The sequence below is a fragment of the Microtus oregoni genome, unplaced genomic scaffold (assembly GCF_018167655.1).
Source record: "Microtus oregoni isolate MIOR12 unplaced genomic scaffold, Mior012 000015F_ref0000493, whole genome shotgun sequence".
In the NCBI taxonomy this organism is placed as follows: Eukaryota; Metazoa; Chordata; class Mammalia; order Rodentia; family Cricetidae; genus Microtus; species Microtus oregoni.
In genome coordinates, this window is record NW_024543074.1 from 38,117,818 (window position 1) to 38,260,088 (window position 142,271).

The following is a 142,271-nucleotide window of genomic DNA, read 5'->3' on the forward strand; positions in this document are numbered from 1 at the left end:
ACTGGAAAAGGAGAAAGGCCATATACTTTCAGGCCTTAAAGCTTGGCAAATTGCTATTTTAATAGTCCTCTTTGAAAATATCCGTCTAAGAGGAACACTGTCTCTATGTAGGCAACCTTCACAGCAAGAGTTAATTGTGCTAGAATTCTTGATCCTCAGCTGGCAAAAGTGTTACAACCATACTCTGGAATGAGGGTCCTTCTTTCCGTAAATGTCCGTGTCTTTTTAGCCTATTTCAGAGGAAACTAGCTGGGGTGCAGCCAATAGGCCCAAAGTAGCAGCGTAGGAGCCTCAATCTGAGGGACATCGCCCAGAGTCCCTCTGTAACCAGCAGTTTCTCTCCAATAGTGCCCTGGGACTTGTAGTCCGCTGCTACTTGCCACTTGGAAGTGCGCCCCACGAGGCAGTGTTGGAAAACTACATTTCCCAGAAGGCCAGGAGACGTTGGGGACACGAGAAAAGACTCCCGGCCGGCCGCGCTTCCTTAAATGCCAAGGGACTGGGTCCCCAGCCAAGTGGCGCGGGGCGAGGTCCCCACGTGTCACCTCCTGAGGAGGTTCACGGGGTGGAAGGAAATACGAGCCCGAAGCTGCATTTATGAGCAGCTCGGCGGCGGGACACGATTGCTGTGGAGGCTTTGGCAATATCGACTTCAGGAAGGTATAACTGGCACAACAGTTCCGCTCAACCAAGAGGGATGGTCAAGGCCGGAGCCGGTAGGCTACGCCTACAACGCTTGGTGGGCGGGGCTACCCCGTTCCTAAGCAACGATGGGCAGGGCCGGGAGGAGAGGGGCGAGTGCGATTGGTGGTAGTAGTAGTAGTGGGGATTGCGGGAACGTGCACGAGTTGTGTCACCTCTGTTGTAGCATACGGGAGCCTCTGTGTCTGTGATTATATAGCCCAGGGAGATTGTGCATGGAAGGCTCTGGGAAGGTGTGAGCCTGGGGATTTGCATGTGAGTTCCTGGAGTTATGTAGTCGGAGTTGCACGTCCAGCGTGTGAGCGTGTTCAGGGAGAAGGCGGCTAACTGCATTTGGGTGGCTGCTGTGTGGTAGTGTGGCAGGCGTCATTGCCCCTGGCTTCACACATCTGATCCCCTCTTTGGTCTCCTGGTCAGAGGAGTGGAGAACGCAGTGCCTGGTCGGGACGGGATGGAAGTGGTGGACTCCTGGCCACTTGAGACTTGGTTCGACATCCCGCACACTCCTGGGCATCTCACCAGGCTTCTGATTCTATCCGAGTCTCCTCTTCTGCTTGTTGCCTCCTCCTCCTGCTGCCTCTGATCCACTTCATTTGTTCCCTTTTTACATGTCTCCATGTGCACGTGTTCATTTATTCGCAGGCATGGTCAATATTCAGAACGGAACTGCTGAGGTCCAGTTTCTGGGGGCAGGCAAAGGCTGGCCATCACTGAGCTTTCCTTCGTGTAAAGAGACTACAGGCATAGAAGTAGTTGTTGAAAGGAGAGGGAACTGATCTGATTTTAGAAGAGCAGTTGAAGGTTTGCCTTGTGTGCCAGGGAAGGGTAGAAACATAAGCAGTGAGTGATAAGCCATTGGGGTAGGAGTTCCTTTTGGAGAGACAGCAGGCACACAGGAGGGAACATGCTCTTACCCACTGGTGTTAAGAGCATGAAGGATGGTTGAGGGATATGGGTGGGCATTGGATGTTGGAGAAGAGCTTGCTTTAGAATATTTGTTACTGAAGAATATCCTCCATCCAGCTAGGTGAGTGGAAAGTCCTAAGTGCATCTCCAGCCTTTGCTCTCCCCCGCCTCTCCCCTATCCTTTCTTCATCCCTTCTTCCCCCCACTTTTTTTCTCTTGGGCATGTGAGACAAGTGTCACCCCAGCCAAGGCTCCAGTGAGTCACGCTTTCTAACGCAGTGCATCAGCCACAGCGAGAATAATGGCTGGAGTGGTGGGTAACCTTGAACTTGGGAGTGGGGAAGATGTGAGGGGACAGGCAGGGGGTAGGAAACAAGACCTGTGTAGGCCTGGAGCCAGAGACGGGAATCTGTCCTGCCTGGGATAGTGCCCTGGGTGTGAAGCTTTCCTGTCCTCCCACTAACCCTCTCAGTTCTAGTGGGTTTTCCTATCCTGCGTGCTCCCAGCCTCATACAGCTGGAGACCCAGGGGCGGTTCACGAGATAGGTCAGGATGGCCCTTGTTGATTAACATTGTGGGCTTTTTCTATCACAGCCTGGTCAGCACCGTTAAGCTTCCTATTTTCAAGGGCTTTTTTTTTCTTAATAAAATAAAAGTAATAATATCACTGTCTTAGTTACTTTATTATTGCTGTGATAAGACACCATGACCCAAGTAATTTATAGGACAGTTTCTTGGGGGCTTGCAGTTCCAGAGGGTCAGAATACACGACCAGCATGGTGGGGAGTGTGGCAGCAGGCAGACAGGCATGGCACTGGAGCGGTAGCTGAGAACTCACATCTTGATCCATAAGTAGGAGGCAGAGGGAATTAACTGGGAATAGCATGGACTTTTGAAGCCTCAAAGCTCATCCCCAGTGACACACCTCCTCCAGTAAGGGCAGGTGTGGAAACACATCCTTCACAAACAGTTCCACAGACTGTGGAACAAGTATTCGAACATATGAGCCTATGGGGGCTGTTCTCATTCAAACCACGACATTATACAACATTACCATTGTGCTCTTATGCAGGAAATTTTCCTCTTTCAAAATCTCGGGGTAAAATAGTTAGTCCCTTGCCCAAGAAAACTTCAAGGTTCTTCTTCACCTTTGGACACTTGTGCTGAGGTGCTCCTCAGTGCAATGGAAGTGTTGTGTGTCCCATATATAGTTTAGACTTTTGTGCTGGGCACATGCCTAATGTGTTCAAGACCCTGAATTTGATCCCCATCATCTCAACAAACAAAAGCAGTATTTTTTTTAAAGTAACCACATTATTTAAGGAGAAATATAAGAGGGGCTCAGTAGATGGCTTTTTCGGCAGAGTGCTTGCTTGCTATGCACACATGAGGACCTGAGTTCAGATTCTCAGCATCCACATGAAAGTTTGGGTGCAGCTTTAGCACCCGTAAGCCCAGCTCTAGAGAAGTGGAGACAAGAGGACCCCTGGGTCTCTCTGGGCATCCAAGTCGGTGAGCTCCAGGTTCAGTGAAAGAGCCTGTCTCAATGGGGCTGGAGAGATGGCTCAGAGGTTAAGAGCATTGACTACTCTTCCAAAGGTCCTGAGTTCAATTCCCAGCAACCACATGGTGGCTCACAACCATCCATGATGAGACCTGGTACCCTCTTCTGGCCTGTAGGTATACATGCAGAACATTGCATACATAATAAATAAATAAATCTTCAAAAAAATAAAGTAGACATTTAATATCAATCTGTGGCTTCCACAAATACCACCATAAACACACAAAACAAAAAGCAAAGCAAAATTTTCCCAAACTACAATTTTCCTCCATATCACAGTTTTCTTATCTGTATGTTACTCATCCAGATTGAAAAAAATATAATTCCCTAAACATATAGCAGTATGTGTTGGGATGTGATTTAGAGCATATGATTAGACACCATGCCATTTAACATGAAAGACTTTGGCTTCCTAGGGTGCTGGGGTTTGCAGTGGGTGTGGGCACTGAGGGATGTCTGTGTTTGGTTATTAACTGTGTATAAGGCTATTTTACCATGTGGTGCTACATACAGCACTCACAGCTTCCTGTTGCTGGTGGCCGCTGTGCAGTACTGGACAGTCCAGCTGTTGAGGAACAGGCCCTTAGCCAGGTACATGTTAGCCCACTTGGCTGTTACTATAGTCTTGTTTTTGTGTTTAGTTTAAAAAGTATTGATTAGGGCCCAACCCAAGGTCCTTCTGTTCCCCGGTGTGGCAGTTGTATGAAGCAGGCTGAGAAGGGCCTGCCTACCTGTGTGAGTACTTCTGAAATTCAAGGTGCTGTCTGCTTAGGGCATCCAGGTTTGTAGATCACCTTGGGATACTCAGATCCAAGGAACGAGCCATGCCTAGCCATCTTCCCCCTTTTTATGAGAACTTTTCTGCTCAAGGGAGAAGGTGGGTGATAATGTCACAAACTCAGCCTAGGTGTCACAAAATGTGCTTCAGTGTTGTAGAGGGCTGCTTGTTCAACCCGGCCGCCTGGCTTGCTTAGCCTTGAAATAACCACACAGAAACTGTATTAATTAAATTACTGCTTAGCCCATTAGCTCTAGCCTCCTATTGGCTAACTCTCACATCTTGATTTAACCCATTTCTATTAATCTGTATATCGCTACGTGGCAGTGGCTTACTGGGAAAGATTCAGCATGTCTGACTCTGGCGGCTCCGTGGCGGCTCTCTGACTCTGCTTTCTTCCTCCCAGCATTCCATTTAATTTTCCCCACCTACCTAAGTTCTGCCCTATCAAGGGCCCAAAGCAGTTTTTTTATTAACCAATGAAAGCAACACAAAGACAGAAGGACCTCCTACATCACTTCAGGTTTTGGTTTTTCATCTATCAGATGAATATAGAAACAGCCATGGACAACGCTCTTCAGAGGTCAAAGCCCTGGACTCAGGAAGCTGAGGCAACTGCTCAACCCCATTTGTGATAGCTGTGCCCGAGTGCACTGCTGGAGACCAAGCTTGGTGGCAGACATGGTGTGACTTGACGATCATGGTACTCAGCTTTTCTAATGCTGTGACCAAATACCCTAGGGAAAAGATAAAAGGTTTAGTTTGGGTCACAGTCTCAGATGCTTCAGCCCATGGTCACTTTCTCTGTTGCCTTTGGGCTGTGGTGGCATGGTACATCATCGTGAGGGCATGTGACAGCGTGATGTCTTCATGGTGACCAAAGCAAAAAGAGAGGTCTCCATATCTCCTTTGAGATACCCCACCGGTGACCTACCTTCCTCCCACTAAGCCCTATCTCCTGAAGCTTTCGTTCTCTCAGTCGTCCCATCAACACATTGGCCTCAGGGGGTCCCCTCAGATCCAAATTAGAGCAACCCCTTCAGGGAAAGATGGTTGCTGCTAAAATTGTTTCTAATTGTCTCTTTCCTTTTTTAAAAAAGAGTAATTTATTAATTTTTATTTCTGTGCATTGGTGTTTTGCCTGCATGTATGTCTGTGAGAAATTCAGATCCCCTGGAACTGGAGTTATAGACAGTTGTGAGCTGCCATGTGGGTGCTGGGAATTGAACCCCAGAGTCCTCTGGAAGAACAGTCAGTGCTCTTAACTGCTGAGCCATTTCTCCAGCCCCCTTTCTTCCTTCCTTCCTTCCTTTCTTTCCTTCTTCTTCTTCTTCTTCTTCTTCTTCTTCTTCTTCTTCTTCTTCTTCTTCTTCCTCCTCCTCCTCCTCCTCCTCCTCCTCCTCTTCTTCTTTTTTTCTTCCTCTTCCTCTTCCTCTTCTTTTCTTCTTCCTCTTCTCCTTCTTCCTTCTCCCTTCTCCCTTCTCCCTTCTCCCTTCTCCCTTCTCCCTTCTCCTTCTCCTTGACAGAGCCTTACTGCATAGCTCTGGCTGGACTGAAACTTGTTATCTATGTAGATCAGGCTGACCTCAAACTCACAGAGGTCCTCCTGGGATTAAAGGAGTGCACCACCATACCAGGGTAAAATTAGCCCTTTAAACAGAGTATTGTGGTGCACACCTCTAATTCAAATACTTTGGAAGATAAGGTAGGAGAATTTTGAGTTTTAGGACTGCCTAGGCTACATGGTGAGTGAGACCCTTTCCAAAAACGGAACCAAACCAAGGCAAATCAAGACACCTTTCTGTTTAATTACTTCTAAAAGACCATGAGGCCATAATATTAGATGGTTTATTTGCGAACTTTTTAAGGACATACATTTTGACTTTAGGATTTTTTTTCCACTTAAAGTAGACTAGGATGAGAGCTTTCTTTGGTGTTCTTTGTAACCTTGGGTAAGTCTCAGGTGCTACTTCTGCTTCTCTTGAGCCATGTGTGACTTCTAGCTTGGCAAATAACATTGATGCTGAGCGCTGAAGACTTGCTCCAGGGCTGTCTGCCTCTTGTTATCCTTCAAGTAAATTGCTGGGTTGATTTGGTATTATTCTTTATAAGATTGCACAGCTGTGCTGATGAGAAATGTAGCTTTTATTTTCCTTGCAGTATCTTTACCTAGGGTTTTTATTAAGATATTGCTGGTCAGGCCTGGGGTGGTGTGCATGCTTTTAATCCCAGCACTTAGGAGGTAGAGGCAGGTGTATCTCTGTGAGTTTGAGACCAGCCTGGTCTACAGAATGAGTTCCAGCCAGAGCTAATAGTAAGACCTTGTCTCAAACATTATCTATCTATCTATCTATCTATCTATCTATCTATCTATCTATCTTATATATACACACACAACATACATACATACACACACATATAATTTATTGGTGGTTTCATAAACAAGTGAGAAACAGTCCCACCTCTTGAATGTTCTGGAAGTGACCCTGTAGAATTGGTATTATTTCCTTAAGTTTTTGGTAGAATTCATCCAGTGAAACTGTCTGGACCTGGAGATTTTTCTTCCTTCTTTGGATAGTTTAAACTGTGAGTTCACCTTCTTTCATAGGCAAAGTACTATTATTTCTTCTTCAATGAATTTTGGTACCTTGTATCTTTCAAGAAAGGTGTGTTTCATCTTTATTGTTGAATCCATGGGCATCAGATTGTTCATAATGTTTCCTTACTGTCGTTTTAGTGAGTCAGATCTGTAGGGGAATCCTTTTTGTTGCTGATGTTGGTAATTGCACCCACAGTCATCTCTATCCCTTCTGAGAAGACACAGTTATTTTGGCCCATGCTCCCAAATGATGCCAGCTCATTGTGGTGGGAAGCTGATAGGGTCCTTCCTCAGGTGAAGTCAGGCAGGAGCTGTTACTTACTTGTGCCTTGTCTCCTTTGCTTCTCAGTCAGTTTAATTAGAAGTTGGTCTGTTGCTTTCTTCCCCCAGAGAACAGGCTATAGGTTTGGTGTTTTGTTTTCTCCCCACCCACTAGAATAGGATTGATTTTTTTGCTTCTCTCTTATGTTTTCCTCCTGCCTATCATAGGATGGTTCCCACTGTCCAGTGTTAGCTTTGAATCAGCATCTTCTGGTTCTTGCTTTAGGATATGCCTTCTAAGAGGTCCCCTCCAGAAGGTGAGAGGTGACACATTTGTTTTTTGTAGTCAGGATCTAGCAGGGCAAAGAGTCCAAGTGCTTGGCACCAGAGCAGCCCTGCATACCTGAAACTTCACGCTTGTATTTCACATCTGCTCAGCACTCTGCATGGGTAGTCTTGGGCGGCCATTCCTGTCATTTCACTTCAGTGAGGGAATCTGGCCTCAGATTGGTCCTGGTGGCTGCTGTGAACTCTGTGGGAATCAGGAGGAAGGTGGAGCTCCTCCCTTCACCGGATCCCACCTCAGATCCAGGCAGGCCTCAGTGTATCAAATATGGTGGAAGGGATTCCTTAATATTAAATGTGTCACCTACTCCTCTTGGGGCATAGACCTAGATGGAAATGTCCCAATATATGGTTCCCCTCTACAGGGCATAGGGAATGTTCCTGGATCTGCTGACAATACCAAGACACTGGGACAGCTGGGAAGAGGGTATACAACCACAGAGATCCTCTCCATGGCATAAAAGATCCTGTCCCTTTTCTGAGATAGCCCATTCAGTCCCTTTATCCTTTGATGTGTATGGTACATGCCACAGAGTGGCCTGTTACTGTCAGGTGATCAGTGCAACGTTGACTGTCCTGTGCTCTTGCTGTTTGTTTGGATGTCACAATGTGGCTTGCACCCTGGGTGCTGTTGACCCCCTGCAAATCATTCCCTAACAACAGGACATTGCTCTGAAGTGTGGCCAGGTCCCCAGTGCAGTGGAATTGCTGCTATGCGCCTCCTTCCTAACAGCCTGTGGGCGTTCTGCAGCTGAGTTCATCACAGGTGACCTGAGCTGTCCTTGGAGCCCAGCTCTCATTGCCTTCTGGTTCTGGTAGGTTGAGTCTCTTTAGCCTCCAGTAGGCCTGTGCCCATGAGGGAAGGTCTTTTCTTAAGAGTCAGGCTTCCCTGTTTGGAGCAGGTTGAAACTGGGAGGGGCCCCTCTCCTTTCCTAAAGTGGCCCAGATGGCACCTCTGGCACTGGCTGGAGGCAGAGCCTAGGCAGGAGAGCCAGGGTTCCTCTGTTCACGTCTGAGGGATTTGGGGTGAATTTTGGCTGATCCAGTTTTAAGGGGGCTTTGGGAGGTGGGCCTTGTGTCTCTGGTGTGGAGAGCTGGGAGCATGTTCTCCTGCTCTGGTCTCTGTTCAGCATCTGTCATTGCTCCCTAGGCTGCAGCTGCTTCTCCAGGCAACACTAACCCTCAAGGTGACCTGGCTTCCAGGTGAACTCCCTACCTGCTGAGGCAGGCTGACCAGGACACTGGGACCTGGCTGTGTGGCCATATTCTGGTTTGGATAGCTTTAACTGAATGACAGCTAGATGTCAGTCTTTGTTGGGTTCAGCCATGTTTACTAGTCTTTGAGTGCCTCAGTTTCCCTCCTTTGTCTAAGCTCCCACAAAGGTGGAAGCAGCTTGTTCTTTCCTACTCACTTCACCTATCTTATGGTGGAGTTCCAGGATCCAGAAACTGTCTGTTTTCCTTGTCTCCTGAGGTGGGTGCCTTTCTCATGGTGGCTGAAGTCCATATCTTGGGGGTTTTCCTGCCTAGGATCCAGAAGGATTGGAGTGGTAAAGGCTGGTGCTGGCCCTTACAGCCTGGGCTCTGCAGGTTTCTCTAGGCTTTCGTTATCTCAACTTCGGTGGGTCTAAAGATATGTCTTTTTTCAGGACTTGGTTCCCGGACCTTGGTGATGGGCTCTAGGAATGCTCTCAGGCCTGTCATTTTTTTGGTCGTTGACACCTTGAACTAGGACAGGCTCCCTTCATGGTGCTCAGCACCAGGAGAATGACACTGAGTTGAATTCTTAACAATTTCTAAAGATTATAAGAACATTTTTTGCCCCAAAGCCCATGGGGAAAGCGGGGGTTTCCCACTGCAAGGACAAAATGCTGCCTCTTCCAGGTGCCTCTCGTCCACCTTGCTCCCATAATATGGTTAAGCTCACAGTTAAAAATTACATCGTTATTTGTTTTGCATATGTGTGGGCATGCATCCACATGCCACAGCACCATGTAGCGTCTTATAGGACCTGTAGGCCTAGGAGGTTCTTCTGTGAGAGCTGTACAGAGGTCAAAACAGTGGAGCAGACTAGTACGGGAGTAAAAGTCTGCAAGGGAAGGTGGGGGCTGGGACTCAGGCGGGGTCCAGAGCCTCAGGCTTGCTAGCCCTCCCACCTTTGTCCTCCATGCCCTCCTGTACCTCAAACTTGCATACCTAGAACAAACAAGCCCCACCTGGGGACTTCAAGCTGCCTTGGGAAGTCTCTCCTCTCCCTCCAGCTTGGCATTTCGCCTCTGCCAACTCTCGAAAAGCATTGATTCATCCTTCAGCCCTGCAGAAATGCATATTTATGAAGCATAGTATATGGGTAGCTGGTGATTTCAAGTCTTGCAATCTTACAAGAAGCCATGCCTCTGTGTCCGGAGGGGCCTGTTAATCATGTTGTCTGTCCAGCTGTATGGCTGCTTGCAAAACTCCCTCCAGGGGCTGCTTTGGCAATTTCTTGTCTCTTTCCAAAGCCAGACTAGAGGAGGCCAGAGGGTGGCTCAGCCATGGAGCCCCTTGGAGATGACCATTAGCCTTCAAATTTTATTGATGATGAAACAAGGGCTTCTGTTCACTTAGCAAATATTTACTTTCTGCCAGCCTTGGCAATCAGAAATGAAGACACAAAGATCAATAAAAACGTGGTCCTTAGCTTGAGGAGAGTTGCAAGACAGGGATAATAATTAGATAATCTCAAAGACTGCACCCCAGAAAGACAATAGAGTGTCTTGGTAAGGAATAGGGGACTGCTCCATCTGGGGCTTGAGGGGTGTGCAGGAGTTGTTCAGTGTGTGGATGGATGATGGTATTCCTGACATGCACAGAACCTTTGTGAAAGGATGGGTCGTAGGCGAGGGACTGGCCGGCTGTGACGGTCCACTTTGTGGGGTGGTATAGGGCCCACCTGCTGGTGTGTCATGATGAGCGAGCCAAGTGTAGGTGAGGAGGTGTGAGTGAGGGTGGCCAGCAGATGTGAGGTGCCATGTAGGAGGGCTCAGAAGGCCCTTTGCTATGCCCTGCGAGAGCCATGAGCACAGGGGTGATGAGGGTAAGGGATGGATTGAGTTATTAGGTAAGGGAAGACTGAACAGATAAGACAGTGAAACAGGGGTGTGGTGGGATGTGGGGCTATGGGTGCCTAAGCAATACAAGTGTTTGACTGGGGCTTGAAATGCAGAATAGGAAGGAGGGGTTGTGAGATATAAGGACTTCCTGCTGGGTAAGGATATGTGGTCCAGCTGAGGGACTTAACGACAACATTCTCTGGAAGTGGTCAGGCAAAGTCAGGACCCTGTGCCTAGGCCAGCTGCCCTTCTTCTCTATTTTCTGCAGTGCCCCCCCACCCCTACGAGTGGTTTGGCCCTTGTGGTCATGGATGCCTAATACATGTCTCTCTTAGTGGGCTCAGATTCTAGAAACTTTAGGGCTACACAGCTCCAATCCCCTCCTTTTCCAGTAAGGCAGCATGGTCTATTTTGAGGTCTGATCCAGTGGCTTTGTCTCACATGAGTGACGTGTACCCTGGGAGCACCTGACCTTACTCTCCACAGCCCAAGGTTGTGCTGAGAGGCCCTGATCTCGTCTAGGGCTTCCTGGGACTTTGTCCAAGGGCTCTGCAAGCAAGCTTGCCTGCTATGTTGCCTGTGTGCTCTTGATCCATCAGCAGCCTGGGATGAGGTTGTGCCTTCAGGCTCATTCCCTGTGGGTTCCTGAGCAGGTTCTGAGTCATTCATTTATCGACACCCGAATGTACTCACTGAGGTGTTTCACACACACGCTCCTACACCAGTGCACTTGTGCCTGTAGCCTGTGTCTGTGGTCTCCACAGCAGGATGGTGAGTAGAGCCAGGGAGAGTTCACAGCACTTATTTAGTCTGTTTTAGTCTCACCGCTCCGCTCCGCTCCCTCACTTGCTTTGTTTTTGTTTATTGAGTCGGGCTCTCAACTTGTAAACTCGGTTGACCCGGAACTCACTATTTAGGCTAGACTGGCTCATGGAGATGAGCCTGCCTCTGCCTCCTGAGTCCTGGGATTACAGCTGTGCGCCACCAAGGCCAGCTCTGGTTCTAGTTATGAGTAGTTATTGTAAACCTCTTGATGGCCTGGTTTACAAAGTAATTTCTGTTGGCGGTACATGTGTATTAGAGCAGCTGCAATACGTGTCTGTAGTTTGTGGTGCCAGCTGCAGGTTCGGCATCTGTAGAGGCCTTGGTGTATCCCTCGTGGATATGGGTGGCTGCACATTGGGCTTGAGCATTTAGCATCTGTTTTGCCCACCTTTGGATCCGTATCCTGGTGAGAACTGTGGCCTGATTGGGCAGAGAGCTCTCAGTGGAAGACTTTACTGCCCAGTGACTTCCCAGTAGCCCTTGAGTCACACTGGGCAATGTGGTCTGCATGGCAGACTGAGTCTTCCCGATAGGCCGTTCCTGGGTGGAGCAAGAGCCTGGGTAGAGGTTGCTTTCTCTCCAGGGATGGGCAACTCTGGCCGGGGATGGCAGACTAGTGAATGTAACACATTCTTTCCTCTCCTTCCCCCAGTGTGGAGGATGGAAACACTCTTTGAAAGAAGTCATTCTATCCTGACATGAAACAGCTAAGCATGCGTGAGAGGGGAGTCTGAAGAAAGCCATAGGCCTGGGGGATGAAGCCTTGCTTGTAGTTTAGTGTCTTTTATTTCAGCTGCCTGTGGGGAAGACAACACAACATGCTGGTATCATCAACATTTTGGGCCTTTGAGCTTCTTCCTAAAACAGAAATTAAGGACATTTAGAAAAAGAACCCAAGGACCCAGCAATACCACCCAGTGCCAGAGCTTCCTGACTGAAGAAAGTGGCTGGCTGCTCCTCTCCTCTCCTGTAGGCAGAGGCTCCCACTCAGAGGATTTGTTTCCATGGGACATATGGAGACGTCCTCTGGTTGCCTCAGTGGGAAGGAGCTGCCATCCTCCAGTGTGTGGGAGTCAGCATCGGAGGCTGCCAGGCATCCTCGAATGCATAACATAGCTCAGAACTGACACCGGCCCCAGGTGTCAAGCCCTCAGAGCTTTCGTGAACAGATACAGCTGTTTACTGTTGTGGTTGGCGCTTCACACATGGCCCGTACCTTATTTCTCTAAGTTGGGCACGTAGGTGGTTTTGTTCTGGTGGTGCTATTGCAGATGGAGTCCAAGGTTGTGTACTAGGCCAGTGCTCTGCCACTGAGTTTATACCCATACCCCCGGGCTATCTCCTGTGACCCCTGGATGTTGTCACTGTGAACTGGAGGGGATGCTGCTGTGTACTCTCTTCATGCTGTGTGTGGAGTCACCTCCATCCCCAGCTGCAGCCATACTGTTCCTCCTGAGGCTCTGGGAGAGGTGGCCATGGCCTGTGGCCATTAACTTTTACTGCTGCCTTCTGAGACTGAGTTCCTCTTCCCATGTGTTTTGGTCACCTGGGTTCTCCTTGGGTCTCCAGAGAATCCTCATCTGAGATTTCCATCACGTCTTTCTGAGGAGCCTGGCTTGGGAGCCATGGCCATCTGTGTACGGTGCTCACGAACACCTCCGCAGTTGTTAGTCTAGCACCTTCTGACAGTTGACACGGCTGACTGGTTTCAGCCTTTTATCTTCCCTCTTATGAGATTCAAGTGTAGTGGCTCTGTCTGGACTTGGATGTCCCAAAGCTTCCTCTATTTTCCCAGAGGTCTTTGCATCCTGGGTGTTGCTAGACAGTCTCCTGCTGATGGCAATTCTGTCCTTGCAGGCAGATCTCTACGTTATGACCTGGCTGCTGGGGTACGTGGACCCCACAGAGCCCAGCTTTGTGGCAGCTGTGCTCACCATTGTGTTCAACCCGCTCTTCTGGAATGTGGTGAGTACCATGGCACTGGCGCTGGCTACCCGGTGAGCCTGGTGTGGTGGGGTTGCTGCTTTCAGCAATCAGGCACATGGACAGAGGGGTAGACGGTGCCTCTGTTCTCTGCCTTCCCATGCCTGTCACTGTCCTCTTCCCTTCTCCCTCCCGAGGTGGCACTCAGTGAATGTACGCTGAGGGGAGTCTCTGGCCTTTGTGGAAGCCCTGGGTCAATGTCAGGGTGATCTGGGGTGTCCCATCTGCATGGTGGAGGGCTTCCACCTGCACCCAGCCTTCTCTCTGGATGGCCTGGGCTGTCCAGGTTCTTTCCCGTTCTCTTTCCTGAGTTGCTCTATGGTAGCACTGTTTTTCTTACAGGAAATTTTGAAAGTGACCCCCACACTGGGAGGGTTTGCCTGATGAAAGAGAGGGACTAAAACCTGAAGACAGTGATATCCAGTTCATTATGGCCGAAGGAGATAATGGAGACCCAAGTGCTCGCTGAGGCAGAGCCTGGGATGCCCTGTGATTGCCCTGGAGCTAGTCTGTAGAGGGCTGTGCTTGCTGCCGGCAGCGCACTGTTCCCAGACCATTGTCAGTTCAGCTGTGCTGAGGTGGAACACCGTATTCTTTTCATCTGGTTTATGGCTTGGATCTTTTTTTCCACCTGGGGTGAGGATAGCAGAGTGGTTGGGGGCAGGGATGCTTGGCTCAGAGCCACCACCTTCTGAATGTTTTGTCCCTGCACTCCTGAACACACTGGACCTGCCTTAGGAGAGGGCTGCTGGGAAGGGTCCATGTTAGCCAAGACCACTGTGCAGGTGTGACCTCCCCTTGCTCCTGAGAAACCATGGCCTTGGAGTGTACCGCTAGAGTGTGCCAATGCTGGCCCTGGTTCCCGATAGCCTTCTGGCAAGACCACACACATGGTGCCTTGTGCCCTAAGCTTGCCATGTTCACTCCTCACTCACCCTGGGCACTCTCTATGCTGTGGAGCCAGCACACCAGGCTGCAGGACCCTGTAGGGGACAAATACTGATTTGAGCCATGAGAGAATGTTTCCGTTGTTTTAAAGGAGTCAGAGGACACCAGTACAGGGCATTAAACGGGCTCCTGACCTGGCCAGGAGATTCCGCTGTCCTCACCCACTCTCCATTAGATGTGGTGCGCACAGGACTCTCCTGCAGGAGGCTGCTGGGCTCCATAGCCTGACGGAGCCTGTGTTCTCGCTGCTGGTAGGCCTAGGCTGACTAGCAATTGCCTGAGTGTGGACTGGGCGCCCAGCACAGGGAGAACAGCTGGCCAAATGCATAATGGGTGTTGGGGAATCCTCTTAGTGATGTCCAAGTTCCCTTTGTTCATTTTCCAGGGACCCTTGAAGCAGTGTGTCTTTGCACACTTAATTTTGAAGCTGAGTTTGGATCATAGGAACAGCCCAAACAGCCCAGATTTGGAGACAAGTGACTGCCCTGTATCTGTACCTTTGTTATAAATGGTTCCTTTTTTTTTTTTTGGTCATAAGTTTTTTGTTTGCCTCATTTTGAAAAGAATTATTCCTTGGAAGTATGTATAGTCATTAGTGGAAGAATGAGTGAGCTCTTTAGAGTCAGTTCAGAATGAGAAAAATGACAGTGTTGCGGTTGGCTCAGCTGAAGCACCTGGAGGCCGGAGGACAGGAGGCTGGAAGCCTAGCTCTGAACTTGGTGGGGACAGGAAGCTTCTGTGAGCGCGCGGATGCTGGAAGAGTAGTGCAGTATCTTACTGCATGCAGCACTGGGTGTGGCTCGCTGTGCCCAGGCTATGTGCCTGGTATTTCTGCAAGGTGGCGCTGCCAGGTACTGCCATTCTTACCCTGGGAAATGTGTTGGAGGAAGGTTTTAGTCCCTTTCTGTTGCTCTAATGCGGTGGTTCTCAACCTGTGGGTTGTGACCCCATTAGGGGTTGAACAGAGGTTGCATATCAGATGTCTTGCATGTCAGATATGTACATTAGGATTCATAACAGTGGCAAACTTACAGTTACAGTGTAGCAGTGACAATAATGGTACGGCTGGGGGTCACCACGACATGAACTGTATTAAAGGGTCGCAGCATTAGGAAGGCGGAGAGCCACTGCTTAAGCAGAATAACTGGTGCTGAGAACTGTAGAGAAGGAAGAAAGATGTTGAATTCATCATCTGTGGAAGAGCCTAGCAGTGTGGTGCCAGCATCCTGGCAAGGGCCCCTAGATACATCAGAGTATAACAAGGAAGCAGAAAGGAAAAAAAAAATGGCCACATGCACAGGAGGCCAAGTGTGTGTGAGTAGCTTCCCTTTATAAGAGAAAGAGCAGTCCTCCGAGACCAGCACCACTCCCGTGCCGGGGGGGTCTGCCATGGTTAACCACCTCACGCCTGCCCTTAAGGATTCCAACACCATCATGCTGGAAACCAAGCCTTTGGCACGTCGAATTTAGTGGACACATCGGAGTCATGTTCAAACCATATCAAAGAGATTTATTCTTCAGATACTTATTGAGGGTACCAGTAAGAGTGTATGGGTCTGGCCCTGGTGCAGTGGCCTCCTAGGAAGGGCAGTAAGGGAGTGAAGATATAAATTGACCCCTCAGGGATAAAGCAGGTAAGAGGGAGAGACAGAAAGGGCAGTCAGAGAAGGTCTGTCTGAAGGGCTGGCTGCAACAACACTTACATAAGAGGGCCCTAGGTTTCTGGGGGAAAAGTTGCAGGACCTGAGTCGGTTTTATAGTGAGGGCAGTGGGGAGGCAGCCAGGCTGCGTAGAGGCCCAGATGGTGGCTTGCAGCAGAATTGGGGCCATGGAAGTGGGAGAAGGGGCAAGAAAAAGCCTGGCAGAATTGCAGAAACAGCAATGTGCCAGTTCTGTGGACCTTGTGTGGCCAGCTGGCTGAGCTGGGCAGCTGAGGAAGGTAAGGTGTGAAGGATGAACGTGGCTTGTCTCAGGGACAGTGATGTCCATGGAGCTTCAGGAGAGGCCATTTTGGTCTCTTGCCTGTTGCTCTGATAAGATATCACAAGCGAAAGCGACTTTTAGAAGACAGAGTGTATTTGACATTTGGTTCTAGAGAGCTGAGCCCATCGTGATGGGAGGCTTGGCAACAAGGGGCAAGCATAGTAGCTGGAGCGGGAAGCTGAGAGCTCGCATCATGAAACAGAGGGAACCAAATGAAAGTGCCAGGAGACTAAATTCTCAAAGTCCAGCCCGAATGACACTTTCTCTAGCATGGCTGGTTTGCCTAGGCTTCCCAAGCAGCACTACCATGCGGGGACCAAGTGTTGAAGCCACCAGAGCTGAGTGTGGGTCTGTGCCTACGGTTGTAGAGTGGCTATCCTGGGTTGAGCCTGGGGACGCAGGTTGGCTCTTGGGTTTGTCATCTAACCCCTAGGCTTTAGCTGGAGGAAGTACGTTGGCAGCCTTAGGCTGGGTGGAACCATTTCGGGTTGCAGCATTTGGACAGGTGAAGCCATTCTTCCTGATCCACACTCATCTCAACCCTCTGTCCCCCCTCTCTCACTTGGGCCTCTGCTTACTTTTTCCTCGCTTCTTCACAGCTGATTTGTTTCCTCTCACCTTGGGGACCTTTGTTCTTGAGGCCTCTAGGAGTTCTCTTGTGTTCAGCCCAGATGAGGCCTTCTCAGTCCCTTCCTGCTGGGTCTCTGGGGACTTTCTCACCAGAGTCTTCCTTTCCTGGGGGCCAGCTTTTCTGATTCCTCGCTGCCTTTCTGGTGTTCTGCCCCTGCATGTGTTTCTTCAACCCCTCATATTTTTGAAGCTGGCAGATATGCACGGAGGTCCCTCTGTACAGAGAGGAGGCTGTCTGGGGACAGCAGGAAGTGTCAAGCTCATGAAAACTGTGGTGGGGCAGGAAGGAAGGGGCCAGGATGCTCTCAAAGGACCATGTGTCACCCTCACTGTGAGGTATGGCTCTCTGTGACCCAGAATCTGCTCAGAGGTCTAAAAGCCCACCTGCAGCCCATCTGGGTGCCTTCAGGACCCAAGGGGGCTGGTCCAAGGTTTTCTCAATATACTCTTCTCTCCCTGTCCCTGTAGGGGAGGTGTCAGAGGGAGGCCTGACCACCATCTCCTGCCTGGACACCAGGGTCTGTCTTCACCGACTACAGCTGTTGGTAGGAGTCATTGGGTAATGTCAGACCTGGGTCTGTTGCAGGCACTTGTGCTGCTCTAGCTTCTAAGCTGGTGGGTGTCACAGGCTCAGGATTACTGACAGGGAGGGCAGAAGTACAGTTCTCAGCCTGGCCAGGGACTTTTGTATCAAGAGTCTCTTTTTTTTTTTTTCACCCACATCCTTGGTTACCCTGGGCCCTTACTGGATGTATAGTCCCTGCTTTTCCATGGTTTCTAGAAGACTTTTGTCCCTGTGGCCTGTGGTGACCTTTGTCAGCTCACCTCCCTGATCCTTCCCCCTCTCGACCTGCCTTTTCTGACTCTAGATTGCAGGCATTTGGGGTCAGCTACAGAGTCCACTGTAGCGTGATCAGCAGCCCTAGCCCCTGCCCAGCTGAGGTCAGGAACACAGTGGACAGTGGCCACAGTAGTCTGAACGCCCACTCTGTATCTCGTGCGTCTCTTAGTGTGACTGCTAGCACACTGCTCCTGACTGTATCCCAGAGTGCTCCAAAGTGCTTGCTTTTCCACGTTGTCTGCAACCTGCCCCATGGTGTTCTGGGTAGCAGCTGCTGTGGTCTGCATCTGAGGGGTCCAGCCCCTGTCTCCTTCAGTGCTCTGGTGAGCCTTGTATAGTCAGTGCCTGAGGAGTGCTGATGTTTTCATGAACACTTGCCTTCTGTGATGATGGCATCCAGTGAACACATTCTGTATCCATCCTATGTGCACACTCATTCCCTCTGGCAAACCTGGGAGTAAAGCACTCACTTTGACAGGTCTATGACAGGTCCCGGGGGGATGGGGTAGATGGCTCCATGCAAGCTCCAGTGGCCATGCTTTCTTGGTCAGAGCCCTGGAAAGCCAGAGCCTAGACCTCAGAAATGGCCTTGAGCTTGAGGAAATGTCATACAAGCTTTGGTGTCCTTGGCCAGATGGAACGGATTGTCAACAACAGCCAGCAGCCAGCGGAGACAGCCTGTTTGGACACTAGGGCCGACTGTGATCATAGAGTCTGGTCCTGAAATAGTTCATCTCAGGGCCCTGGATCTGGAGTGAGGGGGGATGGGCTGCTGTTAAGACCCTTTTCAGGGGGCTAGAGAGAGAGCTCAATAGTTAAGAGCACTGGCTGTTCTTCCAGAGGATGTGGGTTCAATTCCCAGCACCCACATGGCAGCTTACAACTCAGTTCCAGGGGATCCAACACCGTCACACAAACAAATGTACACATTAAAAAAATGAAATAAGCCGGGCGGTGGTGGCGCACGCCTTTAATCCCAGCACTCGGGAGGCAGAGGCAGGCGGATCTCTGTGAGTTCGAGACCAGCCAGGTCTACAAGAGCTAGTTCCAGGACAGGCTCCAAAACCACAGAGAAACCCTGTCTCGAAAAACCAAAAAAAAAAAAAAAAAAGAAATAAAAGATAAAACAAAATCTCATAACTGGATATAGTGGCACATGCCTTAATTCCCAGCACTTGGGAGGCATAGGCAGGTTGATCTCTGTGAGTTCAAGAAGAACAGCCTAGTCTATACAGTGAGTTGTAGAACAATCTAAGGTACATAATGAGACCCTGTCTCTAATAATGGTAATAGTAATAATAGTAATAGTAATAATAATAATATAAAGACCATGGTCAGGACAAGTGGTGTGGCGGGACAAAGCTCTCACAGGTCCCTTCCATGTAGTCTTGTTGCTGTAGATCCAGCCACTTCCTGAGGTCAGGGAGCAGTTGTCCTTCCCCAAAGGGGGAGGGGCATACCCTGACCCTTCTGACCCTTGCTTAGACCAGCTACCCACAGGCCACCACGCTTCACAACCACTGCAGAGTAAGTCCAGCTGCAGGCAGATACCATCTGAAGGTGGCTATCTGCAGTCCAGAGGCCTCCCGGCGGCCCGAGACAATGGTCGCTGTGTCTGGGGAGCTAGTTTGAGAAAGGTCTTTCCCGTTTTCAGGACTTGGGAAGAACTCTCTGTGCTGTACACAGCGGGATATTTGCATCCTGGGCCTGGGCCTGATGGCACAGGTGCCTTGGAAGAAGTTTAGGGCTGCTGGACAGTAGGTGGCACTGTGGGCTAGAGGCTTGCTTCCCTGATCCCCAAGGAAGAAGAGGAGAGAATGGCAGAAGGGAAGGCGGGAGACAGGTGACAGTAAGGAAAGTGGAAGTCAAAATGGGGGAAGAAGTGACAGTGAGGGAGACAGTGACAGTGGGGAAGGGGGTAATGGTGAGGGAGGGGGTAAGGGTGAGGGAGGGGGTGAGGGTGGGGGAGGGGGTGAGGGTGGGGGAGGGGGGTGACAGTCAAAGGGGAGGAGGTGAGGGGGAGGAAGGAGAAGAGGGTGAGGGAGAGGAGAGGGGGAGGAGGTGACAGTCAAGGGAGAAGAGGTGAGGGGGAGGGGGAAGAGGTGATAGTCGGGCTGGAGGGAGGTGACTGTGAGGAAGTTCCTTAGAACTGGAGTGGGTCACAGGGTGGTAAGGGTGTGCTTTGTTCTGGCGGTGGCCAGCAAGGGCCCTGGCCCCTCTGTTCTCAGTGCCTTTCTTCTGTTTTCAGATTCCAGCCTGCTCTCTCCCTCAGATTCCAGCCTGCTCTCTCCCTCAGATTCCAGCCTGCTCTCTCCCTCAGATTCCAGCCTGCTCTCTCCCTCTTTTCTTTATAATTAATAAAAGGGTTATTTATTTAAAGGGAAAAACTTACAAATCACCGTCCTAGACAACAGACCTCTGCACGACCAGGAAAGGAGTCTAGTAGCCAGAAGCAAGAGAGCTAGCACAGGGCTACCTCTGCTTTTTAAAGCAAAAGAGACTACACCCAAGTGGGCTGGTATCTTAAAGGCCATTGGCTGAAGGAGCAGAAGGAGCTCCCGCAGCACCTCCCCCTTTTGTTTAAGTAACAGAGTTCTAAACCCAATACAAAAAAATTTACACTAGGAACTAGGAACAGATATTAAGTATAAGATTAGAATTACAATAGCATAAACAATATTAAGCAAGGAACATATGCTAAATGTTTTAATAAATATTCTATCCTATGGAGTCTAAGTCTTGTATAGGAAATGGCTTGGCTAGATCATAAGAAGACGGTAACTAGCAGGGCGGTGGTGGCTCACACCTTTAATCCCAGCACTCGGGAGGCAGAGGCAGGCAGATCTCTGGAAGTTCGAGGCCAGCCTGGTCTACAAGAGCTAGTTCTGGGACATGCACCAAAGCTACAGAGAAACCCTGTCTCAAAAAACCAAAAAAAAAAAAAATGGACAGTAACTATGACTATCTAATCTTCAATCCTATCGAGGGCCTGAGAAGGGAGATAATATTACTTGAGCAGGCAGGAAGTACAATCAAGTAGCTTCCAAAGTGAGCGATACATGACAGAGATAATTAGCTACCCGAGCAATCACCCAAAGTCTCATTTTGCAACGTTGAAGCAACCAACTATTATGAGTTCCCTCTCCCTCTTTTCTTTCCGTGTGAGGAGCCTCTCAGGTGCCAGAGAAGCTTACCCTATGCATCCTATAGGGGGCAGCCTAGCTTTGTAGTCTGGTGCTGCCCTTGCTGACTCCATTGGTCTGGTGAGGTATATGCACTGAGGTCTCATCTAGCTGTGGAAACCTGCGTTTTACCCACGCCTGACCTATGATGGATTGTCTTGGCATCTTACCCTGCTCTCCTGGAGTGAGCACTTGACTGGGTAGGTAAGCTTGGCTACCAGAAGAGAAGCAGGATAGCCAGATGTACTCATCACACAGCTCCCAGAACCTCAGGAGAAAGCTCAGCAAGCGCCAGGCACTCCTCAGTCTCCCCTGGTTCTGTCTCGGCTGTACTCATGATGCCTTCCTTCAGAACCAACATAGGCCCAGCCTCAGGCTGGGCTGAGGATGACCGCTTCCATTAGCAGTGACGCAGCTGCACCATTTGCCCCTCAGTGTTGGCTGTAGTGCGGGATGTCTCAGGGCATTTGAGTGTGTAAGCTCTTCTGAGCTAGGCAGGAGATGTGTGTGTAGTTGGAAGCAGCCTATTCTCCTAACTGACCCCACCCACCCATGGCAGCTGTGCTGGTGGCTCCAGCACCAGGGCTGCTTTAGAACCCAGCGCCCCAGCAACCTGGGATGAAGTGTCCAGCACAGCGTCTCACAGAGGGTGAACTCACAGTCTCTGCCAGGATGGCATAGAGACAACAGCAACGAATAAAAGGAAGGAAGGCTGGGCAAACTTGCCGAGTGAAGGTTGTCCCGGTAGCAGTTCGTGCCATGGCTAGGCCCTGGCTTCACTTAGAGTATGCTAACTGGGTGGGACAGAGACATCTTCCTCCACAATTACTTTGATACTGGCTATTTTGGTGTATTTGAATAGTTTGTTGTTTCAAGGCTATCCTACAGCAAAGCATGGATAATATCAATATACCTGAAAGATGGAGGATAGGATGCTTGGCCGTGTGGTTTGATATAGATGAACTCAGGGACACAGGACTGTTTATCTGTATCCCTGGCAGACCAGGCTGTTTTCCTGCAATGGCTCCTTCCCTTCTCTCTTTCCTCTCCTCTTCCCCTCTCCCACTCCTTCCTCCTGTTCCCTCTCTGAAGAGTGAACCCAGGGGCTTTGTGTGTGTGCAGGTGTGTGCAGGTGTGTGCATGTGCAGGTGGAGGTTGAAAGTTGACATTGGATGTCATCCCAAATTGCCGGTGGTCATGTCAGAGGAGCAGCAGATGGCAGTTGACTTCAGGGTATCAGTCCACCAGGAGATGAATCCCTGATGGATGAATCTCAGAAAGGAAAGGCTCTGAGACCACAGACTCCACAATGTCTTTTGTTTCTGCTGTGCCTTTACATGTTTGCCACTGCCATCTTTCTCTGGTATCTGGCATGGTGTGAACGGGTGTGGGGAGATTCCCCACTGCCTGTAATGTGGAAACATCCCATTCTACTGGACATTTACCTGTTGACTATTATGATGATGATTTCTTTTAAGTTGCATTGTTTAATTGATAACAATAATGTTACCTTAAATAGAGTTTTGATGATAAAATATGAACAAGGAAGCGTCACACAGATAGAACACATGGGTTTCTGTTGAGGAACTGTCTAGATTGTGACTCAGGTTAATGATTAAGAAAAACAGTTGAGTCCCAGTAGCCCAACTAGCTTACATTCTTTTAACCTTCATATTAGGAGATGTGTTCAAAGGTTTTGGAGTGCATCATAACTGAAACAAAGCTTTGAAAATAACTTAGACTACAATGTTTTTGTCAAATAACTTTGAGGTGAAAAGCGAAGAAGGCAATCTAAAGTTTTAGAAAGGCACATATTTGAATGAGAAACTCGTTAAGGTCAGGGAACAAGAACAAAGCAGCCCAGTTATCATTAACTGATGAACCTTTCTTGCTAGGATTGGTTGATGAGTAAAGGTGATGATTAATTCCTTATACATTCTGCCCTCAATCTCCTGATACAAAAAAAAAAAAAAGAGAAAACACTATTGATGATTGGGTATGTACTCTAATGGTTTAAATTAGAGCTGAGTGATTCTTTTTCATATATAAAAGTTTAAATTTGTAATTCCTTGTAAGATTCCCTTTCAAGATAAGTAATAAAGCGATTGATCCTTTCTTTGTAACTGCAAAATGCAGCCTGCCAGTAAAAGAGTATCTTGTTTGCTTACACAGTGTTAATCTATAACAAGTTGCTTGGGTATGAATGTATGCGGGTTCTTGGGATGATTTGTTTTTCACCTGTAATATGTAAAATGTTTAATCATGTGAGGGATATGGAAAACATGCTGGTTTTTACTTGTATTCATTGTAATCATTTGCTTGAAAAATAGAATGTAACCACATTGTAATTTTTATACTGCCTGAAAGATTTTGCTGGGGTGTATAAGCTGTAAGGGAAAGAATAAAGAGAATTAGAAGGAGTTAGAAGGCATATATCTCATCAAAAATGAGAGAAGGAAATCACCAGGAAAATAAAGAATAGAGAATGTGGCTGGACGGTGGTAGCGCACGTCTTTAATCCCAGCACTCAGGAGGCAGAGGCAGGCGGATCTCTGTGAGTTCGAGGCCAGCCTGGTTTACAAGAGCTAGTTCCAGAACAGGCTCCAAAGCTACAGAGAAACCCTGTCTCGGAAAAAAAAAAAAAAGAATAGAGAATGCAAAGGAAGAATAAAGAAAAGGTCTGAAGGAAACCATCAAGAGAGTGTATGAGTGTCTTTTCCCTTCCTCCTCCCCCACAGTCTGTGCGGCTCTGTGGATTCCCTTTGAGCCCTGCGCTGCTGTCCCCCAGACAGCAGTACTCAGTGATGGTGAGAGAAGTGGAGGGATTAGCGAGGGGGTGTTCTCTGCAGACCCATCTACTGCTTGCTTGTTTGTTTTCAAGACAGGTTTCTCTGTGTGTAGCCCTGGCTGTCCTGGAACTCACTCTGTAAACTGGGCTGGACTCAAACCCAGAGATTCTCCTGCCTCTGTCTTCAGAGTGCTGGGATTAAAGGCGTGTGCCAACATACTGTTTTATGAAGGAAGACATTTAATTGGGGCTGGCTTATGGTTCAGAGGTTTAGTCCATTATTCTCATGGCGGTAAACAAGGCAGCATGCAGACAGACATGGTGCTGGAGAAGGAGCTGAGAGTTCTACATTTTGGTCTGCAGGAAGCAGAAGGAAGACTGAGACACACTGGCCAGACTTGAGCTTCTGAGAACTCAAAGCCCATTCCCTACTCCCCCATCTCCCCACCCCCATCCCCCTAACTCCTCCATCCCTCCACCCTGCCCACCTGACTTACTCCGACAAAGCCACACCTATTTCAACAGGAGCACACCTCCTACTGGCCTCATCTCCTAATAATGCCACACCCTATGGGCCAGGCATTCAAATACCTGAGCCTTTGAGGGCCATGACTATTCAAACCACCAGAAGCCCTAATTAGGGTAGGGCCAAGGGGTCTCAGCCTGGAAGGGAGTGGGGTAAAGCAGCTACATAGATGGGTATCCTACTTAGGTTTCTAGTGCTGTGATAAACACTGACCAAAAGCAACTTGGGGAGGAAAGGGATTATTTTGCTTACAGGTGCCGCGGAAGTAGCTCCTACAGCATACAGGTCACGGTCAGTCATTGAGGGAAACCATAGCAGGAGCTCTAGGCAGGACTGAAGCAGAGACCATGGAGGAATGCTACTCACTGGCTTGCTCCCTAAGCTTTGTTTAGCTGCCTTTCTTGTACAATCCAGGACCACCAGCCTAAGTGTAGCACCACCCACAGTGGGCTGGGCCCTCCTATATCAATCATTAATCAAGAAAATGCCCCACAGACATTCCCACAGGCCAGCCTGATGGAGGCATTTCCTCAGTTGAGGTTCCTTTTTTTTTTTTTTTTGATTTTTTGAGACAGGGTTTCTCTGTAGCTTTTTGGTTCCTGTCCTGGAACTAGCTCTTGTAGACCATGCTGGCCTTGAACTCACAGAAATCGAGTGCTGGGATTAAAGGCATGCGCCACCACCGCCGACTGAGGTTCCCTTTTTTTTAGTGGCTTATTTGTGTTGACAAAACCTAACCAGTACAATGGGGAAGGATGGGATCAGTGGCTCCCCACCCCCACAACCACAATGCTGTCATGATACTTACACCATAATGACCCCTTTTGTGTCCCTGGCATATTCTCAAGGGACAAAGCTGATATATATTTAAGGGGATTTATTAGACTGGCTTACAGGATGTGATCCAGGTAGTCAAACAACAGCTGTCTCACACTGGAGAGGCCAGGAGTCTGGTTGTTCAGTCCACGAGACTGGATGTCTCAGCTGTCCCAGTATGGTGCTGGAGGCCTGGGGGATTCTTGGGAGCTGCTGGTCTCAAGTCTATGTTGGAGTCCCCAGTAAAGTTGGTTCCAGTATTAGTGAGGTAATGCCATAGCGGCAGAATAGATAAACTTGCCAGTGATAGTGGGGACAAGCTTGCAATAAACCCATCCTTCTTTTATATCCTATTACATTGGCTGCCTCCAGAAGGTGCAGCTCACATATAGGGTCAGAGAAGTTCCTTGACAGGCCTGTGTCATCCATGCTAGTGTGGAACTGGGCCTGCCTTCTCCTGTTCTCTCCTCCACCTGCCCTTATTTATATCCACAGCCGCAGTGCAGCGCACACTCCTGTACAATCTGAGAGGTGGTGTGCCGTGCTGAAGAAGGGTAGAGACATAGCCTGGGGTGGCAACGTGGCCTGGCCTGGCCCAGATATGCCGAGTATTAGGCCCTGCTGTCACCAATTTCTGCTAGAGCCTGGGTGGGACCACATGTGCCCTGCAGCCCTGTAGGGATTTCTATGCGGTTTTATTTCTGGGCTGGTGTGTGCTAGCATGTGTCAATGTTTTGAGTACATGTAGGTCTTCCTGTGGGCAGGACTGCACATGTTACAGCCTCCTAAGGTGGTCACGTGGAAGTGATAACTTCTGTGTCTTCCAGTCTGCCATCTTTCCTGGCCACCCTTAGCTGCTTGGTGTAGTCCTGTCTTTCCGCTTCACTGGGCCTCTGAGCATACTCAGGCCCATTGTTTCCCTCCTGCTTCTTAGTACTTGGGCCTGGGCAGGACTCCTGGCTTCTCAGAGCCTTGAGTTTTCTCCTCTGTAAGTAGGGGTAGGGGGAGCGGTCTGGCATGTTGCTGCAAGACAAAGAAGGTCTTGGTGAGAAGGGTACCCAGACCTGCATTGCAGTTGCTGTGCCGAACTCTCTCTTCTTGCCTCTGGTCTCTCTCTCACGGTTGGCAGCTCTCTGGTTTCCCCAGGACTGGCCCATCCTCTTGCCTGTAGGATCCACATAGACTTCTGTAGAGTGCGCTCACTGGGCACCCACCCTGTGACCTACTCATGGGTCTTGGGTGTTGTTTTCTGAGTAGCTGCCAGCAAGGCTGGAGCTGGAGCCTGGTAACTGTGCCTTGGTTTCCTTCCCCGTGAACCAGCATCAGCGGAAGCTCTCCCCATCCCCGTATTGTGTGACATTATTCCTGGGGAGGCATGAACAGATAGCTGCTCACACTGGAGAGGGAACTGATGACAGATAAAAGTACTGTGCCAATGTTCTACAACACTGGTACCCAACTTGGTGAACCAGTACGTTTTCTTGGGGTTGCTTACAAGAATATGGGTGAAGGAGCAGAAATAACTCAAAGACAGCTGCATCATCAAGCCCACCGCAGCCTGAGTGACAGCTCCTGAAAGCCGGGAACCTGGAACATACTGCCCAGCCTGCAGGCAGCGCAGCAGGTGAAGAGCATCCTTCCTAGGCAGCTCAGGTGGTCTGAGTGTTTTTCAGGCAGTCTGGCTAGTCACTGTTCCTTTTAGGTTTTTCATCTTGTCCTGACTCTTCCCGGAAGCTCTGCTGGTCCGAGCCTCTTCTAAAGCCCCCAGCTTGTCTGAGGGTATCTCTTAGCAATCCTTACATATATCCACGTAGGGAGGGAGTGGCCTAGCCTGAACTTGAGGATCTTCCCTACAGGGTGGAATGGTTCACCTCCTCTCAGAACATCTTGCTGACTCACCTCCCTGGAAACATCTGTCTTAAAATATCCCACTGTTTCACCTCCCGGCACATCCTGTGTCTCAGGAGTGAAGGGGTGTCCCTCCAAGATGGAAGGTTTTAATCTTGGAGGAAACAGCTACCCAACACCCTGTCTAGCCTGTGGTGAAAGGTAATGAAATAACACCCTGAGGTGAGTACTCAGGACAGTGCTGGGCAGGCTCCGGCTTGGCAGGGGCAGCTGTGAACATCATTTGTCCTGTTCCACTGGTGCCTAGTGTGTGGTTTGAAAGAAAATGGCCCCAAAAGAGCGTGGCACTATTAGGAGGTGTGGCCTTGTTGTCACCGTGGGGGCAGGCTTTGAGGTCTCTTTATCAAGTTTCCCGCAGCGTGACAGTCAGTTGACTTCTTTCTGCCTTTTGGTAAAGATGTAGTCGGCTCCACGTCTGCCTGCACGCTGCCATGCTCCCATCATGACGGTGATGGACTGGACCTCTGAAACTGTGAGCCACCACTTCAACGAAATGTTTTCTTTGTGAGAGTTGCCATGTCATGGTGTCTTTTCACAGCAATAAAACCCTAAGACACCTAGGAAAGGTGACTGGGGTACATGGGTCCTAATGATCCCATGGGATCCTCTGGGCCCTGAAAACAAATAAGAGAAATAAGGGTTCAGAGGGAGGGCAGGGAAGTGAGGGAGAACGTGGACAAAAAAGCACCCAAGGGGTCTGAGCACTTCCTTGTCGCATCTGACACACGCCAGGCTGGATTGGAAGGCAGTTATGGGCAGCGTGCAGGGAAGGGCAAGGTGGAGCTTCGTCGACGTAGTGGGTGGAGGAGCCTTGCGCCTGTCATTGACGTGGGAACAGTGTCGACCAGCTGGCTGGTTATATGGGGAGTCATAGGCACCGTGAGACCATTCACCAGTCACTGGGTCTGTGGCACTTTCCCTCACTGGTCCACTTGGTCACCAGCACTGACATTTGTGTTGATTTCCCTCTTCCACTGTGGGTTCTGTGGCCTCTTCTTTCTGGTATTCCTCCCAGCCTTCTGGGCCCCATGTAGTAGCAGGTAGGGCTGTGGGCTCTGGTAGACTGGGCAGACATTTGCGACTGCATCTGTTGCTGATTTTCTGTATATATTTGGGGAAGTTCTCTGCCTTTTCAGGGCCTCATTTCTTCCTCAGATGACTCTACCTGGGTGTTTGTTTGGTGTTGAGAATCAGATTATTTGTGCCAAGGGCGAGACACATAGGTTACTATTTTTGAGGGGTGGTTTATCCTGTTGTGTGAAGGATGCAAGGACCAGGAGGGTAAGAAGTCACTTTTGCTCTTTGTCCAGCTGGGTACCAATTTGTTCTCATGCTCATCCTCCAGTCTAGCCAGCGCCTCCTATTGCTCTACTTGTCTCCCAGCAAGAAGCCGACTACAGTGTCAATCATTTGGGCCTCTGGTTCCTGGCCCTGTCCACTAGGTACTGTTCCATCTCTGTTGATTGGCCAACCTGGCTGATCCCTTGGCTGGGTTTTTGGCTCTCTCTTGCCATCTGAGGTACCATTTTCCCTGCAAACCCTCTGGAGGAGCAGGGCTGGCTCTTAGCTCACCTTGCCATTCCACAGTCCGGTAGCCAGAACTTTCTCTAAGATGTTACCTGTTGCTGCGTGCCGTCCTGCCCTGTCTCCTTTAGCTCTCTGTGAAGACTTGTGTTCGTCCATTGTTCTCCTACTGACATCCTCTAGCTGTTTCTTACTGTGCTTACTTGTCTAGGCAGTCTTGCTCTGGCCCACAGGCTGGGAATGTGCGTGCAGTCTGAGTCTGGCTCATGGTTTTGCTCATCCAGTGCCCATTTCCTGGACATTTCCCCATGGAAAACACCGTTCTGGTAGGAGTTGTGGCTATCAGACATGAACAGGAAGTCAGCCTATCTGGGGAGTCTGCTGATTGGCCTCCCTGGCCACTGAGTTCAAAGCAAAATGAGCCTGTGAAGCTGCCAGCTATCTGGCCAGCCTCTTGCCTTGCTCTGTGGGTACCAGCGTTTCATCTTCCACGTCTCATTTCCGTTTCCCTCCTCTTTAATGCGTGTGCTTTTGTAGGCTCCTCGCTTCTTATAATAAACCATGGGACCAAGAAACAAAAGTTTCAGAGCCTAGTGTAAGATAACTGGTTGGGCTTGTGCTTGACCCACTTAGGGAAGCTGAGAAAGCAGCATGGCTCTAGCTGACTGTGTCTTAGCTGGGCAGGTAGCCTGGGCCTGCAGCAGGCTGCTTAGAGGTCAGGGAGGGGCTTCTGTGACTGCAAGGGTAGAAGTATGGAAGGAAAGGGGTTAGGGGAGGTAGGGGAGGGCTTGGGCATCAGAGGTAAATTATGCCTCCCTTGACCCCCTGGGGTCTTCAGGATCTGTGATCTTGTTCTCTCCCCATCCTGCTCTTTGGCTGAAGATGAGAGCCCGTGGTATTGCCACAGTGCCACTGGACTGTCCCTGCGGATCTGGTTCCTCATTAGCACCAGAGGGCCTGCCGTAGGAGTCTTTCTGGTCAGCCAAAGTGTGCCCCTCACCTTCTCAACTTCCTCTGCTTTATGGGATTCATCTGGCGTCTGCTAGGAGAGACAAGATGCTTCAGAGCCCCTGCAAGTGTTTAGAGGCGCACTGGGAGCCAGCAGGAGGCGGGATTTGCCCTTAGCAGCGCCAGCATGGCCAGGGAGTCTGATGCCTTGGGTACCTTCTCCAAGCCTTTCTTTTGGGCAGTGGGCTGTACTGAGTTTCAGTGGCCAGCTTGAAGTTTTAGGGAAGTGAAGCTGACCAGGGCCCGGCCATGCTCTGGGGAGCCCGTGGTCTGCCCAGGTCCATTTGCCTCTGAACTCTTAGGTCTTTTCCCTTAGCCTGGTGCCTAGAGTTGATCCTAGCCTGCCATCTGTGGCTCCCGTGTGGGCATCATCTGCTCTCAGAGAGGGTGAGGCCTGAGGGTGGGTGCATGCACTTGTGAACACATGGAAACTTTGTGCCCTTCCTCCCTGGCCTTTCACTCGGTGTTGTATGTATTTTAAAAAGTCTGGCGAAACCTCACTGGCTGTTATTGGTGAGACTCTACAGTTCAAGGGCTCTTTGGTAGAGGGCCCCCGAGACTTAGCACATGTCTGTTGGCTTTGAACGTGGCCAGAACCAGGGGAAGCAAGCTGCTCCACCCTGCCAGTGGAGTTGGAGTGTGCTTAAAATGTAGTATTGATGCCTCTGAAGCTGACAGTTTTTCCTGAAGCAGGCAGGATGTGGTTGGGAAATTTATAAACAGTGGTGTATTGACATCTGTTGCTCCTTTGTGGACTGTCAACAACTTCACCCTGTTTGCTGACGGGTAAAGGGTCGGACTTCACAGCCCGCGGCTCCAGAGGCTGGATGCCTCCTTTCCTCTGAAACCTAGCCTCCTCAGGGTGAGGTACTTTGGAGAGAAACAGTGTAGATAGAAGGGAGAACAGAGGCGGGGCTGAGGACACCTGTCTCTGATAGCCTCAAGGTCCACTCCACAAGGTCCTGCTCTGGTTTCTGCCTGACTCCTCCAGGCCACAGATCCAAAGCCCACACTCAAATCTGCTTTAGACACTCGCTCTGGTGCTCCTCACCTGCTGCCTAGGTGTGTGCCGGATGGGAGGGAGGGACGAGTGCTTACGAGATGCAGTGTGTTCACCTATCATGGCCAGGAGATGGCTTTTTCAAGATGGCAGCAGGTGGCAGGGGAAATCAAGGAGAGTTATCTATGCTTGACTCTCTGGTATCATTTGAACAATTGTGTGAGTGATCTAACATCTCTGTAAGTGGCTCTTCAGGGAGGTGGCCATGCATGAGGATCTAGGAGGTGTCTGGGTCAGTCTGGTACTGGAAGTCGGGTAGACATGAGGCTCCTCGGTGTGCTGAAAGGACATTGGTGTTCTAGAGTGAGGGACTGGCCTGTAATTTCATCTGAGGTGTTTCTCTGAACCAAAGGGACCAGCAGCCTACCAGGGGACCCACATGGTTGTTGATGATGGGTGCCCATGAATGTTCCCCTTTTTTCTTCAGTTTCTTGAGTCCTCAGAGCCTTCCCAAGGCGGCAGGGAGCATCATTGGCAGGTGAGAAGCCCAGGAGTCCTGATGTGCGCGGTCTTATATGTCCACAGCCTAGCCTAGGGTAGCCACCTTAAGAGTATGTTCTGTTCCTACCTGCTGGCCTGGTGACAGGTAAGTAATGAGTAGAAGGGGCAGCTGAGCCTCCTTTCCTGGGCTGGGGGGTGCAAGCTTCTGAGCTGTGAGGGGTCCTGTTCTGTACCTATTTTTTGTCTTTGTTTCTGACTTTGTTCCTGGATCGAGAGGCAGTAACTTTAGCTCCGTTCTGGCCTTTGGTACTAGGTCTGCAGAGAATACAGTACGTAAAAACCTTCTGAACCTCCAGCTGGACAGGTGCTCTTCACACTCAAGTGTTTCCCTGGCAGGGAGGGTTATAGCAGGGGATTCTGGGAGCTAAGGAAGGAGCTGGGCTGCTCCAGCTAGAGACTATGACAGTGTTGCCCAGACCAACCGAGCTGAGCGAAGAGGCCTCAGGGGGAGCAGCATGTTCTCTGTTCAGAAGACAATGTTCTCAGGTGGATTTACACCTCTTCCACTGGGAGCTTGGAAAACGAGGTGTGAGGTGCTAATTTTAGACCTTTGGTCTCCATGCCAAAATGGCAGCAGGATATTTAGAAAGAAATAATGACGGCATGGCCTGGTCTCTTGTTAATTGTGGGTCACACACATTTCCATAAAAGAAACAGGCCCATCAGGATTGCATGTTGTTATGGGGGGCCTCTCAGCATCTGGGCCTCTCAGTTGCCTGGCCTGGGGTGACTCTGGGCACTTAGGTTAGCCTAAGGTCCCTGCAGACAGCAAATGTATTTTCGTGACAGAAGCTTTTTTTCCTACAGTGACAGAGCGTGGAGACAAGGTATCCCGAGTGCCTACTGCAGCCCTTTGGTGTAAATTTTTAATAGTTCGGAGACGAAAAGGACAAGAAGTCTGAGCAGGCAAATGAGGTCACTTGTTAGCCAGAGCTTCCACACACGGGCCGGCTTCACATCTGAGAACACCCAGCTTTTAGTGACCTCTCAGGCTATTTTGTCCTCTCTGTTCCAGCTGGCAATCTTTCTGAGTTACCTAGGCTCCCCATCCTCCTAAGTTCACCAGGTGCCGTTGGCCCCAGCTCTATGTTGGTGAGCCTCTTGCCATGGTCTTCAGAAGCCTGTTTGTGCGCAGCACTCCTGACTCTCATGTTACTGCCCAAGGGCCTGGTGTCCTGCTCCCCTCCTGCCCAGTGCTTTGTACCACATTTCCCGCCTCCAGATGACTGGTTGTTAGAAGGCAGTTAGAAGCAAACGCAGCAGGAGCCGAGACAGGACCGTCTGTCCCCTCAGCAGTGCTCACCCTCGTAGGTACCCTTGGCAGGACTGAGAGCACAGACAATGGCAGCCCTCAGAAACCACGGTCAGAGCTGCTGCTGGCTCCTTGGGTGGCTGTCTGCCAGTTCCCGTCAGGAATAGTATGTTGTGTTTAGTTTTTCTACAGTAACTGCATTCAAAACTTTAAAGTAGATAGTACCTGTGTGTGACAAACCCTCACTAGTACCACAAGCTATAGGTGAATGTGTCTCCTCTGAATCTCCCCTGCACTCTGTTGCCATTTTTTAGGGATCCTTCTTAGGATTCATCTGCGTGAGGTGTCTCAGGACACAAAAGAACTGCCAGTTGTCTGCCTGCCTATCTATCTATCTATCTATCTATCTATCTATCTATCTATTTTTGAGATAGGGGTCTCTGTGTAGTTCTGGTTGTCCTGGAACTTACTCTGTAGACCAGGCTGGCCTTAAACTCAGTGATCCACCTACCTCTGCTTCTCAGTGCTGGGATTGAAGGCATGAACCACCACACCCAGCTAAGACCATCTGCTTGATGTGGCAGAGTCTTGTGTGCCCTTCTGGGTCTTTCCCTCCACACATGCTTGGGTATGCTGAAGTGCCAGCTGTGATGCCCCCGCCCCCAGGCATCCCATGCCCCTCAGTGGGTTTGGAGGTTGTTCACTTGCTATCTGTACAGCCTCTTGGGCACGGCTGCCCAATCAGTATTCTGTCACAAAGGTGCCCTTTAATTCTTGCCTTATTCCCTCCCTGGTGGCTCTGTGACTTGTTCCAGCATTTCTTACTATATAAACAGTGCTGATGTGGACTGCCTCATGCCTCTCATGGGCCCCGTGGACAGGCCTATGACTGGTCTCCAGTAGACATGGAACTGATGGATGACAGTGACATTTGCAGGGAGGGGACTGTGTTTGTGAAGGATGGAGACCCTGTATCCTAAAGTAGGCTGCTTCAGTGTGGCGCATGCAATCTGAGTGTCACGGGGGCCTCCAAACTCTGTCCTTTCTGTACATTTGCAAAGCACTGTGGGGCTGCTTAAACCTGACTTGATAAGCAGGATAGCAGACCGATGTCAGATGGTCCCCCAGAGAGCCCGAGTTGCAGCTGTGACGAGGCACAGAGCCTGCTGTTCTGTCACATTGTGTGTCCCCCGAGCATCTTTGTCCTCTGAACCATTTCGGTGTGTGTGTGCAGTGGTAATGGGGGTACTAATTATCACAGAACATGATATTTAGGATTTAGACTGTACCCAGTGAGGAGAGAGAGTCCCTGTGCCCAGTCACTGCTAGCCTCTAGCTGTCAGACACTGCTTCCAAGGACAGTCACACCACTCTGTGAAGTGGTGTGGAGATTGGGTTTCTGCGAACAGGCTGGCCTTTTCTGTTCCTCATGGCTGTGGGCCAGGGTACATACTCCCCATGCTCATGCCACCCCCCCTCCCCAGCCAGAGGAGTGCATAGTATTTAGGGGAAAGATCACAGGCATGGGATGGCCACATAGGGACCAAGTGGTCGTGCAAGCGTGGTGTGGATGTGCAGGCACCAGTTGGGCATGTGGACACGGTAGCTCTGAAACTCCTCCAGTCTGCTGTACTTCAAAGCTAAGGAACCCTCATCTCTCGCAAAAAGGAACCCTCGCCTCTTTTGCCCAAGCCTGAAGAGCATGGCACTGCTGTAATTGTGACCTCTGATCTATGTCTGTGTGAACTGGTAGTTGCAGGAAGCTGGTGGAGGTGTGAGAGTAGACCTCACTGTCTCTGGTGTGTTTTAGAGACCTCAAAGTCTCTAAAGAGGTTGTTTTTAAAATGTGCTTATCACTGCAGAAGGTTGGGACCATGGCTTGGACAGAGTCCATCGCAGGAGGAAGCCATCCTACTTCTGGGCATTTGCACAGGGCTTGGGCATCTTATGGTCCAAGAGCTCCCAGCCTGCTGCCAAGTTGGCCCTGCCACCACTCTGCTAGTCCGTGTCACCATATACCCAGCAACACCAGTGCACCATATTCAGCCGGTGTTTAGTCTTGACTGCCAGCCTGATGGGATGTAGAAAACAAACCTTCAGACATGTCTATGAGGGTATCCGTGACGGTGTCTACAGATCCTTGAAGTGGTTGAAGATTACATATCTAGGCTGAATACAATCTCTATGTATCTAAAGATCCTAATTAGATCAGCCACTTTGTACTGGTTTTACAGGCATGAAGGATGCAAGATTGACGGGGGGTCATTGGATGTTGAGCTACACACAGTTCCAGAGAGCTGCTGCAGCTAGGCGATGTGCGACAGGGTCAGAGTCCCTTCTTAGCTTTGGTCTATACCGGAGGTAAAAACAGACTAAATTATCTGAATAAATACAAAAAGACTCAACAGCATCAACTAAGTGATGTTTAAGTTTTAAAGTCTGAGAAGCTGTTTATGGTTGCAGACTGCCGTACAGCTTTCTGGGTCTCCAGTAGGCAAATGTCCAAAGCACACATGTTACTTCTGAAACAACCACCCACATCTACCCACTGTACATCTCAAGAGCAGAGCAACTGATCAGTCTCCCTTCCTAGTGTCCTCGGGACTCTCCTCTGCTTGTGAAAGAGTGGGTGACTCAGAAAGAAGAGCCAACTTCTAAATGTGTTCTCAGCGTGTATCACTTATATTTTGAATTTTTCAAAGGTTGAATTGCATTTAGTTTTAGACTCGCATGTATTTTTAAGGTTTATATAAAGACCAAAATTTAAAGAGAATTGGGTGACATTCTTAAGTGATGATATTCATATAATTTTGGCAAAATGGAAACTTAAGATATTAGTTAATTATTTATCTTGAAATCTGAACTTAAATCTGAAAAATTATAAACACTTTGAAATGAGAAGTCAAGGCCAAATCACAATTATATTTCTAAATCATTTGATAGGTCAAAACTCCAAATGTTGTGGAGGAAAAGGACATTTGCAATCTTGATGACCTGAGTCTGATCCCTGGAACTCACTGTGGAGGGAGAAAATGACTCTCAAAAGCTGTCTGTGCACACACACATACATACACATGTACACATGCACACACACACACGATGATGATGATGATTATACTGGCTATTTAAAGTCTTTCAAGTTAAAGTCAGGTTTTATGTTCCTTGTTATCAGAGATATTTCTTTTAATTGGTGCAGAGGGAGAAGGAGTCTGTTGCCCTCTTTTAAAAGACTAACTGCTGCCAGGCAGTGGTGGCGCTCACCTTTAATCCCAGCACTCGGGAGGCAGAGGCAGGCGGATCTCTGTGAGCTCGAGGCCAGCCTGGTCTACAGAGCGAGTGCCAGGACAGGCTCCAAAGCTACAGAGAAACCCTGTCTAGTAAAACCAAAAAAATAAAATAAATAAAATAAAACAAAAACAAAAAACACTAACTGACAAATAACTAAACTGCAGAGTTTTTTTTTTTTTTAAAAAATCGAAAGAAAAGACACAGGATAATGAAGATAAACAGTCTTTTCTGAAAATAGCATTTTGTCCTTTAAAAATGCTAGTCCCTTCTAGTGAGAGTCCACACACAGCCTATCCAGTATCCAGCAAATACACAAGACGCAGCAGGAGAGAGCCCAGCTGCAAACATAGAAAACTGTCAGTATAGACTGGAGTAAAGCCAAGTGTTCAAGCAGTCAGGTTCCAGAATACCATGGAGATTAAACCATTTGAACAAAATGGAAGTGGAAGAGCTGTTCAGGTGAGGGTGGAGAAAGGAGCGCTAACTCCTGGTATTATTACATTAGGAGGAGATGGGCTTGCCACTGGCAAAAGCTGAAAGGGAAGAGTCAGCTCCCAGATAGATTTTGGGTGTTGAAACCTGTAATGTGCTGTTGGTACTAGTAAATGCATACAGGAAACCTTTGCCAGTCATGAGTTCAGAAGCAGGCTTGTGGGAAGGAGCAGATGGGGGTTACCCTCAGGAGAGCTCATGAGTTCAGAAGCAGGTTTGTGGGAAGGAGCAGATGGGGGTTACCCTCAAGAGAGCTTTGTTAGGAGAGAGACATGAACATGGGCAGCAATGAGGGCCTTGACATAAGTAAGCGTTAGGAGCGAGGAGAAGCATCATGCCCGCAGTAGCATGAGGGGGCCTTGCAGGGAGAGAGCCTTTCCTTCAAAATCCTAAGAGGGGCTGCATCAGGAGTGATGTCATGTATAGACTACAGGGGTCCTGAGTGAGAGAGCCTTCAAATCCCCAGATGTCAGGACAGGTAGAACAGCATGGCCAGGCAGCCATTTTGGAGCCTTGAAAACCAGAGCACAAAGGGGCTTTCTGACCATTACAGGTTTCCAGAGTGGGTGGGCAACCTTATGCCGCGAGCCCAGCCTGCAAGACTCCTGGCGTGGAGGCAAGCACCAGGTGGGGCCGTAGTCAAAAGTTGCCTTTGTCCTAGGCAGCAGAGAGGATGCTGGGCCTGTTTTTCTTGAGTTACAGAAGTTCCTGTCCTCCTTTGTCCTAAGGGACAGACTGTGGGTGGCAGTGCCTGATTTCTGGGAGAGAGAGGCAGCTGGAGGGTCTGTTACATAACATATTGCATCTATCCTAAGAACATTCTTCTTACAAACATGAATAATATTATGCTCATTAGTCTAATAAGTGAGACTTTGGTCCTTTGAGAAGAATACTGGTTTTATCTTGATTATTTTACCAAGAACATTCAGGAGACAAGCGTTAATAGGCTTAGGTGCTTGAGGATGAACCCTTTCTATAACAGAACAGACTAAAAATTAGCAAGTAAATAAAAATAAACACATATAAAAGGTGCTTTGCCCACCACGATGGCAAAGCCTTTCCTTTGCATATGTTCTATACAGTGTGAACGCATCCTTTGCATACACCATATACAGCATGAATTCATCCTTTGCATACACTGTGTACAGTGTAAACTCATCCTTTGCATACGTTGTATACAATGTGAACTCATCCTTTGCATACAATGTATACAGTGTGAGCTCATCCTTTGCATACACCGTATACAGTGTGAACTCATCCTTTGCATACGTTGTATACAGTGAACACATCCTTTGCATATGTTGTATACAGTATGAACTCAATCTTTGCATACAATGTATACAGTGTGAACTCATCCTTTGCATACACCATATGCAATATGAACTCATTCTTTGCATACATTGTATATTGTGTCAACTCACCCTTTGCATACACCGTATACTGTGTGAACTAATCCTTTGTATACACTGTATACTGTGTGAACTCATCCTTTGCGTATACCATATGCAGTGTGATTTCATCCTTTGAGTACAATATGCAGTGTGATTTCATCTTTTGCATACACCATATGCAGTGTGAACTCATCCTTTGCGTACACCATATGCAGTGTGATTTCATCCTTTGCATACACTGTATGCAGCAGGAACTCATCCTTTGCGTATACCATATGCAGTGTGATTTCATCCTTTGCATACACTGTATGCAGCATGAACTCATCCTTTGCGTACACCATATGCAGTGTGAACTCATCCTTTGCATACACTGTATGCAGCATGAACTCATTCTTTGCGTACACTGTATGCAGCATGAACTCATCCTTTGCGTATACCATATGCAGTGTGATTTCATCCTTTGCATACACCGTATGCAGCATGAACTCATCCTTTGTGTACACCATATGCAGTGTGAACTCATCCTTTGCATACACTGTTATACAGTGTGAACTCATGCCTCTCATCAGTGCTCTGAGTTCCCGGGAGAGACAGACATCAATGCTATCTCCATTTCCCTTCCCACATTATGGTTCCACTCGCTGAAAGAGTCTCATCCCCTTTCTGTGGTTGCCTGCAGATCCTCGCTGCCAGCATCACCTGCTTCTCTAGCTTTGAGCTCTAGATAAAAGAACATTAATTTCACTCTTTCTCTTTCTGTCTCTTGGGTGCTGACAGGGAACATTCTTGCTCTCTCTGATGAGCCTACTCCCTCCACGTGCGTCACATAGGCATCTACCTTTGAACCTGATATTGCTCTTCCAAATTTCTACAAAACAGTCTTTGAACTTCCTTCTTGGTCCATTTCCAAATCTCCTATCAATGAGCTAAGAGTCTTCAAAAGGAAACTAATTCCTGGTAACACACTTAGATATTATCATACCCATTTTTAAATCCTGTAACATTATTTACAGCAAAATGTGTTATCTACTAGTAATTACCCCAGTAACAAAATTAGCTCATTTCAACATTGGCAAAATATATGTGTATTTCATGTGGATCAATGCCCAGAAATTCTAAATAAATTTTACATTTTAAGTTTGCTAGTAAAAAGCAGTTTAGATATTTTTCTGACCATTTAGTAAAATCATATAGTAACTCTTGTTAACTAAGTAAGGTCTTAGTTTATCGCTTTTTGGTAAGACTTAAAGGTGTAGCTTTTATTTGTTATGTACAGAGCAAACTAGCATGGATCCTCAATGTTATTGTTTATAGGGATTTTTTTTCTTCTGTATTTTTTTTGTAAAAAGGAAATGAGCAATGTTTTTTGACAAACATATATCCACCATTTTTATATTATAGCTTTAATGAAATCTCATATTTATCACTTGTATATTAAGAATATTCCTAAAGAGAAAACCATAGCAATAATCTAATAAAATATTTTTTTCTCCTTGCCTCATTTTCCAGAATATTTGTGAAAACACCAAGCACCAACATTCCTGTAAATGGAAGTTTCTGTTCTGCCCAGTCCCACAGTCATTCAGTGAAGAAACACATGGAGGCTTATGTTAATTATAAACTGTTTGAACAGTTAATTCAGGCTCATTATTAACTAGCTCTTACAATTTAAATTAACCTATAATTCTTGTCTATGTTTAGCCAGATGGCTTGGTAACTTTTCTCAGTGAGCCATTCTCATCTTGCTTCCTCTGCATCTGGCTGGCGACTGACTCTGCCTTTCCCCTTCCCACAATTCTCCTAGTCTGGTTGCCCTGCCTGTATTTCCTGCCTGGCTACTGGCCAATCAGTGTTATTAGACCAATACGAGTGACAAATCTTTACAGTATACGAGAGCACTATCCCACGGCACATTTCTTTAGCAATGACACTCACAACTGGTACTCCAAGTAGTTAGCATTTTACACATGAAGTAAAGTTCAGCATTCTTTTTAGTCTCAAATTCAAAATTTCCTAATTTTTGCATCATTATTACCTCTTTAAAGGAAGAAGCAAACAGGCAGAAATAGAAAAGTAAAGGCTCCTCTAAACACTCATATTAGTTTATGCACATACTCAAACAGGGCAGATCTGTGTATCAGGCTGGATTCTCTAGAGAACAGAACTGTTAGGATGAGTTAATTAAATAATTTTAGCTTACATTTAATGACAACAGCTAGTAGCAAAATGTGTCTCACATTCTAGAGGCTGAGAATCTAGTAGTTGCTGGGTTCTTGAGGCTAGGGACCCTGGCCGTTGGAGGAGTCCCACAGTGGTGGTCTCACATCGGAGAGGCTGACAGCCTGGTAGCTGCGTAGTTCATGAGGCGGAGCACCTCGCCACATCCATTCTAGCGCAGGAAACCTGGAAGGTTCCTGGTGAGCCACTGCTGGTCTGTAGTCAGTGACAGAAGCCTGGAAACACTGGCTGTGATATCAGTGAAGGAATCATTGTCAGTGGCAACAGAGTAAATCACCTCGGTGGAGAGAGGGAAGTCAGGTGAGCAAAATGCAAGTTATCCTCCATCTGATGGTCCTTTTTATTCTCACTGCTAATGGAAGGTGCCTTTTCTACCTGAAGAGGAGAGCTTTACATGTGAATGGACTTGGAGCTGATTGAAGCATTGTGTGGCTTCCAGAAGCCAGTGTCCAGTCTTGACAGGGGACCCACAGGCTTCATCTCTCATCCAGGTCGCAGTGTTGAGGATGGAGAAGCCATGCCAGTATACTGTGGACCATGAGAAAAAGAATGTCTAATCATTGAATTTAAGGTAAACGTCACTGAAAATGGTTCTGTCTTCCGATAAATTCTCTTGGCTGGAAAACTCCTTTTTGAGAGGAAGGATATAGAAGAGACTGGTAAAATCCTTTAGGTAGAGCTTCCAACTCTGAGCCAAATCAAAGCCAGTGCCATTATAATGAAGAAGACTGTAAGGATGGTGAGCATCACCCCAGTGGTGGCATTCTGTGTCAAACCTCTCACTGGGGCCAGTGAATAACAATCCCTGCCGGCATTTTATATGCAGTAGTGAAATGAATAGATTTATAATCGTAATATGCTTGCTATTTGGCTATTGTTTTGGTTTTAATACTCAACTATAGTAAGCGCTCTGACTTTACCATGTCTATACGCTGATTGCCATGTGTCAGAAGACCAATACCTGTAAAATGGCTTTAAAAGCTCCCCAGTAAACTCACCAAGACCAGCTGGCCTGGGTCTGGAAAAGCCTGGGATAAAACCGGACTCTCTGAACATAGCGGACAATGAGGACTACTGAGAACTCAAGAACAATGGCAATGGGTTTCTGATCCTACTGCACGTACTGGCTTTGTGGGAGCCTAGGCAGTTTGGATGCTCAACTTACTAGACCTGGATGGAGGTGGGGGGTTCCTTGGACTTCCCACAGGACAGGGAACCCTGATTGCTTTTCGGGCTGAGCGGGGGGGGGGGGACTTAATTGGGGGAGGGGGAGGGAAATGGGAGGCGGTGGCTGGGAAGAGACGGAAATCTTTAATAAATAAATAAATTTAAAAAAAAAATAAAAGCTCCCCAGTGTCTGTTAGTTACACTGTGTCCTGACTCAGGTGTGCGTGAAGAGAATCTTAGGCTGATGCTCGAGATGCATGTGTTGACTTCATTTTATGACTCTTTGTTGTTAAGCTGTGAAATGAAAAGTCTTATTTAGCTGGTAATCAGAAAAAAATTAAGTAGAAGTATGTCAGTCTGGTTATATGACGAGGATTCATGGTGACGCCTCAGCTGTTGCTTGAAGGTGGCGTAATACAATTTACATAGAAATGAGACCTTCCTCAAGAAGTTTGTCAGCATAGGCTGTTGCTTAAGTGCTTGTATTTCTAGAATGCATTCCCTCTGTGGTACCATCTTCTCTCTCTCTGTCTCTCTCTTTCTGTCTCTCTCTCACACACGCACGCGCGAGCACACACACACAAACACAGACACACACGTTGGCCAGTTCTGCTACCTTCTTTTCCCCCTCTCTTTGAACTACAATAAGCCTTTGAATAGCAAATTCCAAAGCCAAGTAACTTAAAAATCAGAGGGAAGGGACCTGTATGTGGAGAGGTGATTTGTGTTCTAACCCAGATACGTCACTACTCACTTTAAACCCTTTGCGGAGTAAGTGCAATTTAATGCTGGTAGCACAGCAAATCGTAGGCAGCTTTAATTGTATGTATAAGGTTACATGTGTTCGTGTGCTTAGATCTGGATACCAGAATTTAAGCAGTCATTGAAATGTATGTCCAATCATCTCCTAATAAACTGATTCAAAAGCCCCCAAAACTGAGGCAGAAATTGTAGTCACAATTTCTAGTGAACTCATGTTCAAAGAAATGCAAGTGGCCAGAGGGATTTTTTTAACTTAGTTATTTTCAGGAGTTCTGTGGCAAAGATTGGTTTTGCCCCATTGATGTTGTAAGAAACAGCCTTACGTTTGTGAGGGACTAATTAGCTCTAACTCTCCCGAGGGGTCATGGTCACAGGAGCAGGAAAGACTTAATATTTTTCATCATTACACACAAACACCCTTTTTTTCTGTCTCGAATGAACTGTCTAGAGAACTCGGTGGCTCAGACATAGGCTCACACCTCTCCTTGCCACACAGCAGATGTCTAAACAGTTGAGCAGAATTACAACTTTGCCTTCCTAATTGGCAAGGAATGTCTTACAAATAGCCAAATCGTTCCACACAAGAACCCCAGCAGTTCAACTGAGCCCCAAACAGACAGGAAGGCAGAGCCTGAGTCACACTGCTGGGGAGGAATCACCACCAGCCAGACTTTCTGAAGAATTCAAAACAAATTCCAGATCCTCGTTTATCTGCTCACCAGATAGAGATGTAAAAAGCAGCCGACGCCGGCTAAAGTGGGGAGATAAACTGCCCCCAAGTAAGGTGATTCGGCAGCTGCTTGAAATGTTTTGCTTTCATATCCACCCAGGGTCTGCTTGTTGCAGGTGGCAGACACCCCAAAATGCATCTTATCTTCCATCAGGGTTGCCAAGATTGTTAGAGTTATTAAGGGTCAAAGGTGGGGTCCTGAGAGCCCCAATAAACTAAGTCCAACTGCCTGTCCTTAGTAAGCCAATTCAACAAATTAGTATAGTAAAAAATACAAAAAAAATTAAAAGGAATTATTTAATATGACCACACTAGGAAGAGGGACAAAGAGGGCCCTTTCCTGACGAGTCCATTTTCAAGGTCCTCATGTGAGGTTAAGGTTTAAGGGCCAGAGGACCACACAGCTAAGCCATCCTGGCCATGGTGCAAGATCCATCATTGTCTCCATTCCAGTCTCTTCTGTAAGATGACCTGAGAATTACCAGCATGTGACATCTCTTTTCCAGAGACAAGCTCTCCCTGTGGCTGGCACAAGGCTTCAGTCTTTTCTTCTCCCAGAAGAGATTCTTGGAGGGAGATCCCAGCCCACTAAGGTCTTCTGTTCACAATCTGATAGCCAAAAGGAGGGACCCAAGTGTCTTCATGCCTGCCAGGCTACAGGCTGCAAAGCAGCCTTGCTCCAAACAGGTTACAGAGGTTTGGACAGATGTTATCCAAAGGCCCATGTATTGAAGGTTTGGTCCCCACCCAGCCTGTGTCACTGTTGGGTGTAGTGGGACATTTGAAGATTTGGACCAGCAGGGGAAAATCGGGTCTTTAAGTGGGACTCTAGCCCCCTCCTCTCCTTGCCTTGTTTCCCAGCTTTGTTCTGCCACTCATACCTGCCACGATGTGCGGTAGACCTGAAGCCACAGGCCTGGCAGATTGTGGACGGAAACTGAGGTGAGACTGATTGTGGACAGAAACCTTGGAAGCTATGAAGTGAAACAACCCTCTGCCACTGCCATCAGTCACCTCTGGTGTTTGAGATCGTGTTGGGGAACTGCCTAGCAGAGCAGGAATGCAGCCCAGGGCACACACACCCCACATGAAGACACCGTGGCTTTGTGGACTAGGAAATGCCCTCTCTCAGGACACATGGACCTGGGGTCTGTCTGGCCATGCTCAGGAGGAAGGCGGCCCTGGAACTAATCCTCCCCAAACCCAGTTCTGTACCACTTGGTGGAGGAAGCTCTGCAGATTGGGTGTTGGCCTGGGGTGGTGGTGGCTCAGATGCCTGTTTCGGCACCGATTGTGTGTGTGAAGGATGGCCTGAGGTATCACAGCCTGTAGGAAGGTGGCCCTGGGTCTCCAGAAGAGGGTAAAGAAGTACAAGAATAGCTCTGTTTGGCCTGAGCTGGCTCCGATGTGAAATATCAGTTATTGACTGCACTCAACCCTCCTCCCAGGTGGCTGCCCTGCGATCTCTTCATCCAGTCCCGCAGAGCTGGTTGCAATAGCAGGAGGCCATAGGACTTAAGTGTGGCATGAGGCTGCTCTTTCCCACTCCGCAGCTGGCTGGGTTTCAGCAAGTTCCTGAGCCCCCAGTGCCTTCGTTTCCCCCTTCTATACATTTTCATATTTGGCAGAGGAGTCTACTAGATACCTGTCTGCATCCATGAGGGACACATCCATGACAGACTCGTTCGAGCTGTGCCTGTCCTCTGTTGTGTCCCCACATGAACGGAAACAAGGCTGTGTTGTGAGGTGCCTCCAGATAGGAGCTCCATCTTGAAATTCTCCTCCCTCCAGTGACAAAGCTTCACACTGTCACAAGGAACTGCAAGTCATCAACTACATTCTCGGCCAACTTCAGCCATTCTGTTTTGGGTCAGAAGAGTCATGAGCTGGGTTTGCCATTTGCTGAACACAGTCTGGTCATGCAGGTGTCTCTTGTCCCCCTGCACAGACTTAGTTCCTATGTTCCTAAGTAGTGTTTTTCCTTCAGCAACCCCGAGAAGGTGCTATATTCAGTTCTACCCCTTTGGGGTCTACCCATAGTAGGGTATCTGGCTGTGGTGAAGAGACAGGCTCTTTTGTACTGATGTTGTAACAGTGTGACAGCGTGCTCACATGGCATCTGTAGACTGAGAGCTAGAAGAAGGAAGCATGGCCGTGATGGGGGCATCTGAGGCAAGAACTTCCCAGCCATGGAAATGGCTGTAGGAGTGAATAGTTCATGAAGTGTATATGTGAGGGCCTTAGAGCATGGTGGGAATGACTCAGCTCTTCCCATAAACCCCTGGGGGTGGATCAAAATGGAAGTTCTGAGGCCACGTTCCAGTGGAGCCCGGGAGTCTGCATTCTGACAGGCTCTGTGGTGATGCTGACCTGGGAATCATGCTGGGTGCAATGGGTTTTGAGAAGGGGAGAAGGCCAGCCTAAAGGGAAGCAGCTACAAAGAGCAGAGCTGTGTCCCAAGGCTCTCTCAGTGTCAAGATGTTCCAGCCTGGGTAGTCTGTGGGAATGGTGTCCCAGGGAGTGGCCTCCAGCTTATTTTCTTCCCCCACCGCTGCTGCAGGCACTGCAGCTTCTTTGCATCTCAGGAAGACAGTGCGTATGCTCTGACTTCTATCTATCTATCTATTTATTATTTATTTATTTATTTATTTATTTATTTATTTATTTAAAATTTCTGTCTCTTCCCCGCCACCGCCTCCCATTTCCCTCCCCCTCCCCCAATCAAGTCCCCCTTCCCTCGTCAGCCCAAAGAGCAATCAGGGTTCCCTGCCCTGTGGGAAGTCCAAGGACCACCCACCTCCATCCAGGTCTAAAAAGAGGAACATGGGATGTACTCACTCATATTTGGTTTCTAGCCATAAATAAAGGACATTGAGCCTATAATTAGTGATCCTAGAGAAGCTAAATAAGAAGGAGAACCCAAAGAAAAACATATAGGCATCCTCCTGAATATTAACCTTCATCAGGCGATGAAAAGAGACAGAGACAGAGACCCACATTGGAGCACTGGACAGAAATCTCAAGGTCCAAATCAGGTGCTCTGACTTCTTCCACTCGCCAGAGTCCACTGAGGACCAGAGACAGACTTGTGTATGTGATGAAGCCCCAGGGCCCTGAGAGGTACTAGGAAGGCCAGAATTGTGGCTGCTGCCTTTTATTTTCTGTGAAAGACGATCCTGTCCAACCACAGGAGCCCGCTCGGTAGCTGTCCTAGCCCTTGCTGTGGCTCAGCGTTCTTGGCTGGTTCTGCTCAGGAGGTCGAGGCCTTTCCTCCTGGTGCTCAGAGCAGGCAGTGTGGGGCAGACGGGTGCAGAGAGGTGGCAGCAGGTGAAATCCGGGTAATTCCGGGAAACTGTGGTGGGCCAAGGATGCCAGGCAAATGCCTCAGCTTACCTGAGCTGGCCCTCTTTATCCTAGGCCAGCATCGCTCTGGCTGTGAACATCGAAGCCCACAGCTATTGCCCCGCCTCGCCCGTTTCTAGATTAACTGCAGGAGTTCCTCTCGTTCACACTGCTTTCACCTTAATAGCAGGATTAGCTGTGCCCTTCTGCCCAAGTGTTGGCTTTCAGGTTGTTTCGCTGGCCCTGGAAGGACCTTCTCGGGGGCAGCACCTAGCAGGCCGTGCTTAGGGCAAGCCCAGGACTCTATGCTCAGGGTGTCTGACCACAGAACCAGACCCAGCAGCTTCGTCTTCTGGGGAAACCTTTATGTCTGTCAGACTCTGGCTTCTCTGGACAAAGCTGACCAAACAGCTTCAGGCACCTGAGTAACAGCCTCTTTGTGTCTAGAGCTGTGTATTCCTTCTCTTGACTGCTGTGCTTTACTCTCTGAAGGTCAGAATTTATTCCTGGAAAACAGACATCATGGTAGTTACCCCTTGAGGCCCCTTGTTGCTATTCAACATCCCTAGTTTCAGAAGACTCTTGAGACCCAGTGAATGGCCTCCATGACTTGTGAGATCCGGTAGAGGACCAGGGCCCCTGTGGAGGAAGGCCCACAGTGCTGGAGTCTTCTTATGCTGCAGCTGCTACTGTTGGTCCCAGCATCTCTTGTGAGCCTTTCCTCCTGGGAGCCAGACCTGCTAGTGGAGACCAGTAACCCTCAGTTGCTACCGACCCTGTCCCTACAGAAGTTTCCCTGCTCCCTCAAATGACGAATGAGAAGCCTGGGGATGTCTTCCATACAAACAAGGGTTCTGCAGGTTCTGGGCAGGCACACTGTAGGGATGGTGGGAACAGACACCATAAAACTAAATGTTTGGTTTCCTGGAAGTGGTCCTAGCCCCTGCTTTACCTGAGCATCTCATATTAAAGGGTCATGCTGATCAGAGAGTTCTGATTCCAGCCACTGGTTCTGGGGGTCTGGTCAGTTGAGGCCCAGCCAGTGTTTCCTGACACCTTCGTGATTAATGGTTTATCTGGGGACTCAGCTTCTCTGGTCCTCTGACAGGTCCATTGTTGCTGTACCACCTTCCCCTCTCCTTCACACCACAAGCTCAGCTGAGCCTCAAAGCAGGCACTGGAGAACTGTCTACTTAGGATACATTGGCAAGGATTGTCCCCGTGCAACCTGTGGCCTGGAAGAAGCATCTACTGCTTTCCTTTGAGGCTCTTAGGTGACGTGTATGGAATGTCCTGACTGCCAGCCAGGGCTCAGTCTTACCGTGTAGCTATCTGCTACTTTCTTGCCTGTCCTGCTGTGCAGGGATGGATGGTAGTGGGTAAGTGGGGCGTAGGAGCCCTGGCGGAGAAGGAGAGCACAGTCTTGCTTGAGGTTTCCTTGACTTTAAGGAAGGACCTCGCCTCCCCTGCCCAGCAATCGTGCTAACAGCTCTATAGTTGCCCTCAGATGAAACTCCATAGCCTCACAACTCTGCATTGCGCATGTCTGCTGCAGCTGTGCTTAGCAGCAGCCTCTGGATCAGCCTGTGCCGGTTATCTATACTGTGGAATCCCTTGCAGATACCCAAGGAGCAAGTCACGAATCTGCTCACACATCACAGGGACATCATGTGATGCAAGGAGCCACAGACCCTATGACTGTATTTCTGGGACACACAAAACAAAAAAAGGGTAGCAGCCCCAGGCTAGGGACTAGAGCAGGGACAGACCTGGTTATTCCAGGGATTTTTCAAGGGGTGGACAAGTCCATTCCCTGTCTTGGCAGTGTGTATAAGACTGCATTTATTTGTCAGAATCCTTAGACCCTGTGTATCAAAGATACATTTGCTGGGCGTGGTGGTGAATTCCCGTAGTTACAGCACTCAGAGAAGGATCAAGAGTTAGAGACCAGCCTGGGCTGTATTGCAAGGCTCTGTGTTAAAAAACTGAATTTTGTCTCGATAAATCTGACCTTAAGTTTGAAAATAACACAAAACATTGTCCTCAAAAATCTGCCTACCTTTCTTCAGAAAAGAAAAAACAAAAAACAAAGTAAGCCTGCAGTTAAAAAACAAAGTCAGCCTGTAAGCCGGTTGGCAGTAGGCTCCACCGGCTTGATGGTGGTGAATATGTGACTGCCCTTTGATTCCCGTGACAGGCCGCTTAGGGCCAGGGCCTGGCTGCTTATCAGGGCAACCACTCCATTGTTCACCAGATACTTGCAAGTTTCCTTTCCCAAGGCAGGCTGAAGTCCATGTCAATATTGACTGTAGAGGCCACCGGGTTTCACCATATTTGGTTAACAGTGGGAGAGTCATCACTAGGATAGTTTCCAGTGGCTTTGCACGGGTGGGCTGTGTTTTATTTAGAGTAAAGAGAAAAATCTAAACGAGCTCTTCTGAACTCAAGGTCACTGTGCTAGAAAAGCACAGGTGCAGATGAAGCTCTGTGCAAACCATTCGCTCTCTCCTTTCCTGTTCAGTGGGTTAAGCAGGAATCTTAAAAAAAAAAAATGTGCTTGAGAGCTGGAGAGAGAGCCCAGTTTGTAAAGTACTCGCCATGCAATCATAAGGACCGAGTCAGATCCCCAGCAGTGAGATGGTAGGAATGGTAGAGCACATTTGTAATCCTAGCTCTAGAGAGGCAGAGAAAGGCTCGTTGGCCACCGGGACTCACTGATCACACAGCTTATGCTTACCAGTGAGCTCTAGGCTAGTTCTCAATAGACAAAGGTGGACAGTGTCCGAGGATCTCCAAATGCATGCATGTATATGTGCATATATATTTGCCCCACATACACACACAGTATGTTGACGGGTGTCAGTAGGCCTGTGGCCTCCATGGTGCACAGTCCTTTGGAGGAGTTGAGAAACACTGATGGAGTGGTGTGGTCCCTCAGCCATTCATTTTCCAGCATCCCACATCTACCTTTGTAGGAGCTGAGGGACCTCAGGGCCAATGGTGCCCTCTTGCAGAAAGAAAATGGGCTAGGAGTTAGGATTAGCCAGATTATGGGTACCAGGAACCAATCTGTTCTCCTTCAGAGGGATTTTTAAAAGTTTTTAAATTAGTTTTAAATTTGTGTATATGGGGGTTATGTCTGCTTTCATATTTATGCACCACTTGCATGCCTTGGAGGCCAGAAGAAGATGTTGGATCCCATGGAACTGGAATTATGTCAGTTGTAAGATGCCATGTAGGTCCTGGGGATTGAACCCAGGTCTTCTAGAAGAGCAGCCAGTGTTCCTAACCACTGAGTCATCTTTCTAGTGCCCTGAGGGCTTCTTGAGACAGCCAGCTGCTCCCTGACTCCTCCTGCCTGGCTCTTTCCTGGAGGTGGCAGCTTGGACAGAAAGATGAAGTCCTCCCTCAGTACAGCTCTGTAACTTTCTTCCAGGTCTGCAGACGTCCCCCAAGCCACCTGAAGGTTACTTTTCTTGTACCCATGTTAACCCTGTGCGAGCTATTCACATCTCAGATTTCCTTCCTAGAGGAGGCTTAGGAAAGGTCTGGCAGCTGCCTGCAGTCCCCACCTGTAGGTCAGGTGCCTGGGCTGACAGATACCTCTGTAACTATCTGCTTGTCTGCCTTGCCAGCCCCCACAGCAGAGCTGTAGGTCCCAGGGTCTCAGGAGCCAAGACCTGCCTCTGACTTTCTTCTTTCATCTCTCCCTCATGTCATCTTTCCCCAGCACCCCATCCCTGCTCTGGTTTGCTTCTTGTTGCTGTGATAAAAACACAACTTGGGGAAGAGAAGGCTTATTTCAGCTTCCTGTCCGTCACTGAGGGAGGTCATGGCAAGAACTCAGGTAGAAACTGGAGAAATGAGGCTGAGCATCTTGCTCACTGGCCTGTGCTGAACTAGCTTTCTTCTTATTCTGCTCAGATCCCCCCCCCCCCACCCGTGATGGTGTTGCCCACAGTGGGCTGTGCCCTTCTGTGCCAATCATTAAACAAGACAACTCTTTGAAGACATGGATACAGGGCAATCTGATTAGGATGATTACTCAACTGAGGTCCCCCCTTTTCATGTGACTCTGGGTTTTGTCAACCTTACAAAAATACTAACCCATATATCTCCTGCCCCAAAAAGACAAACACCAAAGCCAACGACAGAGAGAGCCATGACTGATGGACAGCTGAGTAGTTTACGCAGTGTTCCTGCCCAAGGCTGGTGCTGGGACCAGGGTTAGCTGTGGAGAGGCAGATGAATCCATGGGTTGGCAGCTTCAGGGTGCAAACTCTTCAGCTTTGGAGGGTTCCCAGGAGGACAGTCTGCATGGTTGGAGTAATGCGAGGGGCCTCAGGATCTCAAAGCTCATGGGCGCTGGCTGGTGGGAGAGAACACAGGCTCATGAATTCTTTCTTCTAATAGGTCCTCTACAAGAGGGCCAATGGTGCCCGTGGAGCTCCTGGTGGGGTGTGATAGTATCCTCCGCCGCTCCAGAAGGAAGATCCAGCAGCACCTAGATGGCTTTTGAAACTTAAGGGTGGTCTTTTGCAAGGCCTGAGTTTGTTGGGTAACCAAGGACAGAGCCTGAGGTCAGTCGGGAAAAGGTGCTCATTGCCTATGCTCACTCACCCCCAGCTCTGGCTCGCTGGGTTCAAGAAGACTTCTAGGACCCTGGGTGATGCCCGAGTACAGCCTGTGCTGAAGGCTGGAGGACAGTGCTCCTGGGGACTGAGTCTGTGTGGACCCTCCCTATCACAGCAGGAGCCAGGCAGGTCAGGCCAACCTCAGAAGGGCTGTAACTGGGACCAGACCCTGGGGCTGATGCACTTGCTTACTGCCTTTGAACAAGTCCCTTTGTGAAACACGCTGCTATCCCTTGTGGGGATGGACTCAACAGAATATTCATGCGTGCTTTATACTAAGTATAGTGACAATGTGGGCCTCATGGCCACTGTTACCACCTCACCAGGTCTCCTGCCACAGATAAAGATGGTGCTGGGGGCTGTGGTCACACGGAACAGAGTGCAGAAGTGGGGGGATCATCACCATTTCTATCTGTGTATGTAGTTGTGTGTGTGTGTGCGCGCACTCTCCACTTTAGTTTTGAGAGCAGGTTTTGCACTGAACCTGGAGCTCACTGATTTGACAATACTAGCTGACCAGCAAATTCGGGGATCTTCATGTCTCCCCCTTTCACAGCTGGGATTACAGGTGCACACAGCCACACTCAGTCAAACTCAGGTCCTCCTGTTTGCATGGCAAGCGCTTTACAAACCGAGCAATGTCTTCTGCTAGGGCTGTGAGCACACCCAGCCCCTCAAGTCTCCATGAGTATTTTTGTGAGATCCTGCCACCCCTTTTAGCTGCCCTTCATCTGCTTTCTGTCACTAGACAACACTTTACACTTTCAGAAAGGTTTCTTTATAGATGCAATTATCCAGGATGTTTTCAACCCAGTTTCTTTTACTGTGTGGTGGTGTGTGATGGTCATTTTTGTATGTTTCACTTGTTCCTATTGCACAGTACTGTCGTGTGTGCACACACACTTCATGCTGTCCCTGGTTCCTACTGCACAGTACTGTCGTGTGTGCACACACGCTTCATGCTGTCCCTGGTTCCTACTGCACAGTACTGTCGTGTGTGCACACACACTTCATGCTGTCCCTGGTTCCTACTGCACAGTACTATTGTGTGTGCACACACACTTCATGCTGTCCCTGGTTCCTACTGCACAGCAGTATTGTGTGTGCACACACACTTCATGCTGTCCCTGGTTCCTACTGCACAGTACTATTGTGTGTGCACACATGCTTCATGCTGTCACTGGTTCTAAATTCCCGAGCCTCCAGGAGGAATTTGATGAAGACATCCCATTTAGGACTGAGTTCTCTAGAGTCTACCACACTCTCTACATTGCCCAGGTGTGGCTCTCTGTGTTAATTCCCATCTACAGGAAAAAGGAGCTTCTTTGATGTGGGTTGAGCAAGGCGCTGATCTATGGGCATGGCAGTATGCCATTAGGAGTTGTTTTATTGCTGTGTTCCTTTAGTAGAATAATAGTATTAGGTTTCCCCTAGGCCTGTGGCCTTAGTAGTCTCAGGTTCTTGGCTACTTCATCAATGTTAGGCATGGATTCCAACTTGTGGACTGGGCCTTAAATCCAATCAGAAAGTGGTTGGTTACTCCCACAGCATTGCGCCACTGTTGTGCTGGCGTATCTTGCAGGCAGGCCACTTTATAGATTTCAAGGTTTGTAGCTGGGAGACATTGATGATTATCTTTTCTTCTGGTAGCATGCAAGGTACCTTCCAGTACCGTGAATCGCTAGTCAGCAGGGGTGAGGTTTCTAGTTGGGCACCAGATCATCTTCTCTGCATTTGATGGCATATGTCAGTGTTGTCTTCATAGGTCCTTACCATCAGCTTGTGGAAAATGACCAATAGCCTTGGCAGTAGTCTGTGATGTTTGGAGGTTTCCTTGGGCCCCTTCGGCCATTAACTCAACAAGATGTAACCCGTTGCTGGCACTGAAGGTTTTACTTGATGGCGTAAGATGTCTTGTTGGAGCAGCATCACCCCTGTTATTTGGCGATGCCATTTAGATTCTTCCCACATGTAGACATTTTAGGATGCGTTTACAGCAGGTTTCCATATGGTTTCATGTTAGCTATCCCTGCTTATTGTCTCTCTTCCACCCCTCCCTATTTAAGCCTCCTAGCCTAGTCCCTCCTTTGTCTAAGAACACATTCTATCTCCCCTCCTTGGGAGATCCTCTCCTCTCTCCTTGTCCCGTACTAGGTGCCTAACCTCTGTGGTTATTTACATTGTAGCACACATACTGAAGGCTGAAAAGCTAACCTCCACATAGAAGAGAAATTAGATATTTGTCTTTTGGGATCTGGGCTACCTCAGTATGATTTTTTTCTAGCTTTGTTCATTTACCTGAAAATTTCGTGATTTCATTTTTTTAACAGCTGAGTGATAACTCCATTGTGTAAATGTATCATATTTTGTTTATCCATTCACCCATTGATGGACCTGTAGGCTGTTTCTAATTTTTGGCTATTATGAATAGAGCAGCAATGAATATGGCTGAACTTGTGTCTCTGTAGTAGGGTGTTGAGTCCTTTGGCTATGTGCCCAAGAGGGGTACAGCTGGATCTTGTGGGTGGATCTATTCCCAACTCCCTAAGGAACTGCCACACTGATTTCTATAGTGGCTGTACAAGTTTACACTCCCATCAGCAATGGATGAGTGTTCCCCTTTCCCCACATCCTTGCCAGCATGAGCTGTCATCTGTTTTATTAATCTTGGCCAATCTGACTGGTATTAGATGAAATCTCAAAGTAGTTTTAATTTGCAGTTTCCTGATGACTGGGGGTGTTGAACATTTTAAAAAAGAGTTTTTCAGCCCTTTGTGTTTCATCTTTTGAGAACTCTCTGCTTAGTTCTGCGTCATATTTTTAGAGTGGGTTTTTTGTTTTCTTAGTGTTCTGCTTCTTTAACTCTTTATAAATTTTAGATATGAACCCTCCCTTTATCGGATATGTAATTGGTAAAGATCTTTCTCCATTCTATAGGTTGTGCTTTGCCCCAGTGATGGTGTCCTTTGCCATACAGAAGCCTTTCAGTTTCATGAGGTCCCATTTGTTAATTGATGCTCTTAGTGCCTGTGCTGTCGGTGCCCTTTCAGAGAGGCTTTCCCTGGGCCGTGAGTTCGAACCACATTCTTCTCTGTCAGATTCAGGGCACCTGGCCTGAAGCTGAGGTCCTTGATCCCTTTGGAGTTTAGTTTGGTGAAGGATGATAAGTAAGGGCCTATTTGCATTCTTCTGCATGCAGCCAGCAGTTTCTTTATTGTTTTTCTTTAGTTGCTAGCACTTTTAGAATCATCGGGAGAAACAATCCCGTAACTCAAAATCATGATGCTTTATATCACTGTTGTCCCATTAAGAATGTTATAGTTTATGTCTCATCCTCAGATATGTCATTATTTTGAGTTAAATGTGTAGAAGGTGCAAGGCAGGGTTCTGCTTTGTTCTTTGTGTGTGGCTTGTTGGCGGTGGTGTGTGCTGTCAGCAGCCTGAGGAGCCCCTCCCCTCAGGGACCTCCACTCAGGTAAAGCTGAGTTCTTGATCACCACAGAAAGGAATTTTAGGATGAGCAAAGTTAGTGAGCTTATTAAGTAGAGATAAGAGAAAACACATTTTTCATGTGTAGAGAGAAGTGGGAGAGAGGGAGGGGGAGTTATTTATTTGGTAAAAAGACATTCTATATTCAGGACAGGGTGTCGGTTCTCAGAACTGGGTATCACTTGGTGTCTTCACAATGACTATGTAGAGGCTGGAACGGTAGCTTAGTGGTTAAGAGCACTGGCTGCTCTTCTGGAGGACCTGGTTTGAGTCCTAGCACCCACGTAGGAGGTCACAACAGCCTATAACTGTAGCCCCAGGTGATCCAGTACCCTCTTCTGGCTTCCCAGGCACACACATGGTGCATGGAGGTAAAAATACATACAAAAATAAAAATATAAAAAGTCTTTTAAAACATAAAAAATCTTTTAGAAAGTGAGCTAGTAACTTTTTTCTTAAAATAATTGTATATAAGATTCTATGCCTTTTAAAGTCACATTGCTTAAAAGGTGTAATTTACAACAAGGTTGAAAGAGTAAACAAAATTTAAGTCAAAATGCATGAGCAGGTTTACCTATTTTTTATTTTATGTTATAGAATCTCCTCTTGTAAATACAGCTGTGAGGTGGCTTTGGTGGCACACTGATTATTTTCAAGATGGGAGAGACAGACGTGCTGGCGTAGACTCAGTGCCGTGACACTCGGCCAAGATGAGCACAATTGCTATTTCTAGCAACCTGGTTTGAGGTGTCTTGGAAAACAGTGTCTCTGTTGGCCTCATTAACTATGTTGAGGATTCTTGACTCTCAGCCAGTAGGAAGCTCAAATAGATCCCAGGCTGAAGGGCTTCATTGTCTTCCCGTGGCCCCTTAGCTCTCCCCGACTTCCTTCCTGCCTCAGCACTTTGTTGAAGGGATTACTCTCTCCCTGTTTGTTTGGTTTGGTGCCTGGTGGGGAAGCAGTTGATGGGTATATGAGAGTTTTTCTGGATTCTGTATGTTTGTTTTTGTGCTAGCACCATGACATCCGTGTTGATGGCTGTCACTGGTAACAAGTTTGAAATCAGGACCTGTATATGTTCTCCAAGTCCTCTTTCTCAAGATTGTGTTGGCTATTCGGATGCCCTACCATATGAATGGTTTATATTATTAATTTCTACAAAGAAACCAGCTGAGATTCTTCTGTGCACCCTTTTAAAAGAACACTATATGCTGGAGTGTTCCGACAATGATTGTGTAGGCATCTCCCTCCCACTTGTCAGCGGAGTCATTCTCAAGGGTGGGGCCGCCCATCCCTTCCTGGTGTACTCGGGAGTGAGCTCTGTTTTCATGGGATGCTACAGACAGTTCTGTTGCCAAAATTAGAATCCAGATAATCTGCCGGACTTCTTTAGGGTTTTCCCTCCTGCTCGCTCTCTCTCTCTCTCTCTCTCTCTCTCTCTCTCTCTCTCTCTCTCTCACACACACACACACACACACACACACCTGTGTGTGGGGGCAGTGTCTCCCCGCATTACAGGACCATAGCAGGTCTGCCTCCCTTGCCTTTTCCTGCAACTCCTTGGGTAGAAAGTGAACTCAAGCTGTGGGCTGACTGGAAATGGCAGCCAGTACTAGATTAGCTAGGGCTTTGTGCCCTGGTTGCCAAGTGTGACTGAGACCCTGTCCAGGCCGCCCATTGCACAAGTGACTCTGCACAGTGGAGGAGCCTGGCTCCCCAATCAGTTTGGTGGAAGCAGAGGATAATTTCATCAGAGGTTCCAGCTGGGTTCCATGACAGTAGCTTGTAGAGGATTCAAAGTTCCAAGGCGGAAAATATCCCCTGGCAAGACAAAGATGGGCCTCAGAAAGGAACTAGTCTGTTAGTACCTGAATGACAGGCGGTACTGAGTGTTGGGAATCATGACTGAGAGCAGGGCCACATCAGGCTGAAAGCAGCAAGGGGGTGTGTCGGATAGGGAGGCCTGGGTGAGACCTTGCTTTCTGGCTCATGAGAGTGATGAAGGGCTCTGGTGGGTGCTGCTGAGCTCCTACGCCACACCACCCAGGCAGAGTGAGGAGTGATGGTCCAGACCCTGCCAGGGTATGTGCTGTTGTACAGCGGCTGGCTGAATGCACAGGTGTGTTCCAGCATCTGTCCTGGGCTAGGAAACATGGACATATGGGGTAAGCTTTCTCATGCTTCTGTTCCAGTCTCTCTACGACTATTGGGACAAGGGACACTCGGTGGCCTTGGCAGCCTCAGCTGTGCCTACAACTCCTCTGGGCCAGAGGTGTCCCAAATCCAACCCCTGCTCTAGAACCCTGAGCATCTGGTGAAAGAATGGGTAGTGGAACACTAGGTCCCCCATTGGGAGTCTGGGTTTCTCTGGAGCCTGCCTTGGGGTGAGGGAGGCAGGAGCCACGGGTCCTCTGGAATGTCTCCTCTTACCTGTTGTCATCTTCATGTCATCTTGCTCCATGTAGGGAAAAACTGCGCCCTTACTCTCAGAGACCAAAATGAAACAAATGACACCTCCCCCAGCGAGCGTCATGCTCCCAACAGAACTCCAAGAATTTCAGGTGCAGTGATTCCTTGTTCCTCACAGTGACTGAGGCAGATTGTTAGTAGTTCCATCTTACAGAAAGGGAAGCTACAGCAGAGAGACAATGAATCACCTGTCAAGGCAGTGTGAGAGGAGCTGGTTCTGGAGCCCGGAAGCTTGTGCTCCCCATACCCACGTTCTGCTGTGCACCGTCTAGATGCCTAGCAGCTAGTTCTCCAGTGAACACAGGGAACCCGTCTCTTTTCCAATGGAGCACTTAGAATATTCATCTTGGGGCCGGAGAGGTTAAGTTAAGACCACTTGCTGTTCTTCCGGAGGACCCAACTGCTGTTACCAGCACCCACATCAGGTGGCTTCAGCAACCTGGTACTCTAGTTCCAGGGGCGCCAACTCTCTCTTCTGGCCATTCACACACGTCACACCTCACCTACCCACATCCACAAAGGAAAATTAAGACTGAACCTTAAATTAAGAAAATTTACCCTCACTAGCCACTCCTTCCACAGTTTCTTGGAGCTGTGAAGAGTAAGCAAGAGGAGGTTCCAGAAAATAATCTCGTCCCCAGAAGAGGAGGTTTCCAGAAAACAATCTCGTCCCCAGAAGCAGCACTGCTGGCTTTGTAGCTCTCGCTGGGTTGGAAGAGCCAGCCCACTCTCATTAGTCAATTCTGCTGTGCCCAGTGGCTCCCTGCGGGAGAAGCCCGCGCTGGGGTTTTCAGTAATGAGACACATTTGGCTTTAATCACACTCACGGCATAAAAATAAGAGCGGCATTGCTGCTTTTGTTTCCTTTTCAAAGCACCTTACTGTCTGCCAGTTGCTGACCTATAACAGACCCCAGGTAAATGGTGGCTGTGTGGGCGGAATGATACACGAATATAAATGGTGGATGTATAGGTAGGTGGAGAGATGGATGCTTGGGGGTGCAAATGCATGGTTGGCTGGATGGATGCGTGGGTGGGTATGGATGGACCGCAGGTGGATGGGCAGGGTCTGTGGTAGATGAATAGAGTGGATGAGTGGTGTCGTGGGAGGATATTTCCTGTAGCCTTCTTGAGCTGGAGACTGACTCTGTGCTCTGGGTTGTGAGCACTGCAAGTCCACTCACCTGCAGGCCCTGGCCTTCTTTGGTCCTACCCCCGACAGAGCTGTCAGCATCCCTGGGAGAGGGCACTGGAAGACATGATTCTCTATGATGGCAGAATGAATAGAAGCATCTATTTCCCAGGCACTTGCCTGGTTCTGAGCTAAGCATGTTTATAGGTCTGGAATCCCTCAGGAACTATGATTGTGCAGTTATTTTAGCAGAGGAAATGGCCCAAGGTCACCTCGCTTGTAAGGACTGACTTTACACACCAGGCATGGGGCTCACACCTTAATCCCAGCAAGGAAGCAGAGGTAGGCGGATCTCTGAGTTTGAGGCCAGCTCGGTCTACAGAGTGAGTAGGACAGCCAAAGCTATGTAATGAGACCATGTCTGTCTGTCTGTCTGTCTGTCTGTCTCTCTCTCTCTCTCTCTCTCTCTATCTATCTATCTATCTATATATATATATATATATTGACTCCATGATCCGAGCATGCTGGAAATCAACAGCAGAAACAGCATTTCTTTGCTTGCACTGGTGCCTCCTGAGGCCGTTTCCTACATCCAACATCCTAGCGTCTGTGTGGCAGGGACAGGTCCCCATGGGCGTCTGAAAGTTCCTGGCTTTGACATCATACATTCGCACTGCATAGGATCATCACGAAGACAGTTTTCTTTCCTGTGGGCACTGACCAGGGCTGCATACTTCACGGGGTTTGGCAACAGATCGGGTTCACATATGAGGCCTGCTGGAGGCTGTGTGGGCTTCTGGCATGCATGAACAACAGCAGAGGCTGATGGGGCTTCATAAAGGCTGGCCACAGTGGTCCTATCAGAGAGATTTTTCATCACGGAGTGTTAATAGAAAATTCAGAATGCTTGATTGTTGGATAAAATATGCTTCATCTTTTTTTCTTCTTGGCAATGCCAAGAAATAGGACCCAGCACCTTGTACATGGTAGGCAAGCACTCTACCACTGAGCCACACCCCAGCTCCAGTCCTAAATGTATGTTTTTAGTGCTTTGAATTTGACCAAAACTCACCATGAGCTACTAGTTAAGACCCCTGTCTGAGGCCAGTGGTGTAGTGCCTGGTAACACCAAGAGCAGAGTCCTGGAAACTTCAGTGAGGGTCATCCCTTCTGGCTAAAATGGCAAGTGTGTGCCTCCGCTATGGCCAGGCTGGCATCATTACCATGGCCAGAACACCTTCCTGACCTGAGCAGGACCAGGAAGAAAGAGGATGGTGTCCCTGCTCATGTAGCTATAGACCCAGGGAAGATACAGCATTCATACCCCCTGGGAGAGATAGTGTGCCAGAATGTTCCTGTCCATCACCTGGTCTGACTCTCCCACCGTACAGGGAGGTAGCTGAGTCAGCATGGTAGCAGACTGATGACCGCCACGTCCCCGGGTGAATGATCTCACGAGTGCTAATGGGCTGCTTCTGAAGTGCCCACAGGATTTCCTGTGTCAGCGGCTGTCACTGCAGCCCTGGCTCCTTGCCTCTTGGATGAAGTGTCTAGTTCAGCATCCAGCAAAAGGACTGCAGAACGGAGTCACCCTGGGATCCGGGAGTCCGACTTGATTGCTCAAATGAACAGATTTTTGATCCAAGTGATGGGGTTATTAGTGGTACCTTTTTTCCATTTTCTATGAGGCCCGTGGTGCTATTTTGTTCAAACAGTACATCCTCACTTGCTCTCTCACAGGCTAAGCGACAGATGGGGCTGGCAGTGTGAGGGAGGCCCTGGTGTGACAGTGCTCAAGGGTCCCTCCTGTTTCCAGAACACCGAAGGCTGGAAACAGCAGAGCTTGGGTGTCAGGGACCCAGGGCTTTCCTGGGCTTTCCTGGGCTCAGTTTACTTGACTACAGGGTGGCTTCCCTCCTGCTGCCTGAGAGTATTCTTGTAGTGTGAGCTTCAGCAGGCCTGCCATGAACCCTTGGTTGTTTAGAGGTGCATACTGAAGGGCTTCATTAAGCCAGGAGGAAAGATCAGCCTTCAGGGGATGAGGGAGGGCCTGCAGGGTCCATGTCATTGGCTGTCAGTCTCAATCTCTCATCTGACCCTACAGGCAAGGTCCAAAAGGATGTGGCTTCTAACAACTTCCTGGAGTACCTTGTCCATACAGTGAAGCATCCATCCCCAAGTGCACAGCTTCCCCAGCCTTGACAGATGTCACCACGGTGTCATCATCAGAACCCTTCCATTCCCCTTGGCTTCTTCCTAGGCCATTCCCAATGCCTTGTTCACTGGTTCCATTCAACCAATATTGGGATTCCTCCTCTTCTTCCTTCTTTCCCTCCCCTCCTCAGGGAAGTCCCCCAAACTGTGACTCTCCATCCAGGATCTTTGCCTGATGCAGGTTATGGGAGGGTCCCTTAGGGACAGAGATATGTTGTTGTGTGACCCCATATGTCCTGAGACTTTTATATATGAGGATATTATCAACTGGGAGAAGAAATATCAGTGACCCAGAGATGGGTAGCCCAGTGACCGCATGTGTGCTGGCTTGTCTTATGTCAGCTTGACACAAGCTAGAGTTATCTTAGAGGGGGAGCCTCAGTTGGGAAAATGCCTCTATAAGATCTGGCTGTAGGGGATTTTCTTATTAGTGAGTGACGGGGGAAGACCCAGTCCATTGTGGGTAGGACCACCCTGGACTGATAGCCCTCGGTTCTATAAGAAAGCAAGCTTAGTAAGCCTTGATGAGCAAGCCAGTAAGCAGCTCTCCTCCATGGCCTCTGCATCAGATCCTGCCTCCAGGTTCCTGCCCTGCTTGAGTTCCTGCCCTTGCTACTTTGGATGATGGAGGAACTGTTACATGGAGTGAAATAAAAACCCTTTCCTTCCCCGCTGACTTTTGATCCTGGTGTATCATCACAGCAAAAGTAATGCTAATTAAGACAACAGCAGGGACGCAGTGCAGACGCGAACTTATATTTTTTGATGGTCCAAGCTTGAAACAGTGAAGCCCACACTGAGAGCAGATTGTCCCACTACAGCTTAATCAAAAGACCCATTATATAGTATCGGTAGGAGGAGATGGGCAGGCGCCAAGGCAAGAATTCACCTAATAATCTGAAAAACAACATGAAAACATCAGAACCCAATGATCTTACAACAGAAGGACTTGAACACCCTAGCACAGAAGAAGTGGAAAAAATTGACTTTATGAAAGCAATAGAGTCCCTTAAGCAACATGTAAAAAAAATGCCCTTATAGAAATGGATAAGAAGTATAAGACAACAGCAGACATGCTGATTAGGCTTTTGGATAGAGAGACTTCTAGGCTGGGGTCTAAGGGGAAGTCTCTATTTGTGGGTAGGAATTTCCCATGTATTTGGCTAGTTTTGAGACCAGGAAGAACAATGACTCCACAGCACTGATGTTTTACTAGTAGTGTCACTAACAATATTAGCGCTAACGAGGGTTACCAACCCTCTGCCCATCCAGAAGTTCCCTTAGCCGACCTCAGAAAGCTAAAAGAATTCTCATTTGATCCTTGTGATTCCTTAGAAGAAGGATAACACATGGTAACACATGACCATTAAAAAAAAAAGACGTGAGTGCTCACTGCCAGCATTATTCAAAACAGCCCAAATGACAGTTCCCTGATGCCCACCATCCTGTGACCGGGAAGGTAACTGGAGTCCACGTACCTGCTGTGGGTCTGTGTGAAGTGTTGGAATGGCAAGTCTCTGGAGATGGAGAGCAGACTGGTGGGCCCTGGGGGTGGGGAAGGAAGGTGGGGTGGGTAGAGGCTATTCTGCCGGGCGATGGAAAGACCTGGAAGAGGGCACAGTTGTTGTGGCACAACTGAAAAACCCTTTTGAATTTCGTTCCAAACAGGAACACATGAAGTGGTCCCAAAGCGTATGCTGAAGTGGCTTTAGGCCATAGGCATTTGGGTCATGGAGCCCCAAGGCCCTCCTTCCTTCTTCCTCCTAAGAGAGAACCCAGCATCCATCCCATGGGGCTGAAGTGAAGGGTACCTTCCACAAACGTCTAAGGGCTGTTTTCCTTCCAAGAGAACTGGCAACTGCACCGAGAACTGGTGAAGGAGAAGGCCTGGGAGAGAGCCCCTCCCCCTCCTTCCCTTATGTGGACTCTGAGGATAGCGTCTCCAGGGATGCCAGACATGGAGATTCAGTGGCCCTAAGCCAATTAATTCATCAGTACCTGGAGCTGGTGAGCCCTTCCCCACTAATCAGCTTCCCCAAATGGCAGGCCAGTTTGGGAAATCAGCTGGGCATCAGACAGCGACTGTAGGGCAAGATGGTGACAGATGCAGTGACTGGCCCTTGTGTGCTGTGCCCCAGAATGGCGGGACTGAAAGAGTGCAGTTGCTATGAGACATGGTTCAGTCTCTCCTCAGCAAATTAAAATTACTGGCAGTGTCAGCAGTGTGGGGGCTTTGGAACCCCCAATGGATATACGCTTCTTATGGCGGCGGTCTGGTCTGGGCAAGGCGTAGTAAATTGAAACTATCACAAATCATAAATAAAAAATTTCTCTGGGGGCTTGTGAGTTGACTCAGCAAGTTAAGGGGCTTGCTGCCAAGTCTGGTGACCTGAATTTGATCCCTAGAGCCCACATGGTAGAAGGAATGAACAGTAGTCCTCTGACTTCCACATGAATTCCATGGTTCTTGTGGATGCATGCATGCCTGCCTGCCTGTGTGCTTGCCTGCCTGTGCGCATGCATGTATGTGTGTGTGCATGCATGTGTGTGTGTGTACAGGTTTCCATACCTATACACGAACATAGTAGTAAATGTAAAAACAAAAACAGACGAAAACCCCCAGTGAATGCATTTAACACATCTAACCAAATAAGTATTTGAGCTCAGCCACTCTTGCTATAACAGGCCGAGCTTGGCAGAAGCACAACCTATTTTACGATAAATTGTTGACTAACTCATGTCATTTATTGACTAAGTGTAGCCCCCCCCCCACCAGATTCTGCCTGCATAACCCACTGTAGAGGAGCAGCCAATTCCTGATGACCTTTGGAGCTATACCTCAGACACTGGTCAGCACTGTGAGCCGATTCGATCACATGCCACTACTCTGGGAAGAACGAAATTCACATTTAGAGTGTGGGCTCTACTGAAAACATTTTGTACCATTCTAAAACTGAACAAGTTCCAAGTTGAGTTGAGGGCCATCCATACACATATACACGGACACGGGGATGGATGCTCGGACACACACATGCATGTGCACAGACACATGGACATGCACATGTGCACACACATACATGTGCACACACATATTCACATTCAGGACATGGGAGGGTGGATAGCTCACTCTCATCATTAGGCATCCAGAGTGTATGTTTGCTCTTTGGCATCCCCCCCCCCACTTCTCTGCATCAGCAGAGAGTTCATCTGAGTACCTGGGTCAGGCACAATGCCCCAGGAGCCCAGTGGGCAACCCTAGCAATGTGCACATGAATGTGTGCAAGGAACTCAGGTAGGCTCTGCAGAGAGTTTCTTCTTCTGGCTACTGAACACAGAGTTGAGATGTGACTAGTTGGAAATGAAAGGGTTCTAAGACTGAAAATTATAAATGTGCAGTCTGTACCTTGGGGAGAGGCCAGGCTGAGCGCAGAGTGAGGGTGAAGGACTGCCTCTCCTTTGTTTTACCCCTTGAAACAATCATGTGAGTGTTCCTGGTGGTGACAGGAAGAGGCCTGGAGCCCCTGTTTCTGGGCTGGATCTTGTCTCTTTCTGAATGATAGGAACCTCTAGAGTTGCACGAGATGGTCACACAGCTTCCAGGACGGCCTGAGAATGAAGTCCCCACATTTAGGCATGACTGTCAGCCTGGTAGCCACCCCAGTCTGCCTACACAAGGGTTGGTGGAGATCCCATGAACAGCCCTGAGGTGTAACTGACTCCCAGCTGACCACAGTTGCTGCGCCCCTCTAGTTTGCCTTCCTTGGAACTGGGCCTGGGCACCCAGACCTGCTTCTTCCACCCTCCCTGAACCCCAGCAAACACCTCACCTCTCGCTCTTATTCTCGGCCCTTCATGCAGGTAGCAAGGTGGGAGCAGAGAACTCGCAAGTTGAGCAGGGCCTTCGGGTCCCCCTACCTAGCCTGCTATTTCCTGGGCAGCAGCATCCTGCTTCTGAACGTCCTCCGCTCCCACTGGTAAGCCCTGTGCCACCGTGAAGGCTATTGTACTTGTTATCATGGTCAGGAGAGGGAGGGCCACCAGGTCCACTAATGTCTGGGAGTTCTGTGTCAGAGTGTCCAGGGAACATTGCTCCCAGAGGCCTCGGGCCATTGTCAGCCACCTGGACCTCTGCGGACAGAGGAAGCCTGGTGATTTTGAATAGGACATTTCATTGTCCAGTGAAAGGAACAGCTTGAGCAGAGGGGACAACACCTGGGGAGAATCCCCTTGCTTATAATGCCAGAGCTCTCTCTACCGTACGCCAAGATGGGAGACAGACCCTGTGGCCAGGAGGTCCTAGGGGCAAGGACCATCAGAAGCCATTGGCCTATCTGTTGACTTGGGACATGTTGCCTTCCTGCCGTCAAGGAAAATGGCCGCAGCAGTTGATGATGCGGGTGGTGAGGCTAGGGAGCATAAGCTCCGCATAGACCTCCCTTCCTGGCATGGGCCTAGCTGAGCTAACGCTGCACCATGGGGTCTCAGGCTGTGAAGGAAGGCAGCAGAATCTATTGTTCAGATGTGGCTCAAGACTAGCAGGGCTACTTCTGAGCCTTGGGTCTGCTTCTCAGGTCCCTTGGATTTCATCATAGGCCTTGTGCATACATAGGCTGGAGGAAGCCTGTGTGCGTGCACACCTGGCCTGGCCGCTCCACTTAGCCTGGCTTGGCTCTATAGGTGCATGATGCACCTATGAGGTGGCCATCTAGTCACCCAGTGTCTGGTGTGTGGGAAGCCAGGCAGGGGTGATTGATGGGCCCAGGTCCCTCATACTCACCTTCTGGCCCAAGCTTCCACATGGCAGGACACTGTAAACTCAGACCCTTGGGGTTTTTTTCCCCTCCTATCCGTCAGGAGTGTGGGGTGGGGTAAAGGTCCTATTCAACTTGTCTCTCTGCCAGAGCCCAGTCTATGCCTCCTAGACCTGAGGGCTTGGGCTGCTCAACATCTCCAGGTTGGACAAGTAACACGAATGTCACCATCTTTAGAGGGAGCAGGTCCTTTGACACCTATCCTGGGTTGGCACATGAAGACTCTTGTAGGGTGGTCTTTTCCATCCCCACAAGAAGGTAAAAATGTGGCTTATGGCTGTACCTCTGATTCCCCATGCCACATGACTGGTCCTCCATTCTGCTTACCATTCTCCAACCTGAGGAAGTTGGTCTGCTCTGGGAATGCTGTCAATATGAGCTCGACCAATCAACTATTCCCTTCCTAGGCTTCTTTTGAAATGGATGCCACTAGGTACCTGGCAGGAAGGCATCTTTAAGCTCCTCAGACAACTTAGAGAGCCCATGTCCATCCCAACCCTTAAGGGATCCTATCAAGTCAGAGGTCGTTCCCCTGCCCAGTGTTTTGAGTTCTTACTCCATCTTTACAGTTCCAGCCAGCCCTGCCCATCCCCAGTCCAGGAGACATTATGGGCCCTGTCTCCTCATCAGCTATGAGAAGTCCTTCCTAGGCACACCTCTTACTTGGTCCTGTGGGGTCTTGGCCCTCCTTCCATCCTTTTGGATTTTGTTCTTAAATATCATTGTTAGGATGGGGTCTCCTGACAGACCTGGATCAGCCCGGTTTGTGTCACACCTGTGACAAGCCTAATTGATATCTGGATTTCGCTCTTAAAATCTCCCAGCTGTAGGCAGGTTGCCTAACTGCTCTGGGCTCTGCTTGGCTTCCCAAACCTCATCTGATATGTTTGCTTGTTGTTTGGGGACAGGGTCTCACTCTGTACCCCAGGCTATCTAGAGCTTACTTTATAGACCAGGCTGTCCCTGAGTTTGTAGCAATCCTATCTCCTGTGTTCTGGGATTACAGGCATGAGCAACATGGCTAGCTTCCTTGCCTCTCTCTGAGGACTCTTGGGGGCGGGTCAGGGCTTTAGATGGGTTCAGCTTTCCTTCCCATGATATAGGACCCCTAGGGAAGAGGTGATTGGGGTCAGAGATGCAGAGCTGGAGACCAGCAGCAATCCTTCCCAGCAGGCCCCCACTCACCTGGGGCTCAGCAGGGCCCTTTCTGCTGCTTCCTGTGCAGCTGCAGAGCCCGAGGAACACTCCGGCACCAGCTGGGAAGCTGGAGAGCAGTGGTCCCAGAGAAGTAGGACACTGCTCAGAAATGCTGAGCGGCAGACCCCGAGGCTTCTAGGATCTCATTCCTATGGTTGGATCACAGGAGCGGCCTTGGAATGTGCCTGACCTTACTGTCCCCGCCAACCAGCAGTCAAGGCTTTAACCAATGCCCCCCGCCCCGGATAAGGACAGTCCAGGGGAACACTGCACTCCTAATTTCCAAGGGTTTAGTTCAGTTATGTTAAACAGTTTGTTATGTTTATAACTGTCGTCGCTACCTATCTCCAGAACCTTTTTATTTTACAAAGCTGACAGCCTATACCGTTTAAGCCCTAGGCCCCTCCCACATGCTGGCCCTTGTCCTCGACTCAGCGTCTGTCTCTCATGCCATTCTCTGGGAGCGTGGTGTAGGAGGATTCGGGGTGCGTAACCAGTTCAGTGCACTCAGCATAATGACCTCGTGCTGGAGCACACGTCAGAACTTTCTCTTCAAGACTTAGTGACATTCTGCTGTGTGGGTTAAGCGGTTCTGTGCACCCATGCACTGGTGACACTTTTAGCAGCTCCCTTGAGAAGTGCAGCTGTGGGCATGGTGTGCAAGTATTCGGGTTTCTTGGTTCCTTCAAGTGTGTTCCAAGGGGTGAAATTTTGCACCACAGGGTCACTCTGAATCTGCTTTAAGGACCTGGCGAACTGTTTTCACCAGTGGCTGCTCTATTCTGCATCCCACCAGCAGCTCACGAGAGGTCCAGTTTTTCTGCACTCCTCCCAGCAATGAACTCCTTGTCTTATTGACAGCAGCCATCATAATAGAAGGTAACTTTGGCTGTGATAGGAAGGTGTCCCAACCATCCCTGGCTCAGTAACCTCTGGATTCTATTGTGAATCAAAGCCAGCTGGATTAGGTCCTCAGTCAGCCTCAGCTCGGTACCTTAATGCTGGTGACCTTAAACAGGTTACCTCTGTGAACTTTGGTAGCCACTTCCTGAAGGGTGTTGGTGGGAAAGCAAAAGCCAGGGTGGGCACATAGGAATGCATGCCTGCATGTGAGGGCACTTTACTGGGGCACCAGGGCCAGGACAGTGGTGCCAGGGACACCATGAGAAGAGTCAGCGGATGGTACAGTAGGCTGAGCACCGTGGTACATGCCTGTGGTCCCAGTTAACTGAGAGGCTGAGACAGGAATAATGATTGAACCTAGGAGTTGAAAGCCAGCTTGGGCCACATAGAAAAAGTCCCAGCTAGTGCAGTGACCCCAGCAAGAGTGGGTGGAGGGTGCTTCTGTGTCTGGACTAGACACCTTCTCAAGCACTCGACTCCAGCAGAGAGCTGGAAAGACCCTGGCCTTAGTCCTCTGGCCTACCCTTCTAATCTAGTCCCCAATATCTCACTGTAGCCCATATGTATGTGTGTGTTCTGTGTATATGTTAAAGTACACATGAACTACTATCTGGTACACAATTTGGTGATACTTGGTGGTTCCTCTTTCTGGTTCTCAAACTTTTTCCCATCCCAAATGATAGCCCTGAGCCCAGAGGTGGCTACCACCTCCTGCCAGTCTCTGCCATGCTAGCCTGCCTTGGTCTCCAGGGGTCAGCCTGATGTTTGCTTCTTTTTGTGGTGCTAGAGATGGAACCCAGGCTTCATACTGCCATGCAAGGGCTGCTCTGTCAATCTACATGCCCACTCTTGTTCTGAATGCTTCCTCTAATTTCATCCTCATCGTCTGGGATGCAATGCCCTGTTGTAGGAGACCACTGGTTCGTTTTGACTGCTCAGACCCAAAATAACCACAGACACTGTATTAATTAAAATTACTGCTTGGCCCATTAACTCTAGCTTCTTATTGACTAACTCTTACATATTAATTTAACCCGTCTCCGTTAATTAATCTGTGTATCGCCATGTGGCTGTGGCTTTTGGGTAAAGTTCTGACATCTTTGTCTCTGACTCCGCCTCCTTTCTCTCAGCATTCAGTTTAGTTTTCCCCACCTGGCTCTGTTATTTTGCCCTATCAATAGGCCAAGGCAGTTTCTTTATTCACCAGTGGTATTCACAGCATACAGAGGAGACTTTCACATCAATGACCCCAGATGGTGTGTGCCTTACTGTGTCAGCATGGTAGGAGAACACGTGTGCACTTGAGCCAAGTCAGCCTGCCTCTTGTGATGCCAGGACTCCAAAGTGGTTGGCGAGTCCCTAGGACTTATGATGTAGCAGCTGGCCTGCACTAGCTGGTGGTCTGGGAAGAGACCAGGGCCGATAAGCTAACTTGTTATTTGGAGGTAAAGGCTAAGTCTAGACTCAGGAAGTGATTAGCAAAGAACTGTTTGCTCTGGCTGGGCCCTGGCTGGGTTCTGGCTGTGTCTTGAGTAAGGAGGGAGCCTTCTGGATTGGGAGGCATCCATTGAAACCCCTCCCTTAGCAGCCTGAGCTGCAGTCTTCCCATGGGCCACAGGCTAAAGAAAGGCTCCTGGGTAGTATGAGTGACCAAGCAGGCTGGGCACCAGGGAACCATTGGAACCTCTTCTCCCCAGCTGTCTCTTAGTGGAGGTCCCTGTGCATGGCTGGAGAAGCAGAGACGGAGTCTGAGTTGAGTTTTCTGGATTCCAGGAAGGTCGGGGGGTGAGGGGAAGCCAACCAGAAAGGTACCCAGGTAGAGCTGAATCTGTCCTCTCAGCTGAGGCCCCAACACAGCCTGGAGTGACAGTGCTGTGTGTCGCCTTTCACACGGTGAGGCTGAGGATCTGCTTGTTCACAGGCCAGCTCGTGGCCTGCCTCCAGCCCATACTGCTGCCCCCTCCTCCCATGTATAGGAGACCCTCTGGATGCTGCTGGGCTCAGGAAACCCCAGGAAGATGCTTAGGTTAGTGTGGCGTGGTATCCATGAACGTGGGGGGTGGTATAGGGAATAATGTGATAAGCTGTTGATTTGCTGTATTAGGAAATAAGCCCACCAGATGCCTCATTTCCCTGGTCTTGCTTGGCCTGGCTGGACTGTGAAGAGCAGGTGAAGAGAAGCCTGAGATGGAAAGCTCAGGCCACCCTGTGCATGGCTGCCTGCAAATGCAGCCCACTGGTGAGGCTGCGGAAGCCTAGGGACAGGAGGGAGCCTCTCTGGAGCTGTGCGCACCTCAGGTGGCCTGCTGGGAGGAGCAGAGTGCAGGCACCCTCCATCTCATTGCTGAGGGAAAGTTCAATTCAATTTAAAAATTAGAACTCAAGGGGCTAGAGAGATGGCTCAGTGGTTAAGAGTACTTTTTGTTCTTCTAGAGGACCTGAGTTCAATTCCCAGTACCTACCATGGTGATTCACGACCATCTGTAACTCTAGTTCCAGGGGATGTGACTTCTGGCTTCCACAGGCACCATGCATACAAGTGGTGCACAGACATACGCATGCAGGCAAAACATACACAATAAAATAAAATTTTCCATACAAAATAGAACCCAGAGGCAGAAATGAATCTCTCTCACTGTCATCCAGTGCAGAATTGCTCTGAAGGAAAATGGCTCCTGTTAGCCTCTGCTGTGGAGGTGGCTGCAGGGCATTTGCTTCCAGTTAACTCTCCCTGTGGAATGGATGGTGCTTTCATGACACATGAAAGTGAATAGCTAGAATGAACCCCCCCCCCCCACACACACACTCTCTCTCTCTCTCTACCACCTCTATACACATCTCAAAAGACTGGAGCAAGTGAGCCATGGTGCTCTTTGCCTCTCTGCCCTACTCCTCTCCTAACCACTGGGGAAAGTCCACCAGTGGTGCAAACAGAGCCACAGTGGACCATCCTTGGGCACAGGGGCACTGAGTCTTTGCGGTGTCTGCTATGGGCTCTGGACCTTGTCTGCAGTCTTCTCCCTTCCCAGCTGGGTCAGAAATCGCTGGTGTCTACCTGCAGGTGTCTGCAGGTAGATCGCAAGACTCAGCCTGAAGGTCTGGTACATGTCTTTCCCACTGCACGTGTGTGCGAGGGAGAGCAGAAAGGGTTTGAGACTGGGAATCTAATTTTCCATGGCCTCACCAGCAGGATCTGCAGGGTGGAGGAGTCACTGTGCTGTCCAGAGAGTGGGCTGTAAGTGCAGCAACCTCTCACAACCCTAGGTGTGAGTGATGCCGCCTAGCTCCATGGCAGCTACAATTGCAAACCCATCTCAGAAGTTCACCCTGGAGCTGCAGGAGAACCCTGAACCAGGGCAGCTGAAGATGGCTGAGTTTGCTCTGACATTGTGCATTGTTGGTCACAGGTCACCTGTGGGTTTGCCCTGACACCATATACTGCTGGTGGCAGGTCACCTTCCAGCCTCTGCAATGGTGCTTGTTTCAGACCCTTGTCCTCCCTCCTTTCTCATCTCCTGGCCTGTGCTGACAGCCAAAGTGACTGTGTCCAAGAGCTGAGCATCAGATCAGTGGGGAGAATTCGAATGAGCCTAGGTTTGGTGTGACCCAGGAATAACATCACAGCAACCACCTTCTCCAGGAAGTGAAGGATATGTTCTGCTCAAAGAGCCTGGGTGATGGATGGGTCTCTAATGACTAGGTTAATGAATGGAAGGAAAAAGGACGGATTGTTGATGGGAATGTGTACGGATTGAGGAAGGGATGAATGGATGGGGGGGGTGGGGAGTGGGTAGTGCGTGAGTGGGTAGATACATGGATGGACAGACAGATGGGTGGGTGGGTGGGTGGACAGATGGGTAGGTGGTTCAGTGGGCTGGGGGAGCCTGTAGAGAGAAGTATATGCAGTTGTGTGTGAACAGCAAATCTCCGTGTCTCCTCTTAAGCCTGTGACTGTGGACAGAATGGCAATGTGTTTGTACACGAGTGCTTGCCTTACACATTCTTTTGTACCGCATTTATATTCAGAACTTCCTCTTGCCAGTGCCCACACTCCCTCCTGGTGAGGCCCGGACCCGTTACCGACCTGCTTCCCTAAACGCTCCACCCTCTTCTGTGCCAGTTGCCACAGAGAACCCGAGCCTCCAAGCCCACCGACACTGCCATTGTTCACATGAGTCCCTCTGCTCAGATTTGCCTGTGAAGAGGGCCTGCGGTCACTTAGCACAAAACCTAGTTGAGGGAGGACATAAGGGCCTTTGATGGGACTGGAAACTTAGGCCAGTTGCCCAAGCCTGGCTTGACCTAGGCAGGGGCTATGGCAAGCAAATCAGCATGGGCACAGCCTTCCTCAGGCCTAGATTTGTAAGGAGAATGGTAGCCATCACCACACGTAACCCATGCCAAGCTCAGGCTCCAGGCACCGGGCTTGCTGTGTACCCTGTACTGCAGATGTACCCGTTCTCCTATCAACTTAATCCCCATGCTCAGTACCAGCTGGCAGGGCCTTAGTGTGCACACTGGTGGCTCTTGGACTGAACCCTGCTAACGTGCATGAAGTCATAAATGATATTTTGCATTTATGTCAGAACTTGTGACTTCTCATTGAAGATATAAGAAGCTCTGACAGGCCTGGGTCTTTGGTCTTGCGTGGCTCTCATGACACGGAACTACACAGTTCATGCCGAGCCTGAGTCCTACCTGTAATGCCTCAGTGGTCAGTGAGCGTGTTGACCCCAGGGCTGATAGCTCTGAGAAAGGCAGGAGACTTGCCGTATATGCTATGACATGTTGTGTGCCCTTGTCCTGTTCCACAGCTTCACACAGGCCATGGTGAGCCAGCCCAAGATGGAAGGCCTGGATAATCACACCACCTACTTCCTCGGCCTTGTGCTCCTGGGTGGGGGCATTGTATTTGTGCTGTCCAGCTTCTTTGCACTGGGGTTCACTGGGACCTTTCTAGGTAAGACCCTGAGGTATGGGGTGACCTTGGGCAGGTACACTGGGGCGCAGGGAGGAGCAGAGTCCTGTGATTGTCATCTGCTGTGTGATGTGCCTTGAGAAGCCCTGGGGACCCAGCCTGTCGTGGTTAGGACAGATTCAGTTTTACCAGCTCATTGGACTCTAGAACACCAAGCTGCTTCCTGGGAGACAAGAAAGACCCTAGTCCTGGGTGATGGGTCCCAGAGTGCTCTCTCTCCTGAGTTCAGCTCCCCTTAAAGAAGGCCCTCAGTCTTGTTTGCATGGAAGAGTGAGGTAGTAGGTTGCCTGGGTATACAGGGTGCACAGAATGCATCTGGGACTGGGTGAGGGCAGACGGGGTAAGACCCTCTACTGCATGACCACTCTTGGGTTTGCTTAGCACACTTAGCTACCAGGTGGCAGGATCTTGGATATGGTAGGTACAGGCAAAGCTTGTACAGGCCCAGGATGGGTGAAGGGCAGAGGGATGTGGTCTCTCCTCCATCTTCCACTCCCTGGGGCTCTGGTACTTTGGTCCTGGGAACCCAAAGTGGTCAGGTCTGGCCAGAAACTTCAACTCATGACAACAGTGACTTCCATCATCTTGAAAGCAAGAGAGGGCAAGCTCAAGAAAGACTTTCACAGAAGAAACTGTGATAAGGGGGCCTTCAGAATGTTGATGGAGGGAAGGCAGTGGCCCCATCTACAAAGTGCCCATTCCAGCTACCAAGATGTCTCTGGGGCTAGCACAGCGACAAGAGAGCTGGCTCTGCACAGGGGCCACCAAATTTGGTCTCTGGTGGTCTTCAAAGCCCTACTGTCACCTAGCCTTCCAGGACAGACATATTGGCCTGGCCTCTGCCCAGGCCAGGCTGCCCCGCAGCAGACCTGGAGCTCTGAATTGTGTGTTTAGGAGTGACCGTGCATGAGGGACCAAGAAGCATATGAGCTAGGACTCCTAGTGCTGCCCCCGGTGGCTCAGCGTTTGCTGCTCAGGCAGGAGATGCCAGGAGCCATCCTGAAAGAGTGAGGCCAGCCTGGGAAGAGGGGAAGCAGGGTGCAAGTTGGAGATGAGCAGGTCAGCGTGGAGGCTGCAGGAGAGCTGTGGCAGTTGGGACAGGGTTAGGGAGCTCGTAGAGACCCTGACTCCTGACCTCCCAAGGAGGTAGGAGCCTTGGAAAGGGTCTCAGCAACAAAGAGCTGGGGGTAGGGAATGGTGGGGCCAAGACCAGAGGATGGAGCCCCATAGAAACTGGTCCTCCTCAGAGAGATAGGGGGCAGGGAATAGCAGGAGGGTCCCCCTAGGACTTGTGCATATAAGAGGGGCTGTGACCACCTAAGGAAGAGATGAGGTACTATCAAGTCCTAGAAGACAGAGTAAGCAGGGCTGAGGGGTGGGGTGGGGTGGGGAGGGTTGCAGGGATTGAGAGTCAGGGAAGGAGCTTGTGGAGCTACCCCGGATGTTGGAAGACAGATGGGCAACCACCACGGATGGTCAGGGCCATGGATAGTCATGGTGAGTCAGAGGGGTGCAGGCAACTCTGACATGGCTTTTGGTAGAAATGGCCTAGAAAGCAGAGGGTCCTACCAGCTTTGGAAGTAGAGAAGAATGGTCCCTCTCCTGTGACTCAGCCTGGAGCGGGTCTCTGTGCCACCTACCGTCAGGCCCCACTGCCCCGCTTCCTACTTCCTCCCAGTGGTCCCCGGGCTGCCTCCTGGACTCTTGTACCTTTTGTCCCTGACAATGACAGCACCATTTCTACCAGGCCCCTCCTGCAGGTGCTCCCCTTGTTGGGCTGGCTGCCCTACTTTCTGCCTGGGATGGAGCTGCATTGTCTTTCTGGTCTAATGGGGGACAAAGGAGAGGCTGCTGGGAAAGGATGCCCTGGCACAGTGGAGACACCATGTAGACATCTGAGCCAGAAGCCTTGCTCTGTGAGAGTGGCCTGGTTAGGTGGATAAGTGACTGGCTATCTGGTGATCTCCCCCAGGCTGACCCCCAGAGTGACAGGGGGTACGGGGAGGGCAGGCTGGAGCCACAGCTAACCTGTCCCAGTGTGTTGCTGCGATAAACACCATGAACAAAAGCAACCTGGGAAGGAGGGCTGTAGCTGGCTTACACATTACCGTCCATTGCTGATGGAAACAAAGGCTGGAAATTAAGGCAGGAACTGAAGTAGACTATGGAGGAGTGTGGCTTGCTGGCTGGCTTTCCATGGCTTGCTCAGCTACCTTTTTCATACGACCCAGGACCACCTACTCAGGGATGGCACCACCCACACTGAGCTGGGCCTTGGCCCTCCCACATAAATCATTAATGAAGAAAAAGCCCCACAGCCATGCCCACAAGCCAATCTCATGGAGCCAATTTCTTAGTGAAGGTTCCCTCCTCCCAGGTGACTCTAGTTTGTGTCAAGCTAACAAAGCTAATCAGCACACACCCTACCATCCGGCACCCCAAGAGGAAGACTGAGACTTAGGAGGTGCAAGGGGGAGGCAGCCAGGGTGGGAAGAGGAAGAGCCAGGCAGATGAAGGAGGGCCAATACTCTGAAGATACCGCTGGGAAGGGGCTCTGAAGGAGGGAGGGAGGCCCCAGGAGGGAGCTCTCTACAGACTGGGTCAGGCTTCTCAAGAGAGGGACAGGCAAACACAGAGCCTCCTGGTGGGGAGAAGGGGGAGACCAGTGTCTGGGGCTCAGAAGAGGACCAAGCTGGGAAGCTCAGTGCCCAGCTCACTCATGAGCTGGCAGGGAAGGCAGAGCTGGCGGGAAGGCTTTGATCCTGTAGCTGTGGGCTCTGACCCCACCACTAACTGGGGGCCTCCTGGGGCACAGGGCTCCCACCTCATGTGCAGCTCTTCCAAGGCTCACTGGAATTTCCTCCAGTAATAGTGTGGCCAAGGATGCAGATGGCTAAGTGACCCTCATCTCCTATCCTGTCTCATCCACAGGTGACTACTTTGGGATCCTCAAGGAGGCCAGAGTGACCACATTTCCCTTCAACGTGCTGGACAACCCCATGTACTGGGGGAGTACAGCCAACTACCTAGGCTGGGCACTTATGTGAGTACTTGGTGCCCTGAGGACCCTAGGTGTCCAGACCCAAACTTTACCCCCTTCTACCCTCTCGCCCTGCCACCTCCTGATCTTCCAGAACACATAGTTCCTCTCCCACACTGCATGATGTTGTCCCTTCCGACAGGAGCCAGCCTGCCTCCATCCCTAGTCCATTCTTCCAAACCCAACTGATGGCGTCGCCTCCTCCAGAAAGTCCTTCCTGCCTCTAGGCTTCCAGTGCCACGTGCTGGAGTCAGTGACCAGTGGCCTGTCTCCTCTCTTTTGGCAGAGCCGTACACATGTCCCTCTGTGTCACCAGAGTGCCCAAGAGTGAAGGTCACTCCAAGCTTGGAGTGGCCAGGCCAGGGTTCTGAGGCCTGTGGTAGCTGTGACAGCTGCCTCCAGAGGGCCTTGATGCACACTGCTAAGATGAGGCCCAGCACACTGGGGACGGAGCCTTCACCTGAGGGCTGACTAGAGATACACCTTTACTTGGCCGCAGACGCTGACCCAGTAGGCCTCCCACAGCCTGGCTCCTGCTTCTCAAGTCTCGTTCCTACATATGACTCCCTAGGAGACAGGGCAAGAGACACAGGCCCTGGGCCCCTCTTTCTCCAGTCCTACAACAAGGAGTGGAGGACTCTGGGCTCTGGTCTCCTTGACCCTGGGCTCTGGGTGATCATCCGCCAGCGGGACTGCCTTGTCTACCCTGAGTTGTTAGGAAATCAAGCTGGGCCAAGGTGACAGTGAGTGGCCAGGTTTTCTGGGGGTGTCAGGGAAGCAGCTGACAGGACTGTTCTTCGTGCCCTTATCTCCACCTCCTAACAGGGCTTCAAATGTATGTTTACCATGGGCCTGGTGTTGCTAGCCGAGTCAGGAGGAGGGGTGTTTGTTCACAGCACCTCACTACTGCTGGGGAACTGTCCCCCAGAGCCCTTGGGGGCACTGTCACCCACCCCAGTGCCTTGGATGAACGCAGGGGAAGTTCTTTCAGAGTCTCCCACAAGCCTTTGGTTGGGGTCACTGCAGTGACTGTTGTAGACAATTAAAGATTTGCTTCATTTAGGAATCATGACAGCAGGTCAAGACCAATGAGGCCACAGTGGGGAAACTGAGGCTGAAGACTGAGTTCACCTCAGACCGTATAGTAAACCTGGGGCAGAGATGGCCTTGGTGCTTAAGTCCCTGGCTCCAAAGCCTATCCCTGCAGGTCTGCTTGCTTTTCGTGTGTCGGTAGTGAGCTGTAGGGTCATGCTCACTGCCAGCTTGGTGTTGAGGGCTCTCAACACACCAAGACCAAGGTTTCAATCATCAGCCATCTTCCAAGGTCTTCCCTGACCCACAGAACCTCATGTAGTCAGAACCACAGCTGAACCCTGGCTAGGGACAAAGTGCCTATTTAGCCAGGACAGAGGGGAAACATGGCCATCGTCCCCCTCAGGCCATGACACAGACATCAAGACCAAGTTCCAAGTTGGAAGGGACAGCAAGGACAAAGTCCTAGTTGAGAGCCCAGCTAAGTTCCCTATAGGGGGAGGCGCACTCTGAGAGCTGAGAGTTGAGGGCGAAGTTGAGCTCAGGGCCTGGGGCAGTGGCAGAGGTGGTGGTCGGAGTGAGAGAGCACATGAGCCCCACAGATGTTCTGCGCTGTGCAGTGAGGGCTCCTGTGTCCCTGCCCCTCTCAGACTGGCCAGTGTGAGGTCCAAGTGAGCATCAGGGAATGAGCAAGGCAGAGGGCCCTGTCGGGCACACATACTCTGCCCTTGGGGTATGTGTGATGAGGTACAGAGCAGATTCTCCTGTAACCCGAGGCTTGTTCCCGTCCTTTCTGGTTCGTTCCCTTCCTGCTGAAGTGGATGTAGCAGCCCAGGCCCCACAGGAGCCAGTGGAACCAGAGGTAACCATAGAAATAGCCTGGGGGGCAGCTCGACTGCAGCTATTTCTGGAAACCAGAGGCAGGCAAGCTCGGCTCCTCCCTGCTGTCACTAACAAGCTGTCTGCATTCATCGGCACAGTGAGGTCAGAGACTGGTCACCTGCAGAGAGCCACAACAGACACTCTGTACATTCTGCTGAGGACTTCTGTCCTCTGGGCTGTAACTGCTAGGGTGCTGGAAGAACAGCGCAGGGCCCGGGGCAGGCCTGAGTTCTGCGCTGTGCAATGGAGGGGTCCTGTGTCCCTGCCCTTCCCAGACAGAAACATAGACTGACCAGTGTGAGGTACAAGTGGGCATTAGGGAGTGAGCATAGCAGAGGGTTACTGTGAGACTGCTGGCTCTGAGGGGAAGATCTTGCTGTGTGAAGACTCCTTACCATAGCCAGGGCCACCCCAGACGGTGGCTGTGGGCTGCGCCTCTGTACGGGCAGAGCTCAGATGGCAGAACTTGCCCATGAGGCCATGTGCTCACGGCAGCCCTAGGATGGCTTTTTACAAGAGACTTATTTTCTAAGAACACTGTCCGGTGGCCAGTGGGAATGTTCCCTGTCCCTGAGGCTTGGTCTCAGCAGGCACTGTCTGACAAGGTGTCCTTCCTCACCTCTAGAAAAATCACACTTAGGAAGAGACACCTCCAGGCTTAGTTCACCGGAGGGATCCCAGCATCAGCCGAGGACCCACCCACTATGTTGGCAGGAGTGTCTAAATTCTTCCAACTGATAGTGTGTCTGTCTGCAGGCACGCCAGTCCCACAGGCCTGCTGCTGACGGTGCTGGTGGCCCTTGTCTACGTGGTGGCTCTCCTGTATGAGGAGTGAGTAGAGCCCTGGTGGAGTGGGAGATGGATGTGGTGGCCAGGTTAGACCAAGCCTCTCATTTAGAATGGCTTCATGTGGCCGGGCAAGTTTTACCAGGCTGCTGCCCGCCTGGCTGAAGAGACTGGGGGTGGAGAGGGCAATGCCTGGTACCTGAGACCTAGGCAGGCAGGCAGGAGACGTTGGTCCCTCCAGGCTCCTCTTGCTCTTTGAAGCCTCTGGGAGACACTGGGAATGTGGATCCTCTCGTCACTGGTGGAGCAGGTTCGCTGCTGGGGTGCAGTAGAGTCCCGGAACGGCCCCCTGGAGCCTTTTCCTGTCCACAGGCCCTTCACTGCTGAGATCTACCGACAGAAAGCCGCCAGGCTGCACAAAAGGAGCTGACGGGGCCATGGGGATCTGTGGAAAGCCGGACTGGCCTCCCGGCTGTCCCAGGCATCAACCGTTTGGGGGGAGAACAGCGCTGGCCACCGCACCTGTGCCTTGGAAACCAGTCATGGAGACCCCGGGCGTTGTGCCCTGTGATCATTGCGTCTCCCATCCTCATCACGCCCCGACACACTAATAAAGGCTTTGTGACCTCAGCACCTCTCTGGGCCCCTTTCCATCTGGTCTCAGAAGGGAGAGCAGGGCACTGGATTCTAGGCTGTAGGAGGGCTAAGCAAGGCAAGCACTATGTCCCTGGAGGGCTTCTGGGCCGGACTGGTTTGGCCCTTTTTCTCCTGGGCAGCCTCCTGATGCTAAGATTCACAGTGAACTGTCTCTTAAAAAGACCTCAGCAATAGAACTGACAGCAGCCACAGCCTCTCCTGGGCAACTGACACCCTGGGTCACCTGCTGGCCACGCCCCAGCCCTTGCAGGACATGCCCTCACTCTGGGAGACCCTGTTCAGCATCCACCAGCCTGAGGGTGGAGTTCTGTCAGGTTAGCTGACACTGTCATGCCACTTAGATTGCCTCCCAAAGAGAGGATGTAGTGGAAACCGCTGTGTCCGTCTGAGCTGGGTCAAATTCAGCGGGAGAGGTGGTGTAGGCAGGGCACAAATGACCAAGAAAGTGTGATCAGAAGTTGACGCTGGGGCACCAGAGGACACCAAAGGACCGCCTTCCTCTGCTCTTCCCGGCACTGTGTAGCCATTAGAGCTGGACCCACCTTGAGTCCCAGGACTCCAGGTTCCTAACAGATGGCTTAGGAGTACCTAAGCTTGCTAGACTTTGGGGTGATTATCCCAACTCACCAGAGGGCCTTACCCCTTTAGTCTCAGCTGCATTCCTTTGTCTTATTTATCCATCCAGGGGGTGAACACTGGGTGGTTCGCGCTTCAGGACTAGTGTGGTTACCACACCGTTGTGAATGCCTGTGTACATCTTTACACACAGAGATGTTTCATTGCTTTTGGGTCTATGCTTAGGAATGGAGTTGCTAGGTGACCAGTAACACATGCTCGATAGTGTGAGTCACCTCTCAACAGTTGAAAGTGTTCTCATTTGATTCTCTTTCAGTGATCATCTTTTCTGAGATGGGTCTCTCTGTGTAGTCTTTCTCACGGTAGTGAGGATTGAATCCAGGGCCTTGAATCCCTCCCCGCCCCTCCACTGAGGTGTGTTCCCAGCTCTTCGCTGTGTGGTCAGATGGTTCTGTGTGGTCAGGTTCTCTGATGGGATGGCGTTGGAGCTGAGAGCAGTAAGCAAAAGGAAACAGACCAAAGACCAGTTCTTCGAGGCAGCAGGGGTGATATGTGTTGAGGCTCAGAGGTGAGAGCTCTAGGGGGCTCTTGGAAGGTGCTGGGTTATGGAACTCATGTCTCACTGAGCCCAAGGCCACCAGTCCAGCCTAAAGGACCTGACCTTGAAGACAGAGTCTCCTCTGTGGGGTGGAAGCTGAAGTGTCCGTCTCCTACCTGACCCTCCACCTCACACGTCATTCTGCTTTGGTAGCAGAGACGTGGGTGACCGGTACTAGTGGCAAATGAGAGAGTGACAGACAGCAGCAGGGCCAACTGTGCATCAGTTCCTGGCTCCTGCTCTGCCCCCTCCAGGGTGAGGGGTACCTGTGGGGGGTTGGGGAGAAGACAGGCCCAGTCTTGGCTCCCTCCCAGTGCTCCCCAGATCAGTGACCGCAGGAACCACTCAGGCATGCCTTCCCTGCTGCCAGGGCCTCCTCGAGGTTCTTGAGTTGTTTCTGGAATCCCAAGTCTGTCTTAGTTCTGCCTCTGCTCGCATTCCATTACAGCTGGGGAGTTTACTTTCCCCACCATCTCTGATGGCTGGGCCAGGGCTGGACAGCTCTGGGCTTCGTTACCCAGGGCCCCCGGGTCACAGAGGAGGAGCAGGGGACCAGGGTTATCAGAAGTGGGGCAGAGATGAACCGCAGGGTCCTCTTTTTGGCAGGAGTAGGCTGTGGGTAACACAGTGGCACCAGGTGCCTTTCTCCGTGACCCAACTTCAAAGAATCTTCTGAACCCTGTGTGCCTCTGGATGGAGCTGAGTGGCTGGCATCTCCAGGTCATAGCCACTTGCCATCTTGTGGAGCGCCTTGGCATTGGATCGGGTGTCTTGAGTTCAGTCCTGAGCAGGAAGCTCGGCTCTCTACGAACCTAAGTGCTAATAGAGCAAGGCCATGGCACCGAGAGCTTTGGGAACGTAATGCCCCTGCCAGCTTGTGGGGCACTGTCCTAGGGCCAGCGGTGGGAGTTGGCATTGTGTGGGACTGCATTGCCTGTCTTGCACATCCCGGTGATCATGTGACTAGATGCTAGTCTGCATCACAGAGCATCTTGGGTAAATGAGCCTCAGAGGTATCAGGAAACCACCGTACCTACCACTGCCACCTTGCATCTACAAAGGGACTGAGGTGTGATGTTAGGCCCAGTCTTGACATCGACTGTGGAGGGAGAGGAGGCCATGAGTCTAAGCTGAGCCTTGGCCCTCAGGATGGCTGTTGGTGGAGCATCCGCCTAGTTTTTTTTTTTTTAAGAATTTATTATTTAAGCCGGGCGATAGTGGCACACGCCTTTAATCCCACTCGGGAGGCAGAGGCAGGCGGATCTCTGTGAGTTCGAGACCAGCCTGGTCTATAGAGCTAGTTCCAGGATAGGCTCCAAAGCCACAGAGAAATCCTGTCTCGAAAAACCGAAAAACCAAAAAAAAAAAAAAAAAAGAAAGAAAGAAAAAGAATTTATTATTTATTATATAGTGTTCTGGCATGTATGCCAGAAGAGGGCACCAGATCTCAGTACAGATGGTTGTGAGCCACCACGTGGTTGCTGGAAATTGAACTCAGGACCTCTGGAAGAGCAGTCAGCGCTCTTAACCTCTGAGCCATCTCTCCAGCCCGACAGAGCGTCTCTTTGCAGCCCTGGCTGTCCTGGAACTCACTCTGTAGACCAGACTAGCTTAGAAATTAAAAGTGCCTCTGTCTCCCGAGTGCTGAGATTAAAGGCATGCACCACCACTGCCAGGCTGCTAATTGCTTTTCTAGTTCTACATGTGGCACTGATTTTTAATTTCTGGTGCTGGATAAGCACATAAAAATATAATTCAATAGCTCAAAGTATAATCCAGTATGAAGCTCCAGTTTCCATTCCGAATGCCTATTCTAACTATATATAAGTTCAGTGCCTTGTATAGTCCTTGGGCCTGGTTAAAAGCCAGAAGGAGTGTTGGAGTCCCTGGGACTGGAATTACAGATGGTTGTGAGCAGCCATCTAGGTGTTGGGAATCCAAACCTAGTTTTCTGGAAGTGCTCCTAACAAATGAGCTAACTCTCTAGCCTTTTTGAGACAGAGTCTCTCCAGGTAGTCCTGGCTATCCTGGAGCTATGTGAACCAGGCTAGTTTTGAACTTAAAGAGATCTACCTGCCTCTGCTCCACCACATTTGACTTACCTGTAACTTTTTTAAAAAAAGAAATAGTTTATTTTTATTTATTTATTATGTATACAACATTCTGCCTCCATGTATGCCTGCATGCCAGAAGAGGGCATCAGATCTCATCATAGATGGTTGTGAGCCACCATGTGGTTGCTGGAAATTGAACTCAGGACCTCTGGAAGAGCAGCCAGTGCTCTTAACCTCTGAGCCATCTCTCTAGCCCCATCTATTCTTATCCCTCGGATCTTCCTTGGACTGGAGACCCAGGGGAATGGTGTCATTGACTCTGGCCATGCTGAGTCAGAGCCCCAGCCTCCCACACAACGTCTTCTAGAGGCAAAGGAAAAGGGCCTCAGTCTGGGGCCAACAGCCTTGGCTTGCACCCTTGAGCATCCCTGTCCTGCAGTGAACACCCTGTGCTAATTGCTGTACATAGCAGTCCTGTGTTTGAGCTCAGGTTCTTTTCACAGATGCGGCCAGACACCCCAGATGGAGAAGGGAGGGAGGTGAGCAGCAGCAGGGGCAAGAACCAAGAGAGTGAAGGGCTCACCCCACCTGGCCTGCCCTAGATCTAACTGACAAGGCCCCTGGTTACTCAATTGCTAGGGATGAAGAAGCAGCCTGGAGGGAAGGGGAGTGGATATGGAATCCTGCTGGACTGAAATGGCCAGACAATTGCAGCGGCCTGGGTAGTGGATACTGTTGGCGGGGGGAGGGGGGTAGGAGGTGAGGGGTGGTGCACAAGCAGAGGTGAAGATGGGACAGTTGAGAGCCACGTGGCCCAGAGGGGCTCAAACCCCAGGCCTACTTGCTAGGTAAGCAGCTTGCTTCTGTGTGCGTTGGTTTCTTCATCTGTGAAGTACAGAGTGCTGCTTCTCCCTTCCAGAGAGTGCATTATCACAGGCCAGGGACCACTAAATCAGCACCCCTGGGCCATGTGGCCCCTGGGCAGGATGGCTGCTGCTGAGATCCTGGGTCACAAGGAAGGAATGAAACCTGGGGGTTGGGGGCACTATGCAAACATCTCAGTAGGTGGAGTGACAGCCCTGCCTGTGGGGCACGAAGACTGCCTGGTAGGGTGAGTGGCCTCTGTCAGCTCGTGGGTCTCTGGACTTTTCCTATTCAGGCAAGGTCAGAGCAGAGTGAAAACCCAGCTTGACTTCGTCACCACGAGCAGCAGCACACACATCCTATTTCTCCCCAAGCATTTACTCGGGCCTGGTTACTGATCAACCTGCTGCTGCCTTCCTCCTTGGGCAGCCTCCCTGGCACGATACACTTCTATTGTTCTGAGTAGGCCCTGGTCTTGGAAAGTGTTTGCACTTGTAATTTGACAATCAAGGAACCAGTGTCATCTTCCAGAAAGGGAAACTGAGCTACGGAGAAGGCTGTGCTCGCAGGCCTCCTCCGAGACTTTCGGCCTCATTCAGCTCCCTCAATGCAAAATGAGATGACTGGCCCACAGGAGGGGAAAAAAAACAGAAAGCCATGGGAGACTGGAGGCGGGGGATGTTGACCTAGGACTGATTTTTTTTTTTTTTTTAAAGACGTGTCTCTAAGTATGTCGTCAGAGACAGAGAGGATGGTAGCTCTCCCTTGCTGAGGTCCCCACCGACCAGATTATCTGTAACTGGGAAAATATAGCACAGGAGTCGGGGGGGGGGGGGGGGGTCGGTTTCAATAGGCTCCCTGCCTTAAATCTGGTCTGGTTACAACCTTGGGCCTCCCAGCACGCCCGCGGGGCTCCCTGCTTCCCTCTGGTGGCTGTAGCGTAAAGCGCGGACCTTAGCGCAGGAAACCCCAAAACCCCCAAATACCACGACCGGAAAGGCAGCACGGGTCCTGGGACCCGAGGGGCTGGCGCTGGGGTAAATTCCCAGCACACCTGTTATCACCGGGTCATATTTTCTGGGAAACTGAGACCCAAGGAAAGTGAGCATCCGCGTACTGGTGTTGAGAGAATCCCAGATGTCAGAATCACCGGCATAGCCAGGACCCCTGAGACCTCTGAAGTCCCTGAGGCCAGCCCTGGATCCTCGCGTGGCGGTAGTTTGGACTTAGTTTTCCTTCCAGCGCACGTAGGGCTGTAGCGGAGCCGCAGGCTCCTAGGCGGAGGTCGCTGAGCCCAGGAGGAGCAGGGCGCGCCTGGGGGCGGGACGTGACGCACCTTGGCTGGGAGGCGCCAGCCCGGGCGCTCCGGCTGGCTGCATATAAGGGCGGTGTGGGGCGCAGAAAGCCAGAGCCTGCTGTTCCCAAGAGTCAAGCCAAGCTCCAGCGGTCTCAAAGACAAGCTCTTCTGCCACTCCCGAACCTCTGCCTTCTCTCGGCCCTGCGTCTGCTCCCGGAGCCCCTCTGCCCAATGAAACTGGCCGCGATGATCAAGAAGATGTGCCTGAGCGACTCTGAACTGAGTATCCCTGCCAAGAACTGCTACCGAATGGTCATCCTTGGCTCATCCAAAGTGGGCAAGACCGCCATCGTGTCGCGTTTCCTTACGGGCCGCTTCGAGGACACCTACACCCCTACCATAGAGGACTTCCACCGAAAGTTTTACTCGATCCGCGGCGAAGTCTACCAGTTGGATATACTGGACACGTCCGGCAATCATCCGTTCCCCGCCATGCGGCGCCTGTCCATCCTAACAGGTGAGTGGGGGGCCGACTGGGATCCCGGGGCCGGAGTCTTGGGGAGGGGTCTGGTGTATCGCGCATGGGCCGCCGACGTGCGCTGTTCCACTCCTGACAGTCGCCCTCACCTTTCCCTCTCATTCCCCTATAGGAGACGTTTTCATTCTGGTATTCAGCTTGGACAACCGCGACTCATTCGAGGAGGTGCAAAGGCTCAAACAGCAGATTCTGGACACCAAGTCTTGTCTCAAGAACAAAACCAAAGAGAACGTGGACGTGCCCCTGGTCATTTGCGGTAACAAAGGGGACAGGGACTTCTACCGCGAAGTGGAGCAGCGGGAGATTGAGCAGCTGGTGGGCGACGACCCTCAGAGCTGTGCCTACTTTGAGATCTCGGCTAAGAAGAACAGCAGCCTGGACCAGATGTTCCGTGCACTCTTTGCCATGGCCAAGCTGCCGAGCGAGATGAGCCCCGACTTGCACCGCAAGGTGTCTGTGCAGTACTGCGACGTACTGCACAAAAAGGCTCTAAGGAACAAGAAGCTTCTGCGTGCGGGCAGCGGCGGCGGCGGCGACCACGGCGAAGCCTTTGGAATCTTGGCCCCCTTTGCCCGCAGACCTAGCGTGCACAGCGACCTCATGTACATTCGTGAAAAGACCAGTGTCAGCAGCCAGGCCAAGGACAAGGAGCGCTGTGTCATCAGTTAGAAGCCCCCAGCGTCGGCCACACAACCAGAGGACCTTTTTTGTTCAAAAGTCAAATTGGACTCCTGGGCTAGCCCCGCGCGCTCGGTGCCATGAGGGCGCCAACTGGCCTCCTCCCTCGCTTCCTGCGACCCAGCTCTGCGCACCGGGAGACGCTGCCAGACCATTAAGGGACAGTCATCTGTTGTGAAAGGAAAGAGAACTGGCTAAGACTGGACTCTCTCGCCACTGATACCCAGCTGGTGCCTGCCCTCACTTCTGGGATGCCAGGACCCAGCAGAGGGGTACTTGGCATTTTTCTCTGAGACCTGAGAATGAGAGTATGTCAAGTTCATCAGCCTGTGAGACTTCTTGTAACTGTCCTGCCTGCTGGAGGGCCAGGACCAACAAGGCATTATCTTGTCTGTGATTGGTGTTGCCATGACAGCAAACTCTGCAAACTGGAAACTTTAGCATGAGGTGGTGGTGGGGGGGGTTCAATCATAGGCAAGAGACTTGTTTACATGTGTGTGTGTGCATGTAATTGCTCAAAGATAAGCCACAAAACTTGCACTTTAATCTAGTTCCGGTGTCAATATGACATGAACAAAAATCTCTACATTTCTATTGTGTGAGGTCTTTATTATTTTTTTAATTTAAAATAAAATAATTTTAAAAATGGAAAATGGGGCTTTCTTTGCTCTTACTTTTAGGGAGCTGGGTTCCTGCCTCAGTGGCAGTGGTCAAGCAGAACTGAGAATGGACCTTGCCTTCTAAAAATGGCCTCCCAGCTTCAAAGTGGAACATGCTCTAGATCTTTCTGGCATTCTCTGGCCACCCTTTGCCTCATTTCTAGAGATATATTCACACTCCCCTTCCACACAGCCCATCTGTTACTCAACCGTGGCAGGCTAGGGAAAGCTGTCACTCTCGAAACTCTGACACCTGACCCTGATTCCCCAGGTAAGGGGTCCTGCCTGAGAGGGTACTGGAAGACGCTAGTACTAGGTGCTTAGCCACTGCCCAGGGTTGCCGCAGGACCTAGTAAAGTGCTGAGAACTTGCAGCGTAGCTCCCAAAAGCACTTACCAGGTGAAGCCCATCTCCTCTGCACTTAGATGTCTCTGTGGCTAAGGGCTCATGGCTTCTGACCCAGATCTCCTTGCCACTCCTAAGGTCAACTTGAGGCAAGTGTCACCTTCCAAGCCTCCAATTTTGCAGCTGAGGCACAGACCTGCTGTGAGGGTTCAGTATGGTATCTCAGAATCAGCTCAACTGCTGCACCCCATGAGCCGAGTATTTGGTGCTTTTCAAGATGGTCTTGATGCTTAAGACTATCCTGGGGGGTGGGACTTCAACCGTGTTTTGGGAAGGGTCACTTCAAAGGAACTGCACTTCTCAAATCACAGAAAAGCATTCACTTTTTAACAATGGATGGCTGGGCTGCCCAGGGCCCCTGAAGGAGACATGCAGGCTTTTATGTAGTCTAATGGATGCACATGCTGAGTGGAGGAAGGAGCACAGAGAACATTTGCCTCTCCACTGCTACTGCTCCACACCCCACTTGAGTTCTTCATTATAAAACCTGCAATCCCAGGGTCTGATTCCTAACACCGCTGGAAAATGGATTATAATAAAGAAAAAGACAGCAGGCAAACCACGTGTACCGAGAGCACAGCATACTTTATTCTCATGTCTGCAGATGAGTCTCCACCTCCTCCAGCCCTCCGAGGAGCCTTTCTCTCTGCTTAGCAGGAGGGTCTGAAGCTCCTGCGTGTCGTGTGTTCTGTGCTTCACAGAAGTGGGGCAGAGCCTTAAAACTGGCTCACCCACTGCTCAAATTTCCAGAAAATCGGAAAATAACTGATTCAGTTAAGTAACAGTTCCCAGGTAGTTGTGGCTTAATTGGCTCTCCTCTCCGCCTCAGAGCCCACTTTTCTGCCCAAACCACTGCAACTCACCCTCTTTCACACATCCCAAGTCCCAACTGTGAGGCATCTCAGACAGGCAGTACCACAAGAACCCCTACTGAAACCATCCCCAGCCAGCACTCCTGCCAACAAGGCCAGTTGGCAGGCACCTGCTAAGTCCTAAAGCCCAGGCTGTGCCCATTTCAAGATCCAAACAATACTCTGTACTTCTCACCTTACTCCTGAGAAAGGGCCACCCTCCCTTAGTGTGACAGCCCCTGGGAGGAGGAGAACACAGTGTCTCTCTGGGACTAGCTGGGCACTCTACAACTAGAGCACAGGTATGGAGCCAGGCTTAGCTCTCTCCCTGCCCTTTGGACAGGACTCAGACCACACACACCCCTGGCTGAGGAACTGCCCCATTACCCTTCCAGCCACTCCGTTCCACATCAGAAGTGTGCAGGGACCATGTGCAGAGGAGCAAATGAGGCTGACTCCTTGGCTGGAGGAGAGATGACGTGGTAAGCCAGGGCTGATGAATCAGGGCAGAGCTGCTGGCTTAACAGCCCCTTTGAGCCAGCGTGGGAAGAACAAAGGGCCCCAGGCAAGCGGTGTTTTGGCTATTCTGAGCACTGCCTGGAGTGATGGAGATAAAGGGAGCAAGAGCCTATGAGGCTGGATGCAGGAGGCTGGAAACTGGAGATGCCAGCCGGTGGCTGGCAGGCAATGCTCTGGGCTAACGTCCCAGAGATAGTTTCATTCAGTAGCTCAAACAGTTTTGGGGGAGAAGCCACTCACCCTCTGGCCTTTCAAAACAATGTTCACACGCTCCCAACCTTCTTTAATTATATTAAATCCATGCCATCTCAGTGTAGGCCTAATTTTCCCCCGAATTCTATGTAAATGCTTCATGAAACTACTGTTAATGGGAACAGTATGTACCTGATATACGCTGATGGTATCGGGAGTGGGAGGAGCTGAGGGAACAGCTACTTCCTTTCCTGTGCCCTCTAGATCTGCTGATGAGGCCCAGGTGTAGCTAGTCAAAGCTGAGTACAGCCAATAAGGCCCCACACCAGGCACATGCGGCCTCATAGTTTAGAGTTAGGCTCCCGAGGAGCTGGACACCACAGGTGTGAGGTTTTCAGTCCCTTGGCAGCTGTCCTGGGAGCAGGCCCTACTCCTTGGGGATCTCAAACATGCAGAGGCTCTTATATTTCTGCAGAAGCTCATTCTTCGTCCTGACTTGCTCCCGGAGGCTGTGTAGCTGTTGCTGTTGCTGCTCAGGGCTCATGTGGATGCCGGGCATGGTGCCTATGAGCTTCCGCATCTCCTGGAACTTTGTTTTGAGCGCATTCAGGTCCTGGTGGAGATCTGGACTGTCCTTGTCCATGCTAGGGGCAGCAGGGGAAGTAGAAGGCAGTCAGTTATTAGCAGGTGCAGCTCATCTCCACCACAGCTTCTAGTTCTACACCCTCTGACACCGTTTGGAATGTTCTGTTTGACATGTCTAACCCGTGACTAGGTTGCCCACCCTAGAAGACAGGGATTGGTCGTTTTGGTGTTTTCTTGAGCTTTAAGTTAAATCATTAAAACATTCCCTTGACCAGCACACTTGACAAATCAGATACTTAAAGCTCTCGGCCCCACTGAGGGCAGGAACTGAGCTGGCTTCATCACAGGGGTCTTGCTGGTCCTGACCCCATACGTAGGACACTCAAGAAACAACTGTGGATAAAGAATGCTTGCACAAGTATGACAACTTGAGTTTGGAGCCACACCACCCATGGAATAGCAGGGGCACCCGTGTCTATAACCCCAGCTCAGGTGGGGTAGGGTATAGAAACAGGCAGATCCCAGAAGCCAACAAGTTAAAATAGCAAGCCTCAGGTTCTGTACAAGGGCATACCGTGAAGGGTGACACAGGGCACCCAAAGTGCCCTCCTCTGGCTCTCTACCACACACACGCACACACAATACACCAAATTAAGTTTTCAAAACACCACCTGTCAAAAGAGTGAATGACTGGAAAGCAAGGCCACGGCCATGCTAAATGAATACACCATTACCAACACCAGCTGACCGCTACCCAAAACAAAGAATCAAAACAAACTTGCTGACATACTCCACTCCACCTGACCTGAGCCGTTTCTAGGAGAGACTTTGTGAATTAGCAAGACCTTCATTTCACTGAGGTATGATGCTGGCTTGGGCTTTTGTTAATGTAAAGATGAATTCCCACCAAAGCTAGTCATGAATTTAACTCAGCTACAGATCACTGGAAGTTCTTGGCAGACAGGCTCTCTTCTACCACAGTTCCGCAAATGCCTTCTTCTGGGTCAAGTCCATTTTGAAGGCAGATTGTTCAGATCCGTTCACAGCTGTGATCCACTGCAAAGATCCCTATTCCTGCCATCAAACCAAAGGCAAAAAAGAACAAAAACCCTAAGAACAACCGGGCAGTGCTGGCGCACACCTTTGATCCCAGCACTCAGGAGGCAGAGGCAGGAGAATATGAGTTCGAGGCCAGCCTGGTCTACAAAGCAAGTTCCAGGACAGCCAGAGCTGTTACATAGAGAAACCCTGTCTTGACCACTCCCAGCCCCCAAACCCCAAAACCCTAAGAACAAAAGAATCACCCATGGAAGCCAGGAAAGATGAGCTTTGAACAAGTCCCAGCTCAGAGCACAGACACTGGGGGCTGCCACTGATCAAGTGTTGGAATTTAAAATACTCTTAAGAAAACTGGCTCACATCACATAGAAGGATACAGTAAAAGCAAACAACAACAAACCCACAAAAACCAAAATGCGGAAGGAGGTTTATAGTAATATAGTTCCTGAAGCAAGCCTAACCAGCTCCAAAGCTCTGATTCGGACAGGGAAGCACGGGCCATGTGTAAGACACTCGCTTCTGAAACCCTCCAGATATCCATTCTTTACCGGGTGAACTTTTGGGGAAGGGCGTAGATTTCAGGTAAGAAACAGAAAGGTAGGGAAAGCCACGGGGCGGCGGGGTGTGTGTGTGTGTGTGTGTGTGTGTGTGTGTGTGTGTGCGCTGTAGACCCCTGAAGTAGGCTGTTCACCTGCCCTAGTTGGTAGTGGTAAATAGAACAGAAGTCCTGGGGTGAGGAAAACACTATTCAGAACCCTGTTCAAACTAAGAGGGGACTTGTTATGCCAGGATGACAGTGAAATAGTGAAATCCCCAGGCCTAAAGAAAAGGGTCAGGCTTGACAGTGAGGGAACAGAAGTCGAGAGCTCTAAATGGGCCTGCCTTTGTGATCAACATTAGTCACCATCCAACTTTAGAAGGAAAAGGAGAGAGACTAGGTCAGGAACGATGGAAATCATACAAACAAAGGCCAGTTAGAGCACCACGGTTCCATCTACTGTGCGTCCTTAAAGAGTGGCATGAATACTACAACCACGGGGGCACGGAGGGCGGAGCATCTTCCTAGCAGCCAGCACAGGCATTTAGGCACGAGTCCCAGGCTCGTGAACAAAAGTCTGGGAACAATGGGTGCATCTAAGAATATGCCCTGATTTCTCCCAATTTCTTTTTTGCACAGAAGCAAACTGGCAACAAGTGAGCAGTGTGTCCTCCAGCAATGCAGAAACAAGGGGAGGCCATGGGTCAGCAAGCCAGCCTGCTCTCACACTGACAGTCACTCTCCTCACCTCCGGGTACCCTGACCTGGCTGCCTGCATCTTCCTACCAGATTTGGTGCTCCTCAGGAGCATGCCCCACCTGTCCCTGCTGGCCAGCCCTCGGACTCGTGCCCTTCAGTCCTCTCTGTCCACAGTTTTCCTCCCGCTGGACTGACTCCTGTGGCTTTCACGTCCCCAGATCAAATGTTTCTCTTAAATATTAGTAGATGCTAGAGGGAAGAAATTAAAATAGCTATCAAGGCTTTAGAAAAGGGAAGTCCTTTTAGTCCCAAGTCCCAGAGCCACCTGTGTTAGCATATGATGTAAACTGCTGTAGATCATCTCAACATGTGCAGTAACACGCAACCATGTGTGTACTTTTGTTATCCTGGCAGAGCGTATCAAATGTGGTTCTCATTCTTCTCTTTCCACTTAATCCATATTGGATGGAGGTCTTTCTACATTAATATGCACATTTGATTACATTGTGAAATTATTTACAGACCATCATCTGGAATGCTTGTAATTCATCAAAATGGCAATGGACATGGTATATTTGCATCTTTACATAACTCTGCAAGTATTCCGGAAAGATAATGTCCTATGGGGGGAATTCTGGGTCAAAGGCTTTATATAATTTTTTTTTTTTATTTTTGGTTTTTCGAGACAGGGTTTCTCTGTAGTTTTTGGTGCCTGTCCTGGAACTAGCTCTTGTAGACCAGGCTGACCTCGAACTCACAGAGATCTGCCTGCCTCTGCCTCCTGAGTGCTGGGATTAAAGGCGTGTGCCACCACCGCCTGGCTCCCTATCCAGTTTTAAAAAGGCCCGGCCATAATTTTTGACATATATTGCCAGAATACTCTCTCAGCATAGCAACACACACCTATAATCCCAGTTTCTTAGGAGACTGAGGTAGGAAGACCAAGTTTGAGGCCAGTCCAGGAAGACCCCATTGCAAACATAAACATATCTCCTCAAAACTCATGACTGTCTCTCATCCCCTATTAGTGGCTACTTCCTGCCTAGCCGTCATCTGGTGTTCTCTGTGGTTCTGCCAGCACTCACCAGGTCTTTGGCACAGCGGCATTGGACTTCCCACACCGGCTTTCATTAGCCACAGGATTGCTGGGGTTTCCTTCTCTCCAGTGATCAGTTAGAGAAATCTGAAAAAACTGTCCTAAAGCATGTCTTTGGGCTTGTTCCCTCACCCCCAGCAACTCCCACAGTCCTCTTTCCCAAGTCTAGCTCCTCCTCCAGCACCCAGATTTTCTCTGCAAACATCCACAAAGGGACTGCCATCTGCCTGCCTGTCAACATCCATAATGGGACAGCAGCCACCACCCACTAAGGCTGCCCTCTCCAATTCCAGCCATGTGTCCAGCCACTCTCCCTCCCCCACACTACTTCAGACAGCCACTGACACTGCTTCTGAGATATCCAAGTCCTCTCCTGCTCCCAATCCCTCTGTCCCACCCACTTTTAGAAATCCAAATCCTCATGGGGTGAGCTGTGGTGGCTCTACCCCAACACACCCACAGGGCCAACTGTGAAGAGACCACTGGGAGAGCACTCTTATTCTTCCCTGGACTCCTTCCCCAACAGCGCAGGGAGGCCGCCCCCATGGAGGCCATCAGGGCCGGGTCAATTCTGCTGTGAGTCTGAGAACTGGCACAGATGCAGCTCTTCCCAGTAGTCTCCAGACAGGCTCTAAGGACACCCTTTCTGCTCCAGGACCCAGCGGAAAGAGTGGGCACTGGGTGGACACAGGGCAGCAGAACTGTGAATCCCAGACACGGCCTGTGGGGGCACTTCCTGCACAGTCCAGCAGGCCTCAGCTGGCAAGGAGCCTGTGTGTGGGAAGAGGCAGGTCAGCGACACCCTGTTCCCAGAACAGAGGTCTCGCTGACCTGCCTGGAGCAGGCGGGAGGGAGGCTTGCACTTATCACTTGAACTCCCAGTGCCGGCTTAACAAGGATGGTCTCCTGGACCCACTAGCAACCTAAGACATTTGACAGAAGTATGACATTTAGCAAAGCCACAGTGCGTAAGTATCCAAATGGAGACTACTAACGGGGTGGGCCAAGAGCGGCACACAGGCAGGGACACTTCACTTCAGAACTGGCAGGCTGGGACGCTTAGTTTCAAACTCAGATGAGATGACTTTGAAGGCCACGCTTTACTCCTCCTTCTTGTCTATGTCCTTTGTAGCTACACCATAGACAAGGAAAGACCTCAAAGACTGGGGTTTATAGGAGTTCTTACAAGCATTTCCTCTCCTCATTCTTTCAAACTTCAAAAAATAGGCCTGGTGTAGTGGCGCATCCCTTTATCTCAGCACTTGAGAGGCAGAGGCAGGCATTTCTTTATGAGTTCAAGGCCAGCATAATCTACAGCCAGGGTTACACAGAGAGACTATTTCTCCAAATAACAAATAGACAGCCTGTAAATTCTAATACTGCCACTCAACCCAGGGCTTCGTGACTGACAGGCAAGCACTAAGTTACATTCTCAGTCTTTTTCTATTGCCTACAATGACCTTGAACTCACAATCCTCTTACCCAGGCGGCGTCCCCAGTGGCTGGACTTACAAGGCTGCACCAGCAGGCCTCGCAAACATGCAGTTCACATAACTGTTCATTCAACTCTGGGAACGATGATGGGAGGAAAGCCAGAGTTTGGACTCCAACTCTAAGCAGGGCTGTTTCAGCCAAAGTCTCCAGGTACCAGGTGGAGTCACAAGGTGCAGTGGAAAGTTCTGGCATAAAACTCTGAGCGTAGAAGGTGGCCACTAGGTGAGTCCATAAAGATATACAGGTTCCATGAGTGTTCTGCCCAGTCAAAGACACATGTAGCTACTGGGCTCTGCAGTGGCAGCTTGTCCAGTCATATGATATGGTCTGCTATGACCCCTGATAAAAGGCTAAGAGTCTGTGCTCAATTTAGGAAAAGGAAACCCGAGAGAAGCTTTGAGGCATGGTCTCACCGTGTAGCCCAAGCTAGCCTCAAATGAGATCCCCTTATCTTAGTCTCCTGGGTGTCAGCACAGAGGTACTGTAGCGTACAATAGTCCAGAAAATTTTGGGTAGGGAAAAATGAACTTACAGAATGAATTGAAGAGAATTTAAAGGCAAAGAGACTAGTTAAGAAGTGGTGGTGCACGCCTTTAATCCCAGCGCACTCGGGAGGCAGAGGCAGGTGGGGGGGAATCTCTGTGAGTTTGAGGCCAGCCTGGTCTATAGAACAAGTTCCAGGACAGCCAAGGCTACACAGAGAAACCTTGTCTTGAAAAACAAAAACAAAAACAAACAAAGAACTGACTGATCCCAAACTGAGGTTACAGACCTGGATGAGTGGCACCAACAGGCTTGAAAGTACAGTGCAGGTCTAAGCGGCACAGCCCACTCAGCCTACGCACATGGCTATGGGGAAGCTGGGCAGCAATGCAGAATGCCACAGGAAGTAAGCCAAGCAAGAACAAGAAGGAAAACTAGCTTAAGGAAAATAAATAAACCATAAAGAGCTCAGGACTGTGATACCTAAGCACCAGAGAATAGATGTCTGGAAGTTCAGAAAACACTTGGAGACTGAGTATATGACTTTTGAAGGCAGCAATTCAAACATGAGTTAATATTTAATAACCAGCAGTAGGGAAAGGTGGCAGAAGAAAGTCCATCCAACCATTTACTCTCCACAAAAAGGTATCGTGGAAACATCTAAAAATTAAAAGTAAAAAATCCGAACCACAACAGTTGTACGAGGAGATCACTAAGACCTTTGTTTTGAGCTAGGTGTGCGCCATCCACACCTTTAATTCCAGCGTTCTGGAAGTAGAGGCTGCATATCAAGTTCCAGGACAGGTGACCAACACTACATACAGAAACCCTGTCTCAAAAACCAAAAGTAAGTCAAAGACTTTGTTTTATTGTTGTTTTAGAACATTGGGGATAGAACCCAGGGCCTTGTACACGCTAGGCAAGTGCTCTAACACTGAGCCACACCAGGTCCCAAAGCCTTTCTAAGCAAGATTCTGTTATGGTTTGGTACAAAATGTCTCCCACAGGCCGCTATTTTAAACACTTGGTGACACTGTTTATGGGAAGTTCTAGAAACTCTGGGGGTGGGAACAAAGCTAAAAGAATTAGGACACTGGGAGCATGTCCTTGGGGAGTATTTTGTCCCTACCCCTTCCTTGCCTTCTTTCTACTTCCTGGCCATCATGATGGATGATACCACTGTTTAGCCAAACTCTCCATCATGATGGACAAACACTCTCAGAGCCAAAATAGTCATCCTCCTATAGGTTTTTCTACCATGTGTTTTTGTTACATGACAAGAAAAGGAACAACCACAGACTCACACTCAGAAGCTGTGAAGGAAAAGCTGAGCAAATCTGATTACATCAAATCACGATTTTAAGTAGGGAAAAAAAAATCACCGCGACTATCACCAAAGACAAAAAAAGTCAACAGCCTGGTAATTTACATCTGGAAGGCAGAGACAAGAAGCTCGGCTCAACAGAAGCACAGGAAACTAGAGGGGCGGGTATGTAAAACAAGAATAGCAACAAAAAATTAAATTTGCAAGCCAGATTTGACGGTACACGCCTTTGAATCCAGCACTCAGGAGGCAGAGGCAGGTGGATCTCTCAGTTGGAAGCTAGCCTGGTCTACATAACAAGTTCCAGGCCAGACAGAGCTACAAAGTGAGACTCTGTCTCAAAACAAATTAAAACTACATACAGATGAAAAGAAGGCATACTAAAACGTACCAACTGATTACATTTCTGACCTATCTATTAGACTAGCCAGTTAAAAGTTTAATGGCAGAAGAGGTATGGAGGAAAGAAATATACTGGTAACAAAGCATCAATCGACGCATTTCCCCAACCTTGCTAATAGTGACCGGAATGTTATATTCACATACCACATCAGTAGCAATTTCTTGAGACTCTAGAGAACTCACTGAGAAAGGGCAGACCCAGGTACTCATTCCGGCTCCAACTACAGGAGCCGTGCACTAGAGTCGAGTCCATGACTGATGACTCACTGCTACACAGAATATGTACAGATCTGGGAGAGGGAGGCAGTGGAGAGTGGAGAGAGATTACTTCCTACTTTCCATCTGTGGGATCCATCTTTAATTTGTCTTAGTGCTTCTTAGGTGGCAGATTTACAGGCCACTTCAGGTTAATAGAGTTTGCAAGTTAACTGACATAGTCTGATCTGAAGTTTGGAGGAGTCAGCTAAAAAGATGAAATGAGCAACAGCTGTCAAAATAGAAACTGCATGTCCCCTGCTTCAGGGGTTCCATGGAGATGATTTACCTCACTATAACCTCGCGCAAAGGACTTCATCCCAGCATGGTGCCTGCTGCACAAGTGAAAAACCAAAATGCCTACATGTGAAGACCAGCTGCATGTCCGATGGGATTCTCTAGCTCCCTCAATGAGACAGACTTTTACATGTGCACAGGATGGAAACTAAGAAAATGGCACATGACAGCCTGGTCCCCAGTTCTATGACTTTCTGAAAAGAAACACACGCATATAAACCCAAAGAAGAAACTTAAGGTATTCCCAGCAGCCACACTTGTACTGGCAACTGTTCCTTTTGTTAATTAAACCTCCCTTATGATGTAATTGACGCTGAGCTCTTTAGGAGAACAAGGTTACGTGCTGTACTTGAGACTTTCCACCCTTCCTTCTCCCAGAAAAGGACGATACATAACTCAAGGAGTGCTGAGGAAGCACAGAACAAGACATCAGAGCCTGGCAGAGCCACCCTGGACCAGTAGGCCTGCTGCTGGTCCCCATCCCTGACTCTCAGCATGTAAGATCTGCTGGCAACTTAGTCCTCCAAGAATAAAGGAAATGCTGCCCTCAATTTCCTGGCTCCTCTACAATCTCCCTCCTTCCTTGGATTATGCTAAGCACATCACACTGAGCAATGACCTCAGGAGTCACGAGTGCACAGCTTTTCTTCCTTATCCAGCTTTCCTCCCCTACCTTCTGCCCTCTTGTACTATCAGACTTGAAGGTGGCATCACCCACTATGAACTGCAACCCCAGGCTCCTAAATCCTTTCCTCCCCCTGCCCCAGGCATAGTCCTAATCTCTTTTCCTCACCGACCTAAAAACTCACCCAACACCCCAGAGATTCAAACTGGACTTACCCTTCTTCATGGAGACAATACCAGTTGGCCTCTCTGGGTCCTGTCTTTCTTTTTATTTCCAGACAGGGTTTTTCTGTGTAACAGTCCAGACTATCCTGGAAGGCTCACTCTGTAGACCAGGCTGGCCTTGAACTCAGAGATCCACCTGCCTTTGCCTCCCACCCGCTGGGACTAAAGGCCCGCACTACCTCCACCCCGGGGTGGGGGTGGGGGTCCTGTCTTTCTCATTACAGTTTTTCTGTGCCTAGTAGCCAGTACTGCTAGTCACATAGTTACAAGTGAGCTGCTAAACGCTGAGTAGGATGACCAGAACTGGATTTTCTTGAAGGTGGCTTTTCTCCCCAGAATCTTTTCCTTTTGGTTGGTCACACACTTCAGGAGGTTTCCTTATTCTCTCTGCCAGGTTAGCAGCCACACTGTTGAGGGGCTCATAACCCGTTTTCAGCTGACTTCCCTTCCCAGTCCTGAAGTATGCTACGTGTCCGACACTGAGTCTGGTTTATTTCTTGCCAAGGATCAATCTTGGGCAGAGCAATGCTTTCACTGTCTACAAGGTGGAAGAAGGGTATTACCTGCTTTGGGCAAAGGTGCGGGTCAGGACTGTGGGTGCGTCCTCCTTAGACTTCCCCTGTTCTTAGACCGCCTTCCTTCACGCTGCTTACAGAGGGGTGGGGAGGGCCACAGTCAAGGCAGCTGCTTCAGGGTCAGTAGGTGAATTAGCCCCCTTGTGTCCTTTTAGACAAGCCCATGTGATCAACCTGCTGTCTTTCACAGGCATGCACCTTAGAGCTCTCCCAGTTCTATGAGAAGCAGAGTTGGCTGCCCAAGGCTACCTAGCCATAAGTCAGAGCTGTAGTTTGAACCCATTATTCCTGGCTGGTCTGGAACTAGACATGTAGACTAGGTTGGTTTCAGTTTCAGAGATCAGCCTTAGTCTCCTGAGTGTTGGGATTAAAGGTATGCACCACCACGTCCAATTCAGATCTACTGATATATAGAGACAGGAAAATTACAGCCTGGGAAGACTATTCACAAAGATGGTAAGGCAAGCCTCAGCATATAAACGAACTCAGACCCTCTGACTTCACAGCACGTTTTTGGTACATCTCACTTCCTGTCACCAAGGCTAGCCCAACCCAAGTGCTCTGCTGGCTTGGGAACATCTGTTCTGCAGCATGGGTGATTGTGCACCTGTGATTTAATTAATCCATGTATATCTGGGTTACTCTGGGTAACCCCAATATTCCAGCATTGCCCTGAGATGGTCAGGGTTTTTGTTGCTTTTATTTGCCTTCCTCTTTTCCGTCTCACCTATGTATCTGCCAAAAGCTAACACAGAGGACAGTCTGCCTTACCCTACATACAGGATGTTCATGTTGTCTGACGCCAAGAGAACAGTCCAATGTGAGACCCGAAGCTTTGCGGTCACTTGAAAAGCTGCAGATGAGCACTGTGCCTGCTGTGTTGTGTCAACTTGACAGAGTTGGCAGACAGGAGGAAGCCTCAACTGAGAAAACACTTCCACAAGGTCAGGCTGAAGGCAAGACTATGGAGCATTTTCTTAATTTGCAATTGATATGGGAGCGCCCAGCCCATGGGTGAGCCACCAAGAGGATGATGGTCTTGGATTCTAAGTAAGAAAATACACTGAAGCCGGGCGTGGGAGCTCACACCATTAATCACACAATTAAGGTGAAGGCAGATGGATCTCTGAGTTTGAGGTCAGACTGGTCCATAAATAGTTCCAGAATAGCCAGGGCTATGTAGAGAAACCGTCTCCAAAAACCAGAAGAAAAAAGAAAAGACAGAAAAGGAAAGCAGGTTGAATAAGCAGGTCAGTAAGCAGCCCTTCCATGGCCTCGGCAACAGCTCCTGCCTCCAGGTTCCTGCCCTGGCTTCCCCCAGTGATATGGATGTAAAAGCCAAACAAACCATTTCCTTCACAATCTGCTTTTGGTCATGGGGTTTCATCACACAACAGTAGCCCTAGCTAAGGCGCAACTCCAGTGAAGTTGGCTATTAAGATTTCTAGGCCAAATGGCAATTCCTTATCAACAAAACATCAAAGGGCACGTTCATAAAGATGACTGGAATTGTAATCTTGTCTTAATTTACTTTTAGTAAATGGTTTAGTAGAGGTTACACCTAGTGTCCTGTGGCTATCCAGTCATCCCTGAATAACCTGGTCAATTCCAGATCATACATACAGTAATAGTCTAATGGTTACAATGTAACCAAAACCTTCCTTTGCCTAGTGGCACAGAAGCAGGGGTAACGCCGCAGCAGAATGCATCACTCATACTAGTGTGAAGGAAAAAAACTAATCATTATTGCCAGGTATAAAAGGATAGCATATACAATTACAGGTAGTGTCTAATCTTTGACGATAATAATAATGTCACTAGTTTCTGCATTTACTGTAATGAACTTTTTACGGTGATTTTAAAGCACACCCCCTCCTATGAAAAGATTCACGGTTGCTAGGTGTAATGGTGCACACCTGTAGCCCCAGCACTCAGGAAGCTGAGATAGGAGGATCAAAAGGTCAAAGGTAGTCTGGGCTTTGTAGCAAAACCCTCTCTCAACAAAATTCCCCCTTTTAACAGAATGTTCTAAGACACAGCAGCAGCTTTTATATACCCTATGTTACTAAGACTCTTTTTTTATTTATTATGTATGTGTGTGTGTGGGGGGGGGTGTTATTCAGGTCTGTGAATGCCTGTGAGTGTGCAGGCGGGCATGCTGAAGCAGGGTGTCTTTTTCTGTGGCTCTTCACTTTACTGCTTTGAGACAGGGTCTCACGGTTAATGGGAAGTTCATAGTGTCAGCTAGGCTGGCTGGCCACAGCTCTCAAGATGTGTTTGTCTCTGCCCTGAAATGCTGGGGCCACAGGGCATGAGCATCCATGACTGCTTTCTATGTGGATGCTGGGGATTCAAGCTCAGGTCCTCTTGCCTGCACAGCAAGCGTTCTCACCTGCCAAGCCATCCAACTCTCTTACTGTTACCAAGAATCCTGGCAGCACCAAGAGGACCCAAGGCGTGACTGTCCTGTGCCACCCGAGTTTATCAAAGCACACTTGAGATGAGAATGCTTGCACAACAGGGTCCCTCTTGGAAGTGGCACAACTGTACATGGAGAGTAACAAAAAAATACGTAAGCCATCTTGCAGACTGGAGACTGCCAAAAAAGACGGCACCCGCATCCTTTAATATCCTGTGAAGGTTAATACTGGGACATAATCATTTGAAGCAACTTCCGTGTCTTTGTTTCAAATGTTTTCTAGCATTACCCCCTCCAGTTTACTTTTTTTTTTTTAGTTTTTCAAGACAGGGTTTCTCGGTGTAGCAGCTCTAGCTGTCCTGGAACTCATTCTGTAGACCAGGCTGGCCTGGAACTCACAGAGATCCGCCTGCCTCTGCCCCCTAAGTGCTGGGATTAAAGGCGTGTGCCATCACCGCCTGGCTCCCTATCCAGTTTTAAAAAGGCTTGTTTTACTCTGCTTCTATTGGGTGAACCCTGTGCCAATAAATCGCTGGTTCCTTTCCGGTGTACATCTGTAGTAAATAGTGTCACACAGGTAAAGATGTTGCCTAGCACTGAAACGGGAACTGTGTACAAGGCCAGAATCTCGCATCTGAACATCTAAAATTCCCAATATTAGAAAACTTTTAAGGGCCCACATAATGGTACAAGTGGGAAATTTCACACTAGGACTCATATAAACAACCAAAACGGAGGTATATTAAAACTATCGTATAAAACTGCCTTCAGATGGCAGGGCATGGGGGCACACACCTTTAATCCCAATACTCGAGTAAGGCAGAGGCAGGCGGGTCTCTATGAGTACAAAGCCAACCTGGTCTACAGCGCGAGTTCCAGCACAGCTAAGGCTACACAGAGAAACCAGGTCTCGAAAAACAAAAACAAATTCCCTTCAGACTATATGTGTAAGGACTTGAGACCTAACCCCAAGACGCCGCGGGATCTGGGATGTAAACAAGAGTGCACCCCAGAACCTGTGAATTTGCTCAGTCTGTGGGCTTCACCCGGGTGCACAGTGTAACTCTCCAGGCTCTGGAGTTTGCTGAACTCACAAGGCGACTGTGTGGCCCCTCTGGGAAAACGGGGCGTGGCCCAGAGCGCCCAGGCTTCGGCTGCTCCGACCGAACCAGCAACATTAGAGGCCGGGAAAGTTGGTGTCCTGACCTCTCCTAGGCCCTTACCATTTGATGACATTGTGAACCAACGGTAAAAAGGAGTAATTCTCCTCCTTCACGCCTGCGGGGGACTGAGACCGCGGAGCCGGCGGTGGCGGGAGCGCGGCGACCGGTAGAGGCTGAGGCGGCGGCGGCGGCTTGGACTCCGGTAGCAGCTCGGGCGGTGGCTGCAAGGTATCTTCGGCCTGTCTCCCACCCGCCACCCCGGAGGAAGCCATGGTACCAAGAGTGCGGTGGCTGCCGAGAGTCGCGGGATGCTTGCGTCACAGCTGTGCGCCCGGGAGACCGGGCGGGAAAAGGCTTTGAGCCTGCGCCCTGGGCGCAGGCGAAATTGTGTTGCTAGGCGACAGGTGTCAGGACAACTAAATTAAGTAGTCAGGAGCAGGGGACCTAGTTCAGTCATCTTTTCCCAGTTCACATGACAGGGAAGGGTCAGAACACCAACGAGGACCGCTCCCCCATCCCGGGACTGGAAAGAAGAACAGATGACGCCGGTGAGCCTCCCTGTGAAACTGGGACGGAGGCAGCGATCATCTAGATGACAAGGACCTACGCTTCTTTGTGTCATGCCATTCTCCAGGAGGGCCCCTGACTGGTGACAACAAAACACACCATACAAACACATTGTCTCTCCAGGTCCCACAAGGCTACCAAGGGAGAAATTAATCGTTCTTCAAGTATCTGCATCTAGCAGGTGCCAGACTACATATGTTTTTAAGACTCTAAGATCTTGGGCCAAAGTGGAGGGGGGGGGGTGTACTTCTGATAGGTATTATTCTTCTCAAGACGACTATAACACGGAAGCTGTGTTATGTATTTCTGGGCAAGGATGACAGAGATCCTGCTCTTGACTAACAAAAGACAGAAATTAGTAAGGCTACTAACTAGGAGAGGCTGGCTGTCCTCCGTCAACTCCCATGTCAGTAAAGAGAGGCAAAGAGCCCACGTCCTGGAAGCAAAAAGGAACAGGAAGGGGCTGGAGAAATGGCTCAATTGGTTAAGAAGAGTGCTCACTGCTCTTCTAGAGGACCCGGGTTTGATTCCCAGGACCCACAAGGCAGCTTACACCTATCTGTAACTTCAGTTCCAGGGAATCTGACACCCTCACAGGGACATACATACAGGCAAACACCAATGAACACAAAATAAAAATCATGAAAAAAAAAGGGAACAGGAATGTGGAAGTCACAGTGGCCAATCCCAAGTAGAGCAGGGACGTCTGATTTCAGCCGCCTTGGGCAGGGTTTATGCAGCCAGATCTTCCAGAAATGGAATGCTGGAGGTGTTTTGAGGTTTTTAAGTTATGGGTCTCAGAACTGTTTTCTTCTGAGCTGCGAAGAGTGTCCCAAACAGAGGAAGTAGAGGAAGTGTGGGGAAAAGAATAATTACAGTGTTGCATAAAGAAACTCAGAAACAAAGTGATATTTGACAAGGTGATTTCCTTTTGAAAAAATGACCACACCAGAACCCAAACCAAAACAGCAAAAGTACTCAAGAAAATGCCCACTGCCTTTTAGCCCTGACTTAGGTGGAGACTGCATTCCACCCCATTGGTGGGGCACAGTAGTGCCTGCATTACAGGATGGTACGCAAGCTGGAAACTAAGCTGGAGACTTAACACACACGCACACAGACAGAGAAACAAGTCATCCTTGATACAAGAATGCCAACTTCGTTGTGCTCCAGGGAAGCTTATATAGGGATCCTTAACTGATAGCCACGCCCCAGCTCTCAGGATCTTTCAGCTGCAGGCTCACAAGAACCCACTCCCCTGCCATCAGGATCTCGTGCTCAGAGCAGCTGCAGGCACAGGTAAACAAGTTGTTTACAAGAAACTCAGAGTCTGGTGGTCTGCTGTCCCCAACAGGACACAACGTCACAATATGACATGATGGGCTAGTTACCCAAAAGGGGCGGGGATCCAGGAAATGTAAGCCCTTGTGGGACTAAGTGTCTTTGACGGAAAAATGTTTCTCACTGAATAAAACTGTAGGGCTTCCTTCTAACCCAGGACCTCTCCACCCAAAGGGGAGGTTCCTAAGTCTTGGCAGAAAATGGAGGTCTGTTGAAATTGGAACAGATGTGCCAGAAGAGAGGAGACACCTCTGGAGATCTCTGGAGGAAAGTACGGTAAGATAGCAGTTATCACTACCACTCTGGAATGAAAGTGACAATAAATAATTAAGACCCTCCTCTAATCCCTTGAGAAACTCTGGGACAGACACTTTTATTCTATTTGAGAAGGAAACTGACATTAACAAGGGTTCTAATAGCAGCCCCAGGATCACAAGGTCACAGAGCTTCCCTGACACTGAGTCTATGGTCTAAAATCTACAGGTAGGTGATCTCAGGTTCTCCCTAATCTGTAACTTTATAATTCCAAGTGTTAACGTTTTTATGCAGAATTCAAAAAGCAATCTAGTAGCCACCAATAATATCCTCATGATATGTCATCCCCCCACAATGTGTTTTATAACTTAATTACAAGCCCCAAATTTATCATTGGCAGAATGAGGGCATCTCTTTAAAAAACTCAAGTTATAAATAGATATGGCTAAAAAACAAATTGGGAATGTAGGAAGCATGAATAAGTATGGCACATTGACAGTTTGCCCTAAAAATAGTTAATATAATTAGTGGCAAAGAATAGAGCTGACTTCACAACATTGGAAACAGATGTCAGAAAAATGCTCCCTATTCTGGCTTCATTAAAGCTGAAATTGCTGAAATAAGTGTTTGTCTGTACATCCATGCCGATGAAAGTTAGAAAAGAGGGGTACCACTGAGATACGGAGAGATTGTGTGAGAGGCCTCACCCAGTTAAGCTGCGGCTGGACCTTCTTGGGCAGGTTTACATGGCTTCTCAGGGTACCTTGTTCCATCAGGTTTGTGGCTAAAAGGCCAGGCTTGAGCAGCCTGCCTGCCTGGTATGACTTTGGACAGTTGTTTAGCTTCACTTAGCTCCATAGCATCATAGGAAATCTGAGTGGGTATTTTATGTATTGCAATAGCAGGACTGTGTCTCCAAAGTTCGTGTGAGAGAAACGTCCTGATGGTCAAGGGTAGCACCTTTATGAGTCATTAGTTGAGTCACATGGATGAGTTCATGTTACTTTAGAAATGAATTCCCTTGAAGGGACTAGGCTTGCCCTAAGAGCATGTTCTGCCCCCTCTTGTTCTCTAGTCACAATGCCTATTGTCATATTATGACAGAGCTGTAAGCCCCATGGACAAACATGGCTCCTTAACCTTAGCCTTCTCAGCCTCTGCAGCTGTGCACAAAAATCTCTTCATTATTAATCATCCAGTCTGTGCTTTGCTAGAATACAAAGTGTTCTGATACTTGGGATAATTATCTGTGTGAAGTAATATAAAATGTATTCCCACTTGCATGTGGGGCGTTCTTCCTTTTCCTGTTAACAAAACCTAGATTGGCAACAGATTAAAATATCATCAGGGGCTCAGGGGTTACTAGCACTGGCTGCTCCTCCAGAGGACCTTGGTTTGATTCCCAGCATCCACTTGGGCAGTTCACAGCTGTATGTCACTCCAGTTCTGGGAGACATGATGCGCTCTTCCAGCATCCACGGTCACGAGGCATGCAAATGATGCACAAACACACAGTAGGCAAGACACCATGCAATGAAAGATAGAATAAATTGTAAATAAAATGAAAAGACACCCAAAGTTAATGCTCCTAAAACATCATCTTAATTTATTAACTAGGATTTCATTTTTTAAAAATATTCATTTTTATTTCATTTACATTGGTGCTTTTTCTACATGCATGTCTGTGTGAAGATTCTAGATCCTCTGGAACTGGAGTTACAGACAGTTGTGAGCGGCCACGTGAGTGCTGGGAATTGAACCTAGCTCCTCTGGAAGAATAGCCAGTGCTCTTAACCACTGAGCCGTCTCTCCAGCCCCGTTAGCACTCTCCTGTAGAAATGCCGCATGCACCACAGATGGAAGGTGCAGGGTCTTTCAGTTCAGCAGTCTAGAAACAAAAAACAAGTGAAGTCAATAGCGTATTTTGTTTATCGTAGTATAAAAACTATTATCATTTCAACAAAAAACGCTAAAAAATCATTACTAAGGTGCTTATCCTATTTATCACACTGTCTTTGAAATCTGCGGTGTATTTTCTACCCATGTCCCATCTCCCTTTGAACCAGCCACATTTCAAAAGATCTGTAACGAAACGTGGCAAGTGGTGCCCCCACTGGGTGGTGTACACATACCAAAGACATGGCCACAGGCAGAGTTCACCATCACAGTAGTAGAATTGGTGGAAGAACCAAGTGGCACAAAAATGTTCCCTAAGCAGTGTGTTACAACCAAGTCTGTACTGCCCCCCGAAACATGTCTGACTTCAAAGGGAAAAGGCTGGTTTTGCCACACATGTTCGGGGGTTTAAAGCAGCCATTCTCAAACTGTAGCTCATGGCCCCCAAGGACCGTTGGAAAACACAGATATTTACATTATGATTCATAACAGTAGGAAAATTACAGGTATGAAGTAGCAATAATAATAATTTTATGGCTGGCAGTTGGTGGCACACGCCTTTCATCCCAGCACTCGGGAGACAGAGGCAGTTGAGTCTCTATGAGTCGAGGCCAACCTGTTCTACATAGTGAATTCCAGAACAGCCAGGGCTACAGAGAAATTCTGTCTCAAAAAAGCCAAAATAATAATAATAATAATAATAATAATAACAGCTATTTTTTGTTTTTTTCAAGGTAGGGTTTCTCTGTGTAATAGCCCTAGCTGTCCTGGAACTAGCTCTTGTAGACCAGACTGACCTCAAACCCACAGAGATCCGCCTGCCTCTGCCTCCCGAGTGCTGGGATTAAAGGCGTGTGCCACCACCGCCCAGCAACTATTATTTTTTATGGTAGGGGTCACCATGGCATGGGGAGCTGTGTTAAAGGGTCCCAGGATCAGGAGGTTGAGAACGGCTGTGTTAGAGGGTGACCAATTGGCCCTCTTGCCTTAGGGGCAGCCGTGAGACAAGGAGCACTACAGGGTGTAGCAAAACGGTCACCTGATGGCCAAAATGCAAAGGTGAGAAAAGAGGAAGATGGGACCAAGGGCTCACAATCACCCCTTTAAGGGAACTACTCCAGGGGCCAGAAGGCCTCCCATTAAAGCATCTGTTATATAGCACCAGGGGCTGGGAGCTAAGCTTTTAACACACAGGCCTTGAGGGCACATTTATCCAACCCATAGCATTATGTAAATGTTTATGATATGAAAAATCACACTACATATTATCCCTAGACACAGGCGTGTGTGTGTGCGCGCATTGAAAAAAGGAACTGAAGGAGCCACCCCCACCCACTAAAGGGACAGAGAATTGGAATTCGGTACATAGGGCAGGCACAGCAATATTTGTTGTAGTAGTTTGTTTCTTTCATAAGTTGCAAGGGGAGGGGCTGGAGGACCAACTTCAATTCCCAGCACCCATAAGCATCTAAGGCTCTCTTCTGACCTCCTTGAGCACCCACATGCATGGGTATACGCAGAAACAGAGGTACACTCACATCCCCAAAAATAAATTATATGGGGACTTAGCCTACAGCCTGTGACAAGTTAGCCTGCCTTCCTGCACCTCCGTTTCTCTTCTGCAGATGGACATAAGAGATTTAGAGCTGCTATACCAATTACTGGAGCAAGTGTTTGCAGCTACGTGATTAGTGCTAGGTGCACAGCAAAGTTCTTTTCAGCTTCAAACAGCCTCATTGAGAGGAAAGGAAACCAAACCCAGATTCGAATGTTCAAAGAGCTGCATCCAAATACCTAAGAGTTTGCTTGTGTTATCCCAAAACACTCTTGTCTCCCTCACATGCCATCAGCACGTGATGGGGGCTTCTTTAACTGAGCGTGTTCCTACCCGTGATTCCTTTTTTCCTATTTTTTTTTATCCTGATATGTTGGGCAGGTGGGGAAAGCTTTGCTTTTTGTGAAGCATTTTTAAGCAATCATAGCTCAAGTGAGAGGTAGTTCTATGTGTGTCGAGTTGACCTGTAATCTGTGAGCTGTTGCTGACAGATGGATGAATTGTTTGCCCCGCCCACCCAGCCTCCCTGTTAGTTTTCTTCCTTTCTGTTCCTCTCAGTCACTTCCCCTTACCAAAGAGACTCCACCATCCTGACGTCCCCAGAAGCCCTCGTGTGCGCATCATTCAGCACAGAAAATCAGACGCTATTTCTATTAGACTCAGAAAATGTTCTTTTAGTCCCTTGCTCTCCTTTTTGCTATTTTTCATCCAGTTTCCCTGCATTTTACCAAACAACTTTTAGTAGAACTCAAGTAAGACCGTTCCTTCCAGGAACCAGCTTCGCCTAAAGTGGTTTGTTATTGTTCTGAGGTCATACTCCTGAGGTTTTTTTTACCAACTCATTTTCATTCAAATCATTGGTTAGCCAAGCCTTTTTTCCCTGGATGCTAACTGCTCCAAAGCTTCAGCCTCCATTCCTTCTGTTAACCCTTAAAGAAACAACCACCCTTCTCTAGTTGTCTTTCCTCGCTTGTCACCCCACCCCCACCCCCGCCCTGTTGGAATCCTGTAACTTTCCCCTGGACCCTCAGCTCCAGTTTTGAAACGACAGAGCACATGCTCACATGGAGGAGCTTTAAACCCCCAGCTGCTCAAAACGTGAATTCTAACCCAAAACCAAACCTGATGGTGCAAGAGGAATGGCGAAGGGTGAGGGCACAGGGAGCACCCCGCAGGTACCAAGGTGGTCGGCCCTGTGACTAGGTGGTCAGACTCCCGGGATAGGAGGGAAGACCATGGGTGTTCAGTGTGTATCTCTAAAGCTATAGAACTGAAAGGAAGGCTGAGATGCGCCTGCCTCAGGCTCTCACCTTCTGAAGCTTCCTTGAACACACAGCCTTCCAGCTTGGCAAGCCCCACCCCACCCCACCCCTGTACCCCTGCTCCCAGCCACTGTGCACCTGCCTGCCTGAAAGGACAGGATGCTCTCAGCCCTCTTGCCACACTGTCACTGTTTCGTTCTTTGTGTACGAATGCCACACAGAGCATGGAGAGAGTGGTGCCCTCCCTTTGCCTGCCTTCCTCCCTTCCTCTTTCCTTAATTCCCTCTCCTTCCTCCTTCCTTCTCCTTCATGGTCTTGATATAGAAGAAACTCAAAGTAATATAATTATGTCATAAAGGATATACTAATAGATTTGCTTAGGAGATATTAAACCACACAAAGTAGAATTCAGCTAAGGGAACATTGTCTCCAAAATACCCCAAAGGTAAAGTAGTGTGTTCATCAGACCTGTTAGAAATAAACAAAATTAGGATGCTAAGCTGTAAATGTTTGTTCACTGGGACTGACCAACTATTAGGCTCATCCTATATCAAAGAACCTGCCTCAAAAGGGCAACCTAAGTGTGCAATGCGGGGTCACAACCACCACTGAGTCCTGGTCTGTTGTGGACTATTACTTTAACTAGGCAAAGGTGTGTTACATTTGTTTATGCTGTGGACTATTACTGTAACTGTGTAAAGGTGTGTCACATTTGTTTATCTGTGGAATATTTAACAGTGCAAAGGTGTGTCACTTTTGTTTATCTGTGGAATATTTCTTTAACAGTATAAAGGTGTGTCGTATTTGTTTATCTGTGGAATATTTCTTTAACAGTGTAAAGGTGTGTCACATTTATCTGTGGAATATTTCTTTAACAGTGTAAAGGTGTGTCACATTTGTTTATCTGTGGAATATTTCTTTAACAGTGTAAAGGTGTGTCACATTTATCTGTGGAATAGTTCTTTAACAGTGTAAAGGTGTGTCACATTTATCTGTGGAATATTTAACAGTGTAAAGGTGTGTCACATTTGTTTATCTGTGGAATATTTCTTTAACAGTGTAAAGGTGTGTCACATTTATCTGTGGAATAGTTCTTTAACAGTGTAAAGGTGTGTCACATTTATCTGTGGAATATTTAACAGTGTAAAGGTGTGTCACATTTGTTTATCTGTGGAATATTTCTTTAACAGTGTAAAGGTGTGTCACATTTGTTTATCTGTGGAATATTTCTTTAACAGTGTAAAGGTGTGTCACATTTATCTGTGGAATATTTCTTTAACAGTGTAAAGGTGTGTCACATTTGTTTATCTGTGGAATATTTCTTTAACAGTGTAAAGGTGTGTCACATTTATCTGTGGAATATTTCTTTAACAGTGTAAAGGTGTGTCACATTTGTTTATCTGTGGAATATTTCTTTAACAGTGTAAAGGTGTGTCGTATTTGTTTATCTGTGGAATATTTAACAGTGTAAAGGTGTGTCGTATTTGTTTATCTGTGGAATATTTCTTTAACAGTGTAAAGGTGTGTCACATTTGTTTATCTGTGGAATATTTCTTTAACAGTGTAAAGGTGTGTCGTATTTGTTTATCTGTGGAATATTTCTTTAACAGTGTAAAGGTGTGTCGTATTTGTTTATCTGTGGAATATTTCTTTAACAGTGTAAAGGTGTGTCACATTTGTTTATGCTGCATTATGTAAAGATGCATTGCTATTGCACCTTGCCTGCCTAGGGCACCTGACTGGTCTAATAAAAAACTAAATGGCCAGCATCCAGGCAGAAGAGGGATAGGTGGGGGCTGGTGGGCAGAGAGAATAAGGAGGAGGAGAAATAAATAGTAGGTTAGAGAGAAGAAGAAAATGAAAGAGAAAGACAGGGACACACCCAGGGTCAGAAGTCAGACAGCTGCTAACTAGACAAGAGAAGAAGTAAAAGACAGACATACAGAAGAAAAGAAAGATTAAAATGTAGCAAAAAAAATCCTAGGCAAAATGTAGATGAAGAGAAAGAGGTTAAGTTATATGAGCTAGTGGGACAAGCATACGATAAAGTCGAGCATTCATAACTAATAAGTAGTCCCCATGTCATGATTTGCGAGCTGGTTGGTAGCTCAAAAGAAAAAGTCTGGAACATTTGGTGTTGGACATGGGGCCTGAATTTCCGCATAAGGCCCGAGATAGCTTTTCCTTTATTATCTCTAAATGCATGGAGGTGTTTCTCACTGGAAATTATATTATTTTGTCACAGTCTTCCCCTCCTTTCCTTTTGCTCTCTCTAACCCCCTCCTCACTTTCCCCCTTCCCTCTCTCCCTTCAGGGTATAGGCTTGCTACAGAGCCCAGGGTAGCTTGAACTTTCATCCTCCTGCCTCAAGCCTCCCCAACCGCTAGACTCCCAGGCATGTGATGCCTGGCCTGCTGAGAGAGTTTTATGTAGGCTTACTTCCTCCTCACACACTCTGAACTGTCTGGACTTCTGGTCGGGGCTGGGGTGGGCTAGAGACTGTAGGAGATAACCCCTCCACTACTCACCTTTCACCTCTTTCTGCCCCAGGAGCCATGACTCCTTTGCCCTTCAGCACAGTTTGCTGCTTTCCGCTGATTGCCTCTTCTTCTCTCTAGATGAGCTGCTTGCTCTAAGGTGTGGGGACAGTGAGTGACACACTCAGGGAAGCAGAAGGGACAGGCACGAGGCTTGAGAAAAGCTGGAGCTGGCACTGGCCAGCCATTGGGTAGAGCTAGGTACCCCTATCGCACCTCTCTGTGTTCCACAGGGCTCTGAATGAGGGCACTACCGTCCCTTGGCCTGTCCTTCTCCAGGGCCACTCTCTTGAGGCACACTGGGGACACAAACACCCTTTTGCTATTTCTGTGAAAATGCCACTGAGGTAAACCAATGGCCGAGAAAGCCCTAGCTAGAGTCTGGCTACCGTCTACCTAAAGGTTGAATCCTAGGCCAAATAGTGTACCTGGGAGAAGTATGTACACTCTGCTGACCCCTTGGCACTCAGTTTCCAGCCAGGCCAGTCCTTGCTTGTAGAGGGAGCAGAGGGAGGGAGTGACAAAAGGAGGTGTCTCTGAGGAGACTGTGGGGCTAGGCATGCCTGGAAACCCATCTCACCCTGCAGATGAAGAGGCCAAAGCCCAAAAGACTAAATGAGTCACCCGAGGTCATGCAGTCCACAGAGAAAGGGCAGGCAAGGAAAGAGGACACCTGCATAATCCTGCCCTTGGATGAAGCCTTGCACAGATGGTGTCCAGGAAACCGGTGCCGTTTCCAAGCTGAACACTTCCTCCCAGCCTCTTTTTCATTTTCAGAATATTTTTATTTTCCTAGAATTACATACAATGTATTTTGATTATATTCATCTGCCTCCCCCAACTCCTCTCAGACCCACCCCCACCACCTCCCTACCAACCAAATTCCATGTGTTCTCTCCCCCCCCCCCTCAATGAGTCTAGTTTGGGGTACCCAAATACTGTTGCTCATGGAGCCTGGTGGAACTTCTAGGAGTTGCACCTTCAAAGAAAACTGACTCCTTTTCCCAGCAGCCATTGGCTGCCAATAGCTCCTCAGCTAGGGCTGGGATTTGTTGCCCTCCATGTGTCTCCCTGGCCTCTCAACTCATCTTAATTTTGCAGGAAATGTATGTTGTTGGTTTTCCTTCTTTGGGAAAAAAAAAAGGACTAGTACAAGCAGTGAGAAGTTTCCGCCAGCCTGCAGTCAGCTCGCGCTGGGGCTGTGGAGGTCTTGAGCATCTAGGTGGCCTTGGTGACAGTTGGCAAGGGGGACTCTTATGTAATCACCTGGCCAGGGATGACTGCAACAGCAAAGGCTAAGAAAGTGTGTGAAGAGCCATCCTCAATGCAGGGAGTGGAGTCGCTTCCTGCCTGGGAAATTCACCACAGCCGAGCATAGGGCCATGGTGGCAGTCTGTCTTCCGGGAGCACTCTAAAAGCTAGCCCTGGTTATGTGCTCCTGCAGGACAGCTTCCTCCAGGTTGGCTCTGGACTGCACATTGGGGTTGAGCGTGTGGTTACGGTCTGATGCATCTCCCACCACGGTGGAACACTGATCCTAACTTTCAAGGCTACGGCCTTAGGGGAGGGAATTGGTCAAGATGGTATAGCCCTCAATCTGGGATTTAGCATGACTGATCATGGGTGTTGTTTGGCCTCATGAGGCATGAGGCCCACTGTAACTTCCTAAGCCTAACTTGAGTTTGGTGAGGCCTAGGGTAATTTCCTGGGCCCAGCTCAAGTTTGGAGACCTTTCTCTGGCTACCCAGCCGCTAACATGGCAGAATATTATTGGCCCTGTTCTTTGCTAAACCTTGGCCCATCCCAGGCTTCTCTACTCCCATTACAACCCTTTATAATTCCCTGCTTGATACCATCAAACAAGATCCTGCTTTGACAGACTCCCAACTCAGTGGATGTGTTATCTCACAGGTGCCCAAACTGGGAAGGCTAAGTAGTGACCCTCATCATCCCGTTCAGCCCCAGGGAGTCCTGCAGGTCTGGCTCTACCCCCACTCTTTCTGCCAGAGAACCCAGCCAGGGGCAGGGTGTTAGCTATCAACTTGACTGGAATCCCCAAGGAGATAGCCCTCTGAGCATTATTTGCAGGGGATTATATTGTGTTCACTGAGGTGGCAAGACCTTCCCACTGTGGGCGGCCATTCTCTGGATGGGATCCTGGACTGTATACGTGGAGAAAGAGAACTGAGTACCAGCATGCATTCACGTTTCTTTCTTTTTTCTTTTGTTTTTTTTTTGAGACAGAGTTTCTCTGTGTAACAGCCCTGGCTGTCCTGGAACTAGCAGCTCTTATAGACCAGGCTGGCCTCGAACTCAGAGATCCGCCTGCTTCTGCCTCCCAAGTTGTACAGTTCACCTGTACTACCTGTACTATGGTACTACCCCCATAGTGCACTACAGGACGGTTTGCGAGTCTCAGGTAAGGGCCTAAAGATTTAAAGACACACACACAGAGAAAGAGACAGAAACAGGGGTCATCCTTGAAACAAGAATGCCCCCTTTATTGTGTTTAGGGGCAGCTTATCTAGTGCTCTGGCCACACCCCAGCTCTCGGGATCTTTCAGCTGCAGGCCCACCAGAAACCACACCCCTGCCAGCAGGGTCTCGTGCTCAGAGCAGCTGCAAACACAGGAAAACAAGTTGTTTTGCTCAGAACAGCTGCAAGAATAACAAGTTTTTTACAGGAAATTCAGGGTCTGGTAGTCTGGAGTCCCCAACAGTGACAACAGCAGCCACTACAGGCTAAGGTGATCCTAAAGTCTCTCTCGGCCAGAGTGACCCCACCAGGCAGGGCACTGACTGACTGGGCCTAGGCCACATGCCTTCTGCTGCCCCTGGGAGAAAGCTTGCCACTCTCTCCACAAACTCCTGGGCGCGGCTCCTGGCACTGCCGCTACCTTCTGGGTTTCTCCATGAGCACTCACAGCAGTCGGCTGCCTCCCTCACAAAGCTCTGCTCCAGCCGCCTTCTGGCCTGAGTTGTGCTTGCTCCGGGTTTGTATGGGGAGCAGAGCAGGACTCCGAACCAAGACGCTGCTGCCACCTTCCTCTGCTGCCTCAGTTGTTGCCCACAATGCTCCTCCTCCCCTGCAACTTCCAGTAGGGAATTTGGGCATAGTTCTCTCTCTAAACTACTTCCTGCTATTTATTGGGTGAAGTATGTTTGTGGGCCCTTCATGGTGACCTTCAGGGGTCTGTTCTCATCTCCAGTCAAAAAAGAAAACACAATAATTCAAAAAACCAAAAGAAAACACAACATACATCCGTGCACATTCCATCTTTTCAAGGCCTTCAATTCGCCCTCCTGCCTCCTCTTTATTACTTTTATTACTTTCCTGCTGGCCAGCCTTCTAGAGGGTATCCCTCAGAGAACCTTTAGTTCCCAATCTCAACAGTGCCTCCTGCACCACCGGGAACCGCTATCAGGCAAGAGCCTGGGGATTGAAATGCATATGCCCATCTTCAATCCAACCTCACCATTCCCGAGGGTGATCTCTCAGTGTCTCCGTAGTTCCTGATCTTGCTGGGGCCTCCACTTGTACCTTCTGCCTGTACTACATGTACTAGGGTACTACACCTGTAGTGTGGTGCCTGCCCTACGAGATGGTTCATGAGTCTCGGGCAAGGGCCTGGAGATTTAAACACACAAAGACACACAGAGACATGGGTCATCCTTGAAACAAGAACACCCTCTTTATTGTGTTCAGGGGCAGCTTATACAGGGCTCTGACCACACCCCAGCTCTTGGGATCTTTCAGCTACAGACTCATCAGAACCCACTCCCATGCCATCAGGGTCTCGTGTTTAGAGCAGCTGCATCCTGCTCAGAGCAGAGGAAAACAAGTTGTTTACAAGAAATTCAGGGTCTGGTGGTCTGCAGTCCCCAACACCAGGTGCTGGAATAAGAGGAATGAACCACCACCACCCCCCCCCCCCCCCCCCCCGCTGGGCATTCACATTTCTATCTCCTGATTGTGAATGTGATGTGAGTGGCTACATCAATCTCCTGCCACCTCCAGAGCCTTTCTCACCATGAAGGACGGAACCCTTGAACTGTAACCTGGAATAAACCCCTTTTCCTTCCCTTTAAGTTGCTTTGGTCAGAATATCCTATCATAGCAACAGGTATCGAGGGAGTGTCCACACACAGCAGGTGGGCTAGACTGTCAGCCTTCAGAGCTGTGAGCAACAAAAGTTACTGTTCATGGGCACACACAGCCTGTGCTCCTTCTGTCACTGCAGGGCACATAGCTAAGGGTAATTCAGATACAAGTTGGGGAAGGAAAGAGAGGAGTCAGGAAGCCACTGGGGAAGCCAGTGAAGGTCAGCTCCCGGAGAGCACTGGGTTGGGACAGGCTCCCTAAGCACGAATCAGGAGGAGCAGTTACAAGGCACACATCTGCCAGACATGGCTGGTGACTGTGCTAACCATCTGTGCTCAGTGTAACAAGTAGCTGAGGACCAGCTCCAGTGTAGGAAAGACTTGTCTTGGCTATGGCTTTCAGGTCACAGGCTTAGGCTGTCACAGGAGTCACATGGATTGGAAGAACCTGCTCACTTCATGGTAGCTGGGAAGCAGAGAGGAAGAAATGGAGTCTCAGCGTCACCTTAAAAGAGCGCACGGATGATTTAAGCTTTTCTCACAGGGCGACCCCTAGCACATCACAAGCCTTTATCATGTGAGCCTTCTCCCTTCCTTCTCCTCCTCCTTCCTTCCTTTCTCCTCCCTCTTCCCCCAGCCTTCTCTTCTCCTCATCCCCCTCCCCTCCTCTTCTTCCTTTCCTTTCTTCCCCTTCCTCTTTCCTTTTCTTCCCCCACCTCCTGGTCCTCGTTGTGTGACAAGATTTTCTTGAGGAGAAACACATCTGCTCAGCCCAGACCGGGAGCCACAACAAACCAAAGTACAGATACCACCGAAGTCCAGCTTGGTGAACCTATGGGTTCTATTGGGGCCACTGGATTGCAGGAGCAGAGCCTGGAGTTCACTGCACAGCCTGCAGGCAGCTCAACAGTTAGAGTGTCCTTTCCAAGTGACTCAGATGGACTGGGCTGGTCTCAAGTCGTCTTTGCCGCTGAGGCTTGTCTGAGAGTGACTCTGTAGTCTCTATTGTCTACTCTTAGAAGGGAGGGGCCTGTCAAATCTGGCCACTTTTGGGTACTTTCTGAAGCTGTTTTGAGTTTCCTTCTGTCTAAAGGAGCTTCCCTGGGAGATAGAACGTTTCAATCTCAGGAGAAACTGCTACACAGCCCGACTTCTCCTCTACCCTCCATACCCTCCCTTCCCCTCTATCCCCTCCTCTTCTCTCCCATCACCTCCTCTTCACGTTTTCACAACTCTTTTCCTACACTTACATATGGCAGCATTTGATATCACACATGACCAGACTCATCACTTCACATGGGTGATCTGGCCCTTGCCTCGGGGATGAGAGGTCAAGACATCAGCCCCTGCTCTGTGCTAAGCCATGTTCTCCTGTGCTGGGGTATGGGTGAGGGCATACGAGGAGTTGGATCTGTCAACAAAACATCCCATGAATGGCAAGCCTGGATGGTGGCAGCCAAGACGCCATCTTTCAGGAGCAGCTGTTTGCTCTCCCTCATCATGTCCACGGTCAGGTGCTCCCTAGTCTGGTCTAATGGCGAGGACCTTGCCCAGGAGCCCAGCCAGCTGGGCCTCCTGTATGAACATCAGCAGGAACAAGCTCCCAGGACAGGGAAGCTAATTTCTTCAGTGACACAGGAACAGCAGGAGAGAAGCATCTGCAGCAAGCAAGGCCGTCCCAGATGGCAGGGGCAGCCAAGCCACTTTAGGGCTGACTCGGCTTAGTTGAAGGATCTCAGAGCAACATGGATGACAAAATAAAACCCTCCAACATCTAAAGCCACGATCCAAACCCCAGGCTCGCCCCAGCCAATGCCAAGGACACCGTGCAAGCCCGGTGCACTTGACAGCGACTGCAGAATCCAGAGGCTCACAGAGCCTGAGCCAAGGCATGACCTTAAATCTTCCTCCTGACAACCTTTGCAGACACACGGGCTCCCCAAAGCGTCCCCAGCATTGCAGGATAGCGGCGCTGCCATCATCCTCACACCTGTCACTCAAGAGCCCTTTCCAAAAACCCTCCCAGACACTGCTGCTCCTGAGACAGGGTTGCTGGTGCGGATGTGTTGAGGGGAGCAGATGGCGGAGAGAGATTTAAACACTCCATAGCACAATGGGGTGCTTCTGGCTTTTCTTTATCAAAGATCATCTGTGCCTGACATACTTTACCCACCTCCGCTCGGGCTCCAGACAAAGACACACAGTGGCAGAATGGGAACAAGCCGTGGCCATCACACTCACCCTGGCTCATGACTACACTAGAGGTGGCCAGAGGACCTATCATTAGGGACAGAAATCAGTGGAATGGCACCTGCACGATTTCCATTTTTCAGGGGGAAAAAAATGTAGAAAAGCCATGACAGGGGCTGCTACATCCTCCCTTTTCTTTCCCCATGGAATGTGTAAGTGGCGACCAGAGGACATGCAGTCATACTGAGACCATGAAGTGACAAACAGGCCCCCACCATGCTAGGTGGGATTTCCATTTTGCAAGCCTTTTCACGATCCCATTTTGGTCTCCTAAACAAAAATGAAAAATTATCTATTATTGGTGATCTCATTGGCCAAAGGAAAAAAGAATTCAGCTTTGAAAATTAACCCATACACATACACAAGTTTCATTCAGCACTCTGTGAGTCACTACTGGCAAGACTCTCAGGCCCAGATCTAAGAGCGTGTTCTGTGTGCTGATTGGTGGAAGGGCAGGCCAGAGAAAGGGGCTGATTGGTGGAAGGGCAGGCCAGAGAAAGAGGCTGATTGGTGGAAGGGCAGGCCAGAGAAAGGGGCTGATTGATTGGTGGAAGGGCAGGCCAGAGAAAGGGGCTGATTGGTGGAAGGGCAGGCCAGAGAAAGGGGCTGATTGGTGGAAGGGCAGGCCAGAGAAAGGGGCTGATTGGTGGAAGGGCAGGCCAGAGAAAGAGGCTGATTGGTGGAAGGGCAGGCCAGAGAAAGGGGCTGATTGATTGGTGGAAGGGCAGGCCAGAGAAAGGGGCTGATTGGTGGAAGGGCAGGCCAGAGAAAGGGGCTGATTGATTGGTGGAAGGGCAGGCCAGAGAAAGGACTTTGACAGCCTTGCCTGTCTGTTTAGATGGGGCAGGTGACAGACCAGTCTTGCTGTCCTCCTAGCCTGATTTTGTCACTGGCTGAACAAGCAGCAAGCCACACAGGCCAGCCCTCGCCACTGGGTGTGAAGGCTGGGCTCTTGTCTCTCCCTGGTCACACTTGAAGTTTTTTTGTTTTCCTGGAAATGGGCACCTTGGTGAATCCCTGGGGTGTGGGCAGAAAATGCAAGCCTCTACTGCAGGATGGCGGCGGGTGAGTCTTTGCTGAGGACCCAAAAAGGGCTGTGAAGGTCGCCTCACACCCTCACACACTGTTTCAGAGAGACGTCTGAGTACTGCTCCCAACAGCTCAAATGGCCAAACATGAGTAAGGGAAGGTCAGAACTGATGCTCAAGGGCAGAGCTTGTGTTATTTTCCTGGAATTAAGATCAAGATTTTTAAAAGAAAAAAGTTTTTAAATTAAATAGCAACAACAGCAACAACAAAAAGAAATAAATCAAGGACCAAGCGGTGGTGGCACACATCTTTAATTCCAGCACTCAGGAGGCAGAGGTCGAGGCAGGTGGATCTTTGTGAGTTCAAGGCCAGGCTGGTCTACAGAGTGAGTTCCAGGATAGCTAAGGCTACGCTGAGAAACCCTGTCCCGGAAAAACAAACAACAAATTAATAAAGTAATCCTTTAAAAATCCTAAACAGCTTCAGGATTACCAAAACTGTAAATTTTAAAATGAGAAAATAAAGTTCAGACCAGTAGAAGGGGGCAGAGAGACAGATAAACACATAGAGGCAGGGGTGGGGGGAGGCAGAGAGAGAGAGACAGACACATAGAGAGGCAGGCAGGTAGGCAGGAAGATAGACACACATGGGTGGGGGACTAACCTGATCAAAAGTAAGATGTGTGTGTGTATGTATGTGTGTGTGTGTGTATGTGTGTGTATGTGTGAGTATGTGTGTGTATGTGTGCACCTGTGTGTGTGTATAAGACAAGTTTACTATCCCCAAGCCACATCCCCAGCTCTTAACTCTGCTTTCGATAGATTGTCCCTAACTATCCTTGATGCTGTGATGTAGCAATTGCCTTTGAACCCTTGTTCCCATGGAGACCACACACTGGGACAAAGGTGCATGCTGTTTGACTCAATAAATGCTATCAAAAACTTGTCCTTAGGGTTGGAGTGATGATGGCTTAGTGGTTAAGAGCACTGGCTGCTTTTTCAGGGGACCTGGGTTCAATTCCCAGCACCCACATGGAGGTTCACAACTATTTGTAACTCCAGTTCCAGGGGATCCGATGCCCATTCCAGGGCGTCAGGCATGCACATGGTACACAGATGTACAAGCAGGAACACACACAAAACAAACAAAAAAACCTTCCCTTCTGTTCTTGAACTCCATGAAAACATCCCAAGTTGCCACGGAAACTGGCTCTGCGGACACAGGCCTGCCATCTAGTGCTAAGTGGGCCATGCCTGGGTGAGTATGGACGGTGATACCCTGCTATAATGCTGAGTCAGGTTGCCAGTAGCAGGATTAATGCTATCACCCAATCATGCCATCCTGTGAGTCTTTATTTGTGTGTCACTGTGCGTATATGACACATGCCTGCCAGTGTCCATGGAGGCCCGAACCAGGATCCCCTGGAGCTGGAGTTACAGTTTGTGTGAGTCACCAGATATGGGTCCCGGGAGCTGAACTCAGATGTTCAGGACACTCTTAGTCACCCAGTCATCCCTCCAGCAGCTGACACGATCCTCTGGAACACAAGCGTCAGGACGATGATGTTAGATCTCCTCCACAGGGTAGGGGAGAAGCTCTTTGTCATGGCTCCCTTTCTGGTGGTGCCCGAGTCATGGTTGCCTGAAAGACTATGCGTAGCTGTGCCACAACCGTGAGGAACAGTGACAGATTTTTCCATCTCTGTGGTCAACCTCAGAGGGTCAACTTCAGAGGAGGGAGGTTTGTTTTGGTTCCTGGTTTCAGAGGCTTTAGTCCAGGGTCACTTGGCATTGGTTTTCTGAGCCCATGTTAAGGCACAGGATCATGGCAGGGACCTGAGTGAGGAATATTGTCAGCTGGATGGTCAAGGCAGGAAGATTGGAAGCTCAAGGCGTGAATAGCAAGTCCAAGGCTGGACTAGACATGTTAAGGAGACCTTGTCTGAAGGTAAAACTAAATAAATAAATAAATAAATAAATAAATAAATAAATAACAAAACCAGGAATATACACAACTCAGTGGTTGGGTACTTTTCTGGCATAGGTAAGGCTTGGGTTCAATTCCCAGTACTGCCAGGGAGGGGGGAGGGAGAGAGGTAGGGAAAGAGGGAGAAGGATAGAGAGAAAGGCAGGGAGACAGAAAGAGGGAAGGGGGAGGGAAGGAGATGGGTAAGGGAGAGGGAGGGAGGGAGGGGAAGGGAAGGAGAAGGGAGAAAGTCCTACTGTCCACTAGTGAATGTCCACTTACTCTTGGAAACTCAAAAGATGCATGTATGAGGGCATTAGCTGTACCAAGGAAAGAAGTCCTGCCGCGTGCTTGAGGTGGTCCGCACTCGAATGGTCCTCACACATGAGGCATCTGAAGAGCTCAAGTTCACAGGGTCAGAAAGAAGAGCGCTGGTTACCAGGGCCCAAGGGGAGATGGAGAATGTTTAATGAGTCCAGAGTTCAGATCTGCAAGATGCAGTCCTGAGATCTGTTCCACAGTGATGTGAGCCAGCTCTACACTATTGCCCTATACCTAAAAATAGCCCAGAGGGCACGGTTTATATCTAAACAGTTCCACAAAGGCTTGATCCTCAGCCTGGCCCTCCTGGGGGGTGGTGGAAACTTTAGCAGGTGGTGTCTCCAGTCACTGTAGATTGTGGGGCTCTGATCTCGTCCTCTGTTTGACTCTGTAGCCAGGAGCTGAGTGGCTTTGGCCTGGTGCTCCCATGAGGATGTGCCACCTCGCCTCAGGCTTAACAGCAGTGGGCTGCCAGGTAACAGGCTGAAACTCCAGAGCTGTAAGCCCACGGTGGCTCAGGCATTTGTATCATGACAGTGCTGAGTGACCCAGACTAGCTAAATGAAAATAAAGCAAGACAATCTCTCCCTGGCTCTCTCGGGACCCTCCCTCTGAGAACCTGGGAGTTGTAAGTGCAGGGCCACCCGGCAGAGAACGCCACACTCATCCCATGGCTTCCGAGTGGCCATGCACCTGGAGTCCAAGAAACCAGATGCTGGAGGCGGGGCGGCCACCAGTACTTTAGTATGTGGGACTTCCCAGCTGGATCAGGTTATAATGGGGCAGACAAGCCAATCCTTTCTGCCTATCTCAGGGCTGGCACCCTGAAGCCACAGCACAGAAAAGGGACCTCCACAGCCACCCTCAGCGCACTGTGTTGCCAGCAACAGCAGGTAGAACAGGTGTTGAAGTCATTTCTGCACAAGGTTATTCTTTGCCGAGTCTGCCTGAGACATTCTGGAACAGGCCGACAGAAAGGACTGCTTTCCACACAGCCTCCTGGCAGGTGCAAATCGTGGGTTGTGTCTGCAGCTCTGCTCCCCACAATGCAAACAGCCACAACTCTCAAAATTCTCTTTTCTGGCCTGTCTTAGGGTTTCTGTTGCTGTGAAGAGACACCATGACCACAACAGCTCTTATAAAGGAAAAACATTTAGTTGAGGTGGCTTACATTTTCAGAGGTTCAGGTTATCATCATGGTGAGACTTGGTGGCATGCAGGCAAACATGGTGCTGGAGAAGGAGCTGAGCATCCTACATCTTGACCCACAGGCAACAACAGGAAGTGAACTATCTCACTGGGAGTAGCTTGAGCATAGGAGATCTCAAAGCCCACCCCCACAGTAATACATTTCCTCCAACAAGGCCACACCTCCTAACAGTGCCTCTCCCTATGAGCTTATGGGCACCAATTATATTCAAACTACCACATGGCTCATGCCAGTTTCTGCCCAGGTGTACAGGGTTTCCTGGAGAGAAAGGCCATCACTAGCTTATCTCTTCCCTTGCTGTGACCCCATTGAATTAGGTGGGGGGTAGCTTTTCATTTAAATACACTTTCCCAGGGGTTTTCTCAATGGAGGAACAGATACAGGGGGCAGGAAGAGAAGCTAGGCAGCTATGGAGGGTGACTTCAGAAGACTTCCATCTTGTCTGTGTCTGTCCATGGCGTTTTATAAGCATCCTTTTTCCTCTTCAAAGAGGTGGGCCTCCTGGAACTTCTGTGGTCACTCTGCACTGAACTGGAACATTCTCTCACAATTCCCACAACAATGCTACAGGGTCAGGGTATGTGTGCATGTGTGTGCACACATGTGTACCTGTATGCTTGCCCATCTGCATGTGTGTACCCATATGTACACATGTGTGTATGCTTGCCCATCTGCATGTGTGTACACATGTGTGCCTTATGCTTGCCCGTCTGCATGTGTGTACACATGTGTGTATGCTTGCCTGTCTGCATGTGTATACACATGTGTGTATGCTTGCCCGTCTGCATGTGTGTACACATGTGTGTATGCTTGCCCGTCTGCATGTGTGGGCACACATGTGTGTATTCTTGCCCATCTGCATGTGTGTACACATGTGTGTATGCTTGCCCGTCTGCATCTGTGTACACATACATACACATGTGAGTGATGATCTCGGCTCTCCAGGGGAAGCCTGGGGTTGGAGGGACAGATATCAGTGACCCAGCTCTGGTCACATGACAGCTTAGTGGGCACTGGCTTCTGCCCAACACATGCTAGAGATATGTTATGACGTCAATGTTCAGCTCTCAGTTCTAGGTCTGGCCACAGCTATGATTCCAGATTTTTCTGGTGGAGGAGAGAGCACAGCCAGATGGAGTCCTGTCTGTGGATGCTGCTGGGAAGAAGGGCCTTGCAGACACTGCAGGCCCATGAGTCTGCCTCTCCTCCCCTGAAGGATGAGGATCATTCTGTCTGGGGGGGGGGGGGGGAGGTGGGCCCGGGGTCTGAAGATGAAGACTTTCAGCATATCAGCGAGCCCCTTAGATTTTAGATGTGGTACTGTCTTAAGCCAGCAACATCGTCACTTCATCAGGGAATCAGGGACAACACTGTCACTGTGTAACATGTCCTTTGTCCTCTCTCTGCACACGCTGTCCTCCTCTGAAATCATGGGACATTTGTGCTGAATGGGCTAGGCCCGAGCAATGGTGCTGAGACTTCTGATTGCCTTTGACACCCTTCCATTCCCATCTGGCTACCCAGAGACACCGACACAGTGCCCCATGCAGAGAAATGTCCTGTCAAAGCAAAACCAAGAAACCTGACAGCTGCTGGCATCTCTGTGCAAGAACTCCAATTCAGTAGCTACACAAGCCTCCTTTCTGTAATGTAGCTATAAAAACTAGGCCTCAACCCAAATACACTTTAATAACCTGCGCATTGGACATAGCTGGGTGAGGGCTGGGTTCTTATTCAATCAAACAAGGTTCCCAGGAAGAAGAACACTCAGAGCCTATTAGCCAGCCCGGTATGTGTGGGACCAGTTTCCAGAGGGCTGCGGTGAGGAGAGAGGAAAATGCCAACAAAAGATGGCCAAGGGAGGGAGAAACAGAAGGAAAGCATCCTGAGGGGCTCCCCTGCTGTGTTCCTCCTGTCATGGATGCTGCAGCCTTGCTGGAAGACCCCAGTGGAGGACACTGTGCGCATGGGATCCTCTCCCGGGCCTGTGCAGCGCAGAGTCACCTTCTCTTCAGCCACAGCTACACAAGGCCAGATCCCCAAGCAGAAAGTAGAGACTTAGAAAGTCCGGAGAAAGGACCCAAGGGCCAGAATCTCCAGGGAAGGATTTAGAAAACCAGACAGATGGGTGCTGTGGATCGAGCCTGTAATCGCAGCGCTTGGGAGGCTAAGGTGGGAGAAATGCAGGTTTGAGGCCAGCCTGGGCTATTTAATGAGAACACCCAGGCAGAGCTGCTCTCCATGCAGTGATGCTGTGGGCATGGACGATCCGTGTCTTTTATAAGAAGGGACCATATCTTTATTGACGTGGTACTTTTGTTCTTCAGGCACTAATACTTGTAAGACCCCAGCCCCCAAGAGGTAGTTAACCCTGGAAACACTCCACTGACTAAGAAACTCTTGCAACACAGGCTTAGAGAGATAGCTCAGTGGTTAAGACCTGCTGCTGCTCTTGCAGAGGACCCAGGCTCAGCTCCCAGCATCTACATGGCTGCTCACAACCATCTGTAACTCCAGTTCCAGGGGAATTTGATGCTCTCTTTTGGACTCAAGAGAGACACTGTATACATGTAACACACTTACATACACACAGACAAAACACCACATAAAAAATCTTTTTTAAGAGAAAGAAAAATGTTCATCACACCTGTTTGAGAAACTAAAGTAATCCAGCTGTTTAAGGGAGGTGGCGCACAGCTGCTACAAGAGATTAGAGAACCTGGGCTCTAGACAGTGCTCCACTTGAGGACCTTAGGGACACAGGGACAGCACCATGTATGTGACCCAGGTACTTAGGGATCAGGGGCTCTAGGAAGTGCTCCCCATATCGGCTCCATGTCCTTAGGGACCAGGTGCTCCAGGCACTGGTTCAAACAACTGTGTTAGGCACTTAAAGACCAGAGAGCACAAGCAAGATGACTCACACCTTTAATCCTAGCACTTGGGAGGCAGAGACAAGTGGATCTCTACGAGTTCAAAGCCAGCCTGATCTACATAGCTAGCTCCAAACCAGCTAGGGCAACACAGTGAGACCCTGTTTCAAACAACAACAAAGGCCCAGAGACTCCAGTCATGTGCACCCACCTGACCTGGGCCCTTTAGGGATCAGGAACTGCAAACGCTGCTCTGCACACCTGCTCCAGATTCTTCTGGGTCTTGGCACTCTGACCACTGCTCTTGGTGCTTGGCCAACATCAAATGCTTTATCCAGTCCCTTTCCTAATCGCTCTCTAGCTTCTCTGAATCCAGAGTTATCTGCAAGTATACTCAGTGGCCACACTTCCCCATCCCTGAGTGCTCAGCTCTAAACAATGCAGGATCATTTCTCCCAGTGCCGGCACAACGTGAATGTGATGGGCAGTACACAGGATCAGATCTGATCGGAACTGGACCTCTAAGGAACACTGGGATGGAACAGTCACTCCTCCTGAAGGACATGGCTGTTAGGTCCACAGACAAATGGCCAGCTGCCTGTTAGCATACCAAAGTGCATGCTGGTCTCCAGGCTCTCTCAGTATGGGGCTCCCCTCAGCTCTTCTCATCACCACCACCCCAAACTTCTCCAGCTTGTGGGCCTCTGTTCCCCAACTTCTCGCTCCTATATAACCCTGCCTTTTCAACCATGCGCTCTCTTTGCTCTCTTGGTTCCCTTGCTCTTCTTGGCTGACCCTTTTGCCTCTCTCTCAGCCCACCCCCCTGCCCTGTTCAGTCTTCTGGTTATGTTTAGTCTACTGCTTTCTCTACCTACTCTGGATAGAATCTTCCAGATGCCCCAGGCTGTACTCTCCCTCATATCTACAATAGAAATCTTCTCCTCAACCTTTCCTTGGATCGGTCATGTCATCACTTTATACAGTGATACTCCATCTTCATCTTCCGTCTGAATGTTGAGAAGCCCCTGATTGGCAAGAGGCAAGCAGAGCAGGTGTGGATGACAGCTCCAGGGAGTGGGAATCTATGACTCCCTTGGGAGAGTGGCGTATGGAACACATCACTCTAAGGTTGTGATTGTGTGTGTGTGTGTGTGTGTGTGTGTGTGTGCTTGCATTTGTGCATGCTTGTGTGTACTGATGTATGTGTGTATGTACCATGTTTGTGGAGGCGGGGGGCCACTCTTCTGTGTTCCTCAGGAGCTTTTCACCCTGTTTTTATGAGACTAGGTCTCTCACTGATACCTAGAGATTGTTGAGCTCAGCAGGCTGGCCACCAAGACCCAGGAAATCCCCTGTCTTTACCTCCCTAGTGCTAGGATTCCAAGCAGATGGGTACCAGCACACCCAGGGTTTGTTTTTATGGAGGTTCTGAGCATCACAGTCAGGTCCTTGTGCCTGCAGGGAGTTAGTACTTACTAACTATGCCTCACCTCCACTTTAAAGGTTTCTTTTTAAGGATTATTTTTGCACCCCTCTGAGGCATTCCCCAAACCTCACCTTATTCCCCATATATTTCTTCTTTTTTATGGATTTGTTTTTCATTATTTTAAATTATGTACATGTGTGGGCTATGTGCACAGGAGTGCAGGTGCCCATGGAGGCCAGAGGTATTGCATCCCCTGGAGCTGGAGTTACGGGCAGTTGTGAGACACTAAACACGGGTGCTAGGAACTGAACCCAGGATCTCTGGAAGATCAGTAAGTGCCCTCAACCACTGAGCCATCTCTCCAGTCCCACTCCCCCCTTTTTTGCCTCTAGGGTGCTGTGGTGTGTGGATGTGAGACTAATGACATACAGGAATTGATCTGGTCTATTCTATCAGTGAATAAAATGAGCTCTCACGGCCTCTGCATTTTAAAAAGCCAGAAGCAGTTCTTTCTAAAAGTTTGCTTTGCCCTGCTGTAAAATTAGGGTTTCTCTGTAATTAGGGCAATTGTTCTGGAACAATGCCTGTTCCTACCTGCTCCTCAGCTTCACAGACAGATGGTTTGCTTTTGAATAAAACCCATTTACCTTTGTCCAAATGTCAAGATGTATGTTAAATTGTATTTTGGAGACTAAGCCTGTGTGTGCCACTTGGAAGAGCACTAAGCAGCCGATTCAAACAGCTCATCCAGCCTGACCCAGTTTGGCAAAACCAGGCCAGATGAAAAGGCAAGGATAGAACTGGGAGCAGGGCCCTCTGCTTCTGGAACCCTGGGAACCAGAACCAACAATGACAAGCAGGAAGATTAGAATGCTCACCAGGATGGCCTCCCTTGCTCAGCAGCCCACTCAGGGCTTTGTTAGAGGCGCCCAGGTTGGGTTCCGAGCGGGAATCGCCACTGCAATTTTCTAAACCCAAATGCCAGTTACTCCAAAAATGTACAGGCGGCGCCACTCCTACAGGCAAAAGTGGCTATGAGACCTGGCGCTAACCTGCAGAGCCGAGCATCAGGAGGAGGGAAATCTAGAGCAGCCACCATGTGCGCAGAGATGAAACCTGACTGCCCGCAGCCATGAAGGAAGGAACTCAAACACTGATGCCTAGCTGGCTTTTGCTGGGCTCTGACAGGGAGCCTTCTAAGAACACGTGGTCTTTGTGGGACTTCTAAATGGAGGAGAAAAAGACGTGAATAAACGTGTCATTTCAGATGGTGACTTCCTGGCTAGAAGTTTGAGCCCCAGGTACAGCCCTGTCACCAAGCTTCTTCCGTGTGGTGGAGATCCACATTTTACACGTGTCCTCAGAACACAGTCTACCGCCCCAGTCACCTTCCTCCAGGTGAAGCAATGAGCTAGGGTGGACATACACTCAAGATGTACAACATTTCAGGAAGGGTGGTTAGAGCAGCAGGGTGTCTTCTTCCTCTCTTCCTTTTCACCGTTTAGGACATAGAGATGGCTGGCACTCCAGCAGCTACCTTGGGCCATGGAGGAAAACATAAGCTACTTTATTAGTTCATGATTATTTGGGGATCAAACTCTGTTATTCACAGCTGTACCTAATCTCATCCTTCACGTTTTCAAATTTTTTTATTATTGTTTTTCTTTTAATTCCAGAGTCAAAATATTTGCTCCTTGGTTCTTAAAGCTTGCTTTTTGATTGTAGATGACTTTACCAACTTGATTACTAAGGCCTTGTGAATAAATGGGTGCCCTGTGCAAATCAATATTAATTTAAAAATTCCCTCTCTGTTCAAATCAGTATTGATTTTAAAAACTGACTCAGTTCATCCATGCAGTGTGCTCAGGGGATTTAGCGTTATAGGGGCAGAGACATCCCTAAGCTACTAGGACTCGAGGAGACAGAGCATGGCTTAAGAAATGATATTTCCAAAAAAAAAAGAAATGATATTTCTTCAGTTTTTTAAGCAATATTTTCTTCATTAATTAAAATACAATTGCATCATTTCTCTTCAATTCTCCCCATATCCTCTGCTTTCATCCTTCTCAAATTCCCAGGTCTCCTTTTCTTTCATTCTATTGCTACATACATATGCAGAAATATAAATACAGCTTGCGAGTCCGGTCAGTGTTGTTTGCATGTACAGGATTTCAGGGCTGAGCACCTGGTATTGGATAACCAGTTAGGGGGCTCATCCCTGGGGAAGGTTACCTCTACCATTCTCAGCATTCTTGGCTGGCCTGTAGTTCTTTGTCTATGGTGGTGCCCTGTGAGATTTCCCCCTTCCGTGTGAGCATGTCTGCTGGGGTTGTGCTTGCTCGGATCTTGTTTAGGTAACCATCTGGTTGAGCTGTTGTAGGCGACATTTCCCAGTCTCCTGCCTCTTATCCTCTTTCTGCCCCCTCTTCCACAATGTTCCCTGAGCCGCAGGTGTATGAGTTGTGTTGTAGATGTATCTACTGGGTCTGGGTAGTCCACGGTCCATTGTCTGCCTTTTAACCAGTTGTGATTTTTCTGCAATGATCGCTATCTGCTGCAAAGAGAAGCTTTTATGGGGAAGGTCAGTAGCCACAGTTACCGATGAGCATACAGATAACTCTTTAGAATGCAGTTGGGAATTATGCTCGTTTAGTAAAGTGGTTATAATAGGTTCTCCTCAAAGATCCATGACTTCACTCCCCTGGGGTAGTTGGCTAGGTTTGCAGCACCCTGTATGATTTCCCTCCTGTAAAGCAAGCCTTAAATCCAACTAGACGGGTGTTGGTTACTCCTAAAATGTCAGTGCCACACTCTGCCCTATTACCTTGCCATATTGGTCGCTGCTATGGTTGGTAGGCATCATAGATGGATAGGACTATTGGTTGCTTTCTTCCCTTGGCAGCATCCATAGCACCTCCTGAGACTATGAAAGTTAGTCTTCAGGGAGGAGGCTTTCAAGTAAGACCAGCTCAGCTCCCCAAGTCCTTTCTCCTAAGTTCATGGTGTCTTCAGCAATAGGGAGTTACCTTCAGCCTCAGAGATACATCCAAGTGCAAGCTTGTACTGTTTAGGGAGTCTCTTGGATTCCTCCAACCAACAATTTGAAAGGGGGCTTCTCATGCTTGGTATTGGGGTGTTAGTTATGGCTCTTGGGAGGAGCATTGTCAATCTAAGTGACTTAACTTCAGCTAAATTAAACACACACAGTATGTATATTATATATTTATTATATATCCCAAATTGACTTCCCCCATCTCCAATTAAAGTCCCCCCGATTTTTCCATTTCTCCATTTCTAATCCTAAGTTCCTCCTGCTCCTACCTATAATCTTGGCCCACAGGCCCAAACATTCTGAGTATGATTCCCCGGCCCTGGGGCTGACCGATTATAATTTCTATGTCTTGCTTTGCATGCCTGAGCACACGCATCACAATTCCCTTGAACTTATTAACCTGTGTAGTGCTGAGCTCCACCTGTCTGTCTGCTGATTTAGCCTGAGTCTGAACATTTGCATTTGAAGAAGTTCTTAGCTGCTGCTAAAGCTGCTGCTGCTACCAGCTGAAGACCACATAGGGGAATGGCACCCTCAGGACATACTGGGCTGCACTGTGTACACACTTGATTGCTCCCTTGTTAGCCTCCGTGTCCTATTAAACATGGAGCTGATGTGGGAGTGATTTCTTTCTAATCTGTTGCTTTCATTGGTTAATTAATAAAGGAACTGCCTAGGCCCATTTGATAGGCCAACCCTTAGGTGGGTGGAGTAAACAGAACAGAATGCTGGGAGAAAGAAGCTGAGTCAGGAGTCGCCATGATTCTCACTCCCGACACAGCCGCAGGTTAAGATCTTTCCTGGTAAGCGCACCTCGTGGTGCTACATAGATTATTAGAAATGGGTTAAGAGGCTGAAACTAATGGGCCAGGCAGTGTTTAAAAGAATACAGTTTCCGTGTAATTATTTCGGGTAAAGCTAGCTGTGCGGGCAGCCGGGTGCCATGAAAATAGCCTGCCGCTCTTAACACAACATGGAGCCAGACATCTCTCATCCCCAACTCCCCACACACCTCTGTGCTCTCACTAGGTATGTCTTAGGAATTCTGCTCCTCATTTTCTGGATTTGGAATCTGACTCAAGGCTGTCTGCAGAGAGCTTCAGTGGAGACCTGTAGCCATTGCCCAAGAGAAGGTTCATTGAGTTCCAAGTCCAGTTCTCTGTCTAAGAGGACGCAATCCTGCTTTCATTGCTGAGGCCGCTCTGTAGAGTTTCCTTCTGGGTCCTCCCTTCTGCCACCATATACCACCTGTCAGCTGTAGTGCTCAGTAGGTAGGGACACTTCCCAAGCCTGGAGGAAGCAGGATGATCAGTGGACAGGCAAGCTGCAGGTGGGTGGCACCTCTGTTCCCATTCTTGGCATTCAGGGGCAAGAACAGGACCGATAGAAAGTACATGCAACTATAACACGTGATTTTCAGGGCTCAGAGATGGCTCAGTGGGTAAGACCAATAATAAGGACTGAGTTCAAATCCCCAGAACCCGTGTAAAAGCCAGATAGCATATAGTTAGTTCTTGTCTTTAATTCAAGTCTATTAGCTTGTATCTTTTTAGTGATTAGTTGAGGTCATTGGCATTTCAGGTCATCGTGGACAGTGGTTTGCTCTTTTCTGTAAATCTGTTGAGTGACGTTCTGTTTTCCTGGGCTATGAGTATTTTCTGTTCCCATAACAGATTTGAGGTTTTACTGAGCTACCATGTCAGGCCCAGTTTTTTCTTTCCCAAGTTTGGTTTGTTTATCTGTGGTCAGGCTATCTTCCACCTTCCTCCCTGGGAAGTGCTCACAGTTGTTTACTTTCAGTGTGTGTGTGCATGCTTGTGCACGTGTGCGTGTGTGTGTGTGTAATGTGTTATAATAATTTTGCCATTCATCCATGAAATTTGTTCTTCCACACGATCATCTCTGTTAACAATGATGTCTGCTCTAGTTTTAATTTTATTGGCCCCCTCCTTCAAGTATTTCTGTTTGGTTGCTTTTCAATGTTTTAATTTTCTTCCTAAATTTTCCTATATATTTTGAAATTTTGCCCACAGTTTATTAAATATTTTGGTTACTTTGGAGATTGTCTTGTCAAGGTCTTACATAGATTTCCTTAATTTGGGTACATTTTTTTATTCTTCCATATGAGCATTAATCCCTTTTCGAAACAATTTTATACAATGTGTTCTGACCACCCTAATCCCTCCTGAAACTCCTCCCAGATTCTCCCACCCCTTCACCCACCCAACTCCAAACCCTTTCTTTCTTTCTCTCTCTCATTAGAAAATGAGCAAAGGAACCTTTAAGAATCCAAACAAAGTGAAAAAAAAATCACAAGAATCTCTGTCTCTTTCACAAGTCTTTCGGCTTCTCTGTCTCTTCACCCCCTCCCCCTCAACCAATTGTTAAAGACTAGCTCCATTTAAAACTAAGTTTCAAACTAAGTTCCTATGAAGAACAAAGAGAACACTAAGAGCCAGCAGGACTTTATTCTTAGCCTAAGGATTATTAAACCACAGGATGCCTGGACCACGACCCAGGTCCACCCTGTGAGCAGTTGGGTCATGACAGCAATCAAAAAGGAGACTTAGCTCAAAGCCACTTGGCTCATTTCCCAAACAGTGTTCCCTCTTCCCCTTATTGTGTAGTTGTTGTCCTAAAATATTAATCAGACACTCGTTCTGTGTCTGTAACCTCACTTAACCACTGCTTTCTCAGGAAAACAAAACAGACAAAAAACCATAATAATGTCTCAGGTAGCAAAGATCCCCAGAGTTGATACAACGATGATTTGTCTTTTCCTTCTGTAGCTCTCAGATTGGCAAAGTGACTGTTGTCCCAACATTGCTATAAACAAACTTGGTTTTTATCTTTTAAATGTAAGTTTTGTCTGGTCCTTCTTGGTGGTCTTAAACTCCACAACACATACATATACACACACAATTACAAGCCTAACATAGAAACAAAAGACCAATAAGATTTAAAAAAAAAAAAAAGCCCAAACAAAGCAATAAGATACAAAACGCCTACAAAAATACCATCGAGTTCATTGTGTGTTGTCCATGGAGCTATCCTTAAGTGTAGTTAATGTACTCAGTGAAACTCCGTTGGAGAAAGCTAATTTTTCCTTTGTAAGCCAGTGTGAATAGATGATAGCTTGTTGGCTAGGGGTGGAAACCCACGTCCACTTCCCTGGCTCAGCAGTGGGACTCCATCTGCCTAGAATCTGTGCAGGCTCTGTTTGTGCTGCCATGGTCTCTCTGAGCGCATATGCGCATCAGTCTCGTGTCTGTCCCTGAGCCCTTAGGGGAGGGGTTTGATGAAGACGTCCCACTTAGGACTGAGTGTTCCAAAATCTCACTTTGCACATTGTCCAGTTGTGGGTGTCTGTGTTGGTTCCTATCAACTTCAAGAAGGAGGTTTTCTGATGGAGGTTGAGTGAGGCGCTGGTCTATGGATATAGCAATATGTCAGTAGTGGTGAAGCCCCTAGTTAGATTCCAGCTTCACTACTCCATGTTCAATGAGATTTGTAAGTGTTATCTTCAGCACCTTACCATCAGTGTGTGGAGAGTAAACAATAGCCTCGGTAATGGTCCAAGATGTTTGGGGGTTCTCATAGGGCCCTTTGACCAACCATTCAATTAGGTGTAATGTTTGCTGGGGAAGGCTGCTTGTTCATTTTCCGGCTGCTCAGATTTCTGAAATAATTACAGAAACTATATTATTTAAATCACTATGGTATTTAAATCACATTTCTATTATTTTATATTTTACCATGATGCTGGTGGCCTACCGCCAAGTTTCCAGTCATCAGCTCACGTCTTTCTCCTTTGGCAGCTCCATGGCATCTCCTTGACTCCACCTATTATCTCTCTCTATATATCTCTTCCAGCCTGGCTATATTCTGTTAAGCCATTGGCTGAAAGCAGCTTCTTTATTCATTAACCAATAAAAGGAACACATATTCAGAAGGACTTCCCACACTAATGTAAGCCATTTCTGGGAGTGAAGGTTTCACTTAGAAGCAAAAGATGTCTTCTAGTTGGGGTATTAGCTCTCCCATTTTTTGGTAACTCCATTTAAATTTCTTTCATATGTATGTATGGAAGAAATACTTAAAATATATGGAAACTTCAACAGTATTAGGTTTCTGTCTGGTTTCTCAAATGGCACTTAGTGCTAATTGTCCCTCCTCATATTCCCTCCCTCAATCCTCTCTTTCATCCCCTTCTCCATTAACCTTTCCACTCTATTCTCCCTCCCCATCTCTCTATAACTATACATTGTTTCCCCTTCCTTGGGAGAGCCTCTCTTTCCTCTAGTCCCTTACTCGATACCCCTTCTGTGGCATACAGATTGTAGCATGCATGTCTATCAAAGGCTTAAAAGCTAGCATCCATATATAAGAGAAAACATAGTATTTGTCTTTTGAGGTCTGGATTAACTCACGCAGGATTACTTTTCTAGATCCATCCACTTACCTGGAAATTTCATTGTTTAACTACTGAAAATATTACATTTTCAAAATGTAAATGTATTTCATTTTCATTATCCATTTATAAGTTGATAGACATATAGGTTGTTTCTAATTTCTAGCTATGATGAACAGAGCAGCAATGAATGTGGTTGAACTAGAGTCTCTGGAGTAGGATCCAGAGTCCTTTGGGTAGATGACCAAGAGAGGTACAGCTGGCTCTTGAGCTGTGTCTGTCCCGGGCTTCCTGAGAAATTGCCACATGGGTGTTGAACATTCCTCTGCCTCTCAGCCATTTATGAATTTCTTTTGAGAAGTAACTGTCTAGTTCTGGACCCCATTTTTAAGTGGGTTATCTATTTTTTTTTTGATGTTCAGTTTTTAAAATTCTCTCTGTGTTTTAGATACTAATCCCCTATCAGATGCGCAATTGGTAATGACTTTTTCCTATTCTATGCCCTGCCATTTTGCTCGAATGTTGGTATCCTTTTCTGTTTCATGAGGTTTCATTTATTAACTGTTGGTCTTAGTGCCTGTGCTATTGGTGTCCTGCTCAGGTTTTTCCTGTGCCTTTAGTTCAAGCCTATGCCCCACTTTCTCTTTCATCTGATTCATGGTATCTGGTATGTTTAGGTTCTTGATTGGCTTGGAGTTGAGTTTTGTGCAGGGTGATAAATATGGATTTATTTTCATTCTTCTACCTGCTGTCATCCAGTTTGATGAGCATCATTTATTGAAGATACTGTCTTTGCTCCAGTCTGCATATATTTGGGTTATCTGTCAAAGATTAGATGTCTATAGGTGTGTGGACTTACATCTGAGTCTCCAGTTCTATTCTGTTGATCAATGTGCCAGTACCATGCTGGGTTTTTTTTTTAATAGCAATAGCTCTGTAATAGTATTTAAGATTGGGGATGGCAATTCCTCCAGCAATTATTTTATTGTTCGGTATTGTTTTAGCTTTTAATATTCTTTGTTTATTTTGTATATTTAGTGTTTCAATTATTGTGTGTCATGGTGAATTTCATTTCTTGTCCAGCCTGGTGTTCTGTATGCTTCTTGTACCTTAGTAGGCATCTCCTTCTTTAGGTTAGGAAAATTTTCTTCTCTAATTTTGTTGAAAGTATTTTCTGTGCCTTTGATCCAAGTTTTTCTTTCATCTATCCTATTATTCATAGATTTGGTCTTTTCTTAGTGCCCTAGATTTCCTGGATGTTGTGTGTCTGGATTTTTTTTAGATTTAACATTTCCTTTGACTGTGGCACCCATTTATTCTATTTTGTCTGCAGTACCTGAGATCATCTCTTCCGTGTCCTGCACTCTCTTGCTGAGCCTCACCTCTGAGGTTTTGTTTGACTCCCAAATTTTTCATTTCCAGTTTTGTTTCAATTTGGGTGTTCCTTAGTGATTCTATTTCTTTGTTAAATTCTACTTTAACGCTTTGAGTTGTTTTCAGTATTTAATTAACTGTTTGTTTTCACAGTCTTTATTAAGTGATTTAATCATACCCCTTTAAGGTTCTTGAACAAATTAATAATAGCAACTTTGAAGCCTTGTGTTGTGCTTCAGCTATATTGCCTACTAGGAGGGTTCCTAGGTCTGGTGGAGGTATATTGCCTTAGCTGTTAAGGTTTGTTTTCTTATTCTGGTGTTTAGGCATTTGGAGTTTTGATGTTTGAGGTGATTCTAGGCGTTAGTACCTATTTTTCTCTTTGCTGGGCTTGGGTAAGTATTCTGTTCCTTGATATCTGTTGCCCTCTCTGGATCTTAATGACAGAGTCCCCTGGTAGAGAGTGCTTCTGAAGGTCTGTGGGTGGCAGAGAGAAATAGAGATGGGCTGGGAGTAAAGGCTGAGAGGGGTTGAGGGAAAGAGCAAGGGGATCCTGTCCACACCAGGGGATGAGGTCCCCAGAGAGTTCGAGGGGCACCATCAAGCAGGCTGCTACAGGCTGAGGGTAAGACAGGAGAGGTCATAATGGAGGAGTAAGCATCACTTGCCTGAGTTCCAGCCCATTGTCCATCCCTGGTAGAAAGGGTTTCTAGGTTGAGCAGCTGACACAAAGGAATGAGGATGAGCTAAAGGGGAAGGCTGAGGGGTCTACAGGAAAGAGCTGAGCTGGGAAAGTATCAAGAGATGCCGTCCCCAGGGAATGAGCATCAAGTCTTTTGGATAAGACTCTAACTTCAAGGAATCTAAAATGGCTGAAAGGCACTTGACAAAATGCTCAACATCCTTAGCCATCAGAGAAATGCAAATCAAAACAACTCTGAGATTCCATCTTACACCTGTAAGAACGGCCAAGATCAAAAACACTGATGACAACTTATGCTGGAGAGATTGTGGGGTAAAGGAACACACCTACATTGCTGGTGGGAGTGCAAGTTGGTACAGCCCCCTTTGGATGTCAGTGTGGTGATTTCTCAGAAAATTAGGAAACGACCTTCCTCAAGACCCAGCAATACCAATTTGGAGTATATATCCAAAGGCTGCTCAACCATATCACAAGGACATGTACTCAACTATGTTTATAGCAGCATTGTTTGTCATAACCAGAACCTGGAAACAACCTAAATGCCCCTCGACCGAAGAATAAGATAAGGAAAATGTGGTACATTTACACAATGGAGCACTACACAGCAGAAAAAATAACGACAGCTTGAATTTTGCAGGCAAATGGATGGAGCTAGAGTGAGGTGACCCAAACACAGAAAGACAATTATCACATGTACTCACTCATAGGCCGTTTTTAAACATAAAGCAAAGAAAACCAGCTTACAAATCACAATCCCAGAGAACCTAGACAACAATGAGGACCCTAAGAGAGACTTACATAGATCTAATCTACATGGCAAGTAGAAAAAGACAAGATCTCCTGAGTAAATTGTGAGCATGGGGACCTTGGGGGAGGGTTGAAGGGGAGGGGAGAGGCAGGGAGAGGAGCAGAAAAAAATGTAGAACTCAATAAATTAAAAAAAAAAGGAAAAAAAAAGACTCTAACTTCTTTCTCAGACAATTGGCCATCTGTGTAACTTTGGGTTCCCTGTGGTGACTGGTCATGGGTGGCTGTGTCTTATTCCTTGCCTTGCTTTGTTGTATTTTAGTATCTGATGGAGTAGCTTCGTTTTTGACTTCCTCTTCTATTTGGATATTCTGGTTCTGTGTCTTTTAGAGTAACATTTGCATGAAGTTCAGCTACAAGGACTGGGGAAGCTTGGTGTTGACCATGGAATAAATTTGTGACCTAATCCTGTCTTGGCTTCGTGCCTACAAGACCAAGGATAGGGCTGCATGTTAAACACCAAGATGAGCAGATGGTGCGTACACCTTGGTCACCTCTAGATTGTGTGAACCTGAAGAACTGAAGAAGGCAGGATACCTAACTTCAGACCCAGTGAAGCCAATATACTATGAAGGGGCTGTGGTTAGAGCCAAAGGCCCAAAGCAGCCTCTAAAACCACAGAAATATCGACTCCGAGATCTGCAGGGTCACTTAGCATCTCAGACACAAGAACTCCACCCCATATTGACCTCAGAGACCACTAGGACCAAACTTGATCCCTCGGGGGGCAGTAGAACTAAAGCTCGGCCCTGCACTGACCTCTGAGGTCACTGGTCTGGAGGCCTGGTTGCGAAGAGCCCTCTGGTTCTGTGGAACCCGGAGGCCTGGTCACCAGATGTTCTCTGAAGCCACAGAAGTCCTGAAAATCTTAAATAGATCATTACAGAAATAAATAATCTATAAGGGTCAGACTGGATCTATTCCGAGAAGCATGACTGTCCCTGTACCTCTCCTTACTGCCCGGGAGGTGAGTCATTTCTCCATCCCTGCTCACTCTTAGTCATTCAGTGGCTGCCTTCATGACCAAACAAGCTGTTAGCACAGCGGCCTGTCCTTTATTTAATAATGTCCCCTCCGTGCAAGGAGCGATGCTGCTATGCTACACTATAGTGTTGTAATTGAGCTCTTTTATGATTATTTATTAAAGTTAATCTTTTACTGTGTCTAATTTATTTTTATTATATATATTTGTGTGTGTGTGAGGGAGAGAGCGCACGCGTGTCCGAGTTCATGTCTGCACTATCTCGTTCATGTGGAGGCTCAAAAAAGAACTTGCAAGAGTCGGTTCTCTCGTTCTACCCTGTGGGTCCAGGGGATGGATCTCAGGGCCTGTGCTGTGGCACACACATGCTCACATAGAAACACTGCACGCAAGATAAATACAATGTAATAAAAATAGTTTTAAATTAACCTACTGTGTGGTTGTCTAAACTCAGGAAAACCAGCTGCTGTGAAGTCATTGCCAAACGACTTTTTGTGGCCTGTTCTTAGGAGATCCTAAGCAGTTGAAATATAATTCAGCTTTGCTTTATTGTAATTGCTTTAAACGATTTCCAAACAAGGTTGGTTTAAAAATAAATAACCAGATTACTTCTGGGAACCTGAAAGAACCATTCAGCAGCCCTTGGCAGTCTGGTGATCAGTAGCCATGCTAGACCGGGTGCCCTAGATCGCAACTGTCTTTGGGTTTATGGAGCATTCTGGGAAGCCAGCTGCAGTCTGTGAATGGGGCTGGCAGCTCACTTCTTTCCCAAGTTCCTCTCTCTGCAGTCTGAAAGGTTGCCTCTTTAGCACCACTGAGAACATTATAGCCAGTTCTAGGAGCTGGGGGTTCAAGATCAAGACATCTGCAGGGTCACTCTTCTGGAAGATCTCTGGGAGGGGCCTTCCTACCTCCCTGTCCCTGAGGACTCTGTCCCCATTAGTCTCTGCCTCTGGTTTCCCGACACCCTTCCTCAGTGTTTGTCTTTGTCTCCTACAGGGACACTTGTCTTTTGGCTTAGGACCCACAAGGAGAGTCACAATACCAGGTTCCTTAATTGCATTTGCAATGACCCCATTTCAAATACAACCACATTCTGAGACACGAACTTCTTTTTCACTGTGGCGGTGTGTGGTCGCAATGCAGCTCTCCACACCCTTTGCCCAAAGTGTCTGTTCATGTTGTTGTTTGTCTCTGTCTGTTTTCCAATGCTGGGCTTGGAATATCAGCATTCATGCTTACAGATCTACCACTGACTCAACTCAGCCACACTACTTCTGTTTTTAACTTAGCCTGGTCAAATTTGCCAATCCAGCAGCACATCTTGACCCAGCTCTGAGTTTCCGATTTGGCAAAATGTCTCCTGTGGATGGCTCCTCACAGAACTGGCTTGTGAGTCAGGACTGATATCCTTGGACTCGCTTGGATCCTCCAAAGTTGAGGTGTACTATTCTCAGAGATTCTGAAGATTGCAGATTCTAGTTGAACATTCTAGGTGGCTCTTGGAATTCTGCATGTCCACTCAGTCAGGTAAAGGCCAAGCTGCAAACAGCAGCAAATAAGGCAAATGATGCAAATGACAGGCACCCAGGACCCGGGACCCAGCCCCAGAAGCCCCTCTGACCTGGTAAATAGAAGACAGTGACCCTTCTCTGGACTGATGAATGGAGGTGGGCATCCCCACTACAGACTGGTGAATGGAGGTGGGTACCCCACTACAGACTGGTGAATGGGTGGGCATCCCCACTACAGACTGGTGAATGGAGGTGGGCATCCCTTCTCTGGATTGGTGAATGGAGGTGACATCCCCACTACAGACTGGTGAATAGAGGGGGCATCCCCACTACAGACTGGTGAATTGAGGTGGCATCCTCACTACAGACTGGTGAATTGAGGTGGCATCCTCACTACAGACTGGTGAATTGAGGTGGCATCCTCACTACAGACTGGTGAATAGAGGGGGCACCCCTTCTCTGGACTGGTGAATGGTGCGGGCATCCCCACTACAGACTGGCAAATGGAGGTGGGCAGCCCACTGGTTGTACTCAGAAGCAAGGCTACAAGACCAGGACAGAGCACCACCTGCTCCCACGTGGATCCTTCTGCATCCTGGAGGCCAAGGAGTAGGGCCCAGAGGAGAGCCAAGGACTTCCTAGGAAACCCACATTCTCTGAAGCCTGTCTTCTGACATCCCTAACCCAGCCTCCCCTCTCTTGACCTTTTAGGCATTCAGACCCACCCTGGGCATGCCAGCTGCCTCTAACTGTCCTCCCCATTTGGTGGAGACAGGTCAAACATCCACACCCTCTACCCACGAAAGCCAACACAAGATTGTGAGGCAATGGGGAGGACCCTGTTGGTTACCGCAAGTGACTTCCAGATGGTCGGGCTATTTCTTCAGTAGCGACAGGCAGCAGCAGGTGGGGGGGATTGTAGCTGCCCATTCCAGCAGACAACAAAAGAGACAAAGACAGGAGCCCTGTGAGGAAACAAGGCTCCTTTGCCACTGCAGCAGCTCCGTACGGGGCCAAGAAAGGTGTACCAGAACAAGATATGGCAGGAAACAACTGTCACCCTTGGTCAGACTCCCTTCTAGCCTGTCTCATCATTGTGAAGACTCACACTCTTAAGGGAAGCTGACACCCAGAACTGTTCCCTGCACTTAGGTTTTGTGATTGCTCACACATCATGACAGGGACTCAGTTATTGTCTGAAAGAGCGAAGTGTGACCCTGGCAGCCTAGTGGCTGTGACTTGAGATTGAAGCTCCTTGGAACTATGGCACAGACATCACGTCCAAACAGCCACAGGTTCCCAAGGACCCTGAAAAGGAAGTCGGCCACTATGTAGCACACGCTCACCGATGGCTGCAAGCCCAAGGTCTCCAGACTGTCCTCTGGTGAGTGGCCATCTGGACATGCCTGGCTCGGTGGTTACCGTATCCACACTGACCTTTCCAAGAATGCTTCCAGACCAGGCACCCGTAGACGCTAACGTCACCGTTCTTGCTACTCCCCTTCACACAACCTAGAAGGAAATGGCTATTTTGGGCAAGAGAGAAAGGGTGGAAGGAATTTCCCATAAGACTGTCACACTTGATCGGTGCTGTTTCAGACAGTGAACAGAATGCCCTATCTACCTACCCCATCTGTTGATGACTTCTAGGCAAAATGGAGAGCAGAATGGAAGTCAGATACCCGGTGGGCGGCCATCAGCATTCTCTGTTAAACTGTGGCGGTGGCCATGTGGGCGGGAGTTATGGTGGTAGAGACTAGTTCTACCCCAGAAATTGTGTTTCTGTAGTAATGAGCACCCTGTCAGAGAGATATACAAGCAGAGGTTGGCTCTTTACTGCTAGGACAGGGGTTGCGGGGAGCCAGACTGTGCAAGAACCACCAGATGTGTCTGGTGGCTGCGATGGACTGTTTTCCCGTTAGCCTTCAACAGCGCTGCTTCTTTTGGATGTATTCTTTTGCCAGCATCGTGTAGGGCTACCCACCTTGCCTGAGAAGGTCAAGGTCAACTTCGGCAGGGGCTGAAGAAACCAGAACGGAAATAGTGGAGATGCGGTGTGTGTGTGTGTGGTGGGGGGGGTGGTTGACTGTTTACACCTGGCTGTAACTGAACCTCACCCATCTTGCTGTCTCCAGTCCTAAGACATTTATGAGGCTAATCATGATGGGATTTAGCATCGCCATAAAAATGAATTGATCAGAGTATTTGAAGTGGGAAGAGTCTGCCTTAAATATGGGTGTTCCCATTCTGTAGATTGGGGTCCAGACTAAATGAAAAGGAGAAAGAGAGGCGTACCCGATGTTCGTCTCTCCCTGATGGCTACGTGTGAACACAGTGTGACCAGCTGCCTCATGTTGCATCATCATCATGTGACCACATCACAATGTGACCAGCGGCCTCCGACATTGTGGTGGATGACGCACCTTAGAACTGAGAGCCAAAATAATCACTTCCTTCCCTGAAGCTACATTCATCATGTAGTTTGTCACAGTAACAAAACAAGTCATTGATAACCAAGGATAACCTTTTGGGGTTTAGGCCTTTACTTTTGTTTTGCTTAAGGGTGGAATTCTATCATCTAAAAATTGTCTTCTCTAATAACCCTATCCTTAGAAAATAATAATAATAAACAAATTTCATCACTGAGTTTTAATTTTTTAGTTGTGTTATTAACTTGTCTTGTATGCTTGTGTGCATGTATGCATGAGAACACATGTGCCATGTTGCTCTAGTAGAGGTCACAGGAGGACGATTTATGGGAATCGGTTTCCTCCTTCTACCATGTGAGTCCCAGGATTAAATTCAAGTCATCAGGCTTGATGGCAGATGAACCACCTCCCTAGTCTTTTCTCTCTCTCTCTCTCTCTCTCTCTCTCTCTCTCTCTCTCTCTCTCTCCAAATATATATATATATAATATATATATATATTATATATATATATTTTCCAAGATGGGGTTTCTCTGTAGCTTTGGAGCCTGTTCTGGAACTTGCTCTGTAGACCAGGCTGGCTTCTAACTCAGAGATCCACCTGCCTCTGCCTCCCAAGTGCTGGATCAAAGGTGTGTGCCCATCACCGCCCGGCTGTCCTTCATCTCTTTAAGATTACATTTTTTGATATTTTTGAGATGGCATCCCGTCTAGGTTAGCAATGACATCCTGGCTCAAGCTACCCTCCCTTTCTTGGCTCCGCAAATACCGGCACAGCCTCCGAGTGCTGTCACTTCCTCAAATATTTTATTTCTTTTGGTGCAACTTCAGGGAGACCATGATCTACCTGTAGCCTGTAGTGTAGCCTTCCCAAACAGCCCTCCTCCTCCACTCAGGAAAGCAACCAACAGAACCGAGAAGATCAAATAGATTAACACACCAATCAGCACTGCAATTGAAGCATTCACTCCAGCAGAAAGCCGACCTCACCCAGAATGGTTCCCATAGTCCAGCTGTCCCCTAGCAGTGTTTCCATGTCCGGCTTCTGCACAGATGTTCAGAAATGGCTCCTTAAATGAATTAAAATGTCCAAAGCTTTTCTTTTAACAGTATTGGAGGTTGAATCTTTGCTTTTTTCTAACAAATGGGCCCGGAAGCCTTTGCCTGTGGATCTATCTCATTAAATCACCTCTGAGGGCAGCCTATTATCTTCAGGAGCCTCGGGGATTGTCTCAAGGTCATAGGCTGCTATGGGACATTGATCTTAACAGAACTGTGTGCTTTACTGCAGTCTCTTCACCCACAGTGACATTGCTAGCACTCCAAGGGACCTCAGTTCTTTACAATGAAGAAATGAAGACAGATGGCACACTGTCACCACCACCGATGGCATTTGCTCTCTCTGCCATGTTCATCCTGAGCTATTGGCCATTGCTATCCATGACTGCCTACCCAATCCTTGTGTCTGGAAGAGGGGCTGGGCCGGGGTGGTCTGGAGCTGTATGACAAGGCATTTCACAGGCTATCTGCACATGTCGAATTATGCTTTCTGTGTCAGAAGGGCAGCTCTGGCTGGTCAGAAGTCCCCAAAGCTCACTGGGACCTGGGCCAAATTGCCCGTGTGTGATTTTAGGGTTGAGTGGAAGCCAGAGCAAACAGACCTCCTGCTGGGTGAGAACCATGCTCCCTCAAGCCCGGCCTCTTTCTCAGTCCCTCCCCTTGGCCCCTATTTGCTTTGTCTCTGCAGGCAGAAGCCACCAGGAAGCAGTGGCTGGCCAGGGGTGAGGGTGTGAAGGTGGGGATGGGGGTGGGGGGGATATACAGGACAGGATGGCACCAGGAGAACAGATGTTTCTGGTCCTTCCAGAAGTAGAGTGGACTTAGGGACCAGCTCATCTGATTACTTCTGCAAGAGACAGAGCAAAGATGTCCTTCACCTGGCATTGCTGGCTGGGAAGGTTAGCCTTCAAGAGACAGCAGGCTGAGGTTGCCAGGGCTCCTGAGAAGCAGCTGGGGGCACTGCTGGGGGCTGGGAGACTGGGAAATAAGGACAAGAAAAACAGAAAATAGCTAGGCAGGCTGAACAATGTCCTTGAGTTCAGCGCATCTCCCCTACAAACCCCTCCTTGTTTAGTAAGCCTTCCCAGCAATCTTGAAGGAAAGACAGACGGCCTTGCAATCTAGTCTCTGCCAAAGCCTGCATGAGATCCGGCTGCATCCCCCAAATGGCTCCTGCTTCCTCCACATCCAGGACACCTTCAGAGTCCCACCCTATGGTTTTAAAACAAC

The 142,271-nt window shown here is 48.8% G+C and overlaps 3 protein-coding genes across 4 annotated transcripts; 2 read left to right on the forward strand and 1 right to left on the reverse strand.

The window, feature by feature from the left end:
• The first annotated feature begins 468 nt into the window (after positions 1 to 468).
• Positions 469 to 77,628, forward strand: Pemt (phosphatidylethanolamine N-methyltransferase). Of its 2 annotated transcripts, XM_041665028.1 has the most exons (7): positions 470 to 660; positions 12,930 to 13,037; positions 63,228 to 63,343; positions 71,095 to 71,240; positions 74,190 to 74,301; positions 76,969 to 77,043; positions 77,371 to 77,628. In XM_041665028.1, exons 1-7 carry the CDS (start codon positions 598 to 600, stop codon positions 77,426 to 77,428), a joined length of 678 nt encoding a protein of 225 aa, XP_041520962.1. In that variant the 5' UTR covers positions 470 to 597; the 3' UTR covers positions 77,429 to 77,628. The 2 variants fall into 2 exon arrangements, with proteins under 2 accessions (XP_041520963.1, XP_041520962.1); XM_041665029.1 differs by lacking the exon at positions 12,930 to 13,037 and having other exon boundaries at positions 469 to 660.
• Positions 77,629 to 82,308: 4,680 nt separating this feature from the next.
• Positions 82,309 to 84,928, forward strand: Rasd1 (ras related dexamethasone induced 1). The gene is made up of 2 exons (XM_041663896.1): positions 82,309 to 83,561; positions 83,695 to 84,928. Exons 1-2 carry the CDS (start codon positions 83,276 to 83,278, stop codon positions 84,249 to 84,251), a joined length of 843 nt encoding a protein of 280 aa, XP_041519830.1. The 5' UTR covers positions 82,309 to 83,275; the 3' UTR covers positions 84,252 to 84,928.
• A 968-nt stretch (positions 84,929 to 85,896) lies between these two features.
• Med9 (mediator complex subunit 9) lies at positions 85,897 to 100,433 on the reverse strand. Its single transcript, XM_041664848.1, has 2 exons — positions 100,185 to 100,433; positions 85,897 to 87,530 (listed from the first exon to the last, which is right to left on the reverse strand). Exons 1-2 carry the CDS (start codon positions 100,394 to 100,396, stop codon positions 87,314 to 87,316), a joined length of 429 nt encoding a protein of 142 aa, XP_041520782.1. The 5' UTR covers positions 100,397 to 100,433; the 3' UTR covers positions 85,897 to 87,313.
• Positions 100,434 to 142,271: the final 41,838 nt, after the last annotated feature.

Excerpts from the sequence above, each read along its gene's own strand:
- Pemt (XM_041665028.1), top strand. The coding sequence starts at position 598 with ATGAGCAGCTCGGCGGCGGGACACGATTGCTGTGGAGGCTTTGGCAAT. Across the intron at positions 13,038-63,227 it reads ACCCGCTCTTCTGGAATGTG|GTAGCAAGGTGGGAGCAGAG; the intron begins GTGAGTACCATG and ends CCCTTCATGCAG. Across the intron at positions 74,302-76,968 it reads TACCTAGGCTGGGCACTTAT|GCACGCCAGTCCCACAGGCC; the intron begins GTGAGTACTTGG and ends GTCTGTCTGCAG.
- Rasd1 (XM_041663896.1), top strand. The coding sequence starts at position 83,276 with ATGAAACTGGCCGCGATGATCAAGAAGATGTGCCTGAGCGACTCTGAA. Across the intron at positions 83,562-83,694 it reads GCGCCTGTCCATCCTAACAG|GAGACGTTTTCATTCTGGTA; the intron begins GTGAGTGGGGGG and ends ATTCCCCTATAG.
- Med9 (XM_041664848.1), bottom strand. The coding sequence starts at position 100,396 with ATGGCTTCCTCCGGGGTGGCGGGTGGGAGACAGGCCGAAGATACCTTG. Across the intron at positions 87,531-100,184 it reads GTTCACAATGTCATCAAATG|CATGGACAAGGACAGTCCAG; the intron begins GTAAGGGCCTAG and ends TGCTGCCCCTAG.